The sequence below is a fragment of the Cinclus cinclus genome, chromosome 1 (assembly GCF_963662255.1).
Source record: "Cinclus cinclus chromosome 1, bCinCin1.1, whole genome shotgun sequence".
NCBI classification, from domain to species: Eukaryota; Metazoa; Chordata; class Aves; order Passeriformes; family Cinclidae; genus Cinclus; species Cinclus cinclus.
This window is the reverse complement of record NC_085046.1, coordinates 58,765,528-58,909,706: the sequence shown is the minus strand read 5'-3', so window position 1 is coordinate 58,909,706 and position 144,179 is coordinate 58,765,528. Positions and strand designations below refer to the sequence as shown.

General features: G+C 42.3%; 2 protein-coding genes across 2 annotated transcripts; one reads left to right on the top strand and one right to left on the bottom strand.

Annotated features, from left to right (window-relative positions):
* The first annotated feature begins 48,477 nt into the window (after positions 1–48,477).
* Positions 48,478–70,413, top strand: KCNG2 (potassium voltage-gated channel modifier subfamily G member 2). The gene is made up of 2 exons (XM_062498589.1): positions 48,478–49,233; positions 69,619–70,413. The coding sequence occupies exons 1-2, from the start codon at positions 48,478–48,480 to the stop codon at positions 70,411–70,413; spliced, it is 1,551 nt and encodes a 516-aa protein (XP_062354573.1).
* A 5,303-nt stretch (positions 70,414–75,716) lies between these two features.
* On the bottom strand, positions 75,717–138,971 carry SLC66A2 (solute carrier family 66 member 2). Its single transcript, XM_062498578.1, has 6 exons — positions 138,934–138,971; positions 138,235–138,592; positions 129,177–129,310; positions 124,963–125,016; positions 97,926–98,142; positions 75,717–78,493 (listed from the first exon to the last, which is right to left on the bottom strand). The coding sequence occupies exons 2-6, from the start codon at positions 138,435–138,437 to the stop codon at positions 78,286–78,288; spliced, it is 816 nt and encodes a 271-aa protein (XP_062354562.1). The 5' UTR covers positions 138,438–138,592; positions 138,934–138,971; the 3' UTR covers positions 75,717–78,285.
* Between the last annotated feature and the right edge of the window lie 5,208 nt (positions 138,972–144,179).

The following is a 144,179-nucleotide window of genomic DNA, read 5'->3' as shown; positions in this document are numbered from 1 at the left end:
AGATTTTCTTACTTCTCCTGCTTGGTATTGTCTTGTAATAAAGTTCTTGATAATTTAATTGATTTAGTTGAGTTAGAGAAATATATCCACACTAACAGCATTAGCATTTTCCTTAGAGTAATATTTTGCTGGAGTAACATCCGGCAAACTGATGCCCAGGAAGCTTTTCCTTCCAATATCTGAGCAATAGTTGTTAGGGGTCAGCTTTGACAGCTTTGCTAGCTTTTACTAACCTTGCTGCTTGTACTCCTCAGATTGTCACAACTCCAAGATTGTCGCAAACACTTCAATCTTTTGTGATTTTAGCTCTCAGGTTTTTTAGGAGACACACCTTTAATCATTTGCCTTTTGGGTTTTGCTTCCAGCTTTTCAGGTTCTCCCTATTAGCACAAAGCCAAGGAGACAAAATGGGATTGCAGAAGTGATGCTGTTGGGCACACACGGTGCCCCACAAAAACTCCTCTTCCCAGTGCCTGGAAAATTTTATCCCTTGCCCATATTCACCTATTCCTCCTCTTCTGTCTCAGTCATGCTCCCCTCCTTACATGCACACTTCTTCCATGCAGATGTTACGACTGTGCGGGATGTAACGCACTGCAACATTTCTTTTCCCTCCTCCACAAGCATCTAAACTTATCCCAAACTACCTAGCTAATCTGCCTGTAAGATCCAAATGTCCCCAGTGTTTGGCGGTGTTTGGGTTTGGGATTCTGATTCAGGCTTATGTAGAGAAAACATTGAGAGGTCACTGCGTTTTAATTCATCCAGCAAGCGAAGCTTGAAGGCGCTTGGTGCTATTGTAGGAATGTGCTGCCTGAAACCAATTTCTGCTTGCAAACCTGGTGGGACTAATTCAGGTCTGACAGAGTTTTATGTAAGTATTGTTTTACTTTTAATGTTCTCTTTACTTCTCATCACTTCTTTGAATCCCACCAAAGACAGGTTTTCTCAAAAGATGATGCCTTGACACATTCATTCAATGATATTGACTTCCCAGTGGCAGCAGGGGAATAAACCAGGAGATTAAACTGTCCAATCAATTGCCCTCCTGCCTGTGTTATGTGCGTTATATCCCACGGTGCACATTCAACATTACACTCTGTGACCATTAACACAGTGGGTGCTGTTAGACAATGAAGTGTTAGACAGCAGCATGCTAATAAAAGGTTTAAGGAATAACATGGTATCCTTACCAGCAGCTACACAAGAGTTGTTCTGGGGAAACAGCGACTGTGTGCTGGGGCATGTTGTACATGAAATAGGGATGTCCATGCTAATAACCAAATGTTCCTTTATCACAGGGCTGGTGTGGAAATGTCGAGCTGGAGAGAAAACTGAGTTTGAGGGAAATATCCCCCTGGATTAGAGATGTGGACAGAGCAGGCATTTCCTCCCGACAGCTCACTTTTTGATGTCATATGGCTTAACATCTCAGCAGGACATTAATGCCAAGAAATTTAACAAGACTTCTTGCTCCCCAAATCAGCCAATCAAATCTTACCTGCCGCTCTCTTCTGCTTTGGGAAACATGACACAAAACTGCACTTCTTCCCAAGGAGAGGTTTCAGCTTTGCAGCTGCCCTGTTAGGGCTTTTCACTCCCAGCTGACACCCTTTCCCACCGATGCTCTTACACTTGCCAGGCTAAAGAACTCCCAAAGGCATCTTGCAGGCAGCCAGGATTTGGCAAAGCTGGATTTGTTAAACAAGCAGCACCCTTCTTCTGTCAAGACTCATTGCTTGTCCAGGAAAGACTTGAACCAAGGAAGGGAAAGACTGACTTCTGATGGGATGGGAACTAATTCATGCCCAAAGAGCCTCACAGGGTGTGAGAAGCAATTATCCAGCCTCGGACAGGGCAGGGGCATAAGGATGCTGCCAACCAGGGTCTGCACGTGCAACTGGCTCGCCACTGCATTGTGACATCCCTCTGGTGAGAAGTGAAGGGCTGAGGAAGGGCAGGGGGACATCAGCCACTTCCATCTGGGCAGCTGTAGCTGCCCACTCCTGGCATGTTTTTCCTCAGGTTTTCAATGGGCCAAGTGGAGTTTCTTTCATTATGTCTCCTCCTGCAAGGTCACTGTGCAAGTTAATGGTGTGCTGTTAGGGAAGGGACTGTTGGCATGTAGTCTGACCTCCTCTTTACCTAGTTGCACCTATTAATTTATGTTTGCTTTGAATTAGCTGGTGAAGTCTCTTTATCAACATTATTTATAGGTTTTAAGCATTTCAAGACTGCTGCATTGTTCCTAGGCTGTACTTGTCCCTTAATCTAACTAATCATCTAATAGGTTTTGAAGGCTTTTCATTCTTTCTCATTAATCAATTTTTGGACCTTGATGAATCCATTTGCTGTGCTAATCTGAATTCTCTCTCTTTCATCAGATCTTCTGCATCTCATAAAGAAGTGAACGGGCTATTCCAGGTGTCCCTGCAAAAAGATTTGATCTATATATTCCAGTCTCATTATATATTTCTCTGGCTATTTTACCTTGTTATCCTGCAATGAAAGTGCAGCCCCCTAAGATTCTTTCCATGTTGTTTCTTTGCAGGTTTATTTGATAGCACGTCTTAGATTTTTCTATCCCCTTGTGACTTAGAATAGCTTTACATTTTGATTGCATTTTAATCCATAAATAGTATCTCATTTTCTCACTTTCTCCCTGTATTTTTTTTTGTCTGGGTGAGTTCCATCCTATTTCTTTTTCATCTCTTCTTTGTATTAGTAATTTCCCACAATTTAATATATATGTGACTTCAATTAATATATTCTTTATCCTCTGCTCTAGATAATTAGTAAAAGCATAAAAGAACAGATGCATGTTATTTAACAAATGTCTCTGCTAGTGTCCCTGCCAACCTATAAGTGGTTACTTCCACCATTTGTTTCTAATGCTTAAATTTATTTACAAAAGATGTATGATCATCTCTTAATCCTAGTAAATGATGTTGAGATGAAGTTTCAGTGGACATTCTTATAAAATATTCTACAAATAACTCCCAGTATAGCAGTAGGAAGAGGTCATATGAGATGAACACTTCAGTACAACAACACAGGTGTTGTTTTCCCAGAGCTATTTGTTTTGTAATATTGCTGTTATCTATTAACCTTGACAAAAAAGGGTACTCAGAAAGGCATGGCATTTCTGTGCTTTGCATTATTGACTGCTTTGTCTTTGAGTTAAATTTTGTGGCTTTGAAAGGACATCTTTGACAAAATTACACAAAAATACTGGAAATAAAAATTACTTTTTCTAGCTTCAGAAGCTCCACAAAGCCTTCCTGTGACTATATTTGTGTTTACAGTTGTCGTAGTTTAGAAATTTAGTGTTCCCACTGAAACCATGCTCCACTTGTGCTCCTCGCTCACTTCGCATTCCCCCTCCAATTCTCCCCTGTGTCGACTGCAGAGGAGAACTGGAGACAAAAAAGGCAAAGATCATGGCTTGAGATAAGAACAATTTACTGGAAACAGCAATGCGAGAAGCAAAGGAACAGTAATGGCAACAATATTAATGACAAAAGTGTACAAATGAGAAATTGAGTGATTCACATGCAAAATGCTCACCATGGAATCGACCCAACTGCTCCACACCTCCCCGAGAGGGAAAATGAGGTGAGGTGGCACAGAATAATCCCCAGGTCCTAGCCAAGCCCTCTCCTGGCTACTGCAGAAATGAGTAGCCAGGAGAAATCAACCCTGTCCTGGCCAGAACCAGTGAAATTCTTCAAAATTCCATTCCATCTGCTATGGAAGTTGCCTCCATGAAAGGTAAAATACTGAGCTTTACTGCACAAATCAGGGTCTTGTTTTTTGAAACGTGATTCAGTTCTACCAACAGCTTCTTGAAAAATTATTGAATCCCTCTATAGTTTTCCTTTCTACCTTATGTATTCTGGTATGTACAAGAATAAAAACAATTTGGAATGCACTGTAAGCATAACAGAATTGCAAAAAAAGGGTCATTTTTCTGCTTCAAGAGGAACAAATTATCCCTGTTTCTCCATTAATCTTTGTATAAGCAACAAACTGGAAGACAACCAGTTACTCACACTGCTTTAGTTTATCTCCTCCTGGTTCTGTGGCACTCCCTGCTTACAATATCTCGGGTTTCACACTATCAGAAATGGTCCCAAGGCTTTCAAAGATCTGCATGCTTGTACAGAGACCACTTGTTCCTCTCTTGGTGTTCCTGGCTAGAGCAGGAAAACTGAAAATCCTGAACAGTTTTTACTGGTCTTTAATTCTGTAGAAAGCTTTGGGCCTTACCAAATTTTTAAAGTTTACATCTGTGTCATGGCTTCTTAGCCCAAACTACCAGAGACCAGCTGGGTTTCATTGATTCTCACCAACTAGTGGGAGAAGCAGGATACTTTCAGATCCCTAGGACATACCTCCCACCCTCTTACCTAGAACTTCTGCAAAATCTTTAAGTGCTTGCAAAACAATTACTTATCAAATTATCTACTAACAAATTACTAATTTTTTTTAAAAAATTACTAACAAATTACTTATTTTTTTTAATAATGAGGGGGTGAGATGGCGTGGGGGTGTTCCTTTTAAATTAGAAACAGACTGAAACAGCCCACATATATCACATTACTGTTATTTGCTTATTTAGAGATCACACCTGCATTCTGTGGAAGCAGCACATGGATATGACACCTTTCCTTTGCCCCTTTTTCTTTGTCATGGAAGATTTTTCTACACAGCTATTTAACATCACAGCCATTCTCCATTCACCATTTATTTCACATCCCTTGTAAATTGAATTGCAGAATTGGTCACACAAACACTGATGATTCAAAGTGCATAAAAGTCTCAGCTGAGTATTCCCTTCCTGTACAGATAGTGGTGCTGAGGATAGTTTTGTAGGGCCTAAAAGAGCATCAAATATTTCCAAATGTTTGTTTCTGCAAAATCAAACTCACAGCAAGAAGCACAGTGTCAGAAATACCTTGAATTAATGTAAAATAAACAATGAGACTGAAAAAAAAAAGTTACTCTGGTGCATGACTGTCAGTATACAACTAAAGTGGTCCATAGGTAGCAAGAGGCTGTCAGGGTACATATATTTGTTTTAGACTTTAATTACACAGACCAAGTGGATCAGTCTGGAGAAAAATAAAAAACATTTGTTCTCACTCAATTCAGTGAATATTTCCCACTGAAGAGATATTACTAAGTGATAGTGCTTAATTTTGTTAGTGCAACTTGACCTTTTTGCTTGTTTCTCCCTGGTAATAGGCAAAGCAAATTAATCCCACGTGTTGAGCTGATGAATAATGGTTCCTTGTAGAAACAATGGTGTCACATGCCAGTACATACATCAGCATTAATTTCTATTAATCACACAGAGAACAATGACAGTTTACTGAATTTTGCTGTTCAGTAAGCTCCACACCAAACCCTTAGACTGATGAAACATTGTTCAGGAAACAGAACTACACTGTAAGTTGAAGCAGATGGAAAATCTGCCATACTGCACACAGACCTGCCTAAATCTGTTCTGAGCTTCACCTCCAGCTCCACACAGCATAGTGACAGATCTGATTGGAAACTTGTAAACCTCTTCCTCTGAGGTGCCATCTCACCTGTCTGCAGGCTGTCTTGTGAATGCAAGTGCACTCCTTGGCACACTTTTTTTTTAATTGCTCACATGCTCTCCTTTTTGAAAATAATAAAATATTGAAGCTAGAAGAAAGAAAAGAAATGGAAACACATTCCCTAAAACTCAAGGAGCTGGCCTGCTCTTCTTGCACAGTGGCAGACATTTCCTTTCTTACCTCCACTGTGGTGAGCTCCTTTCAAATGTGAAGTCCTCTTCTGGGTGCAGGGTGCAACTACTGGCTGGTGCTCACTGGGATGGCTCTGTCAGACAGAGCTGGCTGCCAGGGGCTGAAAACACCAAGCCAGAAACACCCGCAGCACCTTGGCTTGTTCCTTAAAGCACAGGGCACAGGAAAGCACTCTGCTAACCTAGAGTCAGGGAAAGGAGAGTGATGGTCACAAAAAGAGGGACATTTTTGATGCAGTTGATAACTCTGCATTGCACTGTGTCCCTCTAGACGCAGAAATGGCTGTTGTGTCTCTCATTCCCCCAAGGCATGCTGTGAGCTGCTCCAGGCACGCTGCCTGAAGCTGCTGCTTCCCAGAGCTCCTGTGTTAACTCTGTAGGACCAGCAGCGAGCGGCTTCGGAAGGGAACAGACAATCTGCTGTATCAGTTGCCCTGGCACTCTGATAATTGCAATGGTGAAAACAGAGCCAGGGGATCCAGCAGGGTTTTTGGAACAGGCTTTCAGCGGGTTTCTGACTCCTGTTGTGGAACACCTTCAACATTCACAAAAGAGCAGTGAGCTAATTGTGAAAAACTGCTCTCAAAGGCCCTGTCTCCTGTTTGCTGTTTCATGTCATTTTGGTGAATTCTTCTTTAAAGGCATTTTTTTTTTCCATTTTCTGGAAGAACTATTCTGGCTTTGTACTTACTCCAACAGTTTTTGGGCTTTGTCTGCACTGAGTCTGGAAATCTTTCATTCCCCTCTCCCCAAGCCAGCCATGTTCAAACAGTGCTTGTGGAGAGATGCAGATGTGCTTTCCCAGGCCTCTTCAGACATGATTTAAAAGCTGGTACTTAAAAGCATAACACAGAGAAAGGCATTTGCAGAAGGATACATTTTTCTTCTACTTGGAGCAGAACTACCTAATTTTCGATGAGAAACTGAGCCAGAAGTCTTTTGACTTTGTGCACACTAGCTGAGTTATGATTTAATTGAGGATGTATTTTATCTTTGGGGTTTTTCTTATTCTTCTTTTTGTTCACTGCTTCAAGTTCTGTGATGGCTCTACTTCAGACTTCACCAGGCTCACCTCATGTCCTCTCCACCTGTGGATCAATAATGTGAGTAATGTGTGATGCATACTGAAACTGGAAGTGGTTTGGGGTCCATTTGGAAGATGATGCCTTCCATTTTAGAAATGAAACTTTATCCTAGTTTTTCACTGTCAATTCCAGATTTTCTGTAATATTCAGCTCTTCAGATATTTCACTCTTTCTTCTGAATAACTCTTTCAGACAATACTTTTTTCTGGCTGTAACTGTACATTCCTGTTTAACTAACACCTTAATATTCAATCTTCTGCAGAGAAATGCTATTCTATTGTCAAGTTTTCAACTTCCAGGGATTAAATAATCCATTCTTCCTTGCTTCACTTGAAGGCTCAGTACCAACCAAACTCTTTTCTTTGCATCTATACCTTTGAATGTGCCAACACCAATTTTTCTTGGGCTGAAGCTGTTCTCTTGCACTCTCCCAGCCCCAGTTGCCCCTAGCCCTCTCCAGGTCCTTAATACACTGTGCTGAGGGGTCAAGCCAAGCAGCCACTTAGTGGCATTTGTTTTGGTGACCTTTATTATTTTCTTACTTGCCTTTAGCCTTTGGAGATAGGCCACTGATACCTTTCATATTCAGTCAGCTGAGTCAATGTTTTGGGGACTTGCTACTGTCTCATTTTGGCACATCCAGTAGACCGAATACAGCTTAGCCCGTGCTGGAGCTTGAGGCAGTGCCTGTTAGATCACAAGCATCGTATGATGCCACAAGCAAATAATTTATTATGAAAAAAATAAGATACCTATATGTTTAGATGTCTAAATCCCAACATGAAATACATCAGCTTGGATCCTTATCTCAACCCTCACTGAAACTCTTCTGACAAGGAGCAGGTCTGAAGATGCCTTCAAGGGTGCAAATGTTGCTCTAGCACTTCCCCGGAGACTGGTTTTCTTCAGGTTCTGGAGTATGTTGAGCCTGGAATAGAATAGGTTGAACTTCCATATTAAACACTTTGTAATGCAAAGTGGAACAGTGTGGAGAAAATGCCACCTGTACAGCCCAGCCTGAGAAGTGATGGAGAAGCATCTGCCTGCAGCCCCTGTTTCTGTAAACTTGTTAATCAGAGCTGACTGACTGCATGAATTTCCCAGGATGACCTCATTAGCAGTGGAAGCAGGTGTTTCCACTGTCCCTTTTAAGGTGGCTACATGCCATGTATGTGAGCAGATATTGCTTATTTGGGAGCTAATGACCCATAATTTGTATTCGACAAAGAGCTACTACAAAATACTTGCAGATAGAAATAATTTTCACTGCTGTAATAAACTTCATGTCTTTGTGTCACAAATAGTGCAGTACCAAGGAGAGGGCCTCAACTGCAAGCTTTTCATACAGGTATATTTTCTTTGATAATGGATAGGGAGGATGTTATTCTCAAAGAAAAAAAAAATTATTTGTTTGGCTTAGTCAGTTAATTTAGTTCCCATATCTGAACATGTTCATGCTCCTGGGCAATTGCTACATTATTATAAATTGAATTAAGTAATAGGATGGAAAAAAAGGATTTGGATTAATGGTGCTTTATATGTGCAGAACATACAAGAATCTTGAGCTTTATTGTGCTGCATTTTTTTAATTGCTCTCCCCTCTGACTGTTTGTTTTGTTTTTTTTTTCCCACTGACAAGCTAGTTGCTAGACACTGTAGCAGCACAAAGTCAAGCCTGCCCAGTGATGGGGCTCTGGTACAGGATGTTCTTTAGATTTAACAAGGTGGTACTGCCTCGGGCTTTGGGTCAGTGAGACGATAAACAGCTGACAGACCAACAGTGGCATGAATTCCCAGCCAGATAGCTTGGACCCTCTTCCCCAGATGTGGGAGGCCTTTATCTCTCCCACAATTGTGTCCCATTGTCCACATTGTGCAGAATGGCACAATGGCAAACACACAGAAAATTGGTATCACTCCTAGGTGAAAGGTGAGAAAAAGCTGTTGATTTCAATGGGGTTATAGAAGAGCATGGTATTTATTTCAAAAATAGAAAACTAAATAAGTAATAATGGCTTTGTTAATATCATAAATGGAGGGGGGAAACATCAACATATTTCTCTTAAGCAGAAATTACCATTAACTGTGGCTCTTTTCGAAATAAGCCTGGGGAAGATGGGTAGGAGGAAAAACTGTAAGCCTGCAGGGTGACTGTGTTGAGGCTGTCACCTAATGGCCAACTGAAGACCAGCTGTTGTAGCGACTCAGCCCTTTCCAGGAACAGTCTGAACCTCATATTTTTGTGGTAAATTCCTGAGCCACTCCAACTCCCTGCAGCTGAAGGACTTCATGTGGCATGTGAAGAGCAAAGGGTGTTCTTTTACCTGTGCTGCACTGGGGTAGCTGTTTCTCATAGCAAGCCTTAATTGCCTTGGTTTCTCAGTATTTCAGCTTCAAATTTAGTGTATACCAAGAGATGGAAGTGCAACTGTTGGCTATTAAGTGAAAAAGAAGAAGTAGATGGAGCTAATTGATCTACAGCCTCCTTGCTTACAGTTTAAGAACCCTTTGGATGATAAGGGGATCTAAGTAGTACTGCTTTGAGAAAATAAAAAATGCACACAATGAGTAGTCACAGAATTTACGAATATTTGGAGGATGGGTGTAGAAAGAAAAACATTGTCCTTGCCTCACTGCACTGACTTCCCTAGCAAGACAGGAGAAGGTTCCAGCACCTTAGATGGCTTTTTGTTCTGCACTGGAACAAGATTTATAGTCTCTCAAAAAAATCACCAGGGACAGGACTGCTGACCCAATGGTGCCTATCACCCAGCAGCAAGGCATTGATTCTCTCTACAGCTCTGACCTGAGTTCCCTAACCATTGAGGTGAAGCCTGCTTAAACTTCTCAGTCAGCATCTTCGTAAACCAGGACATCCTTCTCTGGACTTTCTTAGGGGTAGAGAACCTGTCAATTTTTTTAGAACAGCATTTCTAACTTCTGAAACTCCTCATGCTCAATTTTCATGCAGTTTTTGGCAGTCTATCTGGTGTTTAATCAATTTTAATTTCTAGCTGGGCTTTGAAAGGATGTTTTGCAATGTGTGCTGTAAGGAACCAGTGGCACCATCAGGCTAAAATAGTGAAATAGGATTTAACAGCAAATTAATATAATAAAGATGAAGCTTATGCATCTGCTGAGTCACTTCAAGAGACATTAATTAAAAGGAAAAGTGCAAAGGTTGTGGCTGACATTTAATCCACCACCTTGGTTTTAATGAAGACAGATAGCTAAGGACAGGAAAGAAGACCTGCTACAATGATGGTCTTCAGCCACACAAACTCCCTGCTTCCATGCTGTACTCAGAGCTGTGCCAACTGGAACTCATTTGAATATTCCGTGCATGCTTTTGGGCTCTAAATGTCTAAATGAGCTGCTACTCCTCCATTAAAACAAAAATGCACCCCCAAAAAAACTTAAAAGGATTGTTGGGCTCTATTTAACGAAATTGCGTGTCCAAAGTATCTGAAAAAGGGAGTGGAAAATGAGTGAAATTTTTTCCCTGCAGTGATCCATCTCATGAAAGTCCCAGCATGAAGCATTGTTAGAATGGTGTGAATGCAGTCAGTCAGGTTATAACATGGGTAAGTCAATTTTGCAATTTTGCACTCACAAGCACTTTCATCTCTGTCATGACCATTATATGACAAAAAGCATTTTGCCAATAGGCAGCCTTATCTTCTGGCTCAGGTAATTAATTATTGGTCGAGGAGGGGCAGCCTGTCAGCTCCCAAGCAGCACAGCACCTTCTTGCTCCTGAGCTACTTTCCTCTGAAACTGGCTGCACGTCAGAAAACGAGCTGAAGGCACCTGAGGAGCCTGCTGCCCCTTGAAAAACTCCCACCCTCCCACTCCTGGCTTACCCACCCTTATGGCCTGAAACAGTTTCCCCACTGTGGAAGTGAGAAGGTTCCCTCATCACAATGAAGGAGAAGGAGCTGAAGGCAAACAGCTCTTTTGTGACTCCTGCTGTTGATGCAGCCCCCACCGGTGCTTCTGAGGGATCACCTCAGTCCTGTGAATTCTGAAAATCAGTTTGCTTTGGTTAGGTTTCTTTCTTGCCAAAAATATCACTGACAACTCTGGGTATTCATTTAGTGGTAATTCAATCACTCAACTTTCCTGATAATTTTTTGTTCGCTTTCTGTCAGCAGCTCCATTGCTATTAAGCAGTAAATGTGATAAGCAGTGTAGATAAGACATCAGTCTTGTTCTTATCAAGACTAAACACTGTGAGAAAAGCCCCAGTTATCACACAAATCTGCTTAAATAATTCTGCAGGTTCCATCACTGAAATTACTCATGTTTTTCACTGCAGTATCTTTGTTCAGCTTTGTGCAATAGCTCAGCCAGCGGCATTAAAAAAAAACAAAAACAACGAAAACCAATATTTAGAAATAATTCCATTTTACAACTGATGTAACATACACCAGAGCTCCCTTTGCATCCTTAGCAGCATCCTATTTTGTTTTTGAAGACGCACTGCTAATGTGAGCCATGATGGAATCAATGGGGTAACCACATTCCCTCCCTCCCCTTCAAACCACCCTCCTCTGGATGTCAGCACCTGCACCCTGAGCAGTAAATTCTAATTCTCACTTTTTAAAAAATCCACAACTGACAGAGTTCACGGGTGACACTGACCGTGTTGCTGCCTTCTTTCCATCAGCTGCTCCCACCTCTCTCATGTGCTGTTTTCATAGGTAAGAACAGGTTAGCATCCATGTGAATAATTTACAAAGAGCCCACTGGTTGTTCAAAAGACACCTGAATCCCAGAAGGTGACTCTGGCTTAGGTGGATATTTGAGGTATTTATACAGCTGCTTGAGACCCACCTGTGGCCATCTGTTTTTCTCTCAAGCTTAATTGCTATGTAAAGAGCAAAAGCACCTTGGCAAACCTCACAGTTTTCTCTAATCTATGTTGCAAGCTGCTGGAACAGTAGCTCTGTTGTCTTTTTGTGAAAAAGATGCCATACATACCAGCAACCCGATACTAATGGCAACATGAGGAAATCATTTACCTGATTCCTGTCAGATGGGTGGTTAAGTGGAAGCCAAAAATAGCACATCGTTTCCTGAGCCCTGAAATCTGTTTCAAAAGCTCTGCAGTAACTTCAGCTCCCACTAAGAAGCTGGGAACCTTATTAATAATATAAAGCCTTTAAAAAGAACCAGTCAAATTCACTAAGCCCACTGACCTCTTGCTTAGTGAATTCTGTGGACTGCATGCTTGTCTCATACAGGAGTCTGGGGTTTTCGATGTTCTTTAATTTACTGTTTCTCATGGCAAACAGACTGGGGCAAGAAAAGCTTCAGGGCTAGCTCTCAATGCAGTCTTTACAATGTGGCCTTTGCCACAGAGCGCTGTGCAGAGTTAGTTCTGCGTCAAATGCCATGACAGACTAAATGGTGCCATAGGCATCAATCTGATGAGTGCTTTTCTGCATCCTTTTTCCATAAAATGAAAAACACTAACCTCCCTGCTAACTCAGGGAGTCCCCAGGACACTCTCTAGCAGGTCCCCAGGACACTGGTCACTCCAGACTCGTGGCACACCCAGGCTGCCATCAGACTAGCCCTTCTGTGAAGCCCTGCTCTGTTTCAGAACATCTACACTAGCATTGAAGTTCAGATTATTCTTGGTTCTTCCCATTCAACACTGCCCAACCAGGGTCTTCCTGCAGGAGCCAAACTGAAAGATGTACTTCAGCCACTCATGGGCTTTGAGTCCCTGGGAACAAACTGCAGCTACTCTGTAGAAAAAGCTCCTGAAAGACAAATGTTGGACCCTCTGCACCATTTTTGCTCCTAATGAAGGCACAGCCATCCTTCACTGTTTGGACTCTGATCCACTTTGTAGCCACAGTGCTGCAATATGTGCACAGCAAGATTAACAATGCATAAATTCTACTGACCTGGATGCACGTCGACAGAGGAAGTTACTGTGAGGTTAGTGAGCAGGACTAGGAACTCACTGTGCACTAACTCTTCCTGTAGACCACTCATAGTGATCATTCACTCTTCCCTGAAAAAGAGATATTTTCCTTCAACAAAAATTTAAATGCTACTTTATAGTACATTAAGATTCCCATGTTCATAACCCTCCAGACAATGGGAATGCTGGATGATTAATCTGAATGAACTTTCAGACTGATTTCATTAAACTGTTTTAAAATTCTGTGTATTGACATTTGGAATGAAAGGAGACTTTTTTTTCAAAATAAACTACAATTTACTGTTTAAATTAGTTCTTACTTCTGAATCAAAGAGCTAATACAAGAGCTTACCTTGTAATGATCCCTTTCAAGAATCTGAAACTAGTGAATTTGGCTTAATTTTTTTTCTGAGAACAACAGTGCAAATAAACACTACAGAAATCATTCTGAGATTATTTTTCTTGCACTGTTCTTGATTTTCAGCCAAATGGATTAGGAGAACCCTTCAGACAGCAAAGCCTGTATTGAAACAAATGCAATATTTTGAGGTTAGATGTTAAATTTATACAATGAAATGTATTGAAGTAGCAGTTTTTCTCAAAGCAGGGCAGGAGCAATCTTAACAGTGTTGGATTTATTTTCCATTTGTTTGGCAGCCTGACCACATCTTTATTCAGTAAGTATGGTTTCATCTCAGAGCCTTCGGTGCTTATGTTTGGTTTGAGAGAAAAAAATAAAATTTCCAAATTGCTTCCAGTTTATGCTCTGTATTTCTTCTCATTTATAGAATGTTTTCTGCCTTGGTGTTTTGAGTGGGCAAACCCCCACACTAGCAAAATGTCTTTTCAGACTGAGCATGGCTTCTGGGATTTGTTATACCAACATGGATGTGGACATATGTTGATTTTTACCTCCAAATCCTTTGGAGACAAGCAATTTCTGAGCACATGGTGTGGCCTGCAGTCAGTGCCAGCCCCTTGGTTTGCCAGCTTGGTCAGATCTCTAAACAGGGACAGTTTTCAGGGTAGGTTTCCATCTCAGCTGGGAAAAGTTGCAATCTAACTATAGATGTTGTTGGTCCTGTTTTGCTAAGTGTTACTATGCATACCTGGGTCTCATTTGCAAATCAAAGAGCCAAGTAGCTGAGAGTTTCTTGCTTGGCAGAGTTACCCTCCCCTCCACCCACCCCATGACAGTGGCAACAAACAGACCCAGAAAAACATAAACACCTTTGTACATAACAAGCTTTCTATTCGCATATGCTATCTTAAAATTTAGTTCAGCTATAACTGGAAGGTGACTTGTATGCTGTTTGTTATGACTGTGGTCTTGCAACTTGATATAAGAGATTAACGAGATAAGAATTCATTGCTGTGATTCTCAGCAAAACTACAAAAACACAACCTGATGTCTAACAGAAGAGGAAATACCAGAGCAATATTATTTCCACACAAAAAGGATATGAAGTGCTCACAAGCCATCACTACTCTATCTATCATCACAGTAGCTCTATTACATCTTCCACGACTTTCTTAATTTCCTTTTCCTTTTTTTAATTTAACTCTTGGGATTTTCCAACCTGAGTAATTTCTTCTAAAATAATTTGAAAAATCGGCATAAATATAAAAGTACATCCGGCTTACAACATGTTATATAATTTATATAAATATTTTGCAGAAAACTCTAATTTCTTCTTTTGATACCTTCTTATGCAGAAGAAGGTAAGTACACAGAAAATATTATATTTATGTAACATATACACATGGCTATATTTATGCAATACACATGGCTACAGTTTCAATAGATCATTAGTATTTTGCACATGCACATGACCACTTTAGTCACAAATAACTTGAGGGAAAAACTACTGCATCTGCTGTCATTGATACAATTGTATTATCCTTCCCTTCTATACTGTTACCTGCAGTATAATTTCTTAGCTCTGAGAACCTTGTTCTGATCAGCTGCCCCCAATGGAATTGGTTTACAGTCATGTAAATAGAAGTTCAGCTTAATTATTTTCCTGTTTGAAAAATCACCTTTACCTGAAGCAATTGATGCTTCATTTCCCTTGCTTGTTTTCCTACCATCCCCTTCCCTCCCTTCAGCTACAAATATAATTATCTCCATGACAGGTACCAAAATTTTGCTATCTGCCTCTCTCTCCCTTCAAAAACACACTCAGCAGCACTTTGTGACAATCGATCAAAAGTATTGCAATAATAGTGTTCAACACAGTCTTCACAGATATATTCACTTACCCATCTCTGGGATTTCTATCCATGAGAGCTGAAGAGTGGGAGTCAGGCTTGCAGGAGCTTCTTTTTGTTCTGCCACCATCTCCAAGGAGAAAGGTTCTATTATCATCTCCAGTCTACACACACCCCAGGCTGGCCAAAGTTCACTGTCACCATCACCTTTCTTTCCCTTTTTGTGACACCTTCTTTTAGGTCAACTCCTCTTTTTAACACGTAGAGTTCACCTGCTGCCTGATGCCACATTTTTAGGCACATCCTCTGCAAAAGCTTCAAATTCTCCACTTGGTCCCTTCCAGACAAATGGGGATGACTTTTTGTACCAGTTTGCAGCTAAAACAAATTGGCTGACTGGGATACCAGGATGAAACTATAAAATTACAACTTTAGTACAGGTTCTTACTGTACTAAAGTAAGAATAGCCATATACTGGCCATATACTGGCCATATATTGTTTCTTTGGTCATTGGTGAACTAATTTAACCATGACGAACTAATTTAACAGCTTCTCCACCTATAAAACACATGTACTAATACATGCATAAACTCTTATCCCTAATACTACTTATTCCAAAAGACTCCTGAGAAGATGAATGTATTTGAAGAGTGCTTATTTGACACTCAGCTGATGCATCTTATTGACTGGTAAAATCCCTTCTGTATTAGGTGACACAAATCCTGAACCAAATTCATCATGGCACTCCAGCAATCAAGATGCTAAAATAATTGAAACAAATCAACAACAATAACACAACTCTAGGAGTTACTCTGCTGAGAGTCTAAAGGAAAAGGTATATCCTTTCCCGTTTCACATCTCTGGGGTAATATTCCGTCTTTTCTCAGATTTCAGATTTTAAAAAAAACCCAAAACTATTGCACTTAAATATGGTTTTTTTGCTTTGTGACAGTAGGTCTTGGTGAGCAGGGCAAGCAAGTGGCTTTATGATTATTACTTTTTAAAACCATTCAAAGATATTTAAAAAATTTTAAACTAATCGAAGAAGTGAAACAGAAGTGTGCTGTGTCTTCCACGTTTGCCATGTCCCTGCCACTGAAGCTGCCATCTGTGGAACAGAAGCAATAGCAACACTAGTGGGATAGATTGGAAAGAAATAGGTAAACACACCTGCAAAGCATTTAATCATACTTCTCTGAAATTGTTGGGACTTCAGATGGTGATTTCATTTGAAGCAGGACCAGGTCCAAGTAGAAAATGAAATTTTTAAACTGGAAGACTGATGAGGCTGCACCCACAGACCTGTATAAAGAGACCTCCTCACAGAAAGCCATATAAATGTGGTTTTGATTGCAGTAGAAAGGCTGGATTGTAAACTCAATTGTATTCACTCCAAGCAAGCCCAGGAGGAAGAGTAAGAAGGAATGGTTGCTATCCCACTCTTCTATAGGCATGGACATGAAACAAAGCTGCCAAATTACCTTTTGTGGCCCACTTCTAGAGGTGAGGATCTTCAGGAGAATTGGAACGGTGCCTGTAGCCTCCCTGCTGCAGCTGTGGGTGCTGTGTGAGTCGGGAATGGCACACACGGCACGGCCTTCAAGGAACAGCAGCACGAAACAGCACCACAGTAACGACGTTGAGACAAAAAGGCTGGAGCCAGACACCCAGTTTTCAGCATCAGTTCTGCCAAGACTGAACTCTTTGGATCCTGTCCAAACCATGGAGTTAACTGATCCATGCAACCCTTTCTCCATCTGTTTAGAAAACTGGAATGCTATTTAATGTTAAGTGGCATGGACCCCATAAGTAATATTCTGCTATTGATCTTCAATATTACTCTTCACTATCATCAATGAAGTAAAGAACCTGCAACTTAGTGGAACTGCAGGTGGGGGGGGATGGGGAGGGGGAATGGAATACTGTTCAATAATTTGGAATTATCAAAAGTGGAATTACGCCTGTCATGCTCACTCTTCACTTTCAGGGATGTACAACTAATCTCCAGTGCAAGCTGAAAGGTAACCTCTGAAGATAATAGCACCACACCAGTTTGCAAATAGAAATGAGATCCTAATTTCCATAGCCTTGTCAAATTACTTCTTGGGAGGGGGAGAAGAAAGAAATACATACCTCCGTGTATTTTAACACAGATTATTTTGAGGAAATACAAACCGCACACAGGTGGGATAAATCCATGCTAAATAAATAAACAGAACTGGCACAGAAAAGTAACTGCACAAAAATCTCATGCTAGGGGAAATATGTTCCAGGCTATCTGTGCTGTCAAGCAGCAAAAAAGTGAAAATAGAAAGGTCTTGCTGTATGAGAAAGACAAGTAGTTTCAAGTATTTCTTTAACACTGATACAAGCAAGGTCAGATATTGTGATGCCTGTCTTGCTTCCAGACTTCAGTGGGAGATCAGAGGGGAGTGATTCATGGAGAGTATGCAAGAAGCAGTGCCGAAATGGAGCTGAGAAGGACACGAGCAAGGTCCTGTTTGTTTGTCTTTACATAATGCTAGACAAACAGAATATGATATGAAATAAGAAGGCAATGTACTTAAATTGCCAATTACTTCTTCACGGCTATCTTGAAAACCAAATACTTCAAGAGCAATGAATTGTCGCCTTGAAACTTGATATGTTTTGTAGCGGATGTAAACAATAATTAGTAAAAAACATGAAATGCATACACATGTACACAGAGAATCTCCTTAATAGCTACAGATACTATAGGCAGAACTATGTCTTGCTTTCTCTGAGACAGGGTTGGCTCCTTGCAGAGACAAGGGGCTAACTGGGACTGACAGTTTTTATCAAGTTTGACCTAACAAATTCTTGCACCTGATCCACTAGCTGAGAAAATAAACTAATTAATACACACATAATCTTTGTTTCAGTATTAAGAGGCAAAAAATCATGACAGGTGCCAAAACCGGCCAGAATTTTCCCCAAGAGGAAGTGAAAGAAATATTAAGAAAATACACCAAAAACTGAAATTAATTCATGCCAGAATCCAGCTAAAATAAAATAAAACAAAATAAAATGTGTTACGATGGACAAAAATCTGTAGTCAGGCACTAGCTACAGAAGCATTTTGAAAAAAGCTGGCAGAAGATAAAAGAGATACCCCAGGAAAAACATTTCGATCCTTACAAATAGGCTGTAACTTGGTACCGATGGGGGTTGAGGGGAGAGAGGGAGGAGTCGGGGTCGAGCATCCTCGTTACTAAAACAAGTTACGAGCGCGGTACGCTTTTTGTTTGCCTGGCGGAGCGGCATCCTGCGGCGTTGTACATGCGGTGTACGCGCGGGCAGAGCCTGAGCTCTCACGCCGGCTTCACATCCAAAGGCTTCACATTCCCCCGAGCGCCCGCTCGCAGACGGGAAACATCCGGCAGGGTAATGATGTCTCTTCCCGACCGTCAGTGAACGCCGCTCGCCACTTTGTCCCCCGAGGGCAGCCCCGGCACACGCGAACCCCGGCAGCGCTCGGGACGGGTCCGAGCCAAGCCGCGCTCCGCCGGGACACCACCGTGCCTGCGCGCCGGGGGCTGCCGGCACCGCTCCCGCCTCCCCGACGGGCTCCGGGACAGAAACTCGGGGAAAGAGCTCTCCCCGCCTTGGGAAGCGCCTGGCACGCCCGCGGGCTCGCTGACAGCGCTCGCCTGCCGGCTGCGCGGAGCCGCCCGCGGGAGCGGAGCGGAGCGGGGAACTCAGCCGGGACCGCAGAGCGGCCAGCACAGGTCCGGAGCCCGGAGAGCGCGGTCGCCGCCTCAAAGCGCGTCACGGTCGGGCTCGGGCTCGGGCTGAGCGCTGGGGCGACTCACGCCAGCTGCCCCGGGCGGCGGGGCCCGCGCAGCCCCGGTGAAGGGAGGGGGCCGCTGGTTAAAACCATGAATGAAAGATGAACGCCGCTGCCCGGCCAGGCCGTGCCCGCTGGGGCTGGCAGGGCTGGGGCTGGCGGGGGCCGTGCCCCGGCGGCAGGCGGCGCTCCGGGGCCGGCGCTGGGGCTGCGGCGGCGGCGGCGAGCGGGGAGCCGGGAGCTGGGAGAGGCGATGGAGCGGGGAGCAGCCGGCGCCGTCCACGGTCCCGGCGGGGAGGAGGCAGCGCCTGAGGTGAGAGGGGCTGCGGGCCGAAGGCACCCGCGGGGCGAGGGAATGGCGCCGGGTGGCGGCAACTTCGCCGCTGGCCGACGGCACCGTGCGCCAAGTTGCCGGGTCCCGCCCTCGCCCCGGGCCGTGCGCGGAGCCGGGGGCGCTGCCAGAGCCGGGGCCAAGCGCGGCCCCCACGGCCCGTCCCTGCCGCCTGTCCCGGCCTGGGGCGCTGCTCGCGGTGGGCTCGGCCCTGCCCTGCCCTGCCCTGCCCTGCCCGGCACCGCAGCCTCGGAGAAGGTAACGGGGCTGTCACAGTTCCCGGGCTCGCCGGGAGCTGTGCCGGGGAGCAGCCGCTGCCCTGCCCGGGATGCTCCGGAGCGCTGCTTTGTTCGCTTGCCTGCTTTGGGGATTTTGGGTGCCGATTCGCTTTCGCTACGGAAAAGGAGTGTGCGGAGCTGTCACAGGAATGACGATGGTGTGCCCGTGCATGGAGCAGCACCGGGGCCCCAGATCCTGTAGTTTTTGATCCCGCTGTTTTCCCGGGTCTTTCTCAAGGTTTACACAAAATTAAGTCTTTAGTCAGGCTGCAACGTCTCCTAAATAATATGTTTAGCTAACGTGAGTATGACTTTCAGTTCGGATCCTAGGCAAAATTTCCTCTGAATAGGCATGGCAGTCATAGTTAATGTTTGCTAAATGCATTACTGTCAATTTGAGTGCATATTATTAGTATGATCAGACCGTAAATTCTGAAGGAATATGAAGGGGCTGTCCTGATGCAGATCAGATTTGGCACTGACCCTGTAAACAGTGGTTAAGGTTTGTCCCAAAGAAGAAGATACCTGACTGTAAGATCCTTGATGAGCATGATCACTTCTATTGGAGTCTTTCTGAAAGGGCAATCTCTCCTTTCTTTGAAGCACTTGTGCAGGAGATACTTTTGCAAGAAGAACTTCTTACTACATCTTTCTCTCCAGGGTAAAATTGGACAGGTCCATAAAAAGTGGCAAAACTCCACCTAAGGGCATTTTTTTTTTAGTTCAGCCTGAAGCACCGAAGTTGCTTAAGAAGAAAGCTGTCTTTTGAGTCTGCTTATCCCTCCCCTGGCTATTTCCACGGTTCTGAAATGACTTGAGGGTGACCTTCAGAGAAAGAAGCCAGCTTTGCTCAGAGGATTTCAAACCTTTTATTTGCCCTTCTTAAGGCTTCTCTAAAACAAACAAGCAGAATATTTGGAAGGAAACCTATGACTGAATATTCAGCAATTCATTTCCCTTGGGTAAAAGCTGATAGATGTTTTCACTTGTTTTGGAAAGGTTTTTAGCCAAGCAAGAAAGATCTGATTTGACACTGCTGGAGTAAAACATGAGGTGAAGCAGAGGAGCCTAGTATTTTTTTAGTATACCACTCCTGGTGTGAGAAAACAGGGGTTAGAAGCTGGGTGAACTGTCACAGGGCTTTTTCCATTATACTTTTATTTTGGTGGGTTAATCAGTGGTATCAATTTCTGTGAAAACTCAGGACTCCTGCCTTTTAGAAAACATTAGCGATACCACTGGATATTTTCAGGCAGTGCATATCTGAGACACTGTGGCACTCACCAAGAGATTAACAGCACTTGGCCTTGTGCCTCTGGGCTTGTGCCTAATAATACATCGCAGGAGCACTGCATTAACTGTCAATAAATGCTTGCCATCACTTCGGGCTTAAGTACGGAGTGGCTTTAAAACAGCACAGAAAGAAAAGTTTCAGCTCAGTTTTAAAATGTGACACGGCCCTTTGTATGGGTAGCTCCCATTAATGTAGCCCTGCTTTGTTTATTCGACTTTGGTTTTGAAGACCTAAGACGTGTGTGTTTAGTTCTTTAATTTCCCCTTAGTAGCTCCGTGTTGATGAAACAGATGAGTGAAGAGTTTCATTAGAATTGCATTTCTTCACTGAATCTAGCCAGGACTGTGATGGTTTTTGGATGCTCCTCATATTTCCCTTTCCTTTGTCATTGTGTTTGATTCTGGGAGAAATCATTTTAAATGCCTATGATTTCAGAAATGTAAGAAATTACCCCCATGTAATCAGACTGCACCCTGCACTGAACCCAGCACTGTCTGCAGTCAGACAGGATCAGTGATCAAGCCAGTGTTGGATGGATTTTTAGACACTGTGGAAACCCTTGGACTTTTCCATCACGAGTCCATTCTAATTGGAGAAGCTGGAGCCAGAAAAGCTGGTGGGAACTGACAATGCTGTAGCTGTACCTGTGCTAATATCGTGCACTGATACTCTTGGTACTGGGTGAGTTCCCAGGTGGGGAATTATTCCAGAGTATTGTCTACCTGCTCATCACAGGTTTTAGCTTGTGGACTTGCATGCACACAGCTGTTTGATTGCTTGTTTTGAGCAAGCGGGGGAAAGACTGAGATGGATTTGATCCCTGTGTCCTCAGCTTGTTGGCAAGAAAGAAAAAGAGCCAACTTTTTGAGACTGAATGAATGATAAAAGTAAATGTTCAATTTAAATGGTATTAAGAGAAGAAACAGGAAACTGGAGATAGTGGAAAGTCCTGATTTTTTAAAATGTCTGAGTGATTGAGGAACCTTTCTCTTATTTTAAAAATGACAAGGGCAGTCAAGGACCAGAGTGTTAAATCTGTGATACAGATGGGTTTCAGCTGAGGGTTAAAAACTTTCAGATGCATATAGTTGATAAGGATTATTTATTTTGAAATTTTTTGCAGCTCTACTATAAAAATGAAGAAAACTATCAGCTCTGGGGCAGGGTACCTCTTTAAATACTCAGTGTGCCTTGAATTGCATGGAGCAACTTATCTGCTCAGTTAAGACATTAGTTTTGAGTTACCCTACTCATATGAATGTCTTCATCAGATTATAAGAGGTGTCATAATCAGTCAAGGGACTTTAGTGCTTTGTTTGCATCATGCATTTTTGAGAACCAGTTAATTAAACCTGAAAACTTGAAGTTACTTGGTACTGCTTCCCCAGTCTATGCTGCCTCTGCACCACATGCATGTTCCATTTCAAGAGGCAGTTTAGCCCCATGGTAAGTCAGGGTCTGTTGCTTCTGTTCCTCTTGTGTAGTGTTTTACGTGTGGGAGACTTTTTCCTTGCTCCTTACTTTTGTGTTCTTCACGGGACTAAGATGCAAATACAAGTTAGGATCCTGTGCACTGTGGTTGAATGGTGAGCCGAATGAAAAAAAACCTTTGTGAAGGCTCTGGTGCTGGTCATAGTGCCTGATGAAAGACCAGTGGCTTTTCCCTGACTTCCGGCAGAGAGGATGGACACTCCTATGTTATTTAAGATGAGAGAGGGGCTAGTCACTGTGCTTTCTTAATATTGTCCTTCTGCTCTTGCCAACTCAAAAATCATCTGTGATGGTTTACTGAATGCTGATGTGCTTTAGGATGAGTGCTTTACATCTTCAAACTTCCAGTGCTTTCACTAACTTTAGGTGCATGAAGAGCAATTTCTGGAGCATTTTTCTTCTTATTAAATATTTAAAATCTCTTCGTTTTTTCACCCTGGAATTAAGATAAGAAATATGCAGTCTCCCAGCTTCTTAACATGAACCAGCCTCTCTGAAAATTGTTCAGGTTCTACCAACAAAATTGCCGTTTTCACAACAATTTGGTGATCAAATCTAAATCTTTAAAGAAAGTCAGAGGTTTGTTGTATTTTTTCCAAGTGACAAAAAGCTAAAGGAGGAATTTCAATTACTATAATGGAATTAAGCCACTCTAGTCCATTCCTATTCCTGAACAGAAAAGGCCCCAAATGATTTCTTTCTTCTTCTCTTTTAGGGTTCTAAATAACTACTTTAAAAATAAGGATAATTAAGACTGCAAACTGTGACACCAGCTATTGGTCAAAATAAATGTAAAACCACTATGTTTGCAGGAGATCTGCAGAAACAATGGTTCTCCTTGCTCTGAGCTTGGTGAACGGCGTCTTTCTGAGCTGTCAGTAGAATTCATGATGCTTACTGAAAACAAGAGATCCAACCAAAGTGTGTTTGAGTTCTGCACAAGTTGCAGGAGGTAAATCAATGTTTGACAAATGGGAAAGGATATGAGCATTTAAAAGAAAAAAATGTACTGAAGATTCTAGGAATATTAAAGCAACTGAGATGAAACAAAAATAAAGCATTAAAAATGTATCCATTCAGTGTTGTTTCAAGAAGACTTATTATACATGTTGATGTTTATGGAGATTATTCTCATAATCTTATTCAGAGCTTTGAGTTTCTTGAAGATACAAATAATATTTAGACTGAGATGGTACCCACAAGAAGCACTTCGTAAATATTAATGTTGTGGGGGATTTTTGGCAGTTGAGTTAGAGCTGTTTGTCTCAGCCATTTATAAATGGTTCTGTGAACAAAATAAATAGACTGATACCAACTGGGCAGGGAGTAATGGGTAAGATCCAACTTTGTCTGTGTGCAGAGCAGTGCCAGGATGCCCACTGCTCACCCTTCGTGAATGGGAGAAGTTGGGGCTGTGCTGGAGATATCCTTGAACTCCATGGTTCACTGGGGAAAAAGGGTGGTGACACACAGCAGGATCAAAGAATCATTTAGGTTGCCAAAGACCTTTAAGATCTTGAAGTCTGACTACAACACTGCCAGGCCCACTACTGTTCTGTCTTTGTTGGGTACACCTGGGATTTGAGCATGGTCCCTTGAGAACTTTGGAGAGGATTTATAAACATGTTTAATTATTTGTTACATATCTTTTTGCATCTTACAGTGTTTGTTGGGGTTTCTTTTAATGTTTCTAGTAAGACACATTCTTGGGATGGACTAACAATGAGGTTTCTTAGATATACTGTGAAGCAGTTGTGTGTTTGTTGGCTGTGAACCAGATTCCTCACATCATCATTTTTGTGCACATTTGCCCCACTGTCTGAATTACAAGACACCTGTCATTTTAAGGAGAAACTGGACAGATTAAGGAAAAAGAAGGAGAACTAAACCAGATTTAGGATAAACCATCCTCCAGGGATTTGGCACAGCTGTGAGGATATTTTTTTTTTTTGTGCCTAGCCCTGTACCCCTGAGAACTAAATCTGACTTCTTCAATTCTTGCACATTTCTGAGACTTTGGGATTTTATCTGTCCAGGGTGTTGAGCAGAACTGAATCCTGAAACGGAAGCTCATTTCCATTCACTTTTTAATTTCTCAAGTTAGAACTGGACCTACACTACTGCTTTTAAATGTTTGTCACATCAAACCAGCTTTGAAGCAAGGAAAATACTGCTTGGATACCCATTTGTCTGAAAATTGGTATCTCTTAGTGTGGATCTGCTTGCTGTGCTGACTTCAAGGGTGTAATCATTTGCATCCTTTCAGAGTCTGTGCCTTCTCTTCACCCTTGGTCCCTCCCTTGCTGTGGTAGTACATGGATTGTGAGTCCTGGTTTTTGTGCTGTGTACCATTCCTGGTTCAGTTGGATCTGGACTGTTACTGGCCTGAGCTGGGAGGAGTTCATTCACAGCTAAACTCTGTAGTTGTTTTCAGCTGAAGGAATGTTGAACTGCATGAACAATAATATAAGAACACCACATTCAGTGTCAACAACAATGGGAATGTGCTGGTTTGACCACAGAAGTGATGTAGATTAATGAAGGGGCCAATATGTGATTGTCTAGGTTGTGTTGTTTGCATGACTGATGTAAGGCAGTGTCAGCCAGGAGCCTGTCTCACCATCTGAGGGTGGTTGTCATAATGATGGACAGATTTTTGCAGTGTATAGAAAAAAATCTCTAGGGTTATCTTTGGTTTTGGACCTTTTTTTTTCTTTTGTTTGTTTTTTTTTAGGGGAGGGGTTTAATATGTTTCTAAGAATAAGAACATCCTGCTTTGGAAATGAGGTGGAAACAATTGCTAGAGAAAGTGCATTGTCAACACTGTGAATCATTGAGCATTTTAAATAATAGGATGGAGGATAGGCTGAGCTAGAGGGAAGATGAGGGGTTTTTAAACTCCTCAGAGTGAAGCGTGAGCATCCTAGGTACTCCATGCTGAACAGATTGTAACAGACATGAGGAAAAATAGTAGTTGTTTTCCTTCAGATTATCAGTGCAATTTTTTTCAGCTGGTAAAGCCAGGAAGCCAGAGCCTCTATGGAGACTCTGCAATCACAATATAAATTATTTCAACAAAACTCTGAGTCAAACTCAAGCCTCTTTAGAGCTTTTCAAACATTATCCCAAGGCTAAAGTCTGTATGGGTTAGAATTCTGCTTTATTCGGACCCGTAAAAATGAAATTTTTACTTGACTCTCACAAGTTAATTCTCTTTCCTCACATACTGCCTTTGATAATATTCCAAAGTTAAGGAGTAAATACTTGTAAAAGCAGATATTTCCCAGGACATGGAGCACATCTCATAAATTTTAGTTTCTAATTCTGACACCAGAAATTAATGTTTTTGGAGATCACTGTTATGTGCTTCTAGTTAATGAAGCTTATGGTGTACCATCAAGACTGAGTCTTGCAGTGAAATTATAGTTACACTTTGATGGCAGAGACCTGCTATGTGTCTCCATGGACCATCTAGTACCACTTTGTTACCATTACTGGACCTTTTGCCATCTTTTCACCCTGCAAGACCTTGTTGTTGAGTTGAGCTGTTAAATTTGATTACAATAGTGCATGCTGATTTACACTAATGCATGTTGATTGCAGTAATGCACGTTGACATATTTCTGAACTTACCTCTGTGCTCAGAATAATGACCAGCCTTACCTGCCAGGCTTAAGCAATCAGTGAAGCCACAAGAGGCTTGTCTGTGGTTTCTATTGGTGTGCATGAGTATGCTAACTTTGAATGGTATCATTTATGTGATGGCTTTCACTGTACAGGAGCACACAGTAAAATTGTGACCCTGTTTTACGTTTAATCAGACACAGTTTCTGTGGCAGCACTCAAATTAATTTATTCAGTCTAAGTTCCCAGCTAAGTTTTAGGGTTTTTTTCCAGCTTGCATTCAGCTGAACTTGTGTTCATTGTTTAAGGGAAAGTCTCCTCTATTCAGCCTACAAGAGGGCAGGAACAACTCTAGTCACACCTGTTCTGGTTCAGATTAGGTTGATTTGTTTTAAGTTTTCTACCTAGAATAATTTTATTGCTGTGTTCTTGTCTGTTTTGTTTTTCAAGGTCATTTATTCAGACTTTGAGGATGTTATTATACACTGTAAAGTCATCAAAGGTGTTTCAAGAAGGACTTTACTGAGTATGACTTTAAAGCCTGCAAAAACCTTTGCAAATATATATGGATTAAGGAAGTTGGTCAGGGTTACATATGAAAGAGAGAGAAAAAAAAGAAATTTTGAAAAGTCTTTTCATTACAAGTTTAAGTAGTGTAGAAGGAGGTATAAGGATCCATTTCATTTCTGCTGATTTAAAAACAAAAGGTTGAGTCCTATGAGGATGGGAAATGCGCAGCATACACGATCTTTATCCACCAGAAGCAGGAGCAGCATACTCTCCAGGCTTTAGAGTCCCAGCATTTTGTGACTGTAGATTGTGAATATCCTCTTTCATGTGTGTGTTCTTCAATGTAAATGTCACTAAAATATTTCTCAGTTTAGTATTTAATTTAGTGTTTCCCTAAAAGACTGATTTTGAGCTCAGTCTCTCCTGGTGGTTGTATGAGGCTTCACACCATGAAGGCTTCCTCTGGCAGTGAAGGGACTGGAATTTGTTCTGCAGACTGCTGTTCAGGGCTCTTAACTGGGAGCCATTCCTGGCTGCATGGCGGGGAAATGTTCTTCTTGGCATGCTGAGGTAAATCAAAGGAGCCTGTCCAGACCTACCTTTGTGTGAATGAGAGCATGCCTCAGTCCTAGGTGTTTGTACTTGTATTTCTTTGTACTTGTGCAGTGGTCTAGAGTTAAAACCCTCAGAGTAATGGATTAATAATATATCACCCTTGGATTAAGCAAGAGGAAAGCTTCTGATTTCATTTCTTGTCTAGCTTTAAAATAAAAAATTGTGAAAAGAGTTTATATTCATTATCTAATCCTGACAGGCTTCACCCTTAGAATCATAGAATCGTAGAATATCTTGAGTTGGAAGGAATCCACAGGGATCATTGAGTCCATGTAAACAATTTGTTCTATGGCTTCTCAATTTCCACTGCAATCTGCTGGTGTTCTTGCCTAATTACTTTTTGATTACAATAGGTGATACTCACTTGGTTTTCTTCTACCACTCTGAGTTCCAAGATGATGGTTCCTCACTTGGGTCAGGTGTGAGCAGCCTCAGGACTGCCCAGCTTGGTCTGTTTGTCGACACCTATGATCAGCAATGCACTTTCCATCTGGAAGTCACTTTGGCAAGCTCTGCTTTTCTCCTGCAGGAAGGGAATCAGCATAAATACCTTCAAAACATGCACTAACTTGGACTCAGCACAGCAAAACTGTGTTTTCTGTAGGTGAAAATTTTAACTGAGCAATTGCAATCAAAGATTGGTCGCTTCTCTGCGCTATCCCAGTGGCATTGGATAATAGAATAGTATGAGTTGGAAGGGACCCCTCATGACTAATCCACACAAACAAACTACTGAGTGTGTCGGTGTCCTGAAGCTGATGGGCTCACAAAAAGTAAGGAGTTTCAGGAGTGCGTCCTTAACAGAACACTGAGAAGCCTTTTATTTGTCAAATGTCATACATTCTCTTTTATTTATGAAATCTCATTCATTCTAATGACTAGTTTCCAGTTCTTGTGCTTTGTCATGTTAATAAGTGCAGTGAATCATTTTTAATAACCATTGCGTTTCTCTGTAAGCTCTGATAGCATCTGTGGGAGACTGTGGCAAATAATAGCTGTTCAAATGCTGCACATGTGGATATGCATGCTTCTTTGTTTCATATCAAACATGGCTCCTTGTTCAACAACCTACTACAATTCTAAATACTGGATTTTTTTTTTAAGATTATCTAAAATTTATTTATTCCTCAAATGAAAGGATTCACCTTTAGCTTAAGTGGGAGAGACTGGTGTATGATCCAAAACTCATACTTTGATACTTTTTAATAAACTGGATTAATTGAGCTTCTTATAAAACAGTGTTATAAGGGGGGCACATTGTTCTCTACATGTGTCAGCGTGAGGAACCAAAGTCAGATGAGGATTTGTCATGTATAGTGGCAGCCACCTGATTCTCTTCTGAAGCCTCTGGAGCCAGCATTTCTCTGGGCTCTTCTTGCTTCCTTCTTGGTCAAGAAGATTTTCCAAGCACATTCAGACTATTAAAGTTTAGGGACACGATTCCTTTCCCACCTTTTTGCTCCCTTAGCATCCTTTATACCATTCTTGGTATTCTCAAAAGTGGACCATTATTAAAGAGGAAAAGTAATTGTACCACCAAAAGATCCAGCTCTACAATTTTTAAGTATGACTGAATGCATCACTGGAGATTTCTGGGGAAAATCTTTAAGTGAGAGACACAGCTTAAGTTAAATTGAGTAGCATAAAAAAGGTATAAAACAAATCAGAACCTTTGTTTTCAGAATGTAAATGAAAATGCAGCACAGGGGTTCAGGGGCAAACTGCTGCCAAGAGCAGCATGCATCATCAATGTGCAGTATGAGGTTCTTTGACCCTTCCAATGACTTGTTCTATTAACTACTGATGTTGTCATCTGATTTCCACCTATTAAAGCTAGTAGGCATGTTCCAGCTTTGAGCCATCCATTGCTGGAATTTCAGCTGGCCATTAAATGTGTCCAGGTAGTCATAAAATAATGATCCACTTTCACTTAAAAATAAGTTAAAATTACCATGGGCTGGTGCTTTGACTTAAAATAGTGCTAGGTCAAAGTAGAACAACAGTGTTCAGGCTGTTTACCTGTACAGTTTGCATTATTTTCTGTCTTCTGTTGTAACAAGCAAGAATTTTTCTCCGTTCATTTTGTGCATTTGTCTGCCCATTCACAGAGATAACAGGTGTCACCTTACGTGGTTTCAGTCACCAGCTGCATATTCATGGGACTGTCTCTCTGGAATAAAGGTCTGGGTCCTTACCAGCTAGGATCGACAATGCCTGACTTCAGGTTTCTGAATTAACTCCTCAGCCCCATGTCGGGGCTGGATGAAAGGCAAAGGTGAGAGGGAACATGGCATTGTGCCCTACATTGGTTGTGGCACAGAGCTTGTGTTTTGTACATTGATAGTGAGGTTGGAAGATAATGAATGAGTGTGATAAGGAAAGGAGTGTCCCTCTGTCTCTTCCATAATTTCATCTGAGCCAACTGGTAAATGTTGGAGTGCCAGGAAACAACATGTGGGTTTCCGGGCATCCAGTGATGGATTTTAACACATTTTTGTGTTGCTTATTTACCAGTATTACATTTTTGCTATACCAGTGGGTTCTCAAAAGCACAGGAATAAGAATATTAGTACAGTTATGATTAGGGCTTTGTAGTTATATAAAGGCAGTCTCATTTATCAGGTTTTATTTTCCCCCTCCCTCCCCCCTCCCCCCCCCCGCATTCCATCCTTTGTTTCTTCTTATTTTCTTGAGTAGAGTGGCAAGCATGTGTGTGAGAGGCAAGGCCTTTGTAGCTTTGCAGAGGCAAAACATGAGGAAAGTGATGCCCGAGTCCCTTTGGAGAGGAGGACAAGGCAGGCAGCCAGAGAGTTAGGAATGCCTGCTATGAGCTGGGCATGCAGGATGTGGCTGGAGAGAAGGTGAGACTGCGAGAGGGAAGTCTTGGCTGGAGTTTCATTTCAAAGCTTATTGAACCTGGGAAGGGCTGGAAATGCTTGGGTGCATGCGTGGCTTTAAGAGCTCCATTACTGCACCAGACAATCCTGACTCCTGATGGGCACTGGTGTCACAGAACTCTTCAAGGAGTCTCTTTGTACAGAAGAATGTGCTCAGCCCCAATGGCACGTACTGAAGATTTTGTTCTTTCTAACATGTTACAGGGATAGATTTAGGCTGGGCCAAGCAGAGCTCTTCTCCCATTGCTTATCCCCCTGCTCCCTTGTTGCAGTGCAAGGGAATCAGAACAACACTGTGACTTCCCTCCACCTCCTCAACCCTGTGTGCTCCTCACAAAAAAACAGAAACAAAAAGAGCATCACACATGGAGCAGAAGTCTGTCATCTCCCTCCACCAATGGCTTCGTGTCTGTGACTTTGCCTGCCAAGGACCCTCAAAGGCTCATGTGTCCCTGTGGCATCTCCTGCTGCAATGAGTGTGGGAAAGAAGTACCTGCTCCTTTGAAGGGTGCCCAATGCACCAAAAACGTGCTTCAGTGCCTTGGGGGTAGTGAGAAGACATTAGCCTGCAACTAAGTAAAGTGCACCCCAATCTGGGGGAGGCTGAGCCAGTGGACTGAAGTACAGAGAGCTGGTTTCCTCCAGAGAGGATGGGAGTGAAGGAGGGATAGGCAGCAACATATGGCAGTTCAGCTCTGAAAAGGCACTGTGGAAAGTGGCAGCTCCTTATTTAGCAGATGAGCTTCCTCTCTGGGTGCCCTGACTGGGTTTTGTAGAAGACCTGATTCTTTCCTTGATAACTGAATGGATTTGGTCTGGAAATAGAGAGTCTCATGGTGCCTCTAACTGAAGATTTTTTCTGAAGTGGAAAGACACTATCAACTTCAAGGCAAATAACATATGTTTGAGGAGAATTTTAGGAGGCAGCATAATCAAGATTTCAGGCCAAACCCTGAGAAAACATTTGGAAAGCATTTCAGAAGTAAGTAAATGCAAAAGATAAAATCATGGAGGGAAAGAAAATGTCCATTTGATTTCGTCTGCTCTTTAGCTGGGCAAAGTCAAAGGAAAATCTTCACTTAATCACAGATGCGTCTTGGAAATACCTGTAGGCTGATGCTTCAAATAACCTCCTTCCTCCTGCTCTGAATGTTCTGGAACAGGAAGCACAGGTGAGATGAGACTGGGGCTTAGCAGACAGAGAAATTGGGTTTGTTCTGTCATTTGAAGATACCTTAAAGTTGATCTCGTGCTCTGTGAGTCACCTAGAAGAAGTCATGGAGCACTGCCAGGAGCTGGCAAACAACTGATAGTAAGTGAGTGATTTAACTAGAGTGATATAGTTGGAATAGACCCAGAAGGCTAGATATGACAAAAATAGCTCAGTGTAATTGACAGATAGTGTTTTTCTGTGCACTTTTATGGCCACACACAGTTATTTTTCATGTTTCAAGGCAACAGAAGAAGTACTAATTTTCAAAGCAAAAATTACAGCAGGAGGAATGCAGAATATTTCTTTGAATTTTGACTTTGCAACATGTTGCTAGTCTAGCATAAAATTTATTGGCTTCACCCTCTGGAAGGAAAAAAGAAAACAAAGAGGTCCTGAAATAATCTATATCCATTTGCCTTAGGCAAAACAGTCAGATAATGCAATTTCACTAAGAGTAGTTGAAAAAGCAATGAGGAGAAGAACTGTTCAGGAAATGGAAAGAAGTATCTATTTTTATAGGGAAAGAATGCATTTCTGGCTTTAGGGTTTGTGTAGGGCACTCAAGTTCTACTTCTAGGCAGTAAATGACAGATGAAGTAGGACTGGGCAAGGCTAATTAGAGAGGTGTGGTCAAAATTTGAAGTTCTCTTGTCAGGGTGCACCTTATGTCCTCTTGCATTAGTATTGAATTTCAGCAGACCAAATTTTGAAAGGTTTTAGAACTGCCAAGGATAATGAAATGAGATTAGATCTGTGGAGGGAAAAGAAGTTGAAGGCTCATATAAAGTGCTGACAGTTAATTTAGTAAACTGAAAGCCTAAGGGGTACACGTGCTACCCAGCACTAGGAAAGAAGTCTAATCAAAAGAAAGGAAGTTTGATACCAGTCCGTGTCCTAGAAGGCAAACAATTGTATGAGAAAGAGGGGCATATGGAAGGTTAAATGTAACTATTGCAGATAGTCATTGGAAGTTTCAAGCAGTGATATATTCAGAATTAAACAGAAAGAAATGAGAGATTTAAGATAGTCTTTATTGGAACATAAAACAACTCATTGGAAAAGGTTTTAAGAATAGATGTATGTCAGCAGAACAGAGTGGCTCTGAAATAAATTATAAATGCACTAATTATACTAGTTTGCTTGTTCTGTTTGTGGAAGCACATTCTGCATTTTATAATAGCCTCTGACCAGACCTATTTTCAATGGATTGAATGTGCTTCTTTTCATGTAGGAACTGAAAATTTCTAAAGGGATATCAATAATTTACACTGTCGCAACTTAGAATGTGTTTCTTAATATGCAATATCCTCTAGATTAAATAGCCAAATTTTCATTTGGCTTCTGGTTTGTTTGTTTACAGTCATTCAGGTATGAAAAATCTGCATTTGGCCGTGTACAGATGCATTTGAAAAGGCATTTGAATAGCTGCACAGCTAATTAGCTGATACACTTATGTATACATATTTTGTACATACAAAAAAAGAGGTGGTGAAAATGTAACCTTAAATAGAATGTATTTTTGCACTGTTTTGATGATTTTAAGAGCTGTTAGTCACTGCTTATTGAAAGCATCAGGAAAGCTTAATTTGTTGCCCTGTGTTCTAATAGTTACTCACCAGCCCTGTTGGGCTGGCACACGCAGCAGCAAGCAAAGATGGAGAGCAGATAACACCAGCACACAGACCCAGACATGAGAAGTCAGGGTCAGTCTCAGCTTCTGAACCAAGCACCAAAGAAAGCTTACTAGGTGGGAAGGTAATTAAAGAATTGTTTCAAAAATCAGTTTCAAGGCCTGTGGGAATGAGATCACAATAGTAGGATTTAGGTAAATAAATTTCAAGTTGTTGTTTCCAAAATGCAGCTTCAGTAATCCACATTCAGTCAACTTTTGACTTTATGGCTTAGATTTGATGGCTAAAATTGGGATGAAATTTTTCAGTAGATAATAATTGCAGGTCAATTCTTCAGAACATATGACAATGACTGCTGATTTATATAAGCTATTTCACATAATGTAATTATGCAAGTGTCTGCAGAAAGAAAAATTGACCTGGTAATGAGGAGATGCAACTGGTGCACAATGCGTTGATACTGCAAGACATTTATTTGGGGTGAAAGGATCCTTAATAAGAGGAAAAGTGTATTGCTTTAGAAAAGAATAGCTTGGAGAGGGAGTAAAGAAACTGTTCAAAAGGAGAAGAGATCTACCTGATTGCGGGAAGTGAGAAAAGATACCTCAAGTGACTCCTTTGCCTTTTCAGTATTAGTAAAGCCGCAGAATCTAGGCTATTGGATAAAGGTGTTTTATTCATGCTTTAGAAAAAACATAATGATTTGATCATGAGGGGATCACTCATTAAAAAGTGGCATGGGCATAAGAGTAGATGTCTGTAAAGGAGGTGCTCAGTAGCAGCTGTGACACTTTCAGTTGAATTTGGAATGAATATGTCTGTAACCTGTGTGAAATTCCTCCCCACGGTTTGTCTGGGATGGCTTGACTGGGGTTCTGGAGTCTTCATTTCTCCTGTCTTTCTGGACTGGAAATAAAGATGTTAAGAAGTGTGAAATGAGGTTGGAAATGAGTCAACATGTTGTCTATTCTCTCACCTTGTCCCCAGTTTGTCCCTATAATCTGAGACTCAGTGCTCAAGAAGGCTCTTTTGTAGTGGTTTCTGTATTGCTTCCTCTTTTTCCTCTCATTTGGTGGAAGCACACAGAATCCAGTAGGTCTTGCTGAACCTAAGGAAGCATTGATTCTCTGTGTGAAAAATCACCACAGTCTGAAAATCTTAACGTGTTTACATGCAAAAAGACATTCTGCATGTTTCAGTATTGAGAATTAAAACACCTTCTCAATTTAGGTGCGTGTAGCCTGTCTGTACTGCAAGACTTCATCTGCAGTTTGTAGCTGTGTATTTATAAATCTTTGTGACAGTCTGACGAACACACAATATCCAGGCATTCCAACACAGCTACTAGTGAGCGATCACATGATGCCTGTACATACATTATGAAAAGTAGCTTGCTGTACTCTCATAGACTGGTGAATTAAGTGGCCCTGATTTTTCTGTTGCTGTAACAAATTCCCAGTTTTGTCAAGTCAGTGGGAATGCAGACTATGCATAAAACAGAGTCAGGAGGCCAAAAGCATGAGATTCTAGCACATGAAAAGAATATTTAGGTGGTTAGGTTTAATTTATTTTTCATAGCTGGGCTTTGGTTTTGTATAAATACAATGAGTAGCTGGATTTCGAGGGGTTGGAGGAAACTGGGGCTTATTACTGGTTCATAGAGGATGCATTTTAGGTTAAAATCCTTCTACTTTACCGGTACAGGATTGGGAAGGCTGTTTGCTATTTTCAGAAAACAGCATTTATGCAGCAGCAGAAGAGGTAGCACCAATTGAACCCTTTCACTGGCTTCTTCCAGCTGGCTCTTGGGTGTGTGCTTTGGAAGGGCGAGGACCATCAGGTTTTCCATGATCACATTGTGTGACCAAGGTATCTCCCCTCCAAAAATAGGGAATAAGGAGCTCTGTTTTTCAACCTGTACGCGCATTCGTACACACATTATAACTGTGCACAGACTTATTTCCAGCTGGTCCCCATCACAAGTATGAGCAGACACCTGAGCAAGCTGCAGGCACTGGAATTGCACAGGCTGGGTATGTGTAAAACCAGTATCTGCATGATTGCATTTGACTTGAGAATTAAGGAGTTATGCTCTGTAATTTAAATTGCTGAATGTGTTTAGCTTGGGTAAAACAGGAAACATTTAATAATAAATATAGCTGCCTAATGTGAATCTTATGGAAACTTCTTCCAGGATAGTGTTTAACTTAAATTACAGAATTTTTCAGGTTTACATGCACCAAAGCATGGTAGAAATCCACTGATTTTTTTTTTTAACAGCACTTCTGCTGTAGTGAGTATCTCATCTGCATGGAGAGATTAGTTGATCTGCAGCTCTCACTTTTGATGTAAAAGTGCCATACTTTAAAAAGTTATGAATATGGAGGACCTTTTGTCGCTGCCAAGAGATTAAAAATAAACCCCCAAAGGCTCTGTGTACAAAGATTCTCAAAGGACCTGTGTACCTAGGGTAGTTCTGGTTGCCCAAAGATGGCTCTTTTAGATGTACCAACACATCATTCTTAGCATCCAGCTGTTGCTGTTGTGCTACATCTGCTGTCCTCAGATATCCCAGTATGTCTCAGATTGCTCTGGGTGCCTATGTGCAGGCACCAAATTCAAGCTGCTTGTTTCCACTGGAATCCAGTGGGAGCTGGTGACTGATCTGACCCTCCTTGGTGCTTCCTGGCCTTGTGCTCCCAAGGGCTGGTTTTGGGGACCCACATGCATTTCGTGTCACAGATCTCATGTCTGTAATTACCCTGGCTGTTGAGGGGAATGTGTGGATATCTGCATAGATATGCATACGTGCAGGGGAAAATAAAACATTTTCTAGGGGAGTGTTTATATATATTTAATCACAGGCTTAGTACCAGTTATACTTTTACTTGTTAGTGATTTTCTTAGGTGATACAGCAGACTGGGATCCTGATTCTGAGAGAGGGAGAGAGCTTCTTACAAGCTGCTTGGCACTTACTAACTTACATGAAAAGTGCAGGGATTCAGCATATGCTTGAATTAGGCTCTAAAATAATGAAGTATCTGCTTTACACCATATTGATCTCTATTTTTTTATTCTTCTCCTCTTCCTTCACACTGTAAATTACTGTTTCCTTTTGATTTAGTAGTTGTAAACATAAAACCACCAAGTGATTTTAGTTCATGGTCATATTTTATCTCAAGACATTACCATTTACATTTCTTAGCTGACCACAAGAGGTTTAGCTAAGTGCTTTCTCTCTCCCACTCTATTTCTGTAAACCCATCTGTGTTTGTTCATGTCTCATATTTATTTCACACTTTGTTTCCCTTCCAGATCATGAAGCTATCCTTTACAGCCACAAAAACATCTCTACAGTGATGACAGAGACACAGAAATTCATCTTATCAATGGGGTTTACTGTATAGCACTGGTAGGATCTTTCTAGTTCTGTCCAGCAAGTCTTCCCAGGGGCACCCTTCTCTCCAGCTCCTCAAAAGCCTGAGGATGGACCTTTCTAGAACCCAATTCCATAGCCCATTCAATTTCTGTTGATTCAGTTGAAGCTAGCCTTTGTGGAGTATGATTATACACTTTCAGGACAAGGTTTCTGAGACCAAATGGGGTTTCAAGTTCCTGTCAGGGTATAAAAGTATTCACCAGCCAAATAAAAATTTTGCTGTTGGGAAGGGCACTGATTGAACTGGAGAGCAGCTGCTTAATCAGAGTTTAAACTAAATGATTCTGTATCAGTGAGCTACTGAGACTGAATGCATTAAATAAAATAAGGTCATTTAAAGTGTAAAATAATAATAAAAAAAGAATTATGCAGTACAAATCAGATTACATGCATTATTTTTTGAGCATCTTCATTAAGTAGCTAACAGCTACTTATTTGCTGATCTTTATTCAGACTTTGAGATGCTGATATCTGTCCTTACTTTTTACTTGATGAACAAGCAAAGTGGACATGAATTCATATTTTATGAGATGTCTTTTAATCAAAATTTTCAGGAGGAGAGGGAATGAAAGTTATTTTGTTGCTTATTTCTTCAGTGTATCTTCTGTGCTAACAGTAAAGGTTGGTTCTTAGCAAAAAAAACCACCAATAATAGAATAATGAGATTTTGTTTGGAACAAATACTCTAGGATTAGTAAATTTGAGGTAGATAAATCTGGGGTGTTCTCCTGTATTGCATGATACAAATATACAGAGCTGCTGGTCACATAAGTCTTGTGCCTGAGAATCACTTCTGTTCACTGCTGTCGCTGTGGAGGGAGACAGAAGAGTTTCTGTAAAGACCATGCTCCAGATTTTTCAATGTAGTAGAGAAACCTTATATTTACCAAAGTGCAGGCTTGGACTAGAGCTGGAGCCCAGCTTTTTTTTTGTTAGTACCTATGAAACACCTCCATTCTGTGATCTTTCTCAATTAGCTGAACATCCATCTTTTTTCCCCTGACTATGCCAGTACTGCAGTGCCCTAGCAAACACAACCTGATGAGCTAGACCAGCTTATTCATCTGCAGAGCACCTTCCAGGGAGCCTCCTTTAGCAGTCAGGGAGCACAGTTGGAAAGAAAAAGAGGTGCAAAGTTATTCCTACACTTGCCAGTCTCCAGCTTCTTTGATAGCCCATCAGGTCTTCTGGCAACACAAGAAAGAGAGAGCAGCTTTCCATTGCTCAAAGTGAAATAGTCATGGATATCCTGTTAGCTGCACAATGAACTGGCCAGTCAGGTAAAGGTGGAATGAAGAAGCAACTTCCTCAGCTCTGCTGGCCCAGTTCACCATGTTGGTGACCTTCCCGTTTCCCACTGGCAATGGAATTACCAGGGCCCGTTGCCCTTTGCAGGCTCAGTTCTGAGCAAAGCCATCACAGCACGCTCTGGGAGTGACAGTTCTGCACAGATCTCTAGTGTAACCCAGATTTGGGGTAAATTGGTCTGCACAGTCATACTGCTTTTGCTGGTGTCAAGCCTGCTTGTGTGTCTGCACAGGACCCAACAATTTTCTTCTCTCACCCAGCGCTGCAGTTGGAACCTGCAGGGGAGGTTAAAGCAAATGAGGCAACCACAAATGAGGGTTGGAGTGAAGTCTTAAACACCTCCTGAGCAAGGCCCTTGGGTTAATTACCTCCTGAGTTCTTAGTGTGAGCACCACAGGCTGTGCAGCTCATGGAGCCTTCCTCATGGAAGGAGAAGGCCAGCTGGCAGTGAGCTGAAGTAACTGGAAATTCCTCATCATCTTCTGATGGTAATAAGATTTAAAGCATGACAACACAGGGGAAGAAACCAGCAGCTTCAGAGCGTACCAGAGATACTGGGATCTGGCAGTGATTTATTGTTTGTCTCACTTGCAGAATAATGTATGCCTTATGAGTAACAACATGTCCTTTTGCTGCATGAAAATAACTGTTCAGAAACCAAATCGTATCAGTAGTGGTGATGTTGTAAGATGAATTCCTTAGTGGTATTTTATCCCAGTGTTTCTGTGTGTTTGCTGGTATTGCAAGTAGAATGGTGGTAAGCAATCTGGCAGAAACTGAAGGATTTCTGAACAGAGGAGAGCTTTCTCATGGAGAACAGGAATTGTACATTTGCTAGTCCAACTGCATAAACAATTAGTGAATAAATACCCACCCGGAGCATCCTTTAAACATCTGGATTGTTTTCACAGTGCTGATGTTATTGTCTGCTTTCACTGCCCCAAGAGCTCACCTTATTCATTGGTACATATACACCTTCTGGGTGAAAAACTGGGCAGCTGGTCTTAGAATTGAGCTTCTCACACTTCTGTCACTACAGCAGTTCTCTGGAAATATTACATCAGAGTGTGTCTGCATGACATCTCATCTACCAGGGTTCTCCAGCAAGATATCAGTGAAATGTTTTCATCTACTGCATATGTGAATGATTAGCCTGTCAGCCTTCCTCTTGTGTCTGTTCCAGTGTTTTTGAAAGTAGAGTTGATTTATGAATGATTCAATATGATTGCTGAAGATATTGCACATAACTGGATCAGTCATATTTTACCTGATTTTAAAGCCATCATCTTTGCAGTAGAATCCATTCATTCCCACTGCATTGTGTAGATAAGTCCATTGAAATTTTATAGAAAACAAGGTCTTAAAAATGTTAACATGTTCAGTCTGTGAGCTGACCGAAATAATTGCATTAGAGAAAGCGAAAAGTTTTCTAATAATTTTGGCTCTTTATGAAACATTAAAACTGGTAACATTATCAGATGATCCTTTGAGTGAGTGAGTATGTGTGTGTAGTGAATTTGTGCTTCTCTACTGAATACAGCAATAGCAACTCAGTGGAGGGGAAAGTGGGTTGCTGGTGAGAGAAATTACAGAGATGTCTCAGACTATTACAGGTCATTTTCATCCTCTTCAGTAGCATGGTAAGAATGTGGAAATGCATCTGTAAACCCAAATTGCAAAAGACCTCTCTCTCCCTGTTTGAGGGGAAAAGATATAAACTGTCTCCCACCTTTCCAGGAACCAAAAGAATCAGTGCTTCTACACAGATGCTGCGGCTTTGTCCTGTCAGTTTTTGTTGGGAAAGTTGATGTTGCTACCACATTTGTCTAGGAGGAATTTAGGACAGAAGATGTAATGAAATTGGCATTTTGAAACAGAAGTTTGTGTTAAATTTATATAAATACAGGAGGTGTTCTTTGTTAGTCAGTATTAGTTTTCCTATTTATTTGAGCACAAATTTTAATTTTTTTTACTTACTTCAAGCTGCTGCAGTATTCCAGTTCACCAAAACTGAAAGCTGCAAAATGTAGATGTTCCTGGGTAAAGACTGCACAGAACAGAAGTGAAAGTCTCTGGGAACTCCCTGCCCCAGGCAATGATGGTCATTCCTTGTGGAAATGCAAGTTGTGTACAGAGCAAGGTCTGAAACACCTTCTCATCAAACACAAACACATCTGGAGGACAAGATTCCTGAATTGTGTCCACAGCAAGTAGGGCAGGTAATTCTTGCTGCACCACCAGCAGTTACTAGCACTGTGTGAGTATTCCCAGTGCTCAGTGGGGGCATCATGCTACAGAGTTAAGGACCCCCCTCTGCTTAGGAATCACCTCATCCAAGGCCTCTGGAACCACAGCTGTATTAATCTTGTGCAAAGTATGTGTGTTACTGTGAGTGTGGGTAGGGATACTGGGACAAGGCAAAGCAACCTCTGGGGACACCAGATGTGCACAGAGAGAGTGATGAGCTAAAGTGGACCAGGAGCTATCCTTTAACCAGCGTCTCTCTTAGATAGTTCTGTTGCATATGGAGTTTTGTTGGATCCAGTTCCTGTTAACTCCAACCATGGATTAAATATACAATCTTAATGAGTCTAAATTTAAAAGGTGTTCTATGCAATGATGTTAATAATTAACTGCAATTCATGTTCAATTCAGAGGCAGAATTGTGTTGAAGTAGAGATGGGAATATTTTTGAGGTCATTGCACAACTGACTTATGAAACACACATGAGAACAAGGAACATCATCTGCGAAAAACAATGGAAGCACATATAATCCAGTGTCCCCTAATTCAAGCTAACAAGAGAAGCAAGATGCATCTGGATACAATTTATCTTTTCTGCAAAGGATTTAATGTGGAAATTAAAAAGGCTAGATCTACATCTGAAATCTGTGAGCAGCCAGTTAATAAGAGCATTTATTCATAGAATCATTTAGATTGGGGAAGACCCTTAGGATCACTGAGTCCCACCGTTAACCCACACTGCCAAGTTCACCACTAAGCCATGTCCCTGGGGGCTGTGTATGCAAGATCTCCAGGGATGTTGACACGACCACTTCCCTCAGCAGCTTGTCTCAATGCTTGATAAGTCTTCCAGTGAAGAAATTTTTCCTAATACCCTTCTAAAAACTTCTCCTGGCACAATTTGAGGCTGTCTCCTCTTTAATCATATGTATCTAACAACCATTCGTACAAACCTGTGAATGGCCCTGAAAGAGACACAAGGACAGGTACAGTTATTAGGAAGAATGCCCCAGCAAATCTTTATGAACTTCTGAATGTGAAACTGGGCCAAGAGTGGCATCACACAGTCAAACCTTCTTATTTCTAGTCAGAAATCTAGTTGGTATATTCTGTACAAAATCAAGCATATTAATCATGTGGGTGGGAAGCTGCTAAGTATAGAATTGCAAAAACCAGTAGGATGGATCAGAAAGAAAAGATCAGTGTTAGGAGCAAAGCTTATGTTAAAAACTGCATTTTCCCCCCCCAGAGATCTGCAGATCAACTGGAGCACTTGACTGATAATTCTGTGGTTTTCAAAGACACCAAAACTTGTTTGGTTTTTTGTGCTTCCCAAATTTTGGCAACAGAAATGAGACAATCTGTTTAATTTCCTGGGTGAGAGGGATAAACAATGCTGTTTTAAAATACTACACAGTCTGTCACTTTTGCATGCCATTCACATTGTATCTTAGCCCAGCTGTGGGTATGCAATTATAACCAGAGCAGATACTTTAAAAACTGGATTTTGATGATTTTTTTTAAAATTCTGAAATACAGCAATCTAAGAACAGGGAAAGAAATATTTCAGATTGGCAACTAACTCATAGTACCTTATCAGAATGGCTGATTAAATGGGATACTAACAGGATTAATCAGTAAGACTCCTAAAATAAAGTTGTGTGTGATTTCATGGAAGAATAAAAACTTCACCATCTAGTGGTTGCCAGTAAGGATCAAAGGTACCATGTTCACAGGGCTCAATCTCTGACTAAGAAAGTACAGACAGAACACATTTTTATTTTAGGTTCTTGACACTGTATACTCAATCCAAGGTTGCACTTAATAGGAACTGGATCAAACCAATCTCCATGTCCAGTCTAATCTCACCAGAGTCTGGGAGGTACAGCTCTGCTCTGAAGTCCCCTCCCTTTAGCACATCACCCCCTTGGTGCATATTTGGAGTCTGTTCAGTTGTTCAGAAAATATGAACTGAGGATGAAAGCACATTTTACAAACCTGTTTCTCTGGTAACCAACTGAGGGTTAATTCACCAAAAGAAATAAAGCATGGTTTGAACATGATGCTCTGTTTTATTGTAAGTAGTAATAATTCTGTGGGGAAAAACTTTTCTGCTTAATCCTTGTAGTCACTGCTTGTTTTTTATTTATAGTTCTGTTTAAGTGTTTTAGGACATGTTTTAGGACCTTTGTGAAATCTTGAAGCTCCCTAGCCTGAACAGAATCCTGTAATTCTGGGAAGAATGAAAAAACAAATGGTGCTTCCTCTGTCTGTATTTTACCTAGCATGTCTGCCTTTGTCTGCTGTGCAACTGAAGTGTGCAAATAGCTTCATAGAAATAATAGTTCAATGCTATTTAGGGTACAAGGATAAATGGGCACCAAAAGCTTGTGGAAGTGCAGAATAGTACTGGGTTTAGCTATGAAGAGACAGGTAAGGATCCCATACCTTATGTGAGTAGTTGAACCAAATCCCTGATTTCTTAAAGATGTCACAATGTTAATACTTTCACTATAGAACTCTGGCAAGTGCAGTGGCACAAAATAACTCATAATCTGTCTAATGGAGACAAATAGCTATGGGCTTATGTCAGAATAATTAATGTTGAGTCAAGTTAATTTTTTCATTTAACAAATTGAATTGTTTCAGCTAATTATGTAGTGTGGCCTAAATGTGATGAGGGATGTTCAGAGAAGAAAATTATTACTTCTTTCCTCCACTTAATTGATGAAAACATTAAGGAAAGTGTACTCTCAGAATATGAAACTGTGTCCAGCTTCACATGTTGAATTTTGCAGCCTTCATTACAGCATGAGTCTCCTGAGCTTCTTGGACTGACTAATGCAGCATCTTCTTCAAGACCCCCAAAACACTCTGGAGAAGACTGTCTTACCTGTGCTTGATACTATACAAGAAATCCTTCTTTCTCTGTTAGATGGGGACATCTCAGCTAGGTGTGTAAGGTGGCGTCATTGCTTCCTGTTACTCTGATGAAGAAACAGACAAAATGAAGGTCTGTTCAAAATTCTAGTATCTTTTCAACTTCTTGAGCTCTTGTCTTCCCTACGCAGGGGCTTAGGAGGTTAGGGATACTAAAGTTTACTGATAATAAATACAGAAATAGGTAAAATTTGACTGTGTCCAAGTTGGAGTTCCCATGAAAGGAGGGTGTAGCAAGGTGCAGTTCAGTCTCTTCTCCAAGTATCAAGAGACAGGAGAAAAGGAAACGGCCTCAAGTTGTGCCAGAGGAGGCTTAGATTAGATGTTAGGAAGCATTTCTTCACTGATAAGGTGGTCAGATATTGGAACAGGCTGCCTAGGGAAGTGTGTGAGTCACCGTTCCTGGAGGTATTTAAAAGACCATAGATGAGGCATTTTGGGATGTGATTAGTGGTGGACTTGGCAATGTCAGGGTAATGGGTGGACTCAGAGATCTGCTAAGGGTCTTTTCCAACAGAAATGATTCTTCTATTCTGTGATAATGAGTAGGTGGGGAGCCATAATTATGCTAAGTGTGGACAAATACCAAAGCTAATTCCCCAAATCCCATAGAGTCTGCCTTCTAAGCTAAGATGCATGTTTTACCATATCCTCCCAGTCCCCTTTTCAGTTTTTTTGTTGGGGTTTGTTTTGGGTCTATTTTAAATATATGTATTTCTCACACCCCATCTGTTTTGCATTTTGTAAGCCTCATGGGCAGGTGCTCTCTTCTCCATATTTCCACAGTGACTGGCAAGGACTCGTTATTGGGAGTCCAAGTTCTACTGGACTGTAATAAGTGCAAGAGTAACCTGGATTTCCTAAGCTTCTTTGTCCACACTATTAGCTGTAATATCACCAAATGTGTGGTCAATTGTATGTGTAAGGCTTAGTATTAAAGTGATTGTGTGTGCTGTGATTTATAAATCGTGTCACAGTAAGAAGTGGGAACTGCTCTGGTTACAAGCAGCAATGCCAGATTTCAGCACATCCCTGACTAGAAATGGCTGAGCACTGCAGAACAGATTCACTGACTCAACTCTCATTGTAATTCTGAGAAAAATTGTGGTCACCTAATACATGTTTCATGTTTGTGGCTTTAAATTATGACACAATTACCTGTTCTCTGTCAAAATGTGCTTCATTTCACAAAGGAAATCATAAAACATTAATTACTAAAAGGTCTCATGGCTTCCTCTTGCTACTGTAGCACAGATATAAACTTTCAATACTTTATAATTTACAGCAACAGTTAAAAAGAAACTATTCCCAAAATCATGGAGTTGTTCAAATAGAAAGAGGCCTCCAGAGTTCATCTGATTTATCTGCCACTGATCAAGGTGGCATTGGCTAGAACAGGTTACTTGGGACTGTGTCCAGATGGGTTTTGAATATCCCAAAGTATAGAGCCTCCACCACCTCTCAGAATTCTCTTTCAGTGTTTCACCACCCTCAGAGTAACAGCTTTTTACAACTCCACAAAGACCTGAATTCTCCCTGTTTCTCCCCACCCGGCTGCCTGCTTTAGTGTACAGGTCCTCCAGAGCCACCTAGTGTAATGGTTTGAAAGCAAAACCAGTGAGAGACTCCAAGTCAGAAATATAATTTAATAGGGAAAAAAAAGAGAAAAAATAAAATACATGCAATAGTACAAAAGAAAACCACTGACAGAGTCAGAATGCAACCTGACACCCCACTAGTTAGGGTGGTGGTAGCAGTCCAGATGAAGTGGTCTTGTCAAAGTAGTGATCCCATAGAAAGGTCTGGTAGTTCTTGCCCTCTGGAAACCAGTGGGTAAGGGCTGCCTTAGTGTTCCAAATCTCAGTTTTTATCTAGGTAAGAAATGTTTGGCTCCTCCCCCTGGGGGGAGCATCTCCCAATGGGATGATGTAATTTTATCAGTCATGCAGTGGGACTCAATGGCCCATTAACAGAAGATGTCTCCCTGGAGGAAGGATGGGACCTGGAAAAAATAAACAACACTGCCCCACCTGGTTTCAACAGATGGTGATAGAATACACACTTCTGGGTGCATCTTTACATTGTAACCTAGGATACCTTGTCAGGCTGGTTTCTCAGAAGACGTGTGAGCTCTCTGCCCATGACACTTCCCATACCCTCATTTATGTGCACACACTTTATGTGGCCACCCTTCCTCATGAGGTCTCTCCTGCCATGGCACCCTGCACTCTTTGTTCCACCACTACCTCCCTTTCATCACTGTTTGCAAACTCTCCTTGACAGGCTGCTCAGCCTCTTGGTTGGAACGACTTTGCCCCATTTTTCAATCTTATCCAAGGCAACTTGAGACCAGGGGAGCCACATGCAGAATCACATATGACTTAGATGCAGCAATACTGATAGGATGGGGAAATGAGGAATGTTAGTGTGAAGAGCAGGCAAAGTGTAAAGGCAGTAAGTAAAGAAGTAACCTTCTGTCCACTGAGGAAATAATTCAACAAAAAGAAGAATATGAGGCAGATGTGTGCTTCTGAATGTATTGACTCTTTAAAATCTGATGAGAAATACCTGTGTTGTGAAGATCTCAGTTGTCTGCTGCTGACAGAATGTGGCTGAACTTGTGTGTGAGTGTGTGTGTATGTGCAGACATAAACAAGCATACACAGATGGCCAAAGAATGTACTTCTTAGTGAATAAAAATTGTTTGACTATACTTAAAAAAAAAAAAAAGAATCCACACAATGTGTGACCCACCCTGTGTATGATCCTCAAACTGAAATATTCATACAAGATTTCTCCCAGAGCACTTCAAAATTATGAACAACAAATATAGAGTCAAAGTCTGTCCTTCATCCCTGTGATGGGCAGCTGATTCCAGACTGTGTTTTAATAGTCTTTCATGCACCCATGTGTCAGATTAAATAGTAGAAATGCCAACTGGATGATAATGTAGCATCATTTCTGGAAGTATTGGCTTTTAATGTTAATCTTCAATGGGATGCTTTACTGTAGGCATGTGCATACATTAGATAACCCTGGCATGCGGAGAGTATTTTAAGACCTACATAATTTTGAAACACCCTTTAATATTTATTGAAAGTCATGATACATTCCATGCACATAAGATCAGAAGCAGACCTTGCAGGCTTGTTTTACTTCTCCAGATAGATGCCGGATTGGGAGCTCACAGTACTATGATTTTCTACAGGACAGTTAAAATGGCACCACAAGCTGTTCCACTGACATTTGAGCCTGGTCTTGGGCAGTCAGCTCATAAAGTGGAAGTGCCAAAGAGAATAATAAATACAACTGTCTTCACACGCCTATCTTTTAATCTGAGATTAAATATGAGATTTCCAAAGCAAATGCTGCCAGCTATTATGAATTCTGGGACATTGAACTGTGACGTCAGAAAATTAATTTTAGTTACTGAACTCCAATGTCTGGTGTCCACTGTCCAGAATCAACTTGTTAAATCATAGGCAACTTTAATTTGTAACTACTTCTCTCTTACTTTCTATTTATTCACTAGTGATTAAAAAAAAAACACCCTGCATTCTTAAGATTTGGATTTAAGCAAGATCATTTTATATCCACAAAATAAAATACTAACCCTCTGTAATTCATTATTTTGTTGCAAACAACATGCTTACAGATTTTCACATTGAGTTAGGTGCTGCTTAGAAGGAGGAAGAAGTGCATGTAAGATTAGATTCGAAGCAGATCTGTGAAATGTATCTGGCCTTTTTATGCTACACAGGGGGAGAGGAAAAAACCAAATCCTGGCCTTGATGTCAAAACAATGTAAACTCCTTTTAGTATGTTGACTTGTGGAAGAAGTGAGGCATGAAAACAAAAGCACAGAGCCCTCAGTAGTGACAGTGAATATTTTATCTTACCAAGGGAAAGTAACAAGAGACCAAATCCTTAAAGCATATGCTGTGCTGACAGTGCGCTCTTGCTGTGACAGTAATGGTATTTGCAATCCCAGCTGCACTCAAGCCTGTGCTGTAAAAGCACCCATTCCTCAGAGTGTGTGTTGCCCTTTACTGGCCCTTAGCCAGACGAAGGAGTTCTTCTCTGTTGCTCATGTTGCCCTGTAGAAGTGGATATTTAAACAATTATTTCTCTTCCCCAAAGTGAAATTGGAGCCATTTTGGCATCGTTTGCTCTTCTGAAATTTTCAGGGTGCTGAAAAGTATCTTTAGGTGACTGTTGCTTTTTGCACATAAAGCAACCATTCTCTGGCTTTTTACAAATATCTAAGTGTTGTTCCAAAATTCAGGGACTGGATCCTCATAGAAGTGTTGAAGCAGAAGTACCATTGTTACTGCAGTGTTGCTTTTTGAGAGCGATTGGTAAGAATGTTTAGATGGTGATTCAGGGCTGTGACTAAAAGTATTCACCAGTCTCTGTCAGAGATCGTTTTGAGTAAGTCTAACGAGCTAAGAGTTGGTGAGCTGATTAAAGACAAGGGAAGTTGCTCCTCTGGGAATGTGAATGTATATGCTCTCCAGTTTTTCCTAGCACCCATTTGTTTGTTGTTCTCTCCCGGTTAAGACAGGAGATTCAGAGGGAACCAGAGAACATTGCTTATAAATTATGGAGTTACTGCTTCGTGATTACCATTCTATCAACAAAAAGGTAAATTCTTTACTAGTTAGCTCTTTCTCAGTTTCTCCATCTTCTGCTTAAAATTGTTCTCCATTACTTGCATCCACTCTTAGCCCAGGTCTTTGTTTGGACTCCCAGTCATCCTACACTGACTTCTTGTTTCCTACTTCATATTTGAGCAATTCTGGAAGTTTTGGGTGATTCACAAATGCCATTACATGGTAGTATTTCAAGACATCCCAGTATTGCTTTAGAGAGACAGCTTTGAAGAATGCATGTGAAAGAGAAAGTAAGGAAGCAGTATGGATTGTAGTGTGGCAGAGGAGGGATAAGCAGAAGGTACAAATTAAATCCTGGAATTATACATAGTTCCTTCTAAATGTGACCAGTTGTGTTCTGTGCTATTCAGTAGTAAGAACGGCAACCAGGTCACTTCCAGCTCGGCTTCATTCTGAGGTCTGATCTCCTGTTTCAGAGCTGCTGACAGGCTGCTTGGAACCCTGTCCACAACTGCAGCCAAGCCCACAGCAGAGCTTCTAGCAGTTCCAGGCTCCCAGGCAAACTCTGGTTTCAGTTCAGTCCCAGCATGCCCTCAGCTCCCACATATTCATTGCTATTGTTACCTAGGCTTGGTGAATTTAGGTTGGGAATTACCCACATTTCTGATTGTACTGTAAGTATCCATTTTATTTTCACCCTATAGGCTTTTTGTAATAGGGACATAATGTAGATAGGCCAAAATAATAAAAAAAAAATATTTGCAACTAAGTTTTTTTAATAAGTAGCTAAACTGTAAATTGCCATTTATCCAAATGACTTAGATTTCTCTTCTAGTATGCATTGACGTCCAGGATATAGCTCGAAGCTCTAGAAATTTCTAAAAATGGTAGTACATTGCTTGTGTTTCCGTTCAATCACTAACTAAACCCTCTAGAAGTAACAGCATGACTTCTGACCTGATTGTAGTGTAAGTTCTTTCCCCAAGTGACTATCAAGCAAAGATAATCCTAAAATAATGGGGGGAAAAGGAATGCCATAGAGAATGCCATAGAGGGAGGGAGTGGATGGGATTGCTATAATTTAAGAGTGCCCCACTTTTCATGTAAAAAAAAAAATCTTGCTAAAATTCTGTTTTACAGATAGATTTTCTGGTCAAGCTCCAGATGCTTTTGTTTGAGTAGCCTCAGCCTCCCTATGGACTCAACAGATGCACCACAAAATGGCACTGCTCACTGGGAATGCAGATCCTGAGTTCAGCTCCCGCTCCTTCAACAACTTGGAAAACCTCTGTGAAGTGCAAACCAAGAAAGGATTCTTCTACAAAAAGGCCAAACTTCTGCATCCTGGAGAGGACCTGTGCTGCTTAGCCCGCTTGGATGACCGGTCCAGGTTTGTGATCATCAATGTAGGTGGTATTAAGTACAAAATTCCCTGGACCACCTTGGAGAATTGCCCCTTGACCAGGCTTGGGAAGCTAAAATCGTGCAACAATTATGATGAGATCATGGACATCTGTGATGATTATGATGTTAGCTGCAATGAATTTTTTTTTGACCGTAATCCTAGTGCCTTCAGAACGATCATGACATTCCTGACAGCTGGGAAGCTGAGGCTTCTCAGGGAGATGTGCGCTCTTTCGTTCCAGGAGGAGCTTGTGTACTGGGGGATAGAAGAAGACCACCTGGAGTGGTGCTGTAAAAAGAGATTGCGACAGAAAGAGGAAGAGGCAGCTGAGGCCAGGCTGTTTGAAAGGGAGATGGTATTTAATGAAGCCACGCAGTGTGCCTTCCAGGACAGCAGCCGACTGAGTTTGTGCATGCAAAAGCTCAGGGACATGGTGGAGAACCCCCACTCAGGGATCCCAGGAAAGATCTTTGCTTGTATTTCAATCTCTTTTGTTGCCATCACTGCTGTCAGCCTCTGCATCAGCACCATGCCAGATGTCAGAGAACAAGAGGATCGGGTAAGTGCAGCTTTTCTTTGGGATAGAGCATGTTTTGTATTGCTGTCTCCTCAGGAAAGGTGACAGGCAAAATCACTCCAGCAGATTGTGTTCAGCATATATGATGTGGAGGGCTGGCTGGGTAGAGCACAGAAAGCATTATGTCACTTAAAACTGAGGCAAGATTGGGCCAAACTCTGCCCTGCCAGCCCAGCTTAGCCAGTTCAGACCAGCAGATTGCCTTACCCAACAGATTTGTTTTCTGACATGTCTAACCAGATGCAAACTAGCTACTCTGGGGATAAAAACCAGCCTTTCTTGTGATTTAATGTTTTGAGGTTAGGTTTAGAGCTAAGAGATCAATTTTCCCTTAAGGTACTTTAACAATTTGAATGAACTCTCAGTGCACCAGTGTAAAAACCACATCTAAAGTATTTTGATGCTATAGGGTGATATAAAGGCCAGGGAAGCTGAGGCAGCAACTTAACAGCAGAAACAGAGCAATTGTCCCAATTTTCAGACCTGCTTAGTATTCTCAAGTGTAAGCCGTGGATGATTCATGCCCTTGGAAATCAAGTCTTACAGATATTTTGTTTATTCTTTAGTTCATCAAATTTCCTAAGGGTTTAGTCCCTTTTTTGTGCAAGCAGTTCACTTCCCTAGGATTAATTGTATGTAGGCCAGTGAGAGCTCATCTGAAAAATGGTAGAGGAGGACACTGACATTTTCTTCACATACCTGCTGAAATGCAACCTGAGGAGTTGGGGGTGGGAACGTTTTGAAGAATTCATGCCCTCTCTAGTTTTACCCAAGTCCAAGCTTGACACTAAATGTTTGGGCTTATTTCCCAGCCTCGTGGTCATTAAATGTGGTTGTGAACTTCAGCTGCTAAGACAGTACTTCAGCCCATGAAGTGCTGCCTCTCAGCTGAAGGCTGAGCTCTCCTGGAAGCATCTCTTACCCTGTGCTGTCACCCAGGGGCTGGATGGCTTGTGCCCCACTGCCAGCAGCAGAAAACAGGGTGATCATCCCCAGACCGGGGGCATTAGCTGTTATGTCACCTTGAAAGTAAAATGCATGCTGATGGAAAATGGATCCAGCTGCTTCAGAGAGAGCCCTGCATCTGACTGAGCACCCTGTGTACAGTTAAACCCACCCTTTGCTTGCCAGGTCTGCGCAGATTACATCTCAGGTAGGTAGTTTGGAGTCAGACTCATTCAGGAGCAGCCAGGAAAAATGATAAAACATTTGGTATGTTGAGTGATATATGATTTATTATCAGATCTTTATTTTAAGGGCTTTTTCTGATTTAAAATTTGAGGATGGTGGTACTGGGTGCTAGTTAATACTATGTTGTCCTAATAATGTTTTTTAATATATCTTTTCCAAAACACATGCCTTTTACGGATGTAATTAATCATCAGGGCTCCAGTATCCTGAATTCTAAGCACAGGGGATATTTTACTGTCGAAAACTGAAGATGTATTTAGTGTTTCATTGTTCACAGGTTTATGTGAGAGCTGAAAAGTTGCTTTAAGAATTATGAGAGGTTAGAAACCTTATGTTTTTACTAGTTGTTTGAACATAAATAGGGACTCATAATATTAGGCTAATAATGGTTTTTTTTGGGTGGAGCAGCGTAATAATGAGGATAGAGCAAGCATATGAGAGAAGCCTGGATTCCTTGGTAAGCTGGAACCATTAGAAGGAGCACATTTTCACAGTCAAATGCAAAATTGTGCAATAAAGATGAATACAGGCTTGCTCATGTAAAAGCAGGGACTCTGGTTCCCAGAATGAGGCTCTAAATAATATTTAGGGTACAAGCAACCCTAAATTCCTATTGCAGCATAAAGTCAGAAGGGTATATGCCATGCTTGAATACCTAAGGTGGGGAGTATTATTAAGAAGCTAGAAGATGTTTTGTACCTGCATATGCTGTTGGTGAGACTGACACTAGAACACGGCAGTCAGTTCTCACATTCATATTTTTATTGTGTTTTGAAAAATTGGAAGAGGTCTAAAAACCTGTAAATCTAAGACACCTGTAGAAAATGCCATACAATAAGAAACTTGAACATTTCAGTTGACTTAAATTATTGGAAGGAAGGTGAGTGGATTAAGTACATAAGTGGGTTTTTTATGAGGGGAGAAGAACTGTATCATCTAAAAGACCTTTAAATTAAGCAGGGGGATGATGTATGGATAAAAGCCGAATCCTTAAAAATTCATATGGGCAATTATACGACACTATTTAATACCAAGTTGATTCATTACTGGGACAAATTAGGAAGAGAATTAGTGGATTTTGTGCCTCTAGACATTTTCACTTAAAAGCTCGGTACCCTTTTGTTTAGCCTTCAGTTAAACAGACTCTACTCCAGTCAAAAGAAAAGCATCAATTGCAGATCAAGTTACAAAGGCGAAATTCTTGGAATATTGAGAAGATCAGAATAAATTACCCAACATTATTCTGTGCCCTTAAATTCTAAAAGCACAAAGCTCCTGTAAATAATCTTCATTCTGCGCTTTGCACAAGGAAGTTCTCTGCACAGACTGGAAATGGTTATTTTGTTTGAGACAAAGGTGGCTCTCTTGCATAGGGGGCTGGTGAAGGATCACTTCTGGCAGGCAAGGAATAGTCATCTGCCCTCTTGGAATCACCTGTAAGAGTCTGGGACCGTGGCTGCAGACTCCCTGCCTGTACTCACTCCCTGTATGGCTTAGCAAACCAAAGCAGCTCTGCAAGTAACAGGTGTGGAGACAAGAGTGCTCACGTGAATTCAGATTCATGGTAATCATATTGAGCTGTATCCCCAGCATCTAGATTAAAATTTGTGCCCAGGGATAGCTCTTTGGTTTGGCTTTGCAGTCTCCTAACAAGCAGGAAAAGGATGTGGATCCCTCCTGACTAAGGAACAAATAAATAGTAAATACTCTTTTAAAGGCACACTATACTCAGTGTGCACATCTTCCAGGCTTTCTGGTTTTGGTATTGCTGTTGTTATGGTTCTGTGTCAGGACTGTCATAGGTGCTCTGGCTAGCAAACAGTGGCCTTTTCCTTGAGCTGGCATTACTACAGAAAACAAGAGCTTTATGTGCCATCTATCTATCCTGTTATTGCTTCAGGGAAAGACTGAGAAGCCAGTCACGAAAAAAACCGTGCTGGGGAGCAATTTTCCATACCCTGATCCTTTAATGCCATTTGAATGGACCAGCTGTTACACCCAGTGGTGTCCTGCAGAGGTGTAAATGACCTCACACAGGATGTTGGTGTGGGACCTGGAAAGTTAGAAGTAATTGCCAGGTGGGTGAAGAAATTATTTTAGATGCCTGCCTATCTCTTTTAAAGTAGAGCAGAAGACTCAGTCATACATTTTGTTAAGTTTATTAGCTGCTCCAGGTGTTCTGGATGGCAGCAGCAGTCCCTGGTGGTTCAACAAGAGTGGGCAGGCTCATGCTCCCCTGTACTGTAGATATTTGTTCTTACTAAAGGTCACCTTGATTCATTTCTCTTTTTTTGGAAGTAGTATTGTGTACTTCAGATGCTGCACAATTGTCAGTAGAGTCAACAGAATCGGATCCTGAGGTACTTTTTTAAAAAAGTAGGATATATATTCAATCAATATTTTTCTCATTTAGCTTTTATTTACCAATTAAATTAAATAAAATCCACCAATCCAGTAATGTGTATAAAAGCTCCTAGAAATTTCAGGAAAGGGACACTTCAAGTATGTGAAGTAAACAAACAAAGTCAGGTTCTTCTGCGTGAAGTAACAAGACTGATAAACTTTATATTTCAAAATTTTCAGAATGGGAGATTTCAATGCAAAATTTAGATTTAATGGTGAAAGGTCTCCTCTAAAGGCAAAATCTGCTGAGACAAAATCATAGCAGGAGCCCTCAGGCACCAGGCTCTTTCAAGACCACCACAAAGCTGTCTCAAAGATATAAAAGTAGCCAGAGACTCAGAGTATGCTCAAGGCATTTTAGGCATATGCTACCTTTAAGTGAACTACTCACCTCTCTAAACAAATGGCAGGCATCGAGTGACTCAAAGAAAACAGCTAATACATCAGAGAAGTCTGAAACCAGTTGAGGATACATTACAGCAAAAGCTTTAAAGACAGTAAGAGCTAAACCAAAAGACATTCAGAGAAATTCAGCTGAAAGCCAGATGGCCATCATACTAGACTCTTTATTTTTTCCTCGGTGAAAACAGAAATATCAACCATTTCTATCTGAAGACAAATCTCGTTTCTGTTAGACAGCATCCTTTGTCATCACAGAATAAAAGGTGGAACTTAGAGAATAATATCAAACATTCTGTCCTGATCCAAAGAAGCATTTGTAGGCCTGAGACCCCTGAGCTCAGTGCATGTGTAGCAGCACAATGCAAAACAGGAGAAGCAGATCAGAGGGTTCATTCTTCACCGTGCTTCGTGACGTGTTGGGAAAAGCCAGCCTAATTAAAGATGCTGTGATAGGAAGTTGCAGTTCAATAACCTTTAGCTGAAGAACATTACAACAAAGAGACTTATAAATAATGAAGTTAATAATAGCTCGTAAAGAAGTAAAAACTATTTAACCTTCGAAGCTCAATTTACACACTGTGCTTCAACTTCCATAATGTTGAGGATGGGGAATAGGTAAATTGTGAATGTGCATTTTAAACAATCTTGTGACTAAAGGTTTCATTTCACAAAGGTACACACAAAAGTAATCTCAGACAAGGTTAAGAGAGTCTTGTATAATGATTCTCAATAGCTTTTCATAGACAAACTGTCTGTAAGAGGCTGAATGAGCAGGCAGTGAGGTTGACTGAAAACTTAGTGACCATGCCCTGAGCATGGTGGTCAGTGGCACAGCATCCAGTTGGAGGCCAGTGAGTAACAGTGTGCCCTAGGGGTTTATACTGGGTCCAGTCCTGCTCGACCTCTTTGTTAGTGCCTGGAGGATGAAGCAGAGTGTACCTGCAGTGAGTTTGCTGATGGCACAAACTTTGGACAAGTGACTGATAGGTCAGACAGTTGTACTGCTGTCCTGAATGGCCTTAGCAGACTGGAGAAACAGGCTCAGCAAGCCTGTGTACCTCAGCAAGGAGAAATGCAGAGTCCTGCATTCCTGGTGAGGAGCAGCCCCACGCAGCAGTACGTGTTGGGTGGGGGCCACCCAGATGGAAAGGAGATTGATAGAAAAGGACCTGGGGATCCTGGTGGGCACCAAACTGACCATGAGCCAGCACTGTGCCCTCGCTGCAGAGAAAGGTACCAGTATCCTGGGCTGCATCAGGCAAAGTGCTGCCAGCACATCAAGGGAGGAGATTCTTCTCCTCAACTCAGCACTCGGGAGCCACAGCTGGAGCAGTGTCCAGTGCTGGGCTCCTCAGTGCAAGAGAGATACAGACATGCTGGACAAAGTCCAGTGGTGCTTGCTGTCCTGAGATGACACCCTTCTTGAGACTCTGGAATTACTGGGGAGCTCTTTTTTATGAATTTATCTCTTTCCTGACTGTTCAGTTGTCGTTCTGCATGTGATTCTGAGACCTTAATTTCAACTTAGAGCTACACGTGATGCATAGATGGTTTGTTTTCATGGATGAAGGTATTCATAAAATTGCAGCTTGTGCTTTTACTTTCATTGTGGAATAAACTGTTCTAGAAATTGCAGCACAGTCAACAAAAAACATATATTAAAATAAAAAAATACCTCCCTGCTAGTTTACAGATAACTATTTATAGTGTATAGGCACTGAGGGTGACTTTCTATAAAAAGAATCTTGGGGAATTGGTCTAACTAATTTCCCTGGGGATCATCTGAGAATTTGTTATACCACTCTCAGCTCTGCTGTTGAAATGCAAAAATCATAATCTGTAACAGTATCACCAGTTTTGGCATCTGAACTGATCTACTGTACTTGTACCCTGTATTGCTAATTTGCATTTTGTTTCTGCTCCAGACTCCTCTGGCCACAGCTGGCTGGAGGCCAGGGAAAGACCAAATGACTCAGTAGCAATGGTCACCTGCATTTTCTACATCATGCACAAGGAAGTTCCTGTAGGTGCATGAGACTCATATTCAGTTTAACATTCACATGTCCTTGCTTAAGGGATGTAGGACTCAAAGCACTGCAAAGCTGTATTTTAACTAAAAGTAAGGTGTTTCTTTTCTTTTTCCTTTCATAAACCAAAGTAGGTTTTCTCCTCAGATAGTACGTAAATCAAAATGGTAACACACACTCCAAATTACAAGCTTTGAGAGCACCCTTTACTCACAGTTTCAGTTATCAGCAATAAGCAAATGTTTGCTTTCTTGTTGAAGTTCTCAACTGGCCTGATGTAGTTTCATCACCTGTTCTGTGTAGTCCTGCATTTAGACTGAGAATGCTGTGGGACAAAACATCTTAAACACACAATGTCTATGGCCATCATAATAACAGAAATAAAACTACATCTACCTGCTGTTCAGCAATATGGGCACCTTTCTCATACCTCACCTGCAAGATATGTTTCTAGGCAAGGAAATTATTTTTGCAAGTGAGACCAAGTTAGTTCATGCTGAATCCAAACTGAGGAGTAACTGCAAAGTACTCAAGTCTGAGTCATCCTAGCGTGGTCTCCCAACTCCTCTCTGATGGTCAGAGACATTTGTTAGGCAAGTTGTCTTTCAGACAGCTCAGGATTGTCTGAGAGCAGTGGGAGGTGATGGGGTTTGGTTTTAGTAAGTGATGTTGCTTCTGTGTGTCACACAGACAGCATTAAAATCATGGAGCTGAGAATCTCTGCACTGCTCCATCTAAACCTTAGATGTCAAGTTATGTGGGGATTTCTGCACAGGGTGCATCTTCTATCTGGCTCCCACGGAATTTGTAAATGTTAGACCAATGGCAAAATGTTCTTTGCAAATATCAAGAAATGGTGATCATGTCCTTTGATCATTTTCCTGAGAACTGTCTGTGAGCCATCTGAATGGCACAGTCCCTAATGTAAAAGAATACATTTATTTGCTTTTGCTTTGTGGATCTGAATCTAATTCCCTCCTGTCCAAATCCAGCTGTTATATGGAGCATATCTCAGTATCAGTTTATTTGGCTGAGTTCAGGATTGCTTTATTCACACACTGAGGAGACACATTGAGTACTGGGAGTCCCCAGCATCGCTGCTGCACAGCTCGCTGCCCTCTGCACCAGCTCTGCCAGACACTGCCTGGGACCCCTGCTGCCTGCAAAACCCCTGGTCATATAGTACACTATGTGCCAGCTTTTCCAGCTGTTTTATCAGACAGTCCTTCCCCTTTGCAAGGCTGCCTTAGGCTGCTAATGAATAGAAAACCTTTGAAGGAATGGTTGGTTGTTCTTGCTACTGGCTGTGTGTGGACAGAGTGCTGGATAGCCACTGGCTGTATTTAGTCATGACTACATTTGGAGAGTTCTCACCGTTTTTTCTCCTTGGCTTGCTTGCTCTTCTTGGAAAAAAAAAAAAAAGAAATTATTTTCTGCAGTTGTCCAAGCCCTGGAAAGAAAAAAAAAAAGCAAAACAAAAAAAAAAAAAAAACAAAAAACAAACAAACAAACAAAAAATCCAGCCTTCCTGCTTAATTGAAGCTCTCTAAACTTTAGCAGACATACCTGGTTGTTCCATCATGGCAGCTGCTTCAAGAGCAGATGAAGGAACCATGGTCTCAGTAAGAAAATCATCCTCCATTTTATCAGGAGGGTTAGAAGGATTGCTGTATTTTCTTTCTCTAACAGTTGCCCTTAGATTGGGAGTGGGGACACAGCACTGTGTGACAGAGTCCTTGGTGAGCCTGCTGCAGACCTCCTGCTCAAAATTCCCCCTCTAAGCCAAGTCACTACCTGAGCTCTCCATGCCTGGCTCTTCCCATCCCTGGATCTCCCTGCAACACTTGCTCTTGGGTTGCTTTTCCCAAAGGGAGAAATCCTTATGGGTCAAGGAGCTGCCCTGGAAGATTTTGAGGACAGCAGGTTACTGTATAGACTTTGGGAGCCACCTGAGATTCTCTGCATTGTTTTAGGCTTAGAAGTATAAAAATGGAGAGTATTTCTCCACTCTGCTTGGGAACAAGGCAAGAGTTGACTAAGATAAAATTTGACTTGTTAATAACTTTATTCTGTGCCAATGAACTCTTTCCATCTGCAGGATATCTTCTCATGAATAAATAGCAAACTTAGGTCTTCTTTTAAATATTATATAAATATGCTGCAATGTAACATTAGTGATAAATAATTAAACAGCTAAATCTATTTCATAAAAGCATTAAAGCATTGGTAACTTTGTCACACTGTTAACTGGTATATATTTGGTGCAGTGTGGCTCACCCAGCAAAATATGCTCCATGTTTAATTTCTTTTAATATCTTTCTGGTTCCACCACCGGAAGTATCTATCCCTAGCAGTGGGTTTATTCTCCAAAGTTCCAGGTAAATCATCCAGGGAGTCTCTGAAGCAATCTCACAATAATAGTCTCTTGGCCTTCAGACATGTTTGTAGAATTACTACAGCTACTCATCACAGCCTAATATCCTGGGGGTACAGCACAGCTTCTGTATTCCATAGATTGCTCCACTGCCTTTTGCAGGAGAGCTTGGGCGCTGTGGGCTTATTGAGTACTGTCCCAGTGTTCTGAAAGAGAGATCTCTTTCATTTATTTGAAATGAAAATATAATCTGGAAATTTCATTTCAGAGCTCCGGGATACGTTGCTATCAGTTCTGGAGGTTTGGAATGAAAGAAAGCAGGCAGATTTACATTTGGTTGCACCTCATATAGCTAGGCTGAGGTAATGAGCTGATTCATGTGTACGGCACTTAGAAGAATTGCATTAAATTATTCAACATTATAAATGCTTACATTTTCATTGCCTAGAGTGTGGCAATGGAGATGAAATGTAAAAGTTTTTAAAACTGGGGGTTTTTGCAGTGTCCATGGAGACATTTATAATCAAGACAAATTGAGTGATATACAGATGGAAAAAAATATGGTTATAAGATTTTTTGCAGTTTTTAAACAAAAGCTTGAGAAAGGACCAAGAGAAAACTATAAGCTTTTAACTATACTTATACTTTAGCTTTTAAACTAAACTTATAAACTAAGCTTTTGGGTTTTCTAACAGTAAGCATGATATTAGTTCCAAATAAAAACATCAAAAACATGGTACTGAGTACAATCAGTCACATTTTGATCTAGTCTCTGTAGAACAGCACTCAATCAAATATAATTTTGGAGGTTATAAAGTTTTTAGAAGAAAGTAACTTCTGATGTAGGTAAGACATTTGAATTAGTGCCACACAACATTCTTCCTTAATAAAAAGGCATTTTTCAAAAATTGGCCTCCTTATTGTTTAAAAAAATTCTCTTAGATCTCATAATAGCAGAAAACCAATGTAAGACATCAAGTGAGGCTTGAGATACTGTGTCCAGATTGATATCCATTTAGCAGGCAAGTTGAAAAAAAAGTTTTAAAAATTGTTTAAAACCTAAAAGTTCTGCTTTATAGTGAGACACTTGAAGTGCTTTAATGCAGAGGGAATCATTATAGGAGAACGTCTGTGGGCAACAGAGAACTGAAATAACTGAAAGCTGCAGCTGGGCAAACTCATGGTCTGAATTAAAGTATGTTACAGTGTGGGTAATTAACAATGGAAACCATTTATCTAGACACTCCTGCGTGCATCTCACTGAGTTTTTAAGTACAATCTGTCAGCCCTTCTAAACACTGCAACTCAGGTCAGCTGAAGCCATGCATATGATTCATGAGCCACTTGGCAAGATCCTCTGCTCCACAGGGGATCAGCTCAAGAGCCTCTTCTGCCCTTCCAGGGTGGTGAGCCATTGCCATCCTGTCCCTGGCTCGCTGGTGCAGGAGGTGCCAGCAAGGATGCTCTACATCTTCTACCTGTCTGGGACTTCCTTGGCCCTCGTGAATATTCAGACCTGAAGGCATCAGTAAGATTAAATGAGCAGTGACAGTTCATAATTGTGATTAAAGGCAAGGGCAGCCAGAAAAAGCTCAGAAGCCTGGAAGCTCTCTGAAGAGTGACGTGGCATGAGTCTGGTCCCATGATGGCAGCATCCTAACCCAGGTGTCTTGTCCAGCACTGACTGTGTTTGTAGGAGATGCCACAGGTGCTGGGACACGTACTGGTGGGGCTTAGCCACAACCCAAACAGGCTGTTCACCAGGACATGTGCCAGCCCATCCCTCTGGCCATTCACTCACTCTACCCTCACCCTTCCATAACAATTCCTTTCCCTCTGCCCCACCTCATTTCCTGAGACTGGATTCAAATAGGAAATACAGAGAAGAGTGTGAAGGTCCCAGTCATCCAATAGATCCTGAGCTGTGCTGGGAACTTGGCACCTGGTACACTGGGTAGAGATTGTGACATGAGAAATTGCAACACTGTCCCAAAAAGTCCCTGCTCTGTCTGTGAGCAGACGCTGCAGAGATTTTTCTCCCAGTCTGCAGCTCATCTCCTTCATACACAATAGAAATGTTGGGTGTTTTGAGGTAAGCCCTTGTATGCTGCACTGCTGTCACAGAAAGCACTGCTTTTACTGTTGCCTGGAGCAGAAAGAGAGAATATGAAAGCGTGTGTGGTTTCACCATGGTCACATCCACCTTGTAAAAATGCATCACAGCTTAGAGAATTTCAGTGCAAGGGCACTGCAGGAGCTCACTGCCAGCTGTGCCTGAGCTGCTACCAGCAGGAAGGCAAATCTTCCCACAGGCAACACACGCAAATCCTTCCCTTGCTCTCAGATAAGAGGATAATAGGAGACTGAAGGGGGGAGTCTGGAAAAAAAATGTCAGAGGAAAACAGTAAGCTTGACTCCGTCCTCCTTTCCTCCAAGGGAAAAAAAACAGACACCCCCAGATGTTACAGCAGGTTACAGGGTGAAATTAATCTACAGTAAAATTAATATGGGTCAGTAAAACAAAGCTAGCAGTGAGTGGGAGGCAGGAGGAGAAGAGCTTCAAAAAATGACTGAAAGAAGGGAGAAAGTGGAGTAAATAAGAAGGGAAATACTTTAAAATGCTATTAAGAACAAGTTGATCTTTTAACATAATTAGTAAGTGAGAGAGAGAGAGGGAGAACAAGAGTGAGGTTCTTTTATAGTGTGGGACAAACTTGAGGAGAAGATGGAAAGAGGATGCTGGGTTTAGGAAGACCACAGTTCTAGGCAGTGGCTATCTGTGGGTATCTGTGAGCACAGCCAGGTGCCACCACATCACCTTTTCCCAGGTATTAGGTGGGTGTGAAAGCGTTGGGAATGCCACTGCTTTGTCACACAGCCCTCTCTCCCTTGGGCTGGTTCTTTTGGAGGGGTGTGAAGGTGTTCCCATTCCCTGGGGAAACTTCAAACTGCACCCAAATGCCCTTGGCATGAACCCAGCCCTGCTCTGATTCTGCAGTTTTATGCTGTTTTGGTTTAAGGGAGATAGCCCTCATCTTTATTTCTGCAATCCTGCCCTGTCTGTGAGGAGCAGGTGTGCTGCAAGTGCCAAGTACCATTGCTCAAGCTTTTCCAAGTGGCAGCTGAGTCTGTCTTGTTTTCAGAGCACTAGGATAGGAAATACAGTTCCTCAGAAATCAGATTTGCTAAGTTGCAGTGTAAAGAGGCTTCTTCAGATGAAAGCTCAGGATCAAGCATTTGCTTAGATTTACAGATATTGGATTTTTTTAAAAAAAGCATTGTAAACTTCCAAGGCTCTGATGCCTCTGTCAGAGCTAGAAAAGAGAGGGGGTTGAGGAGGAAGATTTCTATTAACATAAAACCAGGGGAAGAGGGGAACACTTGTCAGCAAGGACACTCCTAGTGCTTCATTATTCTCTTGGGGATTTTTGCTTTCAATTTCAGTGAAAAAGTGGGTCAAACCCAAGAAAAACATTCTGGAAATCTGGAAATAGAAAATTCAAGGTAATTTTAGTCAGAAATACTAAGAACACTGGTGTTTCTAAATTGAAACTGTTCTTTGGAGGACACCTTGGCTTGGTGAAATCATCATTCTTTTTCCTACCTTCCTGCCTCTGTCGGTGGCAGCGACTGATAAACAAATCCTCTGTGCTGAGCTGCTCACTGAGGCCAGGCTGGGCAGGTTGTGCCTGGTCCAAGCACAACGGGCTGTGCAGGAATCCTGGGCACACCTGGACCCCTGTGCCACCCACGGGTGTTTCCCAGAGAGGGGACAGCTGCAGGGCAAAGACAAGCAAGCCATATGGGCTGTGAAAATCCTGCCTGGAATGCTGTGGGAGTTGAGGAGTTTCAAATACAATACCTTGTTCTCCTGCAGCTGTGTCTTCCTGTGTAGCTACTCATCTTCAGACAGTGTCCCAATGGCACTGAATGGTTGTAAAATTGCCAAAGCAGACCCCAGGTACGAAAGTAGTGTTTTGATTTAGAATATTTGTTCAAGCAAATGGCAGTAAATCTATTCTTGTACATATAGGCTGTAATTCTCTAAATACTAGTAACAGCCTGCTTATGTCTTACACTCATGCACAGACAAAAAGCTGTGGACCAGACAGGTGGGGATCTCAGACCCCGAGAGCCAACTCCAGCAGCACCAAGAGATCATTTCCTTTGCCAGCCAATCCTTGTGGGCAGGCAGGGCTTTGGAAGGGTCCTTTGAGGTGAGTGCAGACCCCTCTTCTCATGGGAGCTACATCACATCACCAACCCTTGAGACTGAGAAGCTTCATCTTAAAGGTCTCTGGTCTTCCCTGTTCTTGCAGGGGGTCTTTTCTGGAGCCTCGTGTGTCTTCTAGAGTCCAGGTCCTGAAAGCTGGTGTAGGTGTTTCTTCTCTGGCCAGCACTGGGTTCCCTTTGCTCTTAGCCAGTACAGGCTGAGCTTGTAAGGTCCCTTTCCTTCACCCTCCTACCTTCCCCTGCTGGCTGCAGTTATTCAGCTGATGGTGTTGCCCTTCCCAGCCACTCCTGGACCACATCTGCAGAGAATGATACCCAGGGTATATCACTCCTCCTCATGTTATAGTACAGCCCCTCACGCCTGGTGTGTGGGGTGATCACAGTGGGAGATAGGAGCAGCTGGCTGATGGAGCTCACAGTGTTTCCTTAAGCTGCTCCCAGCCACAGTCACAGACTCTGAGGAGCTTTAAGACATTGGATGTCTTGACACCTCCCCCGGCCTCCCTGGATGAGGTGCTGTGCTGTTCCTGATAAGCATCTGAAAATCGGGCAAGCTGATGTTGTTCTGTTTCATAGATATTTCATGGTCTGTTTTATTCTTTCTGTGTTTCCTGCTTCTTGCTGATTTTAGGTTTTGGTTGCTTTCCATAAAGCAGAGCCAGATAGCATTTTTTTCCCTCTAACAAATACTGTTGCTTTTGGAGAAGTGTGTGCTAAAAACGGGTGCAGGCATGAGGAGAGCTAGTTCAGAAGATATTAATGAGAGGGCATTTTGTGCATCTGTAGTACTACTTACCTGCTTCCCATTCTTCTCAACAACTTTGCTGGGGCAAAAAGAGGCAGGATAGTGGACCAAAGAATGTATCTGCATGTGAAGAAGGTGAAGGAGGCAGGGAAATGGAAGAAAGCCTTAGGATCACAGTAAGTCTTGCCTGGTAGGTAGGTGATTGAATCCCTTGTGTCTGTGTCTTTCTCCACAATTCAGATGTATATGCCAAATCCATGCAGTCAGCTGTTAAGACCTCTGTAGCATTTCCAGGGAAAAAGGTGTCAGTTAAACAGGTCTCAGAGATCAGTATTGACGGCTTGGAAACCCGAGGCCCTGCAGTGTCTAATTTTGGTTGTACAGTTTGGGACTGAGATGGCCCAAAGCAGCAGCTGCTTGTGGATTGGGCAGAGTAACCCAAGGAAACACAGCTGGTTCCCTCTGCAGCCTCCTGGATCAGGAGTGCCATCCCTGTCTCCTGTCTCTTTAGTCTGCAAGAGTAGTCATTGATAAAGTCCTCACGTGGTCTTCTCTTCCCCCTCACTGACTCCCAGGCCCTTTTCTGAGATTTCCATAAATACAGCCATCTGGCCTTGCTGTTACTGGCAAGAGGAGGAATTTGAGACAGATGAAAGGCACACGCAGGTATCTCAGTAACCCTTGGCTCCATGACTGCAAGTGAATAGCACAGCATGCAATTCCACAAGCTGGTGAGACTCTGGCTGGGTATTTTAGCACACACTGCAGTTACCTTCTAGCAGCTGCCATAGTCTTTTGGCGTCTCCCTTGTTCCTGTTGGTATTCCATGTTTATTTGCAGCTTCACTGGCAGGATGCAAATGGCAGGCTGAGGGGTTTTGAGAAGTTGCATTTTGGAGCTGTGCTGTCTCAGGATCAAGGAAAATCCAGACGGGTAAGCAGGTGTAGCTCCTGCTCACCTCCTTGCCCTTTCTCCTCAACAAAGACAAGTTGTACAAGAGTCCTCTTATGTCCATAACAGGGCTGCACAAAGGTAGCAACAACCCTCCCTCCCCTTGGAAGGCACAGGTTACCTTTGCTGGCAGCTGGGCTGAAGATAAAACAAGAACTAAGCTCGAGTTAGGGATCAAAGTGTGGATAGCAATAAGCAGAGGACCCTTTCATTGCCCTTTGGTGATTTTAAAAACAGAAACTGTTACTTTGACTTCATAGCCAGCCAGCTTTAAGGACAGACTGTGCAGTTATCTGAATCATCTTTGCTCGGGAGCACAAGGAAATATTCGGAGCAGGCTGACTGTGAGTTCAGCCTGACCCTGGTGTCAGTGGCAGAGGCACTGAGCTACAGTCGCTGTGTCTGTGGGTGGTCAGAGCGAGGGGAGCTGCCTGAGCCCAGGGCAGGGTGTGGGATGCTGCCTTTCCAAGGTAGGTCACGTCGCAGGAGTCGTGCACTTACCCCTGCTGTGAAAATTACCTGGATGCTTTCACCAGAAAATCACTTTTCATCAGAAAATTGCCTTTCATCAGAAAGTGCCAGCATGAGCAATACCTTTGAGTCTGCTTGGTGAGGCATGTTTCTGGGAATGTTGCTCTTTTGCTGGAATTTTTCTCAGGAAAGGCTTGTTCATTTCACAATGAGAAGAGGGGGCAAATGACCCAGCACCCAGTGCTCCAGGTGCTCCCACACACTGGGACAGAGCCAGATGCAAGCTTCCACCCTGCTCTCACAGGAGCAGGAGCTGGGTCTCTCCAAAGCCCAGAAAAGGCTCCATGTGTTGGTCTGCAGAACAGCTGGTGGTGGAGGAGTGTCTGTCCTCTGAGTCACCCTGCAGATGTTCATTGAAACAGGCAGCTCAGCCTCCCACCCAAATCCAGGAGGAACACCCTAAGCCTCTGGACTGGGGACTGTAGGCAGACTTGTCAGCAGTCTCAGGGCTGCAGGTCTCTTTGTCTGCAGGTCTCTTAACACAGATCTCTGATGCCGAGATCTTGGGGGTGTCAGAATTTCAAGTTCCACATTGCTGTTTAAAAAGAGTTTGATCTGATCTGCACAGAGAAACACTTGAAATGTGTGATCCCAAAGGCTCAAGTAACAAGGGGCAAGTGGACATGAACAAAAATATCATTTTAGAAATGTCATGATTTTCAAGCTTATGTAAGTACTTTTGTATGCAATGCCTCTCATGTTGGGGTTTCTTCTTTTCTTAACATACAGATTTGACAGTAAGGGAAATCTCACTATAGAGTCAAAGTGGGCAGCACTGAAACTTCTTCCTTCAAAGTGCTGTGGTGCTGCTGACCTTAAAAAAAAGTGCATGGAAAGCAACACAAGAACTGGGTGAGTTAGAGGTGATCTGGCTTTTGACATCTTCTAATGCAGAGGGATTAGAAGATGGTTGTCAAAGCCTGCAAGAATCTAAGGAAGAGTCACAATTTCTTCTCAGGAGACCAGAGGACAAAGGCAGGGCCAAGAAGTCACACAATACACAGTGGAGAATTTTTCTGACGTTCAGTACAGGGAAGCACAAGTGAAATGGACCCTGCAAGCCAAACCAAAATGTTTCTGAAAGATGTTTTCAACTTTTAGACAGGCCATACAGAACAATGAATACAGATGGATTTGAACTCGAATGACACTGTTTTTCCTTTCTGTAATTTTCCTTTTGCCAAAGGAAATTTTGGCAAAGAAAACATTTCTCCAGAAGAAAGATGCTGTGGTTGGCTTTTTGACAGCAAATTTCTATAGATCCTAATGAAGGAGACTCACTTTAATTTGACTGCACAGAATTACTCACTGATGCCTTTCTCACTTTCTTTCCTTGTGCCCCGTGTTGACATCAGTGTATAGCCCCCAAGTCCTGTGCAATTGCAAATAATTTCCCATAAATTTCAATAAATTTCTGCCTCAAAAAAAACAAACCAAAAAAACAAACAAAAGACCCAGTTTCAAAGAAAGAAATGTACACAAATAAATAAATAAATATACACACTTTGTGAAGAACAACTGTTTTCCCTGCAGCTCAATTTCATCAATCTAAATATGAAAAAGTAGTGAGAAAAATGTATCTGTTAGATTACAGGGTGAAGATTTTTCATTACTTGGTATGAGGGAGAGGTGTTTAGCTTATAAAAAGTAAAAGGCAGTGTGTTAATGAATAAGTTTATGGCCACAAGTTGGTATAGCACAATCTTTTTTGAGAACATACAGATTTGATGAAGACCTATTTTAAGCAGGATGCCGTATTCTGTTAGGACTTGGTTTTTTTTGTGTTCCAGTGGCTGATTAATTCCTGATTATTTTTCCATCTGTGTGTGTGCCTTTCTGAGAATTTTTGCTTTGTTTTCTTGAACAGAAAAACCTCAAAAAACCAAGCAGAATTACAGCATCCAGTTAGACTGGAACATATAGTTAGTAGCTTTAGAAAGCAAAAACATGGCCTTTTTTTTCCCTTTCTTAATGAATGCTGTAGTCAAACAGGAAAAACCATCCAGCAGGAAAAGCAGCTGCAACTGAAAGAAATTAAATGCGAAGAGCATGAAATACAGTTCTGTGTTACTGTTTTTGATCACATGTGAGGATAATAATAGGTCACACCTAGATGATATTGAAAGATGGTCCTAGGGATAGGAAGACATTTTATTACTGGAAAAAAGAGACCTCTGGCAGGTTGTTTGACACACAGATCTGTTTTCTAAAAGCATGTTCAGACCCTCTTACTCTTATGACAGTCTTTGGACAGAGCCTGGCTTGTTCAGATTGTGATACTTTAATAAGGATACTGAGCAAGTTGATGGAGATAGTTATGCATTAGCTGGAACGGGGGATTGTTTCATTCTGTTGAAGTGAACCCTGTGTAGAAGAACATTATCACTCCACTGTACTGAAAGTAAACATTCTGACTTTCATATGATTTGTCAGCTGTGGAGAGTGGGAAGAGTAGAAAAAAGCCAAGGCCCAGCACTGGCTCTGGATGGAGGAAATTTCAGTTCCTCATTATCTTGATGGGCAAAGATGCAACTTGGTTCTGCAGTGTTGGATTATCCAAGTTCCACATTCCACCAAGCTTCTTGAGCTTGGCTGAACAAAGGTTGCCAGGCTGCTCCTGCACTTTTGGATGTAGTTCTGCAGGCAGATTGAAGGCATAAATAGCAATGCTTTAGGTCTGTAACCCTACACAGGATAAACATGTCAGAGTGTGGGAGAGGAGACAGAGTCTTCTGAAAGTCATCTTCCCTGGTAGCCCATTAGTGAGGAACAGTCTTCACTCCTCTTTTGTCCTGCACCAAAACTCACACACACAAGCACTTCGGAGTCTCCTTTCCATATGCAGCTAATAGAAAGTGCTGGGGGAATTAGGTGCCAAATTAGCTATTAATCACCTTAGTGACTTGGTAGGTTTATTTTAAGGCTAAATTCTCCAAAGTCATCACTGACTTTCTTAAAACTTTTAGTGGCATGAAAAGTCAATACATATACATCAGATTCCTGCCAGATAGGGCTCTTAAGGCAAGGTGTATCTGAATTTCCATAGATGGTGGTCCAAATAACGGTGCACCTGTCAGAGAAAGTAAATTTGCACATTTGGGTACTTATCTTGTTCTTGCTTTTGCTTTGCACAAGCCATAGCTATTCTTCTCTGGGATGTCATCCTAACACCTCAGTCTGATGCTTTTAAACACGTGCAAGGTTAGGATGAAGAGCTGCAAATCACCTCCAGCCATTGCCCTTAGGTGTGAGATCCAGCATATCCTGATGAGAGATTCCCAGGCAGCAGATCTCTGGGACAGGATTGGTCTGAGGGCTGGTTTCTGGGTCATCAGGAGAGAAGTTACAGTGCTAGAGGCAGAGTCCTTCCACTGACTTTGTCAGAGACAAAGAGCCAGCTTTGTCTCTGGCTCACAGAGCCACATTTGTGTTGGGGTGTAAAAGCATCTTGATTCTGTATTTGATAGGAGAGCCTGACAGCATGATTATGCTGTGATAGGAGGAAAGCTCCTAGAAACAAAATCTTAATCCTATGTATTATGATTGTGACAAAAATACTTACTTATGACCAAATTAGTTTGGTGAGGCAGATATAAATTAATCTCCTTCTAGTGTTCACACCTATCAAAATTTGGAATTTAAAGACAGGCTATCTGAGCTGCTATACTGGTACAATGAGATTATCATTCCTCCCTGCAACATGCTTAAAATCTTGACAGTAATTTCAATGGGACAAGTAATTTTTCTCTCCATATCAGCATGACACCCTGGGAAACAGTGGGAGGTACATCATGTGCCAATTGAAAGTGGAGTACAAAACAAAAATCCATAAACACAACACATTACAATCCTTTATTGTGATTACTACAAGGACCATAAATGCTGGCTCTGAGGATTCCTTTTCACGTCTGTTTTTCTTGTTGACATCTCTTTAGTTATTGTCCCAGTCTTCTCGTAAGTGTAACATGTGCAGGGTGCCTCAGCATTTTGGTTACCACATTGAGGTAACCCAAGGCTTTGCATTCAATGTGATGACACTGCTCTCACTGCTGACAGTGCAGCAGCCTTTGAAACATATCCAGTTGCTCCACATTTTGGGGAAGGCTGCAGTTAGCGAAGAGGGCAAAAGCCTCATCAGTCTTCTGATGCTTTCTTTCCAAACAGGGAAAAGCCTGTGCATACACACTTCCAGAAGGATGAAGTTAGGATGTGGTGCATTCAAATTTTCCTTGGCTCTCTGGAGCAAAAGACTCTTGTGGCTGAGTAGGTGGGCAGAACTGCTAATAGATGTGCCAGGTTCTCAGCGTCTCCAGTGGTGAAATGGGGACCAGCCTGACACAGCCTCGCCATTCTCAGCTGATGTTTTATTGCTATAATTTGGCATCAGCAAGTAAAACAAGGTTGGGCACTGGGACCTAATTCCTGTTGTATCCAGTGAGAGTCACACACCCCACTAGCATGGATGGACTCCTCACAACAAACTGTTTCACCAACTGTTCAAACTGGCACACTGAATAAATATACACTTCCCTTAAATAAGTATACACTTGCCTTCCCCACAAAGCCCCCATATCCAAGCATTTATACAGAAAACAGCACTAGCCCTGTAATTGTCCACATCAAAATCCATTTATGTAGGGAAGTTATTATTCAGCTGGAGGTACCAAGAGTGATACAGCACAGAATTGCCACAGTATTAACAACCAAGGAGTGGCCATCACCAGCATTATTGTTTATTGCCTTTCCAGTGCACTGAGGCTGGTTTGTTTACAAGCATCATAACTAAAGAGCCAGAGCTCTCTTTATTTGCCACCAAGTGAGCCTGCAGGGAAGAGCAGGGGAAGAAAGCTTGGGGAAGGTCACTAGTTGTTACAGGTGCAGAAACGAAAACACTTCTCTCTCCATACCCCACTCTATCCTGTGGTATTTTTTCTTTTAGAAATACCTACATTTATCAGTGCTTTATCTAAGCTTTTGGCTGTAGGGGTAGTATGTTAATAAAGGTTCACTGAAATATAAAATATGCACTGTATTTAGTGAATAATAGATTATAGATAACTCCAAGCATATCACTTAAAATACTGTAGGTGTTTATGAGCCATTATTACGCAATTTATTATTGATCAGGAAGGGAATGAAGGATCACACATTTATTACACTCCATGAATCTTGTATTAATCCTTTTTAAAAGGTGTTAAAGTCTTGGTTAGAATTGAAGTGTGAGCCACTGGCCTTTTAGCAGTAGGCTCTCTGGCCAACACCTGATAAGATCACACCAAGTTCTTAGCAGCTTTGGGACACTCCAGAGCATTGTTGACCTGTCCTGTAGTTAAACATGTAGCCTCAGGTTTTAGTACCTCTCAGCAGCCATGATTTTGCTTTGGTACATCGCAATTTGTATCAATTTCATGTGGTGCTTTCCTCTAAGAACTGACACTGTCTTTGTTTCTCTGCCTGGCTAAATATGTTTCTTCCCTCTTTTATGTGTTTCCCGCTCCTCTTCTCCCCAGGGTGAATGCTCACAAAAGTGCTATGACATCTTTGTGCTGGAGACGGTGTGTGTGGCGTGGTTTTCCTTTGAGTTCCTGCTGCGATCCATCCAGGCAGAAAACAAGTGTGCTTTCCTGAAAACCCCCCTCAACATCATCGACATCTTGGCCATTCTGCCTTTCTACATCTCTCTCATTGTGGACGTGGTTTCCACAAAAAACAGCAGCAAGCCTGGCGGGGGAGCCGGGAACAAGTACTTGGAGCGCGTGGGGCTGGTGCTGCGCTTCCTGCGGGCGCTGCGCATCCTGTACGTGATGCGGCTGGCGCGGCACTCGCTGGGGCTGCAGACGCTGGGGCTCACCGTGCGCCGCTGCACCCGTGAGTTCGGGCTGCTCCTGCTCTTCCTCTGCGTCGCCATGGCCCTCTTCTCGCCGTTGGTGTACTTGGCGGAGAGCGAACTGGGAGCCAAGCAGGAGTTCACCAGCGTCCCCACCAGTTACTGGTGGGCTGTGATCTCCATGACAACTGTTGGCTACGGGGACATGGTGCCTCGTAGCATCCCCGGACAGGTGGTAGCCCTGAGCAGTATCTTGAGTGGGATTTTGCTGATGGCTTTCCCGGTCACGTCCATCTTTCATACCTTTTCCCGTTCCTACAGTGAGCTGAAGGAGCAGCAGCAGCGAGTAGCCAGCAGGCAGGTGCGCCAGAGGCAGGAGAACACTGAGATCCCAGGTGGTGACAGTACAAGGGGGCTCAGTGCCACATTCCCACCACGTGCTGGTGAGCAGGACGGTCTGCCCTCAGTGGACCAGTAAGCCAATAGAAGTTCTTGACCCTGAACAGCTGAGGACATACGTCAGCAGCACAAGAAGCAGTGGACAAGGGAGATCAATTCTGCAAGAAGAATGCCATGAACTGCATAAATGAGGGGCAGACACACACAAAGTTTCTCTAAAAGACCAACTTCTGATCTTAAGGGACCTCTGAAAGGTACCCCTATAAATTCTACCAAGTACAGCTCTGCTCCATTGCTTTTCTTAGGGCTTTTCTATTGAGCAAGTATTTTTGGGTACGCCCAAGGAGCAGCCATTGAACACAGCCAGCCAGCAGAATGTAATGTGAAGCACAGCCTGTGCCAGGTGCCATATGGCAGAGCAACCAGCGTGCCACCTCCTCCCCACCCTGCTCAGTGGCACTCCCTGTGCAAGGGGCTGGGCAAGGGGCTCCCCGTGCTGCGACACCCCGCAGCACATTTGTTTTGGCAGCACCACCAAGGAACACAAACCTCAGGCAAGCCAAGGGGTGAGGGCAGGAGAAGGGCAGAAGCATCCCTTCAGCTTTACCAGGGGCTTGCTTTTGTCTTCTACAGATGAGGCAGCGCAGCCGGAGCTGCCAGCTCTGAATTGTGTGTGAGCACAGTTTGCATTATTTAGTAGAAATGCATATTTACCATCCTAAGCTTTATATCTTAGTCCCATGACAAAAATATACATACAAAAAATCTTCCTGACAATGGTACTAAATGTTAACTTGATTATTTTTCCTTTGCTAACAGACGAATGTAAAAAATACCATTACAAATTATGACATTTCTCCACTTTCTGTTAACTATTTCCATCTCTCATGTATTGAGAAATGTGTTTAACAGCCAACTGAACCAATCTGAACTACATGTAGCTCAAGAAGGGGAGGGTGATGTTAAACCAGCAGTGACTCCCAGCTCTGCACAGTCTTTCTCGGTGGTGGTGGCTGCACTGAGTGCAGTTGTGTGCAAACAGGAGTGGGGGAGTAGTACAAATCCAGTGAAGCCAGCAAGACACCTTCAGTGGGCTCTGGCCCCAGCTGCAGTGCAGCAGCTGTGCTCTGCATTAGGAGTAGCCTTTTGGTTTTGCCCTCCTACTAAGAAAAAGACAATCCTGTCATTATAACAAGTGCTCTGGCTCTTCTTCCTGTTTCTCAAAGGATTTAAGTCAATTTGAAGGGAAAATAACTCATATGGTGGCATCTGCATGTTTGCTTATTGATGCCAGCCCCATGCATGAACTTTCCAGCCCCCACCCTGGAGGAGCTGTGTAGCTGGTCCAAGTCAGGATGCTGTGTGAGTCCTTCAGTGGTCCTTCAGGTGGGATGTGATCAGGGAATAGAGGGAGATGGAACCAAACAGTCTCTTGTACCTACACTCCTGTTGTACTAAAGCCATGCAGTGTCACCCTCCATATTCTCCACCCACCAGGAAGGGAACAAAACCTGATATATTGAAGATGGGATTTGTCTGGTCTGTTGTTTGGATTGTTTTTTTTTGCCTCGGCATACATATGTTGTAAAACCAATCCTACATTAGCAAACTCTCATATTAAGCCATTCCTTATAGGAATGAAGCAAAGGACATGGAAAAGTTACAGTTTATTTTAATAAAAATTAAAAGCTTTGTTGCTGACTCTTTGTGTCTGGTGATTTGTGTGCGGAGGGAGGTGGTGTCTCACCATGCTGATGTGAAGTAACGTGTTACTTGCTGCTGAGTACTGCAGGAGATGGAGGCAGCAGAACTGAGCCCCCCTACCCTGCAGGATGCACCTGGGTCAGCAAAGCCCCAGCTCTGTTGAACTGCAGGCAAACCAAACACAGGTGCCCACACCACGGCTCTGCCCATCCTTCATGGCCCAGCAGCACCGGGAACACATCTGGTCCTTGTGCTAGAGAGGAGGGCCAAGGGCTGGTGGCTGGTGCCTGGCCTGACTCAGACTCCTGGCAAAGCAGTGCCAGCACTGGGTTGCTGTGACTCATTAAAGATTTTAATTTTATTGTTTTTTTATTCCCAGTGCAGGCATTTCTTTCATTAGGGATTATTAAGGTCTGACATCAGGGATGCAGCTTTGCAGCCAGCTGACTGCAAAACAGCACAGGGAGCAGTGGCAGGGGGACAGTGTGGCCTGGTGCTGAGGGGCAGCACTGCATCTTCTGGTGGCAATCAGATGCTCTGTGTTAAGGTGGCACCCTCACTAGGTGGACTCACAAGTTCACTCCTCATGGTGATTTGGTTCATGCACACCCAGGTGTGTTTCATGCTCCATCTCCAGTGTGAATGAAGTGACCATGGCTAGCGCACATGGAGGGTGCAGAATGCATCTCCTGAAGGTGGTGAAGCCCACAGACTGCAAGCACCCTTACATTACTACTAGAAAAGGCATGCTGGAGTGGATATCCTTGCAGAACGAAGAGTTTCACACTTGCAGTGCTATCAAATAACCACAAATCAATGCAGCTTTTGGCCTTGCAGCATGAAAAAAACAGTGCTGGGATAGCAAACTGCAGCTCAGCAGCTGTGTAGAAAAACAGACTGATGACACACACCATATTATTGCTGTTCTCCATCAAGTTGTTATTGTCCTACAATAATGAGTTCTCTGTATTTTTCAAAAGGCACATAATTAATTCCAGCACACATGGAGCTTTAATAAAGTGACAAAACCCACTCATTATGTCTCCTAGTCAAAGCCTGGCTTTAAATAAAGTTTCATTTCATCTATTGGGATGACAGATGAGGAAACAAATATAAACCAGGAACCTTTTAAACAAATTATTTTTGGAAGCTGTATAAAGTTGTGATGCACATATTGCCAGACATAAAAGACACTCAGAGGAGAATGAATTTGACCCCAGGTAGCTGTTGTTATGAGTGATGCTTGCTACTTTTGATCAGCTGCTGGAGAATGTTGATTTTGTTGTGTATGGTATTTGGTGTTTTTTTGACACAGCACACAGATGATTTTAAGGCCATTTATCTCTAACTATAATAAATGCCATACTGCTGTCTGCAGGCACATCAGTGCCAGCAGGTAGTTATACCTGTTTCTTTGAACAACTAAGTGCTTCACGATTGTAGCACATTAGTTTTGCCTCAAGGAAAAAGAAAAAAAGGAAAAAATATTTCTCTCTCTCATATGGGACAAAGACTTGAAACATGTGAGCAAAGCCACCTCTTCTACATGTCCACCTTGGTGGAAGCATTCATGGATCCTACAAATTCTGGCAGCTGGCAACACTAGTCATGAAGACCCTAACTTAGGAGAGTTAAGGATGTGTTAACTGGTAAAGGGACAGAGTTAAAGGGAATGGCACGAAGTCAAACACAACTTCAGTTCATACAGAGCATGTGCACAGCCACCACCTACAGCACAGCTTGCACAGCAGGCTCAGTTAAGAAAAAGCAGTAATGCAAAGAAAAATGTGACACTGGTGTCATCTCCTCAGCTGTAAGCAAGACAGAGGCTGCTGTCCCACACTGCTGAGGCCGGAACACGTACAGGCTATGGCTGCCTCACAGCAGATGCCTCAGGGGACAAAGCATCCTTGGCACCTACAAGCCACAGTCTTAGAGGACTGTGAGGCCTTGGTGTGGAAGAGGACACAGGCACATGGAAGGGCTGATGGGTAGAGAAATCCAGGGTGGTGCTGCTGGCCCATCTGTGGCTGAGCGAAGCCCCTCAGTCCCCCAGCTAGCACCTACCAGAGCCAAGTGCACATAAACCAGGACACAGAAGGGCAGGAGGAGGGTCTGAAATGCCGTGTTTGCTGTCAGTGCATTTCTACATGCTGACATCCTCTTGGGACTAGCTGTTTTACAAGGCTGTTTACAGGAAGACCTGCCCCTGTCCCAGGGTGAACCTCACATTGTGTTCTAGTCCCCATCGTTTATTTACTGCTGTTGGCACAGGTATGCAGGCAGTGTTTATTTATTGGCACACTGTTCAATTACATATTGATGTCTTCCTTCTTACAGAAAGCCTGCAACGAAGCTACAGTTGTCAGTCAGGTCCTTGAAGCCTGCTTGGCTCTCAAGCCTAAGGATCACAATCAGATTTAACAAGCAGAACCTGTGGGCCCATTTTTGCTTAATACCCAGTACCAAATGTGAACTTTATTTTATGTCTTACAATGTTTTTAATTGCATCTAACTGCATGTATCTCAAACATCTAACCATGACATTTCTCCCTCCATGGAGCCACAGTGCAGACCACTGCCTGCCATGCACAGCAGAGGGAGAGATTTGCCCTGAGGGAGGCCTGGGGCAGCACTGCACCAGCCAGCAGGGCTGGGCTGCTGCCCTGGCTGCAGCAGCACAAAGAGATTTGGGTTCCCCATTGCTTCCTTTGGGGCCAGCCCCACCATTGGCTTCCCCACAGTGAATGCCAAAGCAGCAGCCAGTAAATGTCTGGAAGAGAAGGTGCAGGCACTGCGAGTGTTGAGCAGGCTTGGCTGCTGTGACAACTGCTTGGATCTCCTCTGCCAGCAGACTGCAACAGAGCAGGCAAGGTTTGCTCCCCACCCTCACATTCCTCCTCCTTTCCCGTCCACTTTGCTGCTTTACCTACCTTTACCTTCACGTTTTGCTTTTCCTTCCTTCCCTTCCCTTCAGGAGTATCACCCTTCAGCCCCTTATTTGACCAAGCTCGGTCTACCCCACATCGCTCCTCCTGTCCTTGCCAACCCTCTCTCCCTCCCCTGCTCCCCTTCTACAGCTCCTGCAGTCACTGCACACAGCAATAGCAAACCACCTCTCCATGCCAGAGCAGCCCAACATCGTGGATCAGCAGCCTGGCAGGATCCAGGAGGTGCACAGTGGCTGCAAGACTGCTCCTGACAGTCTTGGCTTGTTTTCCCATCCAGAATGAACAGGGAGAGTGGCCAAGACTTCTCCTGGGGCAGCACTTGGCCATGAGATGACAGACTCAATGTCCTCATCTTCTGTGCAAAGGCTGCCAGGAGCACATCCCTCATCTGTGCTCTATCTTCAACCTCAGTCTGAAGTCTGCATGACACAGGGCTCTTTTAAAGCTACGTAATAAGGTCAGTAATTTGGTTTTTACTGTGAGCATTTGCAAACACAAACAAGTTACATGGTCTCAATGGTTAAATTTACTCCAGTATGTATGGAAGAGCAGGGGATAGAAATCCAGAATACCTACTGTGCATCACAACTTCAGGACAATTTATGCTTTGTGCTTACTCACTCATCAGAAGGAAAAACCACGCTAGTTATTCGTATCAACAACACTCCTGATCAGATGAGCACACATTTTGTAACTAAACAAAACACAGCAACACTGCAATTTATATATAATAGGTAATTTTTATTAAAAAAAACATTGCAACTGACAGAAAAAAATAAAGTCCATGAAATGTGCCATACATTCAGAGACGTATTTAAAGTAAGTGATTTCTTATTCTCTGAGGTGATCATTGAAACATTGATCATTCCTGACAATTAGTGAACAAACCAAAAGTTCTGTAACACTTTGTCCCTAAAGTACCCTGCAAGAAGTTCTAGAGTTCCTGGCCAAGAGTCCTACTTGCTAAATGCCACATACAGAAGATGACTTGGACATGGTTTCACTGGCTTCTCTTCCAGCATATGCTGCTCTGGTGCAAATGAGCTGATCTGCAGAGCTCCCTGGTTTAGGTACTGATGACAGACTCAAGAATCCGCCCAATGAATAATCCCAAAAGGAAAAAACAGAAATTGTTTTATCCTCAGTAGTATCTGTAGTTCAAAGCCAAAGAGGTGGCCAAAAGTGTGCACTCCCAGGTGAAGCTATAACATACAAAAGTATGTTTCTTATGGACCATTAATTTCTTACATCCCTGTTTTGCAGAATATTAGAAAAAGACCACCAAATACAAAAATCTTACCATTAGAAGTTATTTAAAAAAACCTTCAGACCACTAAAACACACAAGAAAGTGTTTGTTTTCAAACAGTAGAAATACAATCCTCATTAAAGCAGCATACCGGAGAAGCCAGTTGTTAAGTTTTTCAATTAAAAAAGACAAAAGCCCAGATGTTCTTGTAACACAACCAGAACACTGGAGAAAAGCAAGGAACAAAACATTCATCATCTGCCATGCTGAGTACATTGTCTTTGTAAGGTCACTTCAGGCCTAGAAGGGTATGGTATTGAACAAAGAGCGTGGAGTCAGTGTGATTCCCCTCCACTGGACAGTTTGTCACCACTGAAGACAGTCCAGACTCAAATCGTGAGGTTCCCAAAGAAAGCATGGTAGGGGAAGCATCTGATTTACACACTGAAGTTATCAAACCTCAGACTTGCTGCCACTGCTAAGAAAACAAGCTTTTGGGCTATTCTTACAGAAAAAATTATCCTGAAAAATCTGTCCAACACCTTGCCTGTGGCCAGATGGGACTCGCCCAGCTTCCTTCCAGAGTGAGGAAGCCTCATAAAGGAAGCAGTGCAGGCATAGCTGTTCCTGGGACCAAGGGTCCTGCTACGGCCTCCTCACATCACCAGGGCAGTTTCATGACAGCAGTGTCACAACAAGAGCCCAGGGGCTCGATCACAGCCCCCAGGGGTCCACACCACCAGCAGCTGCACGTCACAGACAGAGCACGGTCACCTACACTGCTTAATAGCCTTTAGAGACAACATCTACATAAACTGCTCTTTCAGCTTTCTCAGTCCCTTCTCAGTACTGGCTGCTGATTCTTCTAAAAAACAGAAGAATCTCTTCTTTCAGAGCCTAAAAGTTCACAACAGTAAAAGGAAAACATAGATTCCTTCTTTGTTGGGCCAGTGCAGGAAACACCCCAAAACATAACCTGGTTGTTGTTTGGCATTGAACAACATGAATACGAATCTCATCCTCAACAAATCAAGCTGTCAGATGCTGGAGGTCCTACTCCAGGGGATACACCTTTTTCTCTGACTCAAACTTTCTCATTTCTGAGCCAATGAAAGTGGACTTTCTTCTATCTTTGTGGCTCAATCAACTCTCTAGAAACACTTGCCTGGCAATACTGGCAAAACCCACCTGCTGGCCCCTTGGTTTGGGAAAGACACCCTACAGCACAGCTCTGTCCTGTGCACAGCTGCAGGGGCACTGCTGCCCTCCAAGTGCAGGGCAGGCTATTCCCACACCCCATAGTTTCAAAGCATGACTACCTACATTCCCTGCAGTCTCCTGCTGGCTCCTCCTTTTGCCTGGATGCTTGACTGGCTGTGCCAGCTCTCAACGTGACTCCAGCACCACCAGACCCCCTCCATCATATCTCCTCCATGTGTCCTCCGGCAGCGGGGATGAACACCTGCTCACTCTTCAGCTTTACAGCATCTGTGGCCGGCTCATTTCTGGCTTCTCACCTCTTTGCAGGGCCTCCCACCCCCACCTTCTCTCACCAGACACCCTTGTAGAGAAAAGAAAGCTCCCAGACTTGCTCTTCAATACTTCTTCCTCCATCATGGAGATACTGAATGCTAGTATATGCCACAAACTTCCCACCAATATACAGATTTTATATTTTATAAATAGGTAGAAGTTTCAGACAAAATATCCTATAATTTCTGTGGTGTAACATTTTTAAATAGCATTAAAAACACAAACCATCCAGCCCTTGTGATTAAATATACAAACATTTGTGAATTAATAAGGCTCATAGGTACGTATGCAAAAATAAAGTGCCCCTCCCCCCACCAAGAAACAGTTCTGTACAGCTAAGTCTGAAAACAGAGCAAGTTATTTAACACAGAACCTCCTGAGCTGGACATGCAGCCAGATTTTTCCATCCTTGTTCTCCTTTCTGCTTTCAACTTGGCAACACAGGAGTATTTACAAGTGGAAGAAGAGATGCCATGGCTGACTCTGCTGACCTGCAACCTGTTCAGCCAAGTTCCTCACAGGGCCTTGGTGCTGGCTGGGTGTGCAGTATGGGACACAGGCTTCTGAGGGTAGTGGCTGTACAAGTAAACCTGCAACAGGATAGCAATGTCCACAAATACCTGCAGGAGTCCACAGATGGAGAACTGGAAAGGGGCCTGATTCAGGATAAAGTAAACAGTCTTGAACGTGTCCCCACTGGTCCACATCAGCACCATCTTGATGCTAAAAGACAGAGAAAAGGGAAGAGTGTTTACTGAGAAGAGCCTGGTTTTGGATCAGACCTGCTGTGCCAGAGGATCCAACCTACTGCAGCTAGGATTTATACCCAACAGTGGACTGGGACACCCCTTGACAGGAGCAAACAGCGTGCCTAGCTGAGACAGGCAGCACTGTACTTGGAAAGGAGGTTCAAATTCTCTGCTCCACAACTGCAGCACTCTTATCTCAGCATTATAGCTCTGAACACCTACAGCTATGAAGGTATCCACCATTTTGAAATATCCAGCCAAGACACTTGACTCAGTGGTGCTCTGTAAACATGACTGCCACATGCTGACAGCATTGACCATAAACTGAAGTAAAACAGTACATAGAAAAGAACAGAAATTCATCCCAGCAGTCACTTCTTGTGCATGCCATTCTGTGCTCATGTAAGGTAAAGCAACACACAGATTGCTCTCTCATGCACACACACTTTTAGCATTTGCTGAAACAAACAAAACAGATAGAAGAAATTCCTCCTTACTGCAGAAAATGCATAACCAAAAAAAAAGCAGACAGATTGTCCAGTAATACAGAAAGAGGAGAAATTAATGCCTGCAGCTGTTACTGGAAGGATGAACAACACTAGGGATTTTACCAAGGAGACAGATCAAGAGCAATGTTCAGAGTTCCTTTTAATAACCAAACTTGCTTTCATCTTGCCCTTCTGCTGAGCACTCCCTGTCCTGTAGTCCAGCTCCTGCTTCCCCACATCGGGAAAAACTCTGGGGAAGAGAAGCAAGTTCTTCAAACAGACCAAACTATTTTCAGTGTCCTCAACAAAATGTGAACAACCAAACCTGGAAGGCTGTTTCTGAGCTTCGTGCACTTTATTGGGAGAGCTTTTTAAGCAGCTGGATAAGCAGCAGTGGATGAAACCTTTGTAGTTCACAGTATGAGCACTGCAAATGATTTGTCATAATTACAAGCAATTTACGTTTTGCCAGCATGGACTCCAATTCATCACACGCAGTCAGGCCCATGCAGCAGGGCATTTGCTGACTTAATGTTCATTTTTCAAACACTCAGGCAGGAGCTCACAAGACTTATGTTTTGGGCACAAGAGCACAATGCCATTGCAGGCCAAATGCTGGAGCCCATTCTTTCCCCACATGGGAAGGGTGGCCAAGAGCATCAGTTTGTACAGCCCCATCACACCACGGCAACAGGAGCCTTTTGTAACTCTGGTCACGTGGCCCAGAGCACAAAACAGGCCTACAATAAGGACCTTCCACAGGACCTGTGTGGAACTGCAAGCAAGGGTATGGGGTTAAGTGAGCAGCCATTCCCCATCCAAGGTCATTCTAAAAAGGTAAATAAATAATTGGAGAAAGAAAACAACTGCTGAACTCTACACATCATTTGTGCTTGGTGCAAACAGCCTGCACCACCTGCCCTGTGCATGTTCACCAAGTCCCCTTACATCATGCTACAGGATGTTTATAGGTGGCGGTCAGAATTGATTATTTTAATTAGGAGGGCAGGAAACTCTGAGGGTAATAAAATTGGCACCTTACTTGCTGGCAGTCAATATTTCTCCTCCTTTGATTTTAAGCATATTGGTATTTGCTGGGCAACTGACCACAATTTAATTGTGATGGTTGGCATGGCTAGGCACCCTCAATAAAAGCACATGCTCAACCAGGCTGATCAAACTAACTGCTCACTATTGACAGAAGGGTAATTCAGGGATACCATAAGACAGCTGAATAGGAATTTAACAAATATCCTTAATACAAAAGATATTTGCCACTCATTCCCAATGGAGAAAGCCAGCTGGGTTTTTAAAGTGACCTTACACTGCAGTGCAATTGTGGAGGAGAAGATACAGAGTCAGAAGATGTACAGCCTACAGAAGCATTAGTCCCCTCAAAGAAAGAATAATCAATCACTGAGGGAAAACTTAAGGGCACCTGCAGTTCAGCAGTACCTCAGGAGCCAAGCACACCTCTAGCTGTGGCACATGCTGTGCCAAGCTTGCCAAAGCAAGTCTGTGTTTTGCTAGGAAGCCACCTGTGAATTCAACAGTCTGCAATACCGGCTGGAAAACTTGGTGCATGTTCTGACAGCCTCTGCATGTTCCAGAGCCCGCACTTCAGCTCATACATCTGACACTCAAGGACATCATCATCATGCCTGGAGTTTTCACCAGGACATGACAACACTCCATACACATGAAAATCTCAACTTGTCCTTGACAAAAGTGATCTTAAAGAATGCTACATGTTTAAAGAGCTAATGTTACTGGTCTGTGTACCAAAAAACATACATCCTTCTCTGTCCAGTAGCTTGGACAAAGCACCAGAGAAAACCTGCAAATCACCAAGGTACAATGAAAATAAAATACAGAAAACACTTGACATCCCACAGCACTCAGTCCAGCAGCTGCTCGGAGGTTCTCAGGGCTGATGCAAAGTAGTGACCATGGGAGTGCTGGCTGCCCTCCCAGAGGAGAGGCTGGGACTGGACAAAAGGAGCATGTCCAGCAGAGACCAAAAGGTGAGTGGGGTAATCACAAAGAGCTATTAGCAAGGAAATGGGGACAGTGTCATGCAAGAGGTGAGAAAAGGTAATGAAGGGCCACAGAGGAAAGCAAAGGAGACATCAGAGGAGCCAAGAGGTTGTTCAGATGAGAAGAGGATAGAAAAAGGAGACTGGAACAGGACAGGGCATGACAGGAACAGAAATGAACTGGAAACTTGGTACACAAGTCCTTGAAAGTGACCTGAATTTGGGGTAGAAAGTTAGTGTGGCAAGGTTTTGGTAGCAGGGGCCAGGGAAGCAGGCTACAAAGTGACTTCTGTGAGAAGATGCCAGAAGCTTCCCCTAAGTCCAAAGGAGCCAATGCCAGCTGGCTCCAAGATGGACCTGCCACTGGCAAAGGCTGAGCCCATCAGCGACAGTGGTAGCACCTCTGGGATAATGTATTTAAGAAAGGGGGAAAAACTGCTGCACTACACAGCAGCAAGGTGAGAAGTGAGAACAGGTGAGTGGAACAGCCCAGCAGACACCAAGTTCAGTGCAGAAGGAGGGGGAGGAGGTGCCCCAGGCACTGCTACTGAGATTCCCCTGCCACCCACAGTGAAGACCATAATGAAGCAGAGATTCCCCTGCAGCCCATGGAGGTCCATGGGGGAGCAGAGATCCACCTGTATAATGTGAAGGAACCCACCATGGAGTAGGTGGATGCCCAAAGGAGGTTGTGACCCCATGGGAACCCTGTGCTGGAGCAGGTCCCTGGCAGAACCTGTGGGTCCATGGAGAGTGTAACCCAAAGCAGCAAAGCTGGAGCAGCTTTCTGTCAGGACTTGTGACCTCTGGGAAGACCCAGGATGAAGCACTCCACTCCTGAAGGACTGCAGCCATAAAAAGGACACACGGAGACCCACACTGAAGCAGTTCATGAGGAACTGCATACCATGGGAAGGACTCACACTGAAGAAGTTCAGGAAACACTGTCTCCCTGGGAGGAACCCCAAATGGAGTAGAGAAAGCATGAAGAGGACAGAGCAGCAAAAACAACATGCAATGAACTAATTGCAACCTCCATTCCCTGTGCCTCTGTGCTATTTGTGGGGAGAATGTAGAGAAGATAAAATTGAGCTCTGGAAGAAGGGAGAGGTCTGGGGAAGCTGTTTTAAGATTTGGGTTTATTTCGCATTGTCATAATTTGATTTTGATTTGCAGTAAATTAAATTCATTTCCTTGAGTGGAGTCTGTTTTGCCTGTGGTGGTAACAGAGCTGGCCCTGCCCCTCCTACCACATCACAGGCTTGAGATGGGCTGGATGAAGCTTACATCATCAATACAGCTTCTGTCAAGTCCTAGTTTCCAGATTCTCAGTGCAACAGTAATGGTCCTTCCCCTGATTTGGGATTTGCAATTGCTCTGTCCTTTGCTGCATATGCAGATGTCACTTGAAATGATGCAGTGGTGCATGTATGACTATGAGGGATGGATGGCATGGACACACTGTCACTGCCTTCACACCTTCCAGCTATTGCGTAACTTCAGGATGCCACACTGCACAGAAAAGCCAGTTTTTGTCTGCAGCTTCTCAACTTTACCCAGTCACCTGGGGAAGAGAGGTAATTCTTATACTTGTTCTTACTTTTGGGTTAGACAAGAAAGACACCATTCTAGCTTGGGCAGATAGCTGCCCCTTACCCGCCCTCATGGAGAAAAGAGCAGTGTCTGTGAAAAAGGGAGCATTTTACTGCCCAAAATAAATGGGAATTTTCAACTGGTTGTGAAGAAGAAAGAACAAAAAGGGGAGAGCACACTTAAGCCCTTGCTTCACTGCTCTATTGTAAACCTGTATTTGCTGAGAATCATTAGGTTGGAAAATGAGTTCACTGAGTTCAACCATTAAGCTAAACTCACCCACCCATCCCAAGTCCACCTCTAAACCACACCCCTAAGTGGTACATCTGAACATCTTTAAATATCTTCATATTCAGGTGGATGTCAACCAGCAATCCCAGGTGAGGGTTCTGCTGAGGACCTCTCCAGCCACTCTTTCCCAAGCCTGTAGCTTGGGCTTGTTGCAACACAAGTTCAGGACTCAGCATTTGGTGTTGGTGATGCTCATACAACCAACCTCAGCCCATGGATCTGCACCTTTGCCATGTGCCAGGTGTCGTGGGCTGGTAGATCACAGACTCTGGCACACCAGAGTCTGACCCTTGGCTTCACCTTGGCTTGGTGCAATAGAAAATTCTGCATTGCTAATGCAGAGGAGGCTTTGGTACAATAGGCAGTCAGGACACACCATCTACACTGCCTGAGACTGGAGAGCATGGCACAAAGAGGATGTGTGAAACAAAAATTTCCCAGACTACCTCACAAAGACTAACATCACACTCCATCTTTCTGCTATGTGCAAAGTCACACAAGCCAAGCTGTTCTGTGCAGTACTGGCTACAAAGCAAAGCAGGACCTAGGAGTAAATATTTCTTTCCCGAAATAGCCCAGAGCTAAGCTGGGGAGATGCGGAAGGCAGGAAATGCGCACCTAGTCTATATGGAGGATATGCCCTAGGAGGACAGCACAACTGTTCTTAGCACAAATGAGCAAGCAGGTTAGGGGTGAGCAGTGCCAGAGAGCAACCTGGGGATGCAGAAATAAAGAAATGGCAGCATTTGTCTGTGTAACAACAGAGATGCCAACCAGAGAGGCAGGAACTGTGTTCAAATAGCTGGTATTGCCAGAGGCTGAGGCAGACTTGCGGTAAAAATAGCACTTCCCAATAATGTACATCAGCACCACAGTATCCAATGACAACAAACCTCCTAAAAAGCAAGCACCTTCCTCACAGCTGAGGAGTTGTTAATGTAGTAACAGCCAGTGCCAAGCCTGTGTAAATTGCAAATGACCACAAACAGGAAAAGCTGATATTTTTTTCAACTGTTTTCAAAATCTGAAAGAGCACTTACTTATTCTGCTGCTGGAATTAATTCTCAGAGAGACAGCAGCCCTTCTGATCAGACACTCGACTAGGGGTGGGCTGTAAATGATAGTTTTTAATATGGTAATATGAAAATGCCCTACAGTGCTGCTCTACCACTGACAGCAGATTTCATAAACAAGCTGTACCCATCTTCATTTGCTAAATAAATAAATTACATGCTGGAAAACAGCATTCATTTTTCTCATGGAATAACTTGCTTCATTCAGGTTCCCTGTATGTTGTACATTAATCATGAAGTGACAGCAACTAGAAGTAAAAACCAGGTATCAGTAACATGGTATCTGCAGTCAGCCAACAAATCTTAATTTTTATAGAATTACTTCTGGAATTATTTAGATGCAGAAGGAGCTACATTCAGAAGAGGAAAAAAAAAAACCCAAACCATATTCTGTTGCTTCTTTCTGTGGAACTATACTAGGGGCTATGTAATTTGTAAAACAGTTATATCTGCCAGACATTCAGGTTCATTCTGCCTTATCCAGGACTAATACTATTCTAATCAAAGCTTTTCAGCATCTTCATTCCTTCTGTGCAAAACCTGACTGCAACAGTCTCAAGTCTCTGATTTTCCCTCAGAGTCTTTGCACATTCTGCTTAACATTAGTCACTTGTGGATGATTACACCTTTCTTCTTCCTTCATCTGAAAAGAACAGAAACTATCAAAAAGAAGATTCAGGTAAAAGAAAATGAGATTGAAGCCCCCACTTCCCTGTCTGTTCCTAGTTTGTCTTAAGACTGTTGCAACCCTCCATCCAAACAGCAGCAGGGCTGCAGAGAAGCAGTTCCCAGAACACAGGCTGGGACTAAGCACAAAACATGCAGAAAGAAAAAGACACTGCAGTCCTCACTTCCTGTTTGCACTGCAGATTTCTCACACTGATGTTACGACTCTGCATGTTTGTAGCTTAACACACAAACCCAAAAATACCCTGCATGCTGGAAGACACTGAGAGAATCAGACATTAGACGGTGACTTCCATTGAAAAATCCTGTAGTGGTTTCAGTAGACATTTCAGCACAAATAGCAACAGGAGGTACATGTTGCCCTGATGTAATTACATCCTCCTACAGTCAAAAACTTAGGGCTAACTGTGCTCAGACACTCAATGAACTCAAAACTTCTAAGTTATGTTTGATAAGAGAAAAAAAGAATATAATTTATTGACCTTTACCTACATAAAGAAGAGAATTAGCCTGGACTCTTTGTTCAAGAATCAGTGGAAGTCGTCCACAGCTTCCACCCATCATGGCCCCACATCATGGCCAACTTCCCCACATTTTGGCCACAGGTTTTGCCAAATCAGAAAACCTGATTAGACTGCCACAGTTTGAGACATTTATTCATATATTAGCACTAGCACTTGACTTTTCATACTTGTTGAAACACAGTGACAAACATTCAAATGACAGGATACAAAAGCAGAATAATTTAAAAGCTGACAATATAATTTCATTCAGGAATAAAGTCCACACAGAAGCAGCCTGTCAGCAAGTATTTTCAACACAGCATTTGGTTTTGGGAAGTGAGGAAGAAGGTACAGAAGGTACCTCTCCGGCAACCTTTTAAGCTGCTACCTCCCACAAGCCATTTGCACAGGAATGTCTGGAAGAGAAAGCAGATTCAGTTGTAACATCCTGTCTTCGGAAAACTTTCAGCTCCCATTTGCAGCTCCAAAATAGGTTACTTAGAAAAGACAGCAAGCATCCCTAAGACTACACTTCAATCAGAGGCTGGCCTGCCTACAGCAGTGAAACACAGACCAGAAAACATGAAACACGAATGTCATGTTATTTTTAACACTGCACAAAACAAACAAAAATTAATTAATAGAGCATTTGTTTCTAACAAAATGCCATATGGCTTAACAAAAAAAAGGAGTCCTCCTCATGTTAACCAAATTTCTTAGCCTGCCAAAAACTATTAAAAGGAAAAGAAGAAAAAGAAAACACATGGATCAGATATCCAAAGTGTCTGAAGTTTGAAAACATGGAAACTAAGTATGCATACCCTAAGACAGGTCCTTCTGTGTGAACAAGCAAAGATCTTGTTTTAAATATTGCACAGCCAGCTGGGAATCCAAGCATGAAACTGTTCACCAATCCTACGTGCCCTGCTTGGTGTGGGTGCCTTACCTCACTTCTCAACAATTCCTCTGAGGCTGGAGCAGCACCAACCATCTCCAGAGAAACACATTTGTCCAGCCCCACACATTACTAGCAGGAGTTAAGAGGAACATGCAGCAAGAGAGATTCAGTATTTATTTTGGACCTCTGTAACCAAGCTGAAGCAACTAAGATAAAGCCACATCCACAAGCAATTGATACCACAGTCAGCTGCAATCCAAGAGCAAATTATCTGAAAGTTCCCAACATTCTCAAGGACTGTACTCATCAATAAGGAAAAATGAAATGCAGGATTTCACTCTGAAATATCATCAGGCAAACAAACGCAGAAAGGTGCAGCTAAACAACGAAGTTTCACAGAAAAACAGGGTAAATGGGTATTTGTCAATTCTTTTCTACAAATATCTGTTTTCTAAACATCCAGGAATGGCAGTGTCAGGCATTTTGATACCATGTAGCTCATCCAGCTAAAAGCCAGTATTTGTTAGAACATGTCTATTAAAAGGATAGTCAAGAGGAAACTACAAGACATGCTGCACAGGGCTAGTGGCTAGTCCAGGATCACTAATATGGCCTCCAACTATGCCAAGCAGCTGTACCTAAAGCTCAATCTGTAGGGGTCCCGAAACTGGTAGCCCTTAACAGCTACAAAGTACTTCTAGTATTCTACAACTTGTGCGGCTGACAGAAGGGCAGCAGGTCTTAAACAGTACAAAAAAACTCAAGCTCTGTGAAGCAGATGTGAAAATAAATCTCTTCTGTGCATCAGAGGAGAGATTTGAGCCACAATTGACACCAGAGCCCTTTCTGCAGGAGACACAGATGGATGGATGCCAGCCAGACTGCAAAACTCTGGCCTGCTTAGACGTGTGGTATGAACACAGATCAGACAGGCTCTGTTTCTGCTGCTGGTGAATTGGGAAGCTTGAGACCTGCTGCCATGGCAGGGACCAGATTTCCACTGATGCCAGGGCAGAAAATCATGTCCTGCACCTCTCTCACAATAACTGCAGTCAGCTGCCAGCACACGTGGTACTGTCAACATAATGAGAATGGTGCAGAGAACACCTAAATGACACCATCCTCCAACATCTCACTCGTGAAGTTGTTCTTGAGTATCTGTCCCTGCTTCCCCGTCTCTCACCTCCCACTCGCGGCATTGCAGTTGGTGGAGCTGCAGACACAGCTGCTGGCTCATGCTCCTCTAGATGCTCTCCTGCTGCCCACCTTCTCTCCAGCCGCTTGGCACAGCCCACCCTGGGGCCCCACATCATGTACTGAAAGGTGGGCGATAGAAGGACTTGCTGCAAGGGCACAGGGAAACGAATCCCAGGAAGCAGCATTCCTTCCCATGACTCGTTTCCCTGTAGAGTGAGCTGGCCTGCCACATCCTGGTAGCTGCAGCCTGCCCACTCCCAGGAGAGACATCGCTGCTATGTCCTGCAAGGCCAGTGCCAAGAAGTAGCAACACAATGTCCCTTTGCAACACCATTCAGTGTATTTCCTGCTCTAGTTCTAAATAACTTTGGACAAATTCAATTTGAAATTTAATAAAAAGACAGGAGGGAACAGATGTTTGCTTCAGCACAGCTGTGTATCCCAAGGCTCAAAGCAACGCTTTTAAATATTCTTTTCTTCCTGCCCCAGACAACCAAGAGATCATCAGACTCTTCATCAAACTTGAGGTAATTTGAGCACATTTTCCCTTCATCTTCATATAGTAACAAGTACATAGCTTGAGGACACTTCTAGTATTCTACTTCAATAACTGCAATTACCTCTTTGGTTAACATACATAAAGTAACAGTCCCATCTGTAGTGCTTTCCTTGTTCTAGATGACTGGAGTTCACTTGTCTTCAAAGCCAGCATCCACAAGGACAAAATCTAATGATGTTGCAGTCAAAACTTTTCATGAATAATCACATCCTTCAGTTAGTAAAGATGCTTCTCACATTCTAGGAAAACACTGGGGAAATTAAAATCCCAAACACTAGTGGGTAAAATAAGAGTGATCACTCAGGGACAAAGTCCAGATTACTGTCTGGAAAGAAATTACAGATACTTGCAAGAACAAAGCTTGCATTCTCCTCCAAAACACCTTAGCACTGTAAGGAAACAATGGCAGACCTGGCAGTGTTAGGTCAATGGCTGGACTCAGTAGAGGTTTCTTCCAACCTTATCAGTTCTATGAAATAACCTCTTGCAAGCTCAATATGAAGGTATGTCACCACCTAATTAATCTGAAATGACAGGTTTCTCCCATTCCTTCCACATGCTCATGTGCACACAGAGGTGCAGAAGTGAAGTTACTGATGACAGTAACACACCATATACCTCTGTGCTGCTTCTCAAAGCAGAGCCCAGTGGGAAGCAAAGCTGCGCTCTTGTCAGCAGGTGCCACCACAAACCAACCCTTTCTGAGCCACTTCCCATATTGCCACTGACCCACGGTGGCTGCAGAGCTTTGAAGCCCTGCTGTAAGCAGAGCTGAATGTTGCAGGGAGGAAATAAAAGCTTCATAATCACATCCCACACACAGTAGCATGAAACAAACCTTGACATTTCAGCCCAAGTAGGGTTTTTGCAGATCAAAAAGGATAGATATCCTCTAGCCTATCTTCATTCCCAAATTCTTGCCATCTGCTGCCTTGTACACTATGAATCCTGTTTTAGGAAATTCTCTAATACAAGACTTAGTATCTGACAGGACAAGGCTTCCACAGCTACCCTGAAAGCTTACCTGACAATGCCAAGACATTTGGCTAGGCATGTAATTCCCTTTTGTGATGTAGACATGTATCATTCCTAGCCATCCTCCCCAGAACAAATTAAAACCCTGCCTCTTTCAGCCTTGTTGAAAGTTTTTTCTGCTATCAAGATTCTTTTATTTCTACATTCCACTCAAGAATACTATGCGCACTTCCCCCCCATCCCAGCTTTTGTGCACATCATTCGGTATGTCAGTCTCTGCACTTCCTACTCTTCTTCTGTTTGCTTGTCCCTCTGTGTCTGAGGAGCAGGGGACCAAACACATCATTACAGGTCAAAGCTGAAACAAAATCTCTGTAGTCGACCGACTCACATCTGCCCGACTCCCATTCTTTACCCAGTTCTTAGTAGTCTTCCTGCACTACCCTGCAAAGTCACTTTCGGAGCAAAGGTTCTTTGATCTCTTTTTTTCTGCTGTTCTGGCTCATCTGTTAACTACTTAAATTACTCACCACTCTCCTGACTTTTCAGATCTTCATCACAGTCATTATGGCCGTTTGCATCCTTGCATCTCAACCTATATTTCTTCAAACTCAAATCTCAGTTTACTTCCATTCTCTATTTCTAATTCCACTCAGCCCTACCACACTGAGGGAGACAGCTCTGCAACCACATAAGCAGGTAACTTAACCAACTTACACAATTGGCTGTGATGAACTCTAACTAAAACAATACAGGTGGTGGAATGTCAAGAACTGAAGCACTTTTGTTCCCAAATTTGTTGAGTAACAGAGAAAGACAACATTTTTAGAAAACTTTCATATCTTGGGTGTCCTCATGACAGGCTTAATTCCCACCTTTTGTGCCTTGACCTGACCTTATATATACAAAACACCTTGCATGAAACTTCCTTTCCAGAGGAAGATGGAGCACCTAAACTTAACAGAATGCTTTTGTAACAGAAGTACAATAAATTTTCTCTTGCAATTCAAATTCTCAGGGCACAGAGAAAAGCACCTACCGAGAGAGCACTCATTAAACATGCCAGCAGAGCTTTATTCCTATTACTGTACAGAAGCCTTGAACTATTTGTAAAAGATGAATGCTTTTGGTTTGAAGTAATTTGCTTTGAATTTCCTTTCTGAACTGAGGGGATGAGGTGCCAGGGGAAGAGAAATGAGAAAGAGGTTCAATATGTGCAAGAACTTTAGCAGTCCACACTGTGCTACAACCTGAGAGATGCTTAAGAGAAGTGGATGCTGCTGCTCACGCACTCAGAAGCACTGGGAGGCTGAGGGAAGGAAGGTCTCCCTCCTGGATTTTTCCACCTGTCCCTTCCTTCAGTTCCTGAAATTCTCAGATGTGCTGAGTGTTCAGGGCACAAATAACTGTCTTTGGAGCCTCACACTGTGCTGCTGCAGGTCTTGAGAGAGCAGCTGTGGGGTGACACAGCAGGGAAGCACAGAGGTGACTGCAGTGCTGACCCAGCACAACAACCCACAGCCCACAGATCTACTGAGTCAAGCAGAAAGTGCAGGCCCTTGAAGCTGGGGCATCAATCACAGGTCTGCTCCAAATGAAAAGAGGGTCTGAAGGAGAGGACAGAATCTACTTAATTCCTAGGATCAGAGCAAAAGTTTCAGTCTGACAGGACTGACAGGACTCTGTCCTCATCCTGAATGCACTGAGACCAACAGTGCTTATTTTCCTGATGTCGTAACACTTTCAAGGGAGAAGAAATAAGAAACCTTCTGAGGACTATAGACTACTTTCTTTAATCTCTTAGCCTTAAAACAGCAAATTTGGGAAGGGAACCTGATGTTCCTGTTGCTCACTACAAATGAAAAGGTGAAGAGAGAAGACAAGCTGTTTGTAGTAAGCCTTACAGTTATACAAAGACCTCATTCATCCACTCATGAAAATTGCTCACTATTATGCAAACCTGGATGTGTATGCAAAGTCCAGAAATAAAAAACCTAGGAATATTTTATATAAAAGCCACAATAAAGGACAATAGCAACCAGCTGATCAGTGCCAGGAGCAGAAGAGGAAATGTCAGCAAAGCAAAACAATCGAACAAGTATAACTTCCCCAGAAAACTATGAATGCTGGCCACAGAAGCAATGACAACACTTGCTGTAGGCCCACAAAGAAAACTAAGGATCTAATAAGTAAAGAGTATTTAGGAAGACAAAAAAATACAATCACAGAACTACAGTAAATTATATGTATAGTTTAAAATAGGTAATTTACAAGCACAGCAACAGTTCTGATTAACTTAGTGCAATAAGAAAGGCAGTAAAACTAAGGAATGGGCTATATACAACCCTAAGTACAAACCACTTTTAAGTATAGCTAATAATTTTACATTTACCCAATGTAGTTCTGGCTCATGCTTAAGACCTTGATTTCTCTATTTGCCAGGGTCCCAGATTTAACTTTCAGGCCCTAATTAGATCCTTGAGAACTACTTTCTCTTTCATAACTTAGTCTCTGCTTGTCTGGACAATATTTTATGCAATGAAAGCCTGCTTCTTAGTTGGGTCAGATGATTTGAATCCACAAAACTATATTGGGAGGCTTTTGTTTGTTTGCTTGAATTAAATCACCCTCACCTCCCATACCACTCTTCCATGTTCTCTTGTTTTGTCTGTTTAATATATACAGCAGCTGCTATTTTAAGATTAACAAAAGACACTGTTTAATCAGCACCTGGAGAGTACAGTGCCAAAGCCTGTGGGAAACAGTTCTCTCTCTGTTCAGCATCTTCCTTGGTGTTAGTTCTGGACCAGACACAATTTACTCTTAACTCAGGTCTCCACTGTACTGGTCAGTGTCTGCCTTGTGCATGTGCCATACTCAGGAAAGGAAATCTTTCACATAGGCATCCATTATCCCTACTCCTATTTCTTTGATTTTGCTCTCATCCATGCAATTTCTGACAGTGAGAAACAGGAGCTGAAGACAAAAAAAGCCATAACATTCAATATGGCCATTGTCTGCACCATTCTCTTTTAACTTCCCTTCTTTTTCACACTTTTTAAGTTCTTTTCCAGGTTATTTCTCTTACTCCTTTACTGAGCCTACCCAAAAAAGCACAGATATATAATGAAGTTGCCGTAACAGATGTGAATTGCCTCCCTTTTTAATGGAACTAAATTTACTCTGAAGAAGCTAATACATAGTTGGTGCCCGAGCAGAAACATCCACAAGTCTTGCTACCTCACTCTAGCACAGGGTTTTGTTCTCTTTTAAATAGCATAAAGAAAGTAACTCAAAAGTTACTCCAAAGGAAGTAACTCACTGAAGCTATTTCACGTAATCACAAATAAAAGCTTCCCTCAGGCTAAAAAATCCCAAGAAACTATAGGAGTAGCATTTTTAGAGCACATACTCCATCTCCTTAAATCTGAACTCTCACTAAAGGAGGTGCCCAGACATTGGTGAGCCAGTCCTGAATAAAGCCTTCTACATCTGTTCATCACAGCAATTGGTTAATACAATACAGACAGAAAAAACACAGCAGCTTTCATTAATATCCACAGTGTTTGAATAAACCCAGGATTCGTCTCTGGGACAAACACTCTTCTCAGAAGTCAAAAGTTTCTCCTGGATGATATAAAGAGCTGCATGTCTCATAAAAGAAAAAGCTATAGAGCAGTATTCAATAAAAGCAACCAACAATAACATTTACCTCTTTAAGAAATACTGTCTTCTAGTATTTTTAATATTATCTATAGAGGACGAAAGTAAATAATATATTAAATATATACATATATTAGAATAATTTAATAGAAATTATTCCTTTCATACCTCTTTATACCACACTCTTTTCACTGGATACATTTCAGATAAACACTCATAACTAGCTCACAGCTACAGCACACTTCATAAAACATTTTTGAATTAAAAAGCTTCTTATAATTTGCAACTTTTGACTCCATCAGCTTCTGAAACAATAAATGCCAATTATTTTTCCTTCAGTGATTTGTGCTTTTTAAAACAGGATAATCACTGTGACTGACCCAGCACTGCCACAGGAGGGATTAAATTAACATTTTTCTTTCACAGCACAACAGCCCAATTGAATGAAATCCTGAGATTATCCTCATTCAGCCTTTTCAGACTAGATTTCTCAAGACAGTCTCCTATCAACACATAAGCAGAGTCAGTGATTTGTGCTGGCTGTCTCAGGTAGTGAAATTCTGTGCCCCTGACCCAATGTCAGCCAAACAGTAAAAGTCGTGCAGAAAGGAGGTTCCTTCCAAGCAGACTGAAAGATGTCCATGAGCAAGAAGATAGACCTGGGAAACTGCTTGCAGAGGGACAACACAGATTTTCCCCTGGTTGTGTCCTTCTGAACATGCAGCTGCATGTGCAGCCCTGAGCCAGGCACAGCAAGGGCCATCCCGTGCACAGGGTGCAGCCTGGGAAGAGACAATGCTGCATTATCAGGACCTCAAATACTGCTGCAGAAAGACCTTGCTTTATTGATCCCAGATGCTTCCAAGCTAACAACTGATGGGCACATTTGGGTATCCAATGGACTCTGGCTTCTGAGATTTCAAGATATGCAGCCCAGCTCTGTCCTACTGCCAGACCTTTCCTGGACCTAGGAAGATTGTGCCATGCAGCAGCTCTGACTGAAAAGAAACTACTTCTCCATGGGGTTTGAGCAGCAGCTGACAACCAAAGAGGGTTACTGTCAGGTGATTTTGAGAAGCCCTTGCAAAATACTTTCAATGAAGGGCAGTTATTTTTTTCTGGAACAGTGCAGCAGACAGGAATGCAATACTGTCCTGGGGCAAATCAACCCTCGTGCAGTCCCAAAGTTAACATGGTCCTTGGGTAGGACCACACACCTACAACTTGGTCACAGACCTTACAGAGGAACACCTTCCATCCTCTTCTTTTGGTGGAGGAAGGTCAGATGGGATTATGAGGAGAGCATAATAACAGCAGTGCCTCTCTTCAAGAGGCTCTCCTCACACCTGCACAAAAGCACACACTGCCCCCCTACAGGAACTCAACAAAAGCTTTGTCCACACAAGAATGTGATTCTCCCAATGCACTGACCTCTGTGTGCCAGATCCAGAGCCAACCTTCCTGTCCTTTCCACTGTTTCCTGTTGAACACCACCTTTCCTCACAAATGCAGCTTATTAGAAAGAAAAACTGACTGGGAGGCAACTATCCTAGAAGGAGTGGGGACACAAAGACAAACGACAGAGTAAGTTCCTGACTGTAGGGTTTTTGTCACAAAACAAAAGCACTTAATACTATAAGGAGCATCAGATCCCAACTGTAGCATTCAGCAGCTCTGACTCCTAAAAGGTGAGAGAGGAGAGGTGTTCTGGATGTCAAATCTTGAAATATTTTACCACATGATATAAAGAAAATTTAAAAGTGATGAACAAATCTTTTAATGTCACAGTGCCTTTTTTTGTCAACTACTCCAAAGATCTTTAACTTTGAGGCAGCTTTTGTCCTTTTTCTAACATAATAATTTATAATTCTAATCCACCCCAATAATTAAAGCAATTAAATTACTCTTTTACTAAGTGACCTGACAGAACTAGTTTAGTTCTTGAAAAGAATGGAAACTAAGTGAATATTTCTTTGATAGGTATTAACACAATTCATTACAAAGCACTTCTGTCAAGTTTAGCACCATAATTTATATAACTACTACTGTAGTACTTAGGTTTGCAACCATTCGGAAGTACTTAAACACTTAAACAGAGCTCCAAGTTTCCATAAAGTACACATTCCAAAAGTAATCAGGTGACTTGTCAAAGAGAACATGATGAAAATTCCTGTTGCTTTGACTAGATTAGTTGTTTACTTAATCATAGGAAAATTTCCACCCATCATTCAGCAGCCCACAAGGACATACTACACTATCTTCACAAAAGCTGTTACTCAGCATGCATCTCCTTTCTACTTTTATTTCTTTCCAACTTCTCCTTTGGTCTCTGTTCTGTCAGAACAGAGGAAGAAGCTGCAGGACCTAGTAGTAATAATCTTACAAAAAGAAGGAAAATGGGAGAGGAAGGGAGAAATGAAAATTTAAAAACAAGATGTGAGGAGCTCTATCCAGCAGAACAGAGATATCAAAGAACCAGCAGAGTCATTCTCAGTAGCAATACAAAGCACATAACTGTGATTCCTTCACTCCAGCCATGCTCTACTACAACAAACATAACAGTCTAAGCTGCAGATGCTCTCTGGACATTTACCTCTAACACAGGGGACAATTTCAGTAGGGGAGTTTCAGGCCGCAGCAAATAGAAACACAGGGGTGATACGATAGGACCCTTTCCACAACAGACTCTGAAAGGCTATCCTGGCTGCCACTGCAGCCACCTCTCCCATTTAGCTCTCTCATGGCCCCTGGTCTCCAAGTTTGTTTATTGGGAAATGACTGCTACCTCAAATATGAGATGTCCTCAGCTTCTCGCTTAAACAGGTGTTACTGGGGGGAAAGGGTTGTGGGCAGTGTGGACTTTTTTCAGAAACAAGAGTATCAGAGGAGTCTGGCAGGACACTCTGATCAGACGGGGCCACATACTGAGACCTTAATCTCCATTTCTTTTTCAATAGTTAACCTCTATGAAAGGACTTGTTTGCTAAATAGAATTAATCTATCAGCTGCTCTGTCCCAGTTCAGAGACAGATACATGTTACAGCTTTTCTCAGCCAAGCCATGAGGACCTGTGAACAACCACTTCTCTGGCAGTAGTAAAGGATGTGATCTTTATCAGGGACACACACTGCACTGCTGCACTGGGTGATAGAATTACTGTGCTTTAAGCAGTTACCACCTCCAACCAGGATGTGGTGATTGACCAAAAGGGCACTATATAGAACAGCTTAACACCCATTGCTCTCTCCATTAAGCTTAAAGTTACAGAGACACTAGATACTCCTCTCTTTTTCTTTGCCACTGAGGCTTGCTAAGAGCATGGCTGGCAGCCAGCCATTTTGGCCCAGATCCCCTGGGCAATTGCTTCCAACAGTGTAACCATCCACGCATCCATGAGGTTATTTCTGCCTTGAGCTGTAAATAACAGCGCAGAGCACTGGGAATCAGCTAACCTGAGCATCAGCCAGCCCTCACCTGGTAAATACCCATGCAAGTAGGCTGACTGCACTATTACACACTCCCTTCAGTGTTTCTGTGACTGGGGTCTCTTCTTGATTTGCTCTTTGAGAAGTGAGCACAGGAAGGGAAGTTCAGAGGAAGTATTTCCAACAGCTCCTTCAACAGGAGGCAATACACTGGAAGAAGTCATCCATGCACAGGAGGAACAGCCCAGTAAAGCTTAGAGAATATCCAGTCAATTTAGGATTGCATGGTACTACAAAGTGTCTGTGGTACCTTCAACATCTATAAAACCACAATTTAACCTGAAAAAAAGAAAGAGCACCAACATGTGCATGAATATTCTCCCACTGCAGTACAGCAGCACAAAATTGTGCATTACTTCATCAGTGCCCAGACCCATCAATGTCCAATGCCACATAAAGTACTGCTTCAAGAGTGGAACCAGAGAGGGGAATGCATTCTGGAACCACAGGCACAAGCAAGGAGCGTGGCTATGCTTGACCTGGTTCTGTTCCATGCCAAGGTAACATGAGTTTTTATGCTATTTTCTCTTGAATAAGCACAGCACTCTTCTGCTAAGCAGTCTTGGATGAGAATTCCGCAATTCTACGCTTAGCAGTTTACAAAGAACAAAGGGGTTTTTAAATCCTTTTGCTAATAGCACATACAAGAAATAGGAAAACTGAAACTCACGTCCCCAGGAAGGAGTTAAGGAAAAGCAAAACACTACCTGTAGCCATCATTAATATGGCATTATGATTCACAGATTAAAAATAGAAAATGAGAAGTCAAACCAGAGCATAAAAAAGATCTAGTAGATAAGTTGCCTTCTGGATATCACAGGTACAGAATTTTCCAAGACACCGGGTGCATGAAAAGTGCCCCAATATTTTGGAAGCAAATCCTGACTCATTCTGTACCAAAGGGGCTTCCAAACAGAAAATGCCTGAAGCATCAAAGCAAATTCCTGAACATTTCAAGTTAGAAAGTATCTCAGAGTAGCTAGTATAAGCATGCTCAAGCCAAACAAGTAAAGGCAACAGTGTGAACAGAGGACAGAATTGCTTTTGTTTAGGGGTGGCATGGTTAAGTGTTTTGACGAAAGTAAAAATTATCCCAGCAGCAGAAAAGTCATAATGAAACAATGAAAGAGAAGATAGAGTCACAAATGATCACAGCACTCTGTGAACTGAATTTGCTGCTGTATTGTTTCTACAGACCAGGGCACTGCAGTGTGGCGCATTGATGCACCACAGTGAAGGTTTCCTCTCTCAAAATGCTTCACAAGTTGCCTTTGTAAACTTAGTGTTACCATTTGAGTTATCCAATAGAGTGTGAAAAGATAATCTGATTTAATGACTCAAGAGTGGGCACAAGATTAAAGTTTTCTGTCCCACATTTTTACAGATATGACTGTAAACGTCACATCAGAGCTTTCATAAATGTCAGTTTCAAGCTTTGACACAAAAATAAATACAGATGTCATTTGCTACAAATGTAGTAATGGATTATGAAGAAGTGATGAGCAGATACATGAGAAAAAGCTAATTATATGAGTTACACTGATAGTTATAGGCTGCAGGCTCAAAGTATTTTCATCCTCTTTATTACTTTTGATATGTAAGATTTCTTTATATAATTTCTAAGTACCAGGGTAGCACAGCTTGAGTAGAACTGCAACATATTGCTAATGGCAACAGCAGTGGTTTCACATGTTTATTTCACTAGAACATGTTTCACCTTGGAACTCTCCAGCTGGACCTGGATAATGGGTCAGACTCCATAGGTGTCATGGAATTCCCACTGCCTTCAGCAGTTCTGCGCCAGCTCCTACTGACAGAAAGTCAACTCCAATTGCTGATGTGTTTTCAAGTAAAAATTGTAGAGACGACACGGCCCTTCCTGGAAAAGCATTCCCCCACTGCAGAGACAAGCCACACGAAGGCACACAGACATGTTTGATGCAGGACAAGCACCGTACCTCATTCCTTCTGTCGATCTGTTCTGGTAGTTGCGGTACAGCTGGGGGACACCCAGCATGGCCTCAGTGAACACAGCAAGGAAGCCCAGCGTTTCCACAAACAGGGAGGAGTCCAGCCATAGGTAAGTGATGTAACCAGTCACACCAGTGAAGGTGAGGACGCACTGCACGTAGTCTGTAAACTTGCTCCAATGCCAAAAGTAGTTCAAGTCAAAATCTGCAACAGAACAGGAAAGCAAGAAGAATGAAATATGTTTTCATTTCATTCCAACCAGCTTAGTGAGGGTGGAACTGAGAACTGGGAAGCATGAGGGAGCCACAGGCTTTGGTGGAGGGGGTTAGTACAAAATGAGTAATAGGATCAAAGAAACAAGAACAAAACAACCAAACAAACATGCTCACAATCACACCACCCCACCCTGCCCCCAGAAAAAAATTCCCACGAAAACAAGAAAAAGAAAGAATACTACTGATTTCAAAAACGTGTTTTGAGGGATGTTGGGATGTTTGATAAAGAAACAAGAAAACAAAGGCTTGCAAGCCAATACAAGTATTTAAAAAGATAACTTTTCAAAAGAAAGCATTTCAAAAGTATCTTCCTATATCAAACATGAAGGACACTGGACAGTGCTCTAGCGGGGGTGGCATAGGAAATATTTCACAAAAACCTTCCAATACTAATAACAGGGCCCAAGCACCACAGTGCAAGCATTCTTTCTCTTAGGTCATTATCTCTGCCTTCCAAGTGCTTCAATCCAAGCTGCTTAGAAGGTCACCTAAAGTCCACCACAGCTCTGTTCCCTGGTGCTGTGCAGCTGCCTGTGGTGAAGGGCAAGATGTCAGTGCAGCTGCTACAGTTTTACTGAGACAGGTACAAGACTGAGGCAAAATTCTCCCAGGAAAAAAGCCTCTCACAGACATCACCACTTTCACTCCTTGGACAAAACTTTGCTCTTGCCTTTGCCAGCACCAAGGAGTGCAGGTTGAGCGCCCATTTCTGCATCCATCACAATAAAATGCTCAGCCACAAAACACAATATCCCTTCTTGAGGGAAGGAAGAGCCAGCCATGGCATTTGCTTGGCACAGTAACAGCATATCACTGGAAGACATGTAGCTGTCTTATTGATGAATAATAAAATACAGAACCCCACAGAGACTGACCATACAGCAATGTAACAAATTCATTTTTAACAAAAATGCTACAGCAACTGTTGGTTAGCAGGTGCTGTTCCTGCCTTCCTTTCGTAGAAGCACCTACTTCAGACCAAGGGGACTCTCTGAACTACCAAGGTGATGAACTACTGTCTAAACAGGGATATTACAATCAGCCCAAAGCCGTGCAATACACAGCACATCACCAGAAAATTTCTGTTGCTGCCACTTCAGACACAGTCAGAAAGCTACGGAAATAGTCCCACTGCTAACTCAAGCAAGGAAGACATTGACCTCCACTGACTAACACCAACAGAAAATTCGGTGAGATGAGAATACAGCCACTTAGCTGTCTCAGGATACATACACACACCAAGTAATAGTTTTATTTTCTGCATCTCTTCGTACCTCCATATCAGTATCAGTCAGGCCCTCAGACACCCTTTAGTAACTATTTTCTTTTTATTACTTGGCAAACCCACACCTCAGGACACCTCCTGACTGCACCCAGATGAACCATTTTATTTTGCCACCCAAAGAGGAAGGCACAACTGGCCAGGAGCCTTACCCAACTTGCAGCATTGTCAGTCATCACCCAGAATTTAATTAAGTGAGCTGAGGCAAAACCACAGTCAATGTAAATGTTGACTTTCAGCATTTTACAGTAGTGGCTCCTCAGCCTCAAAATTCAGGGACACAAGACTAAATAGAAGTTAGACCCAGTGCTGGCACAGCCCTATGTGAGCCTTGTGCATTTCTTTTTGTGAAGGCTTCCCTTCTGGAGATGAAGGGCCCATGGCCCTTCACTCATTAAATCTTCCTACCAGTTGTCACATCTGCCCTACACATACACTGTGTTTTTCCTCCTGCATTCTCCATGTGCTCAAGGATCCTTTTTTAAAATACCCATCCCTAGACACCAAATCCTAATTTCCCAAATTCATTTTCGTAATAGAAATCAAAGAACTAAAACTACATGGAAGATGATGTTTAGGACATTCATGAAGCAAAAAAAGTCAACATTCCCACAGCTATCGTGAGGCAAATTACAAAATCCATGGATCCATGCAAACTCTTGAGCATAGATGAAAAAAACACTGTGTGAAACAGGATTTCAGCTGAAGCAGGAGAACTAATTACTAGCACAGATATTCTATTTTGCTCCAAACTATCATGATGCTAGATAATCTCCATTTCACTGTAGTAGTTTATAAGTTCTGGTTTCTGCTATAAATTTTGCTTTGTAATATAGTTAAGAAAGAAGAGAAGAAGAGAAGACAAAAGAGTTAAGAGCAACCATAACATTGGGTAACAGTTTTGCAGAAAAACATGAGTTATTGTAAAAACAACCCAATATATAATCACTAATTACTCTACTAAACAGATGTACTCTCCAGATGCAGAAGTCTATTTTAGGACACTACACATCACCACACTCTGCATTACCAAAGAGAACAAAAAAAAAAAAAAAAGTTAGAGAATGACACACCTGACCTTCCATAAGAGTTGCACTTTTTTAGCCCTTATTTGAACTGTTACAATGTTTTGCCACATGATTGCTTCTTTATAACCAAGGCTAATGTTTATTTTCTTTGACAAATGGCTTCAAAAATTCAGAGTGAAAAAAGTCACACACCCATCATGTCAAGATCTGGAAACAAACTGTGACTCATTTTTCCAAGAGGCTCCCTTCTCAAAGGGATCCAAACACATTAGTGCTGTAACGGGAGGGACATTCTTTTCAAGAAAAAATGTTTATTCTGCTGAATACAGTGACAGGTGTATGCAAAAAAAAAAAATCTTTTAAATGCTTAAAAAAAAGAAGTAATTTTCTAAACAGAACAAAATTCATGTGTGTGCAAACCGCTCCTGTCCCGAGAAGACAGGCAGAGGACACCAACCAGTGCCCCACACCATGTCATCTGAGAAGTGAATGAAGTTATACATATTATTGCAAACATTATTTGTGTTTGAAGAAAAGTATGAATAACAAATATCACATTGGGATTTTTGCCCCCCATCATCTCTTTTCCTTAGAAAGACAAAACAAGAAATCCCACTGTACCAACATTTATTTCTAGCAAACATCTTAAAAACTGTCTCAGTTAAATGTGGATGCATATCTTTCTACTCCCTGAAATGAGAAGGCACTGCCTGCACAGCTCACTCCATTCTGCCCAGTGAGAAATCCCTGACATGGGTTTGTAACCATACTCAGCTGATGCAGTTCAAGCAGTAACTCCCAGTCACTAACTGTGACTGTGTGGATCAGAATTGGTATTACTGTGGTGAAAGGTACTGTATTTTATTACCCATGGCTGAGGTCTTTAAACCACTCAGTGAGCTGAATTTTAAGCATGTTAATCCATTGATAGATGAGAGATTTATGTTGCAAAATCCTATTAACACTGGGGGAAGGAGCAGCTTGGTAGGTTTTTGTGCACGGACTGTAGAAAACTACACAGCTTGAGGGTGAAGAAGGATGAGATTAAAAGACCTCCTCTGGGAGGCACTTTGCATGTCAGATATGAAAAATGTAAAGCAGGCAGAGGCAGCATTGTAAATAACAATTGTTATTACCAGTCAGGGCAAAATTCAAGTAGTAAATTCAAGATTCTGGTGTGGGATAGATGCCAAGTGACACAAAGAAGAGTCCACAGTATCAACTTTCAAGCCAGGATGACATTGAGGTCCAAACAGTTACATTATTTTTAGTCAAGAAACATTTTATACCAAGCCAGCTACCATGCTAGTTCCTTTTGGGAAAGTGAAGCAAAGACTTTGACATCCTAAAAATTATTTACTGTAGCTCTCAATTTCTCTTACTAGTTGCATCTTATTTTGTGCCTTGACCTTTCTAATTCTGTACCTACATCCTTGCACTACATTCACTTACACTTGTCCTTAGACATTTGACCCAGCTCCTCCTTTTTGGTTGGTTCCTTCCTAGTTTTGAGGTGAAGGAAAGGCTTGCAATTTCCACTGTGGGTCTTTGCATTTGAGCCCTTTGTATAGCTTTGATGAGGAAATAAACTCTTTTCTTCTTAGGAAGGCTGCTGGTTTTACCCTCTCTCCCACTTCTTATGAATGCCACTACATCACAGACACTCACCCAAACTGACTCCCATAATTAAACCCTTGAGCTCCTGTATGAAAAACACTTCTCAGTAACTCCTTCTGAAAGCATGCTGAGCAGACAGTTTCTACCCGAGTGCCCTCCTAAACAGATGACTCAGTAGTTAATCCTCCTACCCCTTGGTACACAGCTAACTCTTACATTTTGTGAGACTGTGGTACTGTTCAAAGGACATCCAATTTCCATCATCTGGCTGTGGACCACAGTGCCTGCCCACCTGACCTGTTGCTGCCACATGATCAAAGGAGTCCAGCCCAAGTAGTCAGATGTCCAACACCTCTCTCAACAACACTGCAATCCAAAACCTGGCTTAGATGCTGTGAAAGAGCCTGACAACAGTAATATATCCAACCTGGAACAGTTACAAAATGCAGTCATGGCTGGGAATTATTTCAGGTTATTATCCATGGACTGTTTCCTGTAAAATGTACATAAAAGATGCAGGAGCAACTGTCTGTGGGTCTCAGACACAACACTGTCCCCCTCATTTGCTCTTCTACTCATCTCCAGAACATGGGGTCTCTGCTATAAAAGGGGTTCAGCTCTGAGCTGCAGGCAAATATGATAATGCTACTTATCCCAGCCTGGCAACAAGGGCAACTCTTTGGACAGCTGGAAGATGCAGACTTGTATTGCCAGGTTGACAAGAGAAACTAACTCAGACCTCTCACACTTCCAGTGAATGCTCTAAGCTACACACAGCACTCAGCAGAGGCATCTTTACAATAATTTTTGCCACATTCTCTAAAGAGGACTTGCAAGGCACCTGCTACAAGAGGCTGGGCCCAGGCAGTGGATTCTGAAAAGGAGACTTTTACACTTACAGTTCTTCAGCTGCAGCAAATCCTCAGACATTTGCCTCAGGCATTATCTGTCTCCCTAGCAATCCTGATTTCAGTTCTCTCATCTAAAAACAGCGGCAGGATTGCAGAGAAGCATGCTGGCTAGCACTCCACACCTTGCTCATTCTGAGCAGCTCCCAGTCAGAACCTGAGTTTCTCTATGCTCTGTTCTGAAATACCTGAATACCCCACAGGGCACCCAGGAAGTAACTGGGGTGACAAGGGCAGTAAGACTATGCATGATTGTCACTGGGTGATCCAAAACTTTTTGTCTCACTCTCATCATCCACATATCCAGCTAGGCACTTCCCCCTTTCCTTCCAGAAAGAAGAAAGGAAGCAGCATTACAGACAGACAGTGAGAACTGATACATTTAGATTTTCTTTCCTCCTTTTTTAAGAACTGACAGAAACCTGCAAATGCTGTCTTGAAGCCAGCATTTCTTTTATACTCACTGGGACTGAGAAGGGACTTGTTATCTTTCACTCATGGTAAAAAAGAGAATAAATGAGAGCTCAGCATGAAAAACTTCTGGCTCTAATCCAAACCATTGTCTTTTTGAAAGGACATTGTTAATAAACAGACAATGCTCTTCATCTCCATTCCTTCAGGCATAGGAATTTCTCAAACACTGAGTTACTTTTATGTATCTGCTCAGCCCTGTCACTCCACTACTTCAGCATCTCTGAAACATTCCCTTCCATCTGGTCTTCACACTCACCTGTACCCAAACATTGTTACTTTTTTCTCTCTACCCCATGCAAGATGGGAGTAAAACATTCTGGAGAGTCTTAGACCTCTTCTGAAAACCAGCCTATACCAAACAAATTACTCTCTTCCAATGAAATCCATTTTTTACATGCCTTGGGTCATACAGTGCCTTCTCTTGGCCACATCTAGACTAATGTCAGTTCACTAAAGCCACTCCTCTTAGTATCTGACCCTCCCTAAAGGCCTGGTATGAGCCCTCCAATGAACAAAAAAGTAACGAGCAGATTTTCATGTGAGAGGGGGGAAATGTCAGATCTTAATCGCACAGAAAAAGGCTGAAAGTCTGACCCACACAAACCTTGAAGTTTTTTTAAAAATACTTTTATTTTACTTTTTTTAAAAAAAACCTTTTATTTCAGAAAGCTCAATGGAGCTTTCAATACTTGAATAGGGGCCAGAACACCTGAGATTAGAAGTTCAAGTCTGGTGAAACCTCCACATCAACATTATCCCTCATCTCCCTTCAGTCATCTTTTCTAGTTTGAAGGCAAGTACTTGCCTTGGTTTTCTTTGCCATACTTTATGTAGCTTCACAATCTTCTAAAATCTTCTTTGCTGGGTCCCTGTTTTGTCACATCAAGTTCATGTCTTCTCCTTCCCATCAGGATTATTACCCACTCTTCTTCCTCCTTCTCAGAAACATTACACATAAGTGGGTTGAGATTTTTTCAGCATTATCCTGCCCATCCAGGGCTTCTCACTCAGATTCCACACTGTCCTGCAGCACACACCTACAAGCAACTATCCTTCCCCTTTGGGTCCTGCAGGGTCCACTCTGCCTCCTCACCAAAGGTAATTAGGAATTGCACAGTTAAGAAATGCATGAGTTACAACTACTTCAAAAAATCTGACACAAATGCACTAGTACATATGAAAAAGTCAAAGAATCCACACTCTATTTCTCAATGCCTTGCTTTTCCCATTAATGTGCCATTTCCCTGATTTTACAGCCTTTGGTTTAAGGGAACCTTTGAATACCATTTAGCACAGTGGTCCTCACCAGAGATAATTAGCAATAACACCTATCTTGACAATTTTGTGACCTTTAAAGAGCAGTAATTTAAAAGTTACAATTTATTCTGAAAGTTTTACCCCTGCTGCTAACAACACACATGACAATAGGAATGAAAAGGTAAATCAAAATATTCATACCCTGGGTACCTTCTGTGTAGCTGACAGCCTTTGCCGTGCTATCTGCAGTGTAATTTGTTTTGTACACAGCTTCAGTTTATGGGAGTCTCACAGTGAAGAAGAAAAAAAAAGAATTTAGAGAAAAATGCAGTTATATAAATCCACAAAATTAGGCTGACCTTTAACTCATCTGTGAGAATTTCCACTGTCTTACAAAAGGATGCAGAATTGTTTACATCAGTTGTGCTGCACTGATACCAGCCCTGTCAACATTTTGTGTGTTTATATCTAAATAAGCCTGCATAAACATACATGCCTCCTCCTCACAGCACCGCTGATGTTGTAAGCATGAAAAAGGAAGCAAAATTATAAAAGCAAGCAGGAAAGAACAAAGACTTTTCGTTCTAATACAGAGGAAGTTTTAGCAAGTATGGTATCTGTGAACAAGGTTCTAACTGTTGGGCTCATTAATTGCTGGTGAATACCAGCTCAGCTGGGAAATCCTCATGGAGCAGTACAGCTCAGCTCAGCCCTCTCTGAACATCACTGCAGAATGAGTTTAACCAACCTGGGGAGTAAGCAAACTCCTACCTCCGTCCCTCCAACAAAAAGTGAGCAGAAGAGTACTCTGGACTTTTCTTCCAAAGCAAGGACATTTCTTGAGGTTCTCCAGATAGAAGATGCTTTTGAGGCAATCTTGCAGCAGGATATGCAGGAGGATATGCAATCCCCCTACCACTGTACCTTGTGCAACATATGCTAACCAAATTCTTTGCTTCCCAAGTCCAGCTGAGAGAAAGTACTGGGTCTCTACTTCTGGTGTACTAGTAGGCCAGAGTAAGATTAGGAGAAGAAAAAAAAGACAAAAACCACCACACACGTGCCAATATTGCTACAAAAGCAGGGCACGTAACTTAAGGCTACATATATCTAAATCAAGGTACTTACAGCACTATTTTTCCCCTGTAAAGACTGGCTTCCCCAGTAGCATCACTACTGCAACTCCCTACTGTGTTACTGCTACTCTTGCCTGTTCAGGATAGAAGTCTCTCTCCTTTCTATTCCAATGTATTGACTGTTCTTCTTCGTCACTGTGTCCATGAGATTGCCTCAACAGCAGGCAAAAGCAGCAATTAGCTGACTTATGACCAAGGAAAACAGCCTTATAACTTGGCAGATCAGAATGAGCATAGACCTCAGCAGTGGCTGTGAAATGGGAAGCCCAGGGAAGGCCACAGCAGAATTTTTGATTACTCTGGGCAGCCTCTGCTTTCACTACAGATACTCTTGATTCTGCTCACCTTCTACACCAGGAGCATAAAAACCCCAGACCAAGTCAAACTAAAGAAGTGGCCCAACCCTTCACTCGCAAGCAGAGCACTCAGGCCTTTGCTCCAACTGTGCCAGCGATGGAGGTGGAAGGTAAGAGATGAGCTCCCTCTTCTTTTGGCCAGATACGCCTTCCTTTGCTAACTATAGAAAGAGACTTCTTTTTCTGACAGCAAGATAAGCAGGGACTATGAGAATGTCACAGCAAGGAGAACATGTAGTACCAAGTTTCTATTTTTACAATAATTTTAACAATATTTTACACTATCATCTGCACAATTTATTGAAGATATCACCCAGAGCCCTAGCAGGCAGTACACAAAGGCCTCCAAAAAAGACTAAAATGGAGTAAGATGAGCACTGCAGAGCAGGCAGCCTTGACTCTAAAATTCTTGTAGTTGGGAGTTACAAATTCTATATGAAAACAGCTTAATATATTTTGAATAGTACTGAGACTTATTCTATGCAGGTTAAGTCTCAGAAATTATTGAGACTACTATAATTTTAGAAATATTATGCCCTTTCTCATTTAAAGGCTGTAATTTAAAAAAAAAATGAATAAAAGTTCTTCTATACATTACAAAACCAAGCTGTGTGTTAGACCAGATGCAGTTTGACTCAGATTCCACAATGCCAGAGATTACAATGTCAGGTTGCATGTATAATGCAGCAAGTTACCCTCAGAAACTCTGGAAGTAACTGCCAGGTAAGACTTTACCACCTTCTGAACTGCAGAACTTCCATGCCTTCAGTGTCCCCTCACAACCATTAAACCAAAACTCATCCTATCTACAACAAGTCTGCACAGATCTAAATTACTGTATACGGAAACCAAACTGCAGGAATTTCCACTGCACTAGCAGAAGCAATTTACAGGATGGGAGACCAGTAGACAGTTCCACTTGAGTCTTGCAGACTGCCTTACTGATTACAGCACTTGTAACTGGAGGAGCCAAATGAGACAGAGCTTCCCTGAAACAGTATTTCCCCTTCAACTTCTCAGCTGTTTGATTTGACCAGAGATAAATCCCTGTTTTGACAAGAGCAGTGTTTTTTATGTGAGGTGCACTTCTGAATACCACATTTTCTCAACAACTTGCACCTGCAGTTCAATGCTCCAAAGCTAACAAACCTTCAAGACATAGAGCAAAACGTAGTTAATTTAAGTAGTGGCTCTGTTATGAAGAGTTTGGTAGTGACATAAGTGTGCATTCACAAATTGTTCCCATTTCCTAGCAGAAGTTTAAGCTGTTCTTATCCCCCTCAATCTCTAACAGGATAACTCTTTAGCTCCCTGAAGCATTTCCCACTGAAGCCACAAAATGTGTGCTTTTTTCTTCCTTTTTTTACATACACCAAAAAAGAACGAGCCTGCATTTTAAGCAAGATTGGTTCATTTATTTGGTTCAAAACATAATCCCACAAACTGTTTTGTCAGTACAAGTGAGGGGGCAAGAATGAGTGGGGGGAAAAAGAGGATCAAGAATATCTTCAGCATTGCTGCTAAGCATCCTGGCACCCAGTCATTGCTAAAGGCAAAAAGACAGTCTATTATGCCCCTTTACAAGTATTTTTACTTTTAAAAAAGACAACAAAAAACCTCCAAACCAAAACAGGCAGAAGAGAGTGCACTGGAAGTGTTCACCAGAGAGATGACTTTGCCACCACAGGGCACCATTCTTTTATCCCAGGCCAAATGATTCTGGGATTTGCCCTCCACTGCTGTTGGCCCTTTCACATTGTGTTCTCAGGAGTGCAGGTGATGTGGAGAATGATGACAGGTGAACTATAAACAGTGAGCTGCAAACAACAATCCTATCCACAAAATTACATTTCTCAGTTCTGCTGTGAAGAAATAGTGAATTTCTTTAAAGAGTGATCAGTTCTTTAACATCTACTGTACACAAAAATTAAAACAGGAACTTATGTACAAGACTATTTTAAGCCATTTCCATATTAAGTTTGCTCTATTCCCTAAGTGCAGTTACTTGTTCTACTACAACCTACTCTCAACAGGGAGTGAAGAAAGGCATTAGAGAGTAAATAACATCCCTGAAGACACAGTAAAAAATCTAAGGCAAAAGACATTTTCTTAAAATAACTGCTCCTGATTTTTACATGCCAAGGGGTGCAAAGGCAAGAAAGGGCAGCGATGGAAAACACTGACATAAGCAAGGAGTCACTGCAAGTTTGCCATGGTTTGTATAAATGGACCAAAATTAATGGGGGTGATGGGAAGAAGAGAATTTCAAGACCAGCAACTGTTTTTTTCCAATGGCTATACAAACTGGAGATAAGGAGGGAAAAAAAATTACCTAGCAACAACTGCAGTTTGTGACACTTACAAAGCAACCTACTAAAAAGCCAATTCAAGAAAGGAGAGGATGGCATAAGTTTTTATTATCATAGAGATAAATGTCAAGTTTTAAAGATTAGCTACACACAAAAAAAAAAAAAAAAACCACAGCAAACTTGCAAGGGCTACTAAAGTGTGTGTAACACCAAAGCAGTCTATATATCTTAGAAACAGTAGCACTGGTCCTGATTTTGATGGGAGAAAAATCCTGACACTCATACCTTACACAAAGAATCAGAGATGTTCTGAATATTTAAAATGTTCTATCTCCCAAATTATTTTCAGCCTTCTGAGTTGCAATGGGTAATAGTAAAAAAGACAGCTTTAAGCAGCTTTTAAAAATAAAAAAAAAATGTTTCCATGAAATACTCAGTATCTGTCTTCCTTTCACAGATTTCTATTTCTCCATGGAATTGGTCAGGATGAACAAGACCCTTTTCTGTAAACGTACAATGCAAGTAAAAATAAATGTGTCAGAACTGAATTCTGGGATTTGGATACTTTCCCCCACCCATGGGAGGGGACACAGGATCCTGATGCAGAGATGTAATGCATACTGATCACAGAGCAGAGCAAAGAGAAAGTAGGGCACATAATAAATGCATCTGAAAAGAGACCTTCATAACTTCAGGAATAATGATGGTATAGCTGTTCCCTCCACATGGAGGGAAACATGCTGTTTACTAGTAATCCAAGTGTTTGCGGGAGACTGTGTACACCCTGCCCCTCACCATAAATACACAATTCACAAAAAAAATAGCACCTTTTCTGCTGCTGATTTGAGATGATAGAGGAAGCAGCTTCTCACGAAGAGCTAAGTTATATCCTTTCTTCCCAACCTCACTCAGTGTTGTCACCTCCTCCTACAGACAGAGGCTGCACACCATTCTCTTAGTTACAAGATAACATTCTGAAGCTAAAAACATTTGTTCTGAAGCATAAAACAATCAAATTTTGAAATGTGATTATGCACCCTTGCAATGAGGCCTATATTTGCCAGCCTATTAACATCATTTAGATCAAATACTACATCTGAAGAATTACTGACTGGTGCACTGGAGCCTGAGCTTAGAAGGCTTTTTCTTGTTCGGCAAGACCAATTTTTCTACTTTGTCCTTTCTGCTTAGTAAAAATATCTCATTTATTCTAACAACAAGAAACTGATTGGAGCTGAGTAACATCTGCTTTGTTGTGTCTTTGAATAGTAACTGAGAGCATAAAAGAATGAGAAAAAAGGAGTAAATTATTTTTACTAAAAATCTATCTGAAAATTATATCCACTTCATTTGCTTTTTTAAAAAGAAACATTCCCACAAAATGAACCTTCAGAACAAACACTGCAGTTCATTTACCTTTTTGTAATTTAAATTAAGTCATTTTGCACTTCTATTTTAAATCAATTTTCAGCCCAAACAGCTTGTTATAAGTTACAAGTAAAAGTAATGCAGTATTTGACCATTTAATTATTTAAGATGATAAAAATGTCATTTAAATGGATCATTACTAAAGTACAGTTATTCCATTTACACATATCACAACGTGAACCAAACTTTCTTTAGTCAAGGCACAAAATAATTTATTTTATTCCCATATTTCTTGCTTGGTAATTTAAATCACTATTTGCAAAGAAAGCTCCAACGCTAACATTTCTTTGCACAAAAAACATTTACAGTGTAAAATTTCCGCATTGGCTTTAATGAAGTAGAGTGTTTGGAAGTGAAAGGGAGATGGCTTGGTCTTTAAACAGGAGCAACTGCTGGTGAGACAAGACTCTGAAGTGAATTCAGGAACCGGTATGACCTACAAAATAATCCTTCCACCTTAATTCTGTCTGTTCCTTGACACAATGTCCTGTACAGCCCTCCAGCAGTCCTGGCTGCAATCTGGAATGCGGCTGTAAGCCAGCACTGCTCTACACTGTGCTGTCACACCACTAAGTGTCTAAACAATTTGCCCCAATATCTAACGCAACCTGAAATAGTCTATACCAGGTGCATGCAACAGTAAAGAGTATCAAGCTGGAAGGAAGGGGGAAGATGATGTACTGCCTGCCTCTGAAAGTTGACCGTCACATCTCAGTGCAGATAAGCATAGCTGATACATAGGCCAAATCTGTTCCACCACAGCATTCCCATCAAACAGCCTTCACACTCACTGCCAAAGTCTACACCAATTCCCATAACAATGCCCACCTCCCCAACACACAGGAACAGAACTGACAAATAACTTGTAAACAAGTTTCTTCTCTTCAGCATTCCCAAGTCACTCTTTGGGCATCTGTTAACTGCCAAATATCAGAAGTGACAACTTGGCATCCACACCAGAAGGGTGTTTGGTTTGGTGTTTGTTCTTCAGCACACCTTGGTTCATAAAAAATGGTTCAAAAAATAAAAATAGATAAAGTCAGCTGTGAACTTAGTATTGCAAAAGAAAACTAGTAAGTAAAACTTCAGGAGGCAGGCAGCATTCACTGATGCAGTGCTGATCTCAGCACCACAGAAGGCAGAATTCATCCCATCAGACTTGAGATCTGGAGTGCAACCCACCAGACTGAGCCTTGGATTCAGGCCCTCTGCAGCTCATGGGGTGAGACTGGCTTGCCTTCAGCTTCTGCAGGCCACTCAGCAAGTCATGGATAGAACCAGACAGGATGCCTTTTTCTGTTATGGAAAACACTGAGATTTCAGATGTTTCTCCATCCCAAGTCAGGGGAAAAAAAAAAAATCACACTAACATTAAAAGATGGGGAACCATCAGTACCTAAACAGCCTAAGGATTGGGGCTTCAGGCTCCCACTGAGGGCTCTCTCTCTCTCTCCTGTCTGCAGCCTGGCTTACCAAGAAACCATCAGAGCCACTTGGCTCACAATAATACACTCTGCATTATCTGTGCAGGCAGGAGCTCCACCTGAGTCTCTCGTATCCCATCCAAGTGCCATGATACTGTTTTGCAGCCTGTATAACTGGAATGCTCAGCTCCAGTCTTTACAGGGCTAAAAGTATTCAGGAGCAGAGAGAGACAAACTAAATGGGCAATGATGGATAAACAGAGCCAACTGCACGTACCTTCTTGTGGCGGCAACAGGGGATCAAGAACACACAGGAAAGCAGCAGCACCTAAGTCCCCTGCCCTAATTCATCTTTACTCAGCATTCACATGGGATACAGAGTACCTCGGTTCTACTGCTTCATTTTCCTGCTTCAGAGATGAGACACAAAATAGCATTTCCTGTGTCATCTCTCAAAAGCAAACAGACAAGGCTAAGATCTCTCTTCTCTCTCACTTGAAAATCCTTTTCCAATGAACCTTTGGTGCATTACTCCTTGCAAAGTGGGAATGCGGAGTGGAGAGAAAATAGCAACCTTTTCAGAAAATAAAGCTACCACAAATTTTTCAGTCCAAGATGGTCAGTGCACTGCATTACAGGCTAAAAGCATGACATTTGTGTGAAAATAGAAAAGGGTTTATTTTGTTTTCCATTGATACAGCAGTGAAAATGGCAAAGCACTTATGTTTCAGTGAAAAGTGCCTTTCAATCTCCACCATAAGGAAATGTCTTGTTAAAATGGCATTATTTATAAAACCTTCAGAAGCACTGATTTATTAAATATATTCCCTATTTCTAGCTTACTAGAAACTAGTAACTTCATATTTCCAGTGATTTCTAAATAAAGCTAATAAAGTTAATGAAACATACAGGACATAAAATGTAGTGAAAAAATCCATCAGGCTGCGTAAAACAATCACATTGTACCTTGAGCATTACCTCCACATATAGTTCACAGAGCAAATTGTGACAGCTTAGACATCCAATGTCACACCTGCCCCATGCAGTGTTTTAAATGGGACCAAGTGAATTCTGCCACACAGCTCAGCACAGCTTACCTAAATGGAAAGATGAGGTTCTTTAAAAACTCATGGAATCTACAACATCTGGATGTTCCAGAATCTATAACAGGATCATAAAATGTGCTGTAACCAGAAGTTTTCTCCCTAGCAAGCTGTCTAGACAATCCATTATGTCTGAGCAGGCAGCATTGGGAAATAGCACTTCTTTAAGTACACACCATGCCAGCCAGTGCTACAAACCACTTAGGAAACTACAAAAGCAAGCTATCAGTGTATCTGTACTAACAATTAAAACCCTTCAAGCTGACAGTTTATTCTGAAGCCTGCGGGGAGCTAAGTCACACTTTAAAAAATTCTTCACTTGTATCTTTTGCACTGAACTAGCAACTTGGCCATCATCTAGAAAACCATCATTTCTCTTCTCACTTTTTTGCTTACAGAAACTGAAAGAGAGCTGGCAGGCAGCAAAGAAGGACATAACCATGAAAGCCAGATAACTGTCACTGTGGCTCTAAACTCGCCTCTTGCCTCCTTGCATTAATAATGCTTTCATGCACTTTCACTGGCAAGGTCTGCCCCCTACAGCTCCTCAGTCCTGCTAGCAAAGCTGAGGGTCTGAAGCAGTACTCAAGAACAGGAAAGCAGGAGTTTGGGACTACCTAAATTTACACAAGTAACTCAGACAGGATGCATGTGAGGGTGTTGAGACTGATGTCTTTACAAGGCTAGTCCATCGTCTCTGAAAGATTACGGTACTGGGAGAGATTTTCTATTACTGGGGACAGGGGGAAGGAAAGGTAAAAAAAAAATCACACCTACTCACAAAAAAAGAGACCAGGGAACTATGGGACAGTCAGGATAACCTCATCTCTGGGATGATTATGGAAGAAGTCCTCATGGAAGTCCCTTCAAGACACAGGAAGGATAAGAAAGTGACCAGGATAGCCCACGTGGCTTTACTTATTTACTCAGGGTGATGAGACATTAGAACAGGTTGCCCAGGCAGGCTGTGGATGCCCCAACCCTGGCAAGTGTTCAAGGCCAGGCTTGGTAAAGCCTTGAGAAACCTGGTCTAGTGGGACACATCCTGCCCATGGTGGCAGGATTGGGACTAGATGGTCCTTAAGGTCCATTCCAACCCCCTAACATTCTATGAATTCATGGTTAAGAGCAAGAGGAGAATAGTAGGTGTTGTTTACAGTGCTTTTAACAAGGTTGCTGGCAGCCTCTTGCAGTATCTTTCTTAACAAATTACTGATTGGTTAGTGGACAATAAAAAAGGCAGAAAATTGGCTGGATTATCAGGCTCAAATAATTTCTCTCAAAGGAATAACACAGAATTTATGACCAGCTACAAGGCAGCCCACAGTGATTAATACTAGGGCCAATGCTCTTTAATATCTTTTACTAACAACCTGAATGATGGTGAGTTCATGAATACCAAATTAGGGAGAGTAAGCAATAAACAACTTCATCCCAACAGGAAGCAGAAGGGCAGATGCCAATCTTTCTGCTGACCAGTGTCAGGACCTCAGAAGAACAGCACGGAGCTGTGTCAGGGAGGTTTAGTTTTGATATTAGGAAAAGGTTCTTGGTCCAAAAGGTGGTTGGGCTTCTCTGAAAAGTGGTCACAGCAACAAGCCTGAGAGAGTACAAGAAGTCTCTGGATAACACCCTCAGGGTCACAGTGTGATTCTTGGGGCTGTCCTCTACAGGGCCAGGAGTTGGACTTCAGTGATCCTTGTAGATCCCATCCAACACAGGATATTATATAAGGACAGCACTGCTATTCAAAGGGGTCTTAGTCTGAGGATATGGGCTGACAGGAATGAAGTTCAGAGTTACTGTGCAGCTGGGAAGGAGTAACCACACACCACAGTACCAGTGCAGAGGGCTGACTCACAAGAGAACAACTTCCCAGAATAACAGAGGGTAGCCTGGCAGGCAATTTGAGCATGAGTCAAAGTGTACACCCATAGTAAAGTCTACGGGTGTAATGGCTAAAATCACTTTCTGTATTGTATAAATACAATATGCAATGGCTTATTGTATAAATGTGTGGCAAGCAGATGGATGGACATGTTTACTCCTCTCTACTCAATGCCCACAAGACAGATTATCTGCAGTAATGCATTCAGGGCTTCCAAGTACAAGAAAGACATTGGCCTACTGGAGTTACCTGCTGGAGCGCACTCTCAGCAAGTTCACAGATGACACCAAGTTGGGTGGGGGTGTTGATGTGCTGGAGGGTTGCAAGGCTCTGCACAGGCCTCTGAACAGGCTAGATCAATAGGCTGAGGCCAAGTGTATGACAGTCAACAAGGTCAAGTGCCTACAGTCACAACAACCTCATGCAGAGCTACATGCTGTGGCAGAGTGGCTGGAAAGCTGCACGGTGGAAAAGGACCTGGGGGTGCCTGTCAGCTGTCAGTTGCTGAACATGAGCTAACATGTGCCCAGGTGGCCAAGAAGGCAAATGGCCTTGGCCTGCATCAGCAATAGTGTGGCCAGCAGGACCAGGGCAGTGTTTGACCCTCTGTACTTGGCACTACTGAGGCCACATCTCAAGTCCTGTGTCCAGTTCTGGGCCCTTCACTACAAGAAAGACATTGAGGGGCTGGAGTGCATCCAGTTCTGGGCAATAGAGCCAGGGAAGGGTCTGGAGCACAGCTCTGATGAGGAGCAGCTGAGGGAGCTGGGGGTGTTTAGTCTGGAGCAATGGAGGCTCAGGGGCAACCTCATAACAATTGCCTGAAAGGAGGGTGTAGCCAGATGGGAGTCAGTCTCTTCTCCAAAGTAATAAGCAGTACGTTGAGCAAAAATGGACTTGAGTTGGATCAGAGAAGGTTTGGATTGGATACTAGGAAAAAAAATCTTCACAGAAAGGATTGTCAAGCACTGGAACATGCTGCCCAGTGTATCAACTGAGTGACCACGTGAAGGAATTTAGAAGATTAGGTGTGGTGATTAGGCACATAGTTGAGTGGTGGATTTGGCAGCACCGGGTTTACAGCCAGACTTGATCTTAAGGACCTCTGCAGACCTAAATCATTTTATGATTCTATAAATGAGCCCAGTGGTGGGCCACCAAGGTGACTAAAGGGCTCAGGTACATGGTGCACATGAAGAGGCTAACAGGACCCATTCAGCTTTAAGAGAAGGGTTCTTGCTTCCTGCAGCTGTCTGAGGGGGAAGTGGGTCATGGAGGCAGGCTCTTCTTGAAGGCACTTATGACAGGAGGTAACAGACACAAGTTACAAGGGAAATTCCAATTAGGTGGAAGAAAAACTTTATCATCATGAACAGTCAGACACTGGCACAGGTGTCAGAGAGGTTGTGGAATCTCCATCTCTGGAGATACTCACAACTCACCTGGACAAGGCCCTGAGCAGCCTCATCTAACTGGACCTGCTTTAAGCAGGGAACTGGATGAAAGAACTTTTGAAGTCCCTCCAAGCCAAACAGAGAATGAAGCTCACCATTCATATCTAGGCATGACCAACTATACAACAGCACATGACAAGCTCTAGAAGCAGGCAACTGCAAAAGTTTCTGACCTCTACCAAACCAAAGCAGCAGCTTCGCTGCACACATGCTCCCTGATGTGAAGGGGGAACAGACAAACCAGCTGTAGGAACATTCAGATGTTTCATCACTGATATTATTAAAGCATTTAATTATTCTTGGCTCCCACCAAGAAGGAAAATATTTTTTCCACATCTTTGTTTATTCACTATTTCCATAGTCCTGGAAGCCAGCTCAGCCTCCTCTCTGAGGTTCCAGTTGAGTGGCTCAGCAGACAAGTTTTGAAAACCCCAGAGCACCCTCATGTGGCTAGATGTTGCTAGGAGTTCTCCCTCCAACTGAATTGCATGAGGCACAAGCAAAATGCACATTTTATTCACAGGTTTATCTCCCCACCACACCACCAACTGGGCATGGTTCTTATGCCATAAATAGTATTTCTGCTGCCACATAGCTCTTCCAACATACCCTGTTTCAAGTCCCCCAGAGTAGAGCTGGATGATAGGCCTGCCTGATGGCTGGTCAGGGGCACCAGCAGCTGGTGCCAGAGCAACACGCTCCAGACATGGTGCAGAATCTTGCTCCTGTGAAGCCTCCAGGTACTACTGCTCACACCAGGGTGTGGAGCAACCTTCACCACCTCTCTCTTTTCTCCCCAGACTGAACAGTCTTCCCTCAACTCAAAATAACACTGAAATCTCTTGGCAGCAGATCAAGATTTTTCTTTTCCCCCCACACACTTTTTTTTTAATAGACAGGCTGGAAGAGCAACAGCTGCACTGCTTCTTTCCAGCTCTCCCAGCCACTGCAGTGTTCTCCTTGTGCTGCATGACAAAGGAAAGGCCCTGACACTACACACACCTCCCTCACTCCACCTAACCCGTGCCTGCCTGTCCATCCCCTTTCTCCTTGCAGCAGGTAGACTTCTGGGACATGCTCTTCACACACTACATTTAGCCTGGCAGATTGTCTTAAACTATAAACACAACCACTGTAAACTGCATTAAGAAGTTCATAAAACAACACCCTACCCACATCTGCATGTCAAAGTCATTCAAAAGCAGCAGCAAGGTGGGTGTGAAGAAGTCAAAAGGCTCAGGTCCAAACATACCGCTCTACCACCAAGGAGCACCTTACTGAAATGACTCTAACTCAAGATATCATACATGTCTGTGGTTGGCTATTCCCCTACTGTCTGTAAGCTGAAAACAAAGACAGCTAAATAATAATTCCAAAATGTGGTAGCAGCAAAAACAGAACACTCTCCTCCAGGTTACCTACTCTGATAACAAGTAAACACAGGCAATACCTTCTCAACTCCCTGTTCCACGGATATGTATATTGTTTGATTACCGCCAAAGACAGAGGCCAAATGAATTAATGTGTTATATAAAACATTACAAAGCTAATACAAAGAAAATTACAAATATGTTATTTACAATCCCACAATAGTTTGGACTGGAAAAGTCTTCAGCAGGACACCTAGTCCACTCTGTTCAACCTGTTAAAAATTTAAAAACCAAGAACATTTCACTTTATGAAGTGGTACTTTGAACCTTGCTGATTAAGAATGGGAAAATTTTTAAACTGTGAAGAAGAACCAGTCTGACCACAAGTTACAGTATGCACTACAATAAAATATAAGCAAAATATTATTGACCACTTTACACAAGAACAGAATAACCCCTTCAGTCCATAAGGCTTCAGAGGATTCAGTTTAAAAACTAATAGAAGTTGCAGGTGGCACTTTCAATTTCTCAAGTGTTTTGAAAAAGTAGTTTTTACAATACCGTTCTAAAAGCACAGAAATGCTACTGCATTTATCACTGAATGCAAAATACTTCGTACAGTATATCAACTCTGCTGGTGCAAAACATGTGGCTAACATGAAACCATTAGTCACTGTCTCCCACATACAAACTAAGGAAAGAAACATTTCTGGCCAGATAAGGTTTTCATTGTCAAAGGTGCCACCTCTCATCTCTGAGTGAAGCCCAAAAGATGAAAATTTTTTTGCAAAGCTGTCAAACAAGAAGTCTAGAAACTAAAATTCATCAATGGTTATCAAAAATTACAGACTCTAGAACTGTTGACTTCACTGCCTGTTACAAAAATATAACCTGAAATGCAACTCACCCATCCACATTCCATAGCGGGTTCATTCCATTCTCCATCCCACAGGTGACCATGATCTGACAGGTGGCAACTATTGTTCCTGCTTAACTGTTGTAATTGATACACAAGTTAATCTTGGAGAAAAGCTGCTTCCAAACTGAAAGGATCTTGAAGCTCACTGCTTCTATTTCAGACTTGCACAAGAACTTGCACAGCTGAAAACACTTTTCCCCCAAATTGTTTGTTAAAGGACATGATCTCTCTGCCTACCAATTTTAGTTTTATCTTAAATTAAGGTAAAATATCTAAGTTACAAAACAAACCCCAAAACCAGTAGGAACCTGTTCAACCATCATTGTACTAACCAAAATTCTGGAGAAAAGGATTAAGTGTTACCACCCAAATAAGACCTCTCTCTCCTCTGAGTTATACTACCTTCATAAAGAAAACAGCAGGTCAAGCAACCAAAAAAGCTTTTTACCTGGCAGATACATATCATTCCATTTTCAGGTAACTGTCAGACCCAGTAAGAATCCACTATGAAGCATGATGACTAAACATAAGACTTCAACTTGAGAAGGAAGACCTATGTGCTAGCATGAAGTAACAGGTGCTCCACAGCTCTCGTACACTACTAAACCAGAAAGCAGAATTAAGACAGGAGTCCTTGGCATTGCTTGGACTCTGAAAAAAACGCGGCAGGTTTTTATTTTACATAAGCCACATTTCATCACCTTACCTTTCTCCAAGAGGCAGCTCAAGCTGTGTTTAGGTAACACAGGGCCTGTGACAGCAGGTACCCTATCAAACATACCTGAGAATCCTGCCCTGTTCTGGAGATAATCAAATCACAGTAGAGCCTGTGCTGGCTCACACGTTCATCAGGTGATCACGAAGTGTAAGCAGCATGCTCAGGAGGAAGAAGCAGGAATGTCTGAAATTATGGATTATGGATCCATCATGTCCCACAACGAATTCCTACTTCCCTAAAAATGTCTGAACATTTGCTGGCCGATGGGGAGAATTAAGTCTCTACTTTGCTTTGCCTGTATGCACAGCTTTTGCTTCACCTATTGAAGTATCTTTACCTCAACCCAGGAGTTTTCTCACTCCTAGCCTTCTGAGTCTTCTCCCCTCACACCCACTGCAGGGGAGTGAGTGAGTGGCTCTGTTGGGAAGAGCTGCCTTCCAGGGTGAGCCCACAACACAGGATTATTCCCTACAGCTTAACTACAACTACTGATAAAACTGCAGCTCATGAATGGAACAATACATCTGAGATCAGTTTAAGATTTGGAACCTATTGCCTCATACTTCACTTATCACTCAAGCAGGTAATGCCAGTCTCTTCTACCTCTATTGCCCAGTTCATCCATGCATCCCATGAAAAGAAACTCTTACATTTTCTAAAGGTGACCACCTTAACTCTCATGCAAATCCACTACCAGTCTGTCAGCCCTAAACACACTACACACCATGCATTACAAGAGTGACTTGTCCAGCTGGATCCCTCACCACTTCATCTCTAAGTCTCTGGGTTTACTGCAATTCTCCCTCTCCCCTTGCTCCTCCCTCCAGAGAATCATGTGAGCCAGTTGCCTCCAGCATAGCGAAAATAAAATAAAATTCCTTCCTGATCACTGTGGTCAGGAATGTACTTTCACAGCACCCAGGAGGGCAGGAAACAGACTGACCTCATGCCACCACCTCACTGCAGAAGTGGATCTCTCACCTTAAGGAAACCTCAAACTGCCAGAGGCAGGCATCATAGCTGCTCAGAGGCCTCAACAAACATTCTTTGGGTTTCTCCCTTCCCAGCTGCCCTTTCTGAAAGGAAAAGGTCTCTCTGGAATAAAGAATTTAAGCTTATCCTTCCCTTTTATATCTTCTGAATAATATCACATAAGCTTGCAAAAAGGTATGCCCTCCTACTGAGCCACTACCAACATTTTCAACAGGACAGAAAAGACCACAGAACTTTTATTGTGAGACCCATTAGCCTGAGGGGCTAAAGAAAGATTTATACTTAACAGGACTTCAAAGCCTGAAAGATAGTATCTACTGGGAAACATAAAACTGGTCCCAGAAAACAGACTGATCTAAACACATTTTTCTCATGTTTTCTGAAAGACAATCTTCAGTGTTGAACTTGCAATGGTTCAGGACAAATTCCCTATGAAAATAATGGAACAACTTTTTAAATGAAACTATTCTGCCTCACTGTGCCTGTAGTTAAAAAAAAAAAAAAAAGGTAATCTGTTCAGTGTGTCAACAGTTTCTAAGCTCCTTTTAAAAAAGTTCAGTGGTGTCCTATTTGGACTGAATTATTCTGAAATGCTTGAATAGTAAGTAACTTAGACTCCAGCACAGCCCCATACCTGAAAAGACAAATTATCTTCCAGACTTGTGTTGGTCTCATTTGCAACATCAACTAAAAAGGAACCAAAATTAGGCATTAAAAAAGACACCAATGTTTGCCACTTAAGTATTAAGTATGTACTTAAAACAAATTTAAAATTGCCCCTACATCCTTATAATCTCCATTTCTTACTCTGTTTTGTCTCCTGAAAGGTCTAAAAATTAATGCAGAGAAAGGCATGAGAAAATAAGTGCTCCCATCATACACAAAATTACAACCAATATATCAGTACAGACAAGTACCATTTTCTTAGGCAAAGCAGACCTGAATTCTTCAACGACTAGAACTTCATAATTTTTAAAAATTATTTTTATAAAAATGGGTTTTTTTAAAAAAATCAATAAAACACAAAACTAAACAGAGCAAAACAAGCAAAAAAATATGTTTTTGGCATCCTATTTTCTCACAGACATGCCATTGCAATCTTTCCCCTGGACATTCTCCCCAAAATACTAACAAAAGCACCCTGAAATCAGCCTAACGAGGATACATATAATCCTAGGGAGGAGGGATCGAAATCCTTCCAAGAGCACTTCCATGTTCAGTCATGCACAGACAGGTGGTGACAGCCCAGCAATAACTCTGCTCTTGTTGCTCCAGCTGTACAGGGAATTCAACCACTGGGCAGCACAGTGCACAAGTCAAGCACTTTCAATGAAGCCCAGGTGCTGCCCACAACCAAGGAAAGCTGTGCCTCTGCTGTGCCCCCAGTTCTGCTCAGGGTGTCAGGGTTGGACAGAGAAGCACATTGTGCTATTATTTACAGAGCACCCCTGGAAAAACACAGAGCTCACCCACAAGCTGTGCAGGATGCCCTGCTGAACCGAAACAGACGGAACACTGAACACAAGTCAGAGAGCTGATTAAATAAAGTTTACGTCCTTCATGGCACATGTAATGTAGTAGTGCTGTTCTAGAATCTGTCAACACTGTGGTGGTGCTGTTGAACAACACAAGCCAGCTGATGCCCTGAGCTAACTAAAGAGCACAGAAAAAAGGAGAGGTGGAAGTGGGAGTTATTCACCAGGCTGTCACACTGCCAGTGGAAACCATGCAGCACATACCTGCACCTGCTAAATTCACATCACTATTTTCTCCTCGTTACTATGCAGATGATAAGTCTGCAAAGTCAACTATACACGTATTTTACATTTTCCCCCCTAAAACACATTTTCTGGTTTAAAGTATTTTGCAACAGGTATTCAATGACTAAGTTTTTGTTGTTTCATTACCACTAGTTTTTAGTACTTGTGTTTTAAATTTTAATGTTATTTGATGAGTTTTTGTTGAGTTAAAACCAAGGTTCAGGATTCAGCAATACAGCAAGTTTTTAAATCAGCTTTAGAGTGAAAAGGAAATCCCAGAAATGTCTTTCAAAACATTTAACTGTCTACTTAGAAGGGAAAAAAAAGAATCCAACAAGTCCTATCTACTTTGAGGCTCACCTGCCACACATTGAAACAGCTCTGAACAACTTCAAACAATACAGGGTTTTTTGAGCAATAGTAGTGTTTTGTTACTTCTTCAGTGATTTTGTTACCCCAGCAGTCTCCAATACTCATAGGGCTCAAAATGTATCTATGGAATTTGTATTTTTGCAAAATGGATTAATACACTTATTCACATTTGTTCTAAATCATCTCAGCAACAAGAAGAAAAGCAAAAAAACAAACAAGAAACAAGCAAAAACCCAACTTTCAACTCAACTGCAGCTTGCTCAGTCTCAGCAGTCACCATGCTACCAGGCACTAGGTAGAAATACATACCTGAATTGGAAAACAAAGGAAATAAAGCATTAGTCCTTTAGACCTGGAGCTACTTCTTTTTAATCTTTCCTTCACCAAGAAAAAAAAAAGGGAAATAACTTTATTTCTGTATGGAATGAGAAAACCTTGCACCCTGGGGCCAACCTTACTGTAAATTTTTGGGTCACACAAACCACAGTAACCTTCCCCCACAACCTCAACTCTCTCTCAGTATTGACTGACAGAAAGTCACTTTTCAGAGTCACGTGACAGAGATAAAGGCTTTTTCAGATAATGTGGGGAAAAAAGTGGCATTAAGTGCTTTCTTGAACTACTGACAATAAAACAAACCTAAAAGCAATCTTGAGGAGCTCAGCAGTTCAGTTCCTATTCAAGGAGAGGCACCAAACAAATGCCTGTGTATTTATCTAACAAGTTCACCTAAAATTCATTTGTAGCCTAGTACATTTTCAGATTAACTGTCCAACAGCTCTATAACGAAATAACTTTCATAGATCATCTTCAATTACAAACATAATTTATTACATGACCAGAAAAAGAAAGTAATATAATAATTTCTGAAGCCTAAAATATATTGAAAAAGTTTTTACACCACTCAAAAATATTTGAAGAAAAATAAAAGAAAAAAACCCAACTCATTCTTCTTGAACAGAAGTTTTAATTAAAACTCATTAAAGGACATAATGAGAATGCACTAGCACATGAAAGCACGACAAATATTCCCCTCAGCTAATCTCTAAGTGAGCTTCCCCAGAGCTGTAGAAAAACACAGCACTGCAGGGCACAGCTCAGTTAAGCCCTCTGTAAACTGAATATGACAAATTCTGTGACACACAGCACTGTGCACCCCACTCTTGATACCATCAGCACATACTTCTGTATGCATATTATACACAAACAGCTCAAAACCTTTCTGATTTCTTTTATAGCAGTGAGAATTGTCATATTTCAAATTTGCCCACCCAGTCTTTAAACTTCTGAAGAAGTGTGTAATGCTGCCTTGTTCCTTAGCGATAATTCAATTCACCCTGTTTTGCTAAGCAACTCCAAAACAAACATCAAGTAATACCTATTAACCAAATGTTTCAGACTTAGATCAGCTGGATTAAGATGTGTGGTGCTTTATTCTACATCTTTTTCAACTACCAAACTGCCACCAAATGACTTTTTAACCAAAATAGACAAGGAAAAAAATTGACTGAAATAAAAGGTCACATTAAGTTACTTATTTCTGTTTAATTTTAACCACTTGAAGCTGACAACTGTTTTTAGCTCTGACACTGTAAATAAAGCATTGCTGAAAACCAGTAAAAGACAACAGGAACACAGGTACAATGAAGACAGAACTGCTTAAACATTACATTCCAATGGTTAGTGTTGTAAGCCAGTGAGAATGACCACACAAACTAGAGTTAAAGACAAACAGAAAAAAAATAGTTTGATACCAATTCCAGGGGAAAAAATGCCTTGAAAATACAAAAGGAAAAGGTGCTTTGCAAAAATACTGGTATTGGACAAAAAAGGGGATAAATTTCCAAAAGCATGGATTTTGCCCCTAAATCTGAAAGGGGAGATTCAGGAGATGAATCATTAAAAGAGTTATTTAACCTAAGCAGGGATGGCCTTATGGCTTCAAGAAAGCACTCAGGTTAATACCACTCTTGGGCAGTTTCTCAGAGGTAACTCCAGGCTTGATTAACTGTGTGTTGAGAAATACACAGACTCTCCTTTTGCCACAGTCATGTTCTTCTGTGCCCTGGATATTGCCAGTTGATCCCTCACTAACTCAAGAACTGCAACAGGACACAACTGGTACCAATGGAAGATTCTGAATCAGTTCAATTAAAGCCAGTCTAAAAGTTGACTCTGGGGAACTTCTGTGTCAGCATTAACTTCTTTGATGCGATACCCCAACTAATTTAAAACAAAATTACAATTACTTGACTAAAACTGTCATTCCAAACTATTAAGAGTGGAAAAAACTACTGCAAGTCGTTTTCACCTAGTATTTCCTGTTTCTTAGATAAATTAAACAATTAAAAAATTCCAACTCTGAAACTAAAGATTGGAAGCTCTCACCTTGGGTATCACTAATTCCCAAATAACAACTTTGAGGCTGCTCTATAATGAAAAAGAGGAATATTCACAAGGATGCAGACACTTTGCTTGAATATCAAGTGTTGCATGAAATTTCTTATCTAGCTTTCTGCACACTGCTGAAAGATACCTTCTAAATATTTCATCATTTCCTCCAGCATAAGAGCTGAAAGAGGACAACTGAGTCTGAAGAGGTGGATCTCTGTATCATGTAATATTTTGTTTTTCCAGCTTGGGGAAGGAGTAAGGAAGATATCCTTGAGACACACAATGTAGTCAATTCAACTGCCTTCAAAGAACTGGTTTTGGAAATAGAGCTGAAAGCATCTTTTCCTCTTTTCCATGGAAGTTAAAAGTGGGCAGGTGAAAAATTAAAGAAAAAAAAAATCAGACACCAGACTTTAGTATGTCAAGAAAAGGTAATGTAAACATTCTCTATAGAAATGATCATGCAATCATTTCCAAAAATGATCACAAAATGTAGCAAATCATGAAATATGTAGTTAAGGGGACAACTTCATGCAGAATGGGTTTGTACAGTACATACCCAGATAGGATCTCTTGGGAGGTGCTTTGATTTCTTCATCCTTACTATCTGCAGCTACATAAAAAAAAGAGTTGAAGGGAAAAAAAAAAAGAAAGGAAAGACAAACAGACTTTCATGATTAAATGCAACAGTAGTTATTTGAGTTACAGTTTAGTCAGTTAGTACATTTTATTCATTAAAAAAATAATAGCCAGACCAAAACATGCCAGGAATTTTAGTCCCCATGCTCTCTGTAAGGCTCCCACCCCACAATGTTAAGACAGGACTGAGCAGTAGGAAGTCCCAGAACAGTCTCAGTGCACAACCCAACAGCAGTGTATCTATGAGAGGGAAATTAAGGCTTAAAAAACAATGAAACAGACAGCTTGATTCTTACTTTAGATTACATCAACTCTAGCTTCTCATGATCAGAGAAAACAAGCTGCTCCCTCAGCAACAATCAGTGTGCAGACATGTATGAACAGCTGAGACAGTATCTGCCTTGCCTCTGGTGGAAAATGCTGTTCAAAAATACTGTCACAAAGACCAACATCAAGAAGGAGAGAACAGACCTCATCTGCAACCAGTGGTGCATGCTAAACCTTTTTCACTCTAACCTGCCTCTGCCAGTTGAAAACCATATATTACACAAGAGTTTTCCAGTGCCAAAACCAAAGCTCTTCAGAGTGCTATAGTAAGATACAAGTTGTAACGCAGATTAAGTCAACCAGCAAAACTGGATGAATAACGTGAGGAAATAATCTTCATGTAAAAACACAGGAGCCCATGTTCCAATTGTGGAGCCTGGGCTGCACAAGTAAGGAGAGATGTCCAAGAGTCTCCCTTCAACAGATGCTGCCCACTGCTTTTCAGTATAGTTCATACATTCAGGGGGCTCAAAATCTGTCACAATGGCTTGGGCATTACTACAGTCTTTGTTGGCAAGAGGTGGGAGACTGATTTGGGGAAAGAAAAAGAAGGTTCCACATAGAGTTTCTGTCTCTCCAAGAATATGACTTCTTGAGTCAAAGAGGCTGCTCTGGCCCACCAACATTCCCAAAAGTAACCAGATGTTTTCAGCTGTCAGTATCTGTGACCACCTTGCTCCAGCCACCTCTTAGTTCTTGAGTAAAGACATAGCACATACACATTTTGTATTTCAATTTTCAGCTCTTTAGCATGGTAGCACCATCATGCCCCAAAATATTACAATACTTTGAACAAAAACAACAACAAAATTAAGAAAAAGCCTGGCCTTTTCTGTACTGAGCCAACAACACAGCATACATATGGCTGCACAAATACAACTTTAAAACTTGGGAACAAACATGGAAAACTATTCTTACCACAACAACGGTACCAGGAGACCTGCATTAGAGCAGTTAAGATGCAGTGAGGTTAAATACAGGATAAAAGATTAGAAGCTATTGTTCATGCCTGCTGATTTCACCTAAAGTCTCCTTCATGTAGTTTTCAAAGCATTCGTATGCAGGGGAGAGAACTGTCCTCACTGGAGGTTTTAAAATCAAATTTGGGTATTTGTTGGTTTTGTATTTTGCCTGGTTTGGGTGCTGGCTTCTCCCAATCTGAGTTGTTAAAAACACGCTACACAGTCCAAGTTTTTTAAAAAAAAAAAGTCACAGAAGAGTAAGATATATGAAGAGCACTTGCTCTTCAATCAGTATGCACTGAAGGATAAAGTCTGTGTATACAAAACAAAAATCAGAGAAGGCAGCAAGAGCACAAGATGGGTTGCACCACTTTCAGCTTAATTTCATTTTGCGCTACTAAAAGAGAGCAGGGGGAAATCCCATAATTGAGAAGTAACTGTGAGAAGGGAAAAAAATTCAAGAAAAGTCACAATCTTTTTAAGTTCTCTATACATATAGTCTAAAAAAACCCCCAAACATTACCAGAAGATCTAGGGAGACTGCATTTCTCATGCTACAATAGCTATCCTACAAATCACAGTGCAAGCAAATTGACTGAACGACTTTACATATTCTGAACAGTTATTGACATTTTGGGTATTTTAAGCCAGTAATGCCACAAAACAGGCTAGTCAGGATTTGAAGAGATTGCTTCTTAATGCTTCAAGATAGGAAGCAGATTCTTTCTGAACTAGTTATTACTTTAGGGACCCAAATTTGTGAGAAAAACAAAAAAGGAAAGAAGGCAATTCCCACATAACTGAAAACACACTGGTAAATATATACTTATGCCACTTGGAAGAAATACCACATTTAACAATAATATAAGAAAACAGCAAACTCCCTTACACTGAAATATTCTATTATTTCTAAATACTTCAGATTATTTTGCCGAAACATTCATAGGAGGAGGATGGGAAAGAAAAACATTCACAACGAAGACCAGCCACACAATAAATAATATTATACAGAAGTGGTGTACCTTCCCTCAGGATTCTGCAAGGTTAACCAAAAACAATGACTTCAAACCTAACTCTTCACTGCCACAGTAAGCTATAAGGAAAGAAAGTAAGTACACAGATTTATCAGCTTGCCTAGATCACCATAAAACTTTAGAGATAAGATTACATGTATGATTAGAAATACAGTTCTCATTCCTACTCGTACTGCGCTTGAAACTTGTCATCCAGTCCAGCTTGAAAGGAACTCTGTATGCATCTGTATGTTTATTCTGAGTCCTCATACATTTGTTCTTACTAAAAATCAACCCGACATAAAAAAAAAAATTCCAACTATTCTCAGTGTTTGTGGGAGGATGCAAGCCTTTCGATGACAACAAATAATTGAGGACCACAAGTAGGCAAAAATCAGTCTCTCTAGCAAATTCCATATGACAAACTGAGTTTTAGGAAAAAGGAACAAATAACACAATGCAACCTTAAAGAGTTTCTGTCATCTGTCAAGGGAAGGACTGATTATCTCTTAGGAGACTGTGTGTCTTTCAGGGAGAGTTGCTTAAAGAGCACTGTATATTAAACTCAAGAGTTACCCTTTTCAGCCCAAAGGTTACTGAAGGAGCCTGCAAGGGTGTGTGTAAATGGGCACAAGAACAATTTCCTCTCAGAAAGCGCAAACAGAGAAACCTCTCAGCCACTCCACAAAATGCTAGTACAAACACCAGAGGAAGAAAGCACACATGCCCCTCCCAAATGCTTCCTGGATTTCACCTGCTGCTAAATCTAGCTGAAAGTAGTTTTTAAGTTGTTCATCCTGCCAGACTGAAAACCCCTGTGAACACAGAAGCTCGTGTTTTGAAGCTGAAGTGCAGCTCCTCTTCCACATGAATTCACTTACCTGAATAGTTTCTCACTACACTCTACAATGAGCAGGAATGGAAATAGCTTCCTTAGTATTAGATAAATTACCCTACTGCACAGCCAGGAGCTGCTGCTATCTGGAATTGGATCAGACCCTCAATTATTAGGGAGTGTGGAAGAGAACAGATGGACAGAATAAATTATACATCCTTAATGGCAAAACAACTGACAGAAAGCTGACAGTGTTAATTCTGTTCTTGTTGGTAATAAGCTGTTACATAAAATGTTGTAAGTCAAAGTCAACACAGAGAAACAAAAACCTACCCATCTCACATTTCTTATCAACGGAGAAAAAAGCAAGGACGCTGCACAAAGACTGAACATTTTATTAAATAGAGAATAATAGTCTGGCCCAACTGAAATTATCCAAATTAACAAAAATTAAAATTTTGGGAAAATTCCCATAAATCCCAACTAATCCCACACTAAAGCCAAAGGAAATAGTACACAAAAAGAGAAATTTTGCAACCACAATAAGAAGCACCTGTTTTTTTGATAGTCAGTAACATGTAAATAGAAAATTATTATCTACAAAAGCAAATGCTTGCAGTTACAACGTTTAGATAATAGTGTAAGATCATAACTAAAATCTCGGTAAAAAGTACAGCTGAAGAAAACAACTTCTTACTCCAGCCAAGATCTTTAAAAAAATCCAGGCTAACACAATAGTGTAACAACCAGCTCTATATTCAGAATGTGGTGTGAAATATTAGGGAGAACTCCAATCTGTATACTGAACCAAGACCTGCCTGAAATAAAATTTCAGCTGTATATTTTTACCTGGAAAATAAGCAGTTTCGAAAAAAAAAAAAAAGTTCAGAAAGTGCTACAGTGGGGAGACTGGACTGCAGGACAGAATTTCTGTACTAAGTAGAGAACACCACCCTTCCAGAAATATTTATCCTCAAAGCCAATTCCCATCACTAACCTGCAAAAGAGCGGCGTTTGACATTCAGCTCGTTGGACACACGAACTTCAGTGCACAGTTTCAGCATCAGTAACATTGTAATGATCATGATAATGCTCTGCCACAGAAGAGGGGATTCAAAACGCCTTCCAAACCTAAAAAAAGGAAAAGAATGTATGTAAAACATCTAAGTTTCCATTTCCTGGAAAAGGAAATGCTATCAGTAATAGCTATGGAAGGCTGAGGAAATCAGTCACCAGAGAGCTCGAACTGCACATACAGTAGTAGCTCAGAGCAGAAGTATCTGAGAAATTTATTTTGACATCCCAGTGGACTGATCCTAGAGATGCTGAAGAGAGAAGTTTAAGTCTTCACTTCAAAAGCCAGCAAACCTATTCTTCTGAAAGGAGAATCACATTCATTAAGCAGTAGGTTGGTAAAGAGAGACCAGAGAGTTATACCACATTAACACCAGTTACGTGTGCTCTCCACACACACTCCAAAGACTTCACATGGACTTCTGTGCAAAACTTCCCTTTTTCTATTTTTCATTTTTAAATTAAGTCATAAAAACAACAGCACTTGCCCTATGAAGAAATAAATATCCACATCCAGTCTATGGACATCTGAGTGGAAAAGCCAGGTTTGCAGAACACACCAACAATTTAATAAATTTTTGTCTTATTTGGACAAAGATTGGGGGAAGTAAGGAAGTCCAAATGATATGTCATGGGAGCTTCTGAGCACTTCCTTCACACAACAGAGAGGGTGAACTTGGACTGGGGCCAGTCTTGACTGAAGAGCTCACTCCTAAGTGACTGCACAAGATGCTGCTGTAGGAAAAGGAGAACCCTTCAGTGGAGATCAGCAATGCTCCAAGATCCTCTTCCTACATTACCTGATGAAAGCCCAGCAATCCCCAGTAAATGCACCAGGGGTAAAGGGTACAAGCTTATCGTGAGCAGCCCTCGAAGCACATCGCATTTACAACATGAAGGTGACAGACACACACATCGCAGTGAGCTGCTTCTTCTGTGCTCAGTTGTGCCAGGTTTTATGCCTTGAAGACAGAGATGCTGAGGAAGTGATTTGGTCAGAACATATTGCTGTGCTCCCCAGCTCCCTCGGCTGCACCGTGAGGCACACAGGCTTTCTAACAGCACAGTTACTAAGGTCAATCTTTGACCACATCATGTTGACTGAGTCCCAAGCCTCACAGGCATGGCAATTATTGCCCTCTTCTTGACACTTCCTGTTTTACAGCACCCTGGCAAAATGGAATGTGTTATGCTTGGACTACTTTCATAGCCGAGCTCCATGCTAGTAAAAACCAGCTAGGTTCACCATCATGCTGCCTCACACTACTGTGTTTCCACTGCAGCCTTTGCACCAGAGAAAGATTTTTTTTGTTACGAGTCAACTAACAAGGAACAGGAGAGAGATTGGAAAGTCCTTGACTAGGTTCCTTGGAAATGCTGTGCAGAAGAGCCAAACAGCCCACATCAGTGAAAACAGCCAAGTATTTCCTGCCTAATGGCATATAGCTGAAGAAAAGTACAACTCCTTGAGCCTCCACTACTGCCAGAGAGCCCACCAGTAACTACTGCAGGAATAGCAGGCCTGTGACCTTTAGTCCCCCACTTCTTTCTTACTATAACAAATTTGGAGGACACTATGAGAAAGGAAATAAAGAACACAGCTGATAAGCACAATCATAGGCAGTGTGTGCTCTGAATAAAGCTTTCACTGCACCAGTTCAAAATGCAGGGGAAAAGAACAAAAAATTTGCCTAGCCTATGCCCCAGGCTCATGATTCCAGAGCTCATTCAGCCTGTGTTGCTGACTGGCCAAACTCCCCTCATCTACTGGAATTCAATACTATCATATCTACCTCTTACTCAGGAATAACAAAAAATATGGCAAAGACTTACTGAGAATTACGGAGCAGTTAACTATAAACCAGTTTACATCAGGTTTAGAAAAGCTATCTCCAATTACAAATGTATTTGCATGTAAAAATACAGAAATGCATTTACGAGGGGCTGAGCTAGCAGCACAACAAGTTAGAAGCTATTAGGACAGTAAATCCAGCCACAGGTCACTGCAAGGTTAGTTTCTCCCTGCTGATGAGATTATTGGTGATTCACTAATGGGTGCCTCACAAAAGTACTGCTTGCAATATAAATATCCACTCACTACAAACACAAATAAGCACAGGCACCTGCTTGTCTGATCACAACAATTTGTCATGAGAGTCAAGTATTGCTGCAGACCCTCTACCCCTAAATACTAGGTGAGGAAAAAAGTAAAACAAAGCTCACAACACACAAGAGAGTTAAAATGGAAATTTAAAAATTCTTACAGGAACTTTAAACAACACAAACTACCTGTAGGGTTTTCCACAACCATCCAGTCAAAGACAACACAGGTTACACAACAAAACACACTCATGTGAACACCAAACCCCAGAATGAGTCTTGCAGGTAACACAGCCCTCTAAACTAGATCACATATGCAGGAAAACAAACAGCTGCCAAGGAGGTCAACAGGCAGAACAAACTACACCACCTGGATTACACCACACTTCAGCAAGACTAAAGGGAATACCACTGTCAAGGACCACTCTTGGGTTCTTAAAGCTGTAAAAGTAAAGCCAGAACACACATTTTGCTCAGGATCATGGACACAAGCGCCACTCGAGCTGCTTACCCTACTTTGCATTGATATCAGAGCCTGCCAAAGCAACACTAATCCAGTTTAAGACTCCTCAGGCCAGCTTCAGCCAGGAGCACTATGGGATGTAAGCCCTGCGGGGAGAGCATGCCATTCCATGTTCTGTTTCCTTTCTGCCTCACAGACATTATTCCTGTCCCTGCGTAAGCAGAAGCCAGGAGAGGAGGAACATTAACGTAATTAGAGCACCTTCCAAGAGAAAAATTAAGAGCCTTAGGATACTAGAACAGGCTTGTGGAAATGATCAGCTTTGAAGTCCTGGGGGTGAGGGGTCACCACCGTTTTTCCACATTTTCATCCCATAACTACAACATTGTGTAACAAAGTGAACAGTGACACTTGCAGTATTCAAGGAACTCAGACTTCGTATGTCAGACTACAAAGAAACAAAGATCTTTCCCACTGTTTACTTCATTTGTATAAACAAAAGAACCCTTTATTTCCTGTACTAGTCAAATACACAAATAAAGGCAGGGAGTGGCTTACATGCCATTAGTATTTCCACAGCCTTCAAATGACTAATGCACGTTCAGGGTGATGAAGACAAGGGAAGTGTGCATTCAAACCAGAGCAGAGACTAACCAGTTATTGAGAAAACTACACAATTCCATTGGTACAACTCAATTCTGCAGTAATCCCGCTATTCCAGTCCTGAGCCTACTTGAAACAGCAAATGCCGATTGAGAAAAAGAAGCCTAAGCTAGACCAAACATAAAAGGTCTGCTTATATAAAAGCTTTTCCTAAGACATCTTTGAAAATAAACTGACTGTTTTTGGTGCAGCCAGATCACCATCACCCTGACCACTCTGTTTCCTCCTACACTCTTGGATGCTGTTCCAGCTTTCATCTGCTGTCTGCTTTTCAGCTCTTTGGGAAGTTACAGGATTCTACACAACATGGAAAGCACACAGGATGCACCACACACTACCAGGATCACAAGAGATAGCCAAGGGTAGCAGCATGGCAGCTGTCCTGAAAGTCATCTCAATTACAGAATTTAACCTGAAGGATTTAAGCAGGAAGAAGAAACAAACTAGTTTTGCAACAGCATCTTTTGATACCAGGTTCCTCTTGACATGTAAACTTCCAAGACTTCATGCATCCTTCTAAACCAAGCGCCTCACCTGGACAAACAAAATTCTACTTTCTGCACAAAAAAGTAGCACATCTTATCACTGCTCTCTGGCACTTACACAAAGGAGGAGGAATTGCATAACACTTTCACTCTCAGTGTCTGAGCAAGATTACACCAGCAGGCCATACGCAAGGCAATCTCTCAAAGCTGTAGTCATTCTGTCAGCTTGATTCATAGCATCATCCCACATTCCACACATGGTAAAAGCTGGCAAGATCCATTTTACTAACAGAAGCCTTAAAAGCAAAGTTTCTGTTTCTCACAAAAGGTCCTTCAGACATCACTGCTTTGCTCTCTAAAGCCAGAGCAATACCAGACAGAATGGATCTGGTCCACAAGTGCCACTGTAGGTGTTACAGCAGAATAAACATGTAGAAATCTATCCCTGACAAGAGCAAGTTCACCATTCCTCTATAAATTGCCTCCAGCTTCATACTTGAAACCTCTACTCTTAAACAAGGAGCTTTATTCCATTGACTCCAGCACAGAGAACTCCCAGTTCTATCAATATTGCTGTTTTAAGATTTTTTTGTTTCAGGTCAACTGATGTGGAATGGGTAGAGGGTTAGCTTTGCTCAAAAATAACACAGTCTATAGTCTCCATCCTGTCCCTGGCTGTGAGAACTTGTTCCCATCCATGGTTTGCCTTAAGGCAACTTAAGGCAATTTGTGAGAACAACTCCAAAACTGGATGGTTTTATTTTCTGGTTTTGGACTTCTGTGGCACTGCTGTATGAATTTTAGGACAGTGTCCCACAGAATTGCAGCTCAAAACCTTTGGAAAGAACATTGTCCTTTTGGAACATATACAAACCCTATTACATAATCACATCCATTTCACAAAATGTAAAACTTAAAAAAAAAAAAAATCCCAACAAACTTCTGGGGATAGGAGGCAACATAAGTACCTTTGGCTGCACTTAGTCAAGATATATATAAAAATGTCTACATTGATTTCTAAGAAATCTATAGTTTCTTTTCCTCTAGCTATTTACTCTCATTTTAATATTAGAAGAAACTGCAATTTATCTCTTCATAAGCTCTCCTTCAAAAAAGAAAGGACAAAGAGAGGGAGAACTCATAAGTAACTTTTCTGCATCCTCCACCCCCAAGTGATTACACAACTCTCACCCGCCTTCTCATTCCTGTTCTCCATCATGACAATGCAAAGCTACTCAGCTGGCAGTCTGCAGGCCACATGAACCCAGAAGATGTGTGCACCTTGGTCTAGTGCCACAGGGAACTCTGGAGCCATCCCACAACTTCAAAACAGCCTGGACAGCTTAAACAGATAATTAATCACCTCAAAGCTCAGGATATCCCTTGAGCAAGAACACAGAGCTAACTCAAGAACGTACAATAAGACATAAGGCACAGCTATCAAAATTGGTAATGAAGTGTTTAATTAAAAATGCAGAGGGAAGAAAATTGCTATCAGGTTTGTTTTTTTTTTTTTTTTTTTTTGAGCAGGTCATACACTTTCATATGCACCAGAATTACAAAGGCTTGGAGTTCTGCACAGCCTCTTGATGTCGATCTACAGCACAGACTTTCCCCAGGCCGACCAGTCCAGAGAAACAACGACCTGTGGGGCTGGAGAAAACAGGCAGGAGAAGCAGTACTGACAATGGCAGGATTAAACAAAGGGACAGCTGATGCAGACATAAATAATATCCAGCAGTTCTACTGGCACCTCAAAATAAATACTGATTTCATGTGTTAGCTAAAATTGTAACAATGGATTACTACTAAAAATAAAGTTAAATTGGTATCAAATCTACTACAGCACAAAATTTGCTCCTCACACTGGTAAACAGAGACTCCCTTGTGTTATGCTATAGGCACAAACTGCCTACTTTTCAATTTTATTTTTTTAAGAATCTCTTTAAAAGGGCAAAAGACTTAAACATGGCCAAACTTCTAGTTTCTTTTTCCTTAACAAAAGCCATGCATCCATAATAAAGTGAAGTAGAATCACACCCATTGCTACCCATATCCTGTCTTCATTCTTCCAGACCAATCTTTCCCCAATGTTTTTACACAAAGTTCTGGCACATTGCTGGAACACAGAAAGGCCAAACACACATAACTGAAAGCAGAAACATCTCTTTAAAAATGACATTTTGAGACACTGTGTGAAAGAGATGCATGAGCAATTGATACTGTGCTACTGTCATCACTAGCAAACCAAAAGTTCTTTGGGCGCCCCTTGAAATTAAGTGATTAGATGTAAGAAAGACAAGGAGGGGAGGCATTGCACTGAGTCCTCTTAACTTCAAAAGACAGCTTACCACTGCAGACAGTCTAATCAGACAAACAGAACGTGCAAGAACAGGTAAGTGGAAACAGGATTGTTATCCTTGATCTCAGGAGTACTTTGTTCATTGGCTACTGTCTCAGTGCAATCCAACAGCTGAAACTCTATTGACACATAAAACATGCCAAGATTAGGAAGCAAACACTCTATTTGGAGGGGAGATGAAAGGTCAAATTTAACCCACTGCAAAACCAGGCATTAAACCAAGAAAGGATAACCTCTGAAATAACCAAGTACAGTTAAAGGAACCTGTGGAATCGGTCATTCCACAAAGAGAATGCGAGAGAATTGCCTACATAGCTGAGAAGAAGGAAGCAGAATAAAGCCATAAGGGAAAGGTGGGAGGACTGGGTCTGTTATGAGTAACACAAATACACCAGCACTACCTAAGAACAAAAGTACAGAGGCATAAAAGGCATAACAGGCAGGAACAGTCTGCTGTTGTGAGCTGCAAATTCAATATATGAAGTTTCAAGGAAAACCTGGAAGTAACAACAGAAATTAATTATAGAAATATCTTTCAAGTTAAAAACAAAACTAACAAGTAAAAAACAATAGAAACATCAGCCATCCTAGGAAGTAACTGAATCCTGAAAAGCAACACTATTAAACTTGACAGTTTTTAAGGCCTAACAATTTAAGTACTAATTTTTGGGTCAGGGTGGAGGGGAAGTCCTGGAAAAATGACTCTGGCACAAATCACATGCTTAATAATCAGAGGCAATGAAGAGAAACCAAATGAAACCCAGAGCTATATGGCACTGAAGTTTTCAGAAGAGAGACTTGGATTAATACTGGGTTTGCTAAAGGGAAGGAGATGTCAACTGGTATTTGAGAAAAAAATTATATACAGAACAAAATTACTTGCAGGAACAGTTCTGTCCTGGCACCAGAATGAATTAAACTATTTAATACATTTAACACTACCTAAATAAAACCTTCTAATTTCCTCCAAAGAATATTATATATACAATTTTTAAAATTCTGCTCTTTATGTCATTATCGAGAGCGTTGTGTCCCAGATAATGCATCAGCCATAGGTGACATTAACCAAATAATTTAATAACAGAATTGCCAAGACGCTCTATGGGTGCATTTTAGCCATGTTCACAGAAATCCCAGGCTCCTGCTCTACGCTCTCTTCTCCTTAATCATCCAGATGCCCAAGGATAACATCCACCCCTAATGCTGTTTTCATGACTTACTGGTGCTTATAACTAAGGGATGCCTGTTTTTTAGGCAGACAAGCAAAATATTCTCTCCCAGAAACACTGAACTATCATTATACAAGTACTCTTTTGTCTTCTAGTTCAGCAGAACTAGAAAGAGACAATTCATTACAAGTACAGACAGAAAGGTTTCTGCAGGCTCCTGTGTGAAGCCATTGCATGCCAAGCTCCAAGGTGACCAGAGCCTACACGGTGCCTATCAGTATCACGGAGTGATATTATTATGTGGCTTAACTACTCACAGTAAAACAACTACATACTCCTATCAATAAAACTGCATTCTCTCTCTTTTGCGGTATTGACAAACCCTTCAACACTGACAAAAATTAAAACTTTTCATTACTTGCAGTATTTAAACTTTCACATATCTCTTAACTAGATGTACCTAAAATCAATTCAAATTAAAGATCTTTCCATAGTCTGAGTCTCACTTAATAGATGCACTGATGCACCCACCTGAGTTACCTAGAAACTGCCAGCATCTCCATTCAGGTGTAAGTCATTTCTATATTTTAGCTACCTCCAGTAAAACCAAATATCAGACAATTTCTCTTTTTAAATCAGCTCAAGCCTTTTACTTCTCCTCCTCCTGCCAGCTCCTCTACTTTTCTCCTGCTCTCTGCTTTCTGCATATACTTCTCCACAGGAAAACACAGCTCCAATGCAAAAAGTAGGTCTGATCTAGTGATGTGTGCCAGCTTGTGATACCAAGAAAGGGTCTCCTGCTTTCCACTCCAGCATAGCACTTACAAGTTGCATTTTGCTGTAGCAGAGCCCAGGAAGCCATTATACTGAGTCAGAGGAGGTTTCTTTAAAAAGAAACTGGAAACCAACAAACGGATGCAGCCTGTTACCTATCAGTTCTTCACAGATTAAAAAGTGTTGTTTTGTAGTCAAAACAGAATCATAGAATAACTGTCCTCAGTTGCAGTAATTGCCCAGACCTTTTAACCTTTGGTTTCCCAAGTATATTCTCAGTGGTGTAGCATCTATACAATCGAAGTAACAAGCAAAATGTTAATAACACTGATTCACAGAAATTATGTCCTAAAAACATTTTATTTGTCCAGTAGTACAAGACCTAAATATGGAAATAAACTTGCTCTTAAGTGCTAAAAATGGTGTTGAAAGCAAAAGAAATTTCCTTCTGAAAGACAGCACAACTTTTCCTTAATGAAAATTTTCATCTGTAATTGTGCATGAAGATCTACAAGTGAACCACCTCTGAAGCCAGCTGGCATCCCGGGAAGATGCAAAAATATATGACAAGTGTTCCAGTGACATTAATGCCAACTAGACAGTAGAGTAAGTGTGCAGTACCAAGGCTTTCACTCTTGAAAATGGAGATAGAGGAGCATAAGAGATGTAAAACAGTCAGCAAGAGAAAAGACCTGACTTTGCATAAACCCCTTTACCAACAAGCTAAAAGTTTCATCTTGGAAATCAGAGCGCTGATAACTAGATCTGGCAAGGGGAAGAGATCATGCTGCCCAGCCCAGCTCATTCTTAATAGATTCGCACACTGATGGAAAGACAGCATTTAGACTTTCAAGAGAAGGGAAAACGTACGTAAAACATTATTTCGTCAAATATTCCAATCAAAGCTTTACAGCTGGCAAGCAAGCACGAACCTTTAGAACTGAACAGAAACACAGCCAACTCACCAAAAAAGTATCCGCAGAATGTTTGCGACCAGCAGCACCAGGCAGACGTAGCTGGAGAAGCCGTCGGCGTTCTGCGTGCGCCGAATGTCCCGGTACTGAGGGATGTAGGGCACGACGCCGCCGAACACCATGGCCCCCGCGGCGCCCCACGACACCAGCTGCTGCATGGGCACCAGCAGCCACTCCAGCCCGCCCGGCTCCATGCCGGGGGCGCGCGGGGAGGCGCTCAGGCTGAGGGCTGCCCTCAGGGCTAAGGGTGCCCCGCCGCAGCTCTCCGGCCGGGGCCGGCTCTACCCACGGGCGGGCTCCGGGCCGGGATGCGGCACCATGGCTGCGCCCTCTCCGGCGGGGCCCGCACCTGGGGAAAGGGACGGACCGTGAGCCCGGCTCTGCCGAAGGCGGCTCCGGCCGCTGCCAGCCGGGCGCTGGCGAGCCCGGACCACCGCCCTGCCGCGGGCGGGCCGAGGCCGCGCCCGCTCCAGGCTCAGCCCCCGCCCCAGCCGCGGTCCCGGCGCTCCCGAGGGGAACTCCATCGCTGAGGAGAGCGGCCGGCGGCCGGGCAGGGCGCGGACACGCGGCTCCGCCGCCACCCCCGCCCGGCCCCCGGCTCATGTCTCCGAGGGAGCTTCTCCGCCTCCCTCGCCCACCCGCGCTCTCCTCTCCCCGTCCCGCCGACAAGCACGGCCGCCCGCCCCGCACCTGCTCCCCGAGCTCCGGCCGCCGCCGCCTCCATCCCCCGGCGCCGCTCCGCGGGCAGGCAGCGGCGGTCGGGCCGGCCCGTGACGCACCGCCAGCGGCCCCGCCCCCGCCAGTGAGCGCCGGGGCCGCCCCTTCCTCCGGCGGGGATCGGCGGCGCCGGGCACGGGCCCCGTCCTCCCCTATCCTCCCGTATTCTCCCCTATCCTCCCCTTCACTGCGCTGCCGCCCGCGGGCGGTACCGGGACACGGCGGCGGCTCGGTGCCGGAGGAGGCTCGGCTCTCCCGGGCGCACCTGGGCGCCTTCGCCTCCTCGGCGCGGGTAGCGCTGAGCTGCCGCCCTGGGTCCTGCTCCCCAGGAGTTAAGGAAAATTCCGTCATGCCGCATGGATAAGGGAGGCTTGGGAGACAAGGGAGTTTTTAAACTGAAAGGAGTAGATTTAGATTACATAATGGGAAGAAATTCTTTACTTGGAGATTGGTGAGGTACTGGAAGAGGTTACCCAGAGAAGCTGTGGCTGTCCCATTCCTGGAAGTGTTCAAGGCCAGGTTTGGATGGGGCTCTGAGCAACCTGGCTAATGCAAGGTGTCTGTGGCAGGGAGGTTGGAACTAGATGGTCTTTAAGGTCCCTTCCAACCCAAACAATTCTGTGATTCTATGATTTCTGTGGTGCTCTGAATTGCTGTGGCCGGGGAGGGAAAATGTGCATCTTCTACCCAAAGTAGGGCAGACCCAAAGTGACCGAGGAGTCTCTGCTGCTGCTTGCATTGGGTCGGCAGTGCTGCACACAAGTGTTGTGTGGAGAATGACAGCATGGACACTGCATTCATCTCCTTCAGCCGCCTTCACAAGGATGGATCATCCACCGTGTATCCAAGTGACTGTAGAGCTGTCCTCAAAGCTTGTTCCTCGGGCTCCCCATAACACTACCCCAGACATGCTTCCTTCTTTTAAGTGCCCCTGCTGCTCTCCCAAAAGGTAGGAAATGAGATGGTTTTTCCTACATCTGAGTGGTATATAATTTTGTATCCTATAGCAGCAACTGCAGATGGTTTTTGTGAGTCTTAAAGGGGAAAAGGAGCTGAATTAAAAACAGAAATACCTGTTTTGGCACTTCAGAAGCCTTTTGTTTACTTCCTGCATAGCAGCACCTTGCTCAACTGCAACCATTTCTTCCACCAGGCAATTCTTGCAGCATATGTGCAGCACACGAACCTGCACATTACTGCAAAATGTATTTTTCAAAGACATTCTTGGAGTACCATCACACAAACATCCAAAACAGCCTCCTAGGTAGATCAGGTGAACAGTGATAACATTGGGACTTATCTTTCCTACAAGGAAGTAGCAGCTCTGCTACTTGAACAAAGCTCTATTACATTTCACAGACTTGATTGTTTGATTGCTGAAGTTAAAAATACATAGTGGATGTTTTGAATTCTGATTTTTGTGTGAGGATCCTGAAGTTCTGATTTCATCGCATCTGACTCAGAGAGACTATAACAATCCAATTATGTATAAACTGTGTTATTTAAAACATTTTATTATTTAATGGCTCATATCTCATGTCACGTGCACGTTATCATCAGGCAGTTATGCCAACTTCTTTACATGCTTTCCTTGGAGCCCTTAGCACATTATTTTTCCTTAAGCACAATGATCTAAACGAACCTCTAGCTGAAAATAGGAGTAGCCCAGATTAGAAAGCAAGTTTTGTTCATGTAAATACAAGTATTTTGAGAAATCATTAAGACGTTATCTTGAGAAAACAGGTGTTTTGAAGTAATGGTTACCTAAGTAGAAGAAACTGCCCAAGTTGGCACCAGCTCTACAGGTTAGCTTCCAGAATTATTCCAGGATGTTCTTAAGTCTATGCAATAACAAATTATATAGAATATTATGATTCCAAAATACTTAACTGGAAACAGACAACTGCCTAATCTTAGGTAGTTTTCCCCTACTTGAAACGGTAAGGGTAAAAACTGAATTACAGCACTTTGCTGTGTGAACACAATTTAGTTCTGGTCACTGAAAAACGTCCTAGTTGTTCAGGAGTTAATCCATGGATGTAAACTGACCAGTGACACCAGATACTGGGTAGGAGGAGGAATGACAGATAGGCTGAACTCCTCAGCTAAGCAGCTGCCAGCATCAGGGAGGGACACTTCGGGTCTCAGGATATTCTAAAAAGTCAGGCTCAAGTTTTTTTGGTAGTGGTATTATCCTGAGGTGCTTGCTGCCTCTGGCATAGCATCCTGCCTGGCACGGAAACATCCAACAACAGCAGACCCAGCAAGATTACAGTAGGAGAGTGTGCTGGAAGAAATTTATCTCAGCATGGGGTGATAACAGGTGATTGGAGAGAGTCTTGCATCATCAAGGAAAAGTTCTGCAACCTGCAGGTCTGAGTGCAGTCACACAAGAATGAGCCTTGTGAGGCTTCATATCAAATCAGATTTTTTTCTCTGGGAGATAGTAAATGACAGGGAGCTCAGAAGGACCTCTCTCTTGGTGTAAAAGCAGAGCCTACCCTACAAACAGTACTGCTTCACTGCCAGACAGCAGTGCTCTGTTTCAAGTAATGAGAAAAAGAACAGGTGCGTTTATGTTTTCACACAGACTGGCAAAATTCCCCCATTAGGGAATAAAAAGCCTCTATTTGATAAGAACTACATTACCCATTCAGAAAACACAAGTAGACAAAGTTTCACACCAGATCTTTGAAGACTAAATCTTTTTAGGACATCTGCTGAAGGAGGATTGAACTTATGTGAGCAGCTCTAGCCACCCAGTTATGAGCTGGCTCCTATCAGTTAACATTTTGGTGACAAAGTAGTCCCCAAACCTCAAAACATAACAAGAACTTTGATTTCTTTTAGATTAAGCAATCTGATAAGAAATGTTCCTGTAGTATCTTTGTGTATGGTTTAAGCAAGCTGAAAATGGGGAACAGACACGGGATGTTTTCAAAGGGCTTTTAAAGTTAGTAGAGGTAGTAAAAATTACTATACCTATATAAGGTTTAGATTTTGCAAATAGGTCCACTGACTTAAAAAAAAAGTAAGCAGAGCCCCATTTCTACAATGGGCTCCATATGGCCATATTCCCAGCAGGACACAGGAATGGACCACCCAATGGACCAGCTCCATGACATGCCTTAGCCACCTCTGCAGTTTTTTAGAGGAGGAGGAGGAAGACAGCTGTTGGTGCTTCACTTGTAATTACTGCAGTAGCAAAAATAGCAGATTGCTGCAAGTCTCCTAACCTAGCAAGTCTCCTAATTATTGTTCTGTCAATTGATTTTGAAAGATGAGTATTAAAATTCTTTAATATTCTACATTACAGAAATGCTGTTGCACAGAAGCAAGCATATCAAGTCCCTTCAAGACTCTGGTAAAGTGCAGATAAGCTCCAAGTTACTTCTTGAACACACTGCACAATAAAAGGATAAAGTGAAACCCCTATGGTAGCCAAATTTCCTTCAATTATACACATTATATATCTCATTCTAGAACTACAGCCATGGGGAGATTAAAAAGAAATATTCACTGTACTGTTCATAAAAAAAGTAAATTAGTCTTAAGTGTCTTGAAACTGGCCATTCCTAACATAATGTATTATCACTAAATCAGCTGTCCTCTCAATTTTTTGATTTTTTAAAAGCAACCCGGCTGCAACTGGTGGCAGAAGGTACCTCCTGGCCCCTTCTAGCACTGGTGAGCCCCTTTTGGCAATTGATGGACAGAATCAAGCCAGCATTAATAGAAGATACAGAAGTTTTATTGCACATCTTCACCACTCTTCCTTTCTCCTTCTGCACTGGTCTTTGCAAACAGAACAGCGAGTACCAGCATGAGTGGAACACCTGCATGCACAGGAGTACCCTCTGCACTGTCAAGGAGGAGCTCTGACAAACATGCCCATGCCTAGAAGCCCATCCCTGGGCAGTTGTCACAGCAGGAACCAGGACCATGGAGGTTGGTGATTAGACTCCTCTCTGTACTTGGACTGCTACTAACTCCACAGACAAATGGAGAAAAAGCTCTAAAGCAAACATGTCAGAGCAGGAATCAGCCTGACAGCTGGCAAAGATACATGAGCCCTTCTTCAAACCATTACACCTTTGTAAACAGTGGGCAAAGTTCAGAGTGGGGAAATAAACAAACAGCAGTCCTAGTTCAGTTTGTTTCCTGAGTAAGCAGCTGATGCCTGGACACAGGTAAGAAGTTGAACAAGGACTGCTTAACCCACAGCCTGCTCTTCTGTCAAACAGAATGCAATTTTTTCTTCCCCACCTGCTGTTGGGTTGCCTTTGTTATGTCCCATGGCCTCAAGGTCATCCCAGCAGTTGGCTGCAGCAGAGGAGTCCATAGGCAGCTCCCAAGCCACCTGCATATCCTTGCCTATGTCCAACAGTGCAGCCAGAAGTTCTCACTTCAACAACCCTCAGGAGCAGAGCTGCTTTCTCTTAAGAAAACATGTAATAGAGGAACGTCCCAACAGATGGGATCTGCACAGTGTGCCATGGGAAAGTGCCAGGCAGGCTTCATTCATTGCTAATCCAATGCGTGGTGCTCAGCATCAGAGAAGGGACAGGTTCCTCTTTTTACTCCATCTTACTAAAGTGGCTATTTTATTGAGCTGGTTTTTGTTGGACCTGTCTTGACATGATGCAGAAAGAGCTCTGCACCATCTCCCTCTCTCGTGCACTTCACTCCTCCCTGGGGCAAAATGCTCACTAATTACAGGATCTATTGTGTTCCACAAGAAGCTGCTGGTGAGCTGGGAGAGAAGGAGTGGTGGGTTGATCCTAGGCAGCAGTGAAGCTCCCTCTGCCACTTGCTGGACGAGGCATAGAATCAGCAGAGTGAAGCCATGGGAAAAATACCTACGGGTTGACATAAAAGTCTTGTTGTGAATAAAAAGAACATAAATAGGTGATGCAAAGGCAACCACTCACCACCTCCCACTAACAAAGCTGTGCCCAGCCAGTCTCCAAGCAACAGCTACTTTGGAAGAAACTTCCTGCCTACAGTCCGGTTTTATTGCTGAGTGTGATGCTGTGGGCCCAGCCTGTCCCTTTTATCACCTGGGTCAGCTCTCCTGGCTGCTTCTCCTCTCAGCCTGTTTGCTGGGGTGGGGGGAGGGCAGAGAGAGAAACAGAGGCAGCCCTGATGCTGTGCAATCACAGCTCAGTGACAGCTAAAAACACTGGTGTGCTGCCAGCACTGTTTTGGTCATAGCACTG

What these genes read in the sequence shown, in the direction of transcription:
- KCNG2 (XM_062498589.1), top strand. Translation starts at nt 48,478, where the DNA reads ATGCACCACAAAATGGCACTGCTCACTGGGAATGCAGATCCTGAGTTC. An exon ending in TCAGAGAACAAGAGGATCGG is followed by an intron (nt 49,234 to 69,618) that starts GTAAGTGCAGCT and finishes TCTTCTCCCCAG; the next exon opens with GGTGAATGCTCACAAAAGTG.
- SLC66A2 (XM_062498578.1), bottom strand. Translation starts at nt 138,437, where the DNA reads ATGGAGCCGGGCGGGCTGGAGTGGCTGCTGGTGCCCATGCAGCAGCTG. An exon ending in TCCCAAGAGATCCTATCTGG is followed by an intron (nt 98,143 to 124,962) that starts GTATGTACTGTA and finishes GTTCTGTTGCAG; the next exon opens with ATTTTGACTTGAACTACTTT. An exon ending in AGATCGACAGAAGGAATGAG is followed by an intron (nt 78,494 to 97,925) that starts GTACGGTGCTTG and finishes TCTGTCTTTTAG; the next exon opens with CATCAAGATGGTGCTGATGT.